Below are 144,179 nucleotides of genomic sequence, written 5' to 3'. Positions count from 1 at the left end.
TGGCCATTACTGACATTGTCCAGCTGGCACAGAAGAGTCAATTGGCTGGGCACTCACCTGGGATCAGTATTGTCCTCTGGACAGGAATCTGGTGTTTCTTCCATTCCTATAATTACAATCAGAGCTCCCTGCACAAGAACTGCATGACATTTATGCCTGGAAATGAAGCTGTACATTCTAATCATTTTAGTATCTAAAGCATCCTTTTGCCTTGTTCTAGAGTTACCTTCGTGTCATTGACCACATTCCCAAGGAAAAAGCTTTCTGACAGTGTACAAGGAGGGCTAACAGAAGAGGGTACTTCCACTTAACTTGCATTTCTAGAGGCAAGACTGGCAAGCAGGGAACTTTGCTTTTCAATTTTTGGTAACTGGATGCTTCTGTAAACAAAAAAAAAAAAAAAACCTGAAAACTTCATTTGTAATGCATGGAATCATCTTGCTGTGGCCCACTGAAGAATTTATTCAGAAAAGTCTTCCATAAAAGTCCTCCTTTGGCACAAAAAAAAAAAAAATTGCTACTTTATTTCTTTAAATCTCTAATTTTTTTTTAAAATCACTTTCTTGTCCTGACTGAGGTACTACAAAGTTGCTTCAATTTTGTTTACAATTGTCAACTACAGCTATATCCCCCACCACCCTAAGGGGGCAGTTATGCTACAATCAAGTCACCAAAACAATATGTTATGAAAAATATTTTTTTTAATATTTTCACTATGCTTCGGTTCATATCTTCTGTCTTATTCTCACCCTTCCTTTTCATCTTCTGAATTTACAGCAGCGGGTGCAAACACTTAATTATTTTCTACCCTATGCCATAGGGACTAGTAGGGCAGATAAGCAATTAGATACGCTACTCACAAGTGGTTATTTCTTATTTGGAAGTAGCTTCTACCCACAATTTATTCTAAGCCATTTCTCATGCACCTTCACTCATGCTTATGTAATTGCAGCATGATAATGCATTTTTTTCTATAGGATAATATTTCCCAGCATTTGCTCCTGAATTATTTTTATGCCTATCTTTACAAGTGAACGGTACTTTAAATGAGAAAACTACTATTCTTAAAGGATATTTTTTATTGCTACGATTATACATAAATGAAGCACGTATATGTGAAAGAAGTGTGAGAGGTAAATATGCTGGCATATGTATAGCATATACACATCAGGAATGGGTTAAAGCTGTGATTCATATCTTGTACACATTGGAATCCAGCATTTAGGCCAGATTTGCATTTTTGTAAAATACATCCAAACACAAACAGGATGAAATATTCTTCAAATGGAAAGAGAAGCCATTTTAAATAGCTCTGAATCCCTTTATTTTTCCTCCCCTACTGACATGACACATTCTGAATCTTAATCTCTGAATACCGCACAGTTGTTTCCTCTGGCAGCGGTTTCATCTGCTGGGAATTAAGACCCTGATCCTTCAAAGACTTGCATGTGTATGAATGGCCAGTTGGTGCCAACAGCAGGATAAGGCATTCTGCTAAGTTAAATCTTTACAAGTCGTTCCAGTTTTGGAACGAACCTTGATAGTAAATACTCACCATGTCCAGCAGTGCTGGCATCAGTGATTTATTCTATTACTCTTCTCAGCAAAGAGAACCCAGAAGGGTTCTACCAACATTCTGCCTTTATAAAAGCTGCAGTCCCCTCCACAGTGTCACAATCACAACATCTACTCCAAGAGCAGTGGGTTATCTTTTCATTGCAGTCTTGTTAAGGCCGATGCAGAAAAGAGAAGGCAAAGGATAGGAGTCAAAGCAGTCAGAATACTATTCATCATACAAGCTCATACTGCACGTCAGCTACACGGCAGAGAACCAGGAGAGTACTGGTCCGTATTTTTGAGCGAATAAGGCTGCAGTGTAAGAAAGGTTCTGTAAGTCAGTAAACTGTAATTTAAATTTAGAATGAAAAGTCTTGAGTTCTTTCTGCTGCATGCTACTATTTTTGCCCTATAACGAGCCCGTCAATTAACTTTTTCATCTAGATGCTGCTCCCTGCTCTTGGACACTTCCCACATGAACAGCTCAGAAAAGATACAGTCTAGTGATACACACTGGACTATGTAACAAATCTTGACTGGTAACTGAGGTTCATCAACTGCAGTTTTCTTCCTACACTTGTTCAGTGAGCTTTCTTTTACTATTTTGTGAGTCTATTGTGCTTCATCTTCTCTCTCTTCCTCCTAAACCTGAACAGCCATATAAGACCTGCTTGGAATTTCTATATGACGTGGCAAGGAAAATGCAGAACAAGCTGAGCCTCTAGCACTCCCCTTGGGCCCTGAGTCCCCTCCTGCCCTCCACCCATTCACTGAGATAACAAGCAGTATTGATGTATGCTCCCCTCTCAGTTAAAAAGTGTATATACTATAGTTCTAAGGATCCATCCCTGTCTTGTTTTTTTCCTCAATAAAACTGCAGAGTCAGGATGTGCCTTACTGAAATCTTATTTTGCAGAACAGCCCGAGTGATTATTTAGTTGTTTGCATGTGATATTTAAGCGTTCCTGTCTCATTCAGTTAATTAGACATATTTAGAGTCTGATATAAAGCTCCATGAAGTTAGTGGGGCCTTTCCAAGGGATTTGTATCTGTTGTCTAATAAACAATTTCATGTATTTTTTGTCCCTCTTTCCAAACCAGTTGAAAAATATTTGATTTTACATTCCTCTCAGACTTAAGTATTCTTAATAATTTGTAGCAGGCATCAAAATCCCTATTTTTACTCAGGGCTTGCTAGAATCATTATTTTCATCAGTTTACACAATTTTTTTTTAAAGGTTAATAATTAATTATATTGTGTTGCCCTTCAGATTTATACCAGACCCTGACTTCACAACAGAATTAAATAGCTGTTGTTGACCTTTAGTCTGATGTACCAGCTTGATGATTTGAGAAATCCTGATGCAATTTGTTTTTGTTTGAGATCAGAGACTTTGTTTCAGTATGCAAACTCCATTTTGAGATAACATCTTGGCTGCCTTCTGTCCTGACTTTCTACTGGTATCTTGTGCTAAACAACATCTCACCACTTCTATGATCATTTACTTAAGGGGTAACACTCTCAAGAAAGAACCCAGGGTATAGCATCTTTAAATTCTTTTAGAAGAGGGAATTAAACACTAGTGACTTGAAGGAAAAGGTAACTACAGTGAGGCTTGGCCTCAGAATCTCTCCATAAACTGAAGTTTGTAACAGGCAGGTTATTTGGCCATTTTGTGGCAGAAGAATATTACAGAAGAGAACAGAAGTTTGACTGTAAAAGAAATCATGCAAGAGAGAAGGGAAGGGATCCCAGGATTCTTAAAGAAAATCTCAGATCTGACAAAAATTTCCTAAAGGTGAAAAAGAATAGTACTTAAAAGTACTTTTTTTTGTCTAACTTTTGCTAGTTAACACAGTAAATCAGGTTTTGAAACCTTTACAAAGGCTAAATGCCTATCGTTTCCCATACTGTGGTTCTTAACGAAGAGTAGTACAGAAGCACAGAGTACTCACAGAATAGGAAGTTTAGCAAAATGCTTATAATTCCTAAACACTGTTAAGGAAAATATTTAAGCACATACATATATATATATGCTCCATATCACCTTTTAATTGGGCTCTAATTCAACTCCCTCATTAAATCATCTTCTAAAGGAGAAACTAAGGTAAGCCAATGATCTGGAAATTAGTATTCTGCCCATTAAGCATCTTAAACAAACATTTCTTTTAGCAGTGAGCAATATTTTTTTTTAATGTTGGTTAGGATATATATCATACATTAAATCTTTTTAATATTAAATCCAAATAGACATATTGTTATGACAGGCTACCTCTGAACTCCTAATCCTCCTAGAGTCCTGTCTGAAGCCCACCTATATATAAATAATTCACAAAAAAACCATCAACAGACAGTAGAAGATAACATTTTATGGCATACCAAAATGTCATCTTATGACATATAAACACTGAAATGTTCAAAACATTTCCTCTATACATGAGTGAAAGACATATTTGAAATTTTCATGGGTTTTTTTTTCTGTTCTGTAGTCCCAAGCCTATGGCTGCATGAGAGGAATCTAAAATGGGATTATTAATGAATACATTGGCTTCATGCAATTGTTGAGTAGACCTCAGCAACTGTGACATTTAATCACTTTCTAGGAAAAAAAAAAAACCAAACAAACCAAAAAGACCCAAACAAATACAGCATATCAGTTTCCTATGAAACCTAAGCACCTTAGCACTATATATTTACAGACACAGCACATACTTTGATAAGCAATCAGAACAATTCCTTTCATATTTAATAAGCTTATCTAATCATGGGTAGTAAAAGCGTTTTTAACATTTTCCAAAATTCCCTTTAAAAGTTTAAACCTACAAATTTTTCAAGTTTTTGTTCTTCTACCTTCTATTAATGCGTGTGATTTCATTGCTGGCTTTTAAATGAAGCACTAAAGAAGCTTTAAACCCTTTAAGAGTTGTTCTTCACAACATAAAAAAGTGGAAATTGAGATACAGGACTGATATCTAAAACTCATGACTTTTTTTCAGGACAGGTGGCAACACTAGTAATAAAAAGAAAGAAAAAACAAAGGCTAAAGAAAAAGGAATTCTGATCCATTCTAGATAGCAAATGGTACACCTCTTAAATTTTAAAGTACTCTTAAAACAGTTTCCATGGGAACACAAGTTTGGCACAGTTATGAAGAACTGTTAGGAGGCTGCTTCTACCAAGCCAGATGGTTAATATGTGACAGGAGAATATAACAAGAAGGAAAGTAGGTTGTATAACCCCTTAAACCTTGATGATGTGTCCAAATGGACATAATCACAGGGCATATCTCCAAGAAAATACCATCACCACTACCAAGGGTGACAATATTATCAAAAGCCAATGGAAACATTTCTGATTAGATGGAATATGAAAAGCTGCATACATCTTTCATCAACGCTGTTTTGGCTACAGGAAAAAATGAGAGATTGGATGTGGCCATTGAATGTGGCAGTTACTCCCAGGTTGTTTCAGTCAATTGAGAGAAAATGTTTGGCTCCAAAACACATGCAGCTCCTAACTCCAAAGAGACTCCTTGATACCCCCAGCCTGAAACACTGAACTTTCTATTAATCTTTTGTTAGGGTGCTACATGGGCAAGGAAACTTTCCAAGTGAGCACAAGCTCTACAAAGTATTACAATGATCCCACAGGCCAAATTAAATACCTCTTCTGAGTTGGGCTGAATAGTTGCACCCAAAACATCACTTGTCATTCATCAGTTTACTGATTTTATTTCTCTACCTTGAATACCTGTCAACCTCTACAGCCTTTGAACATCTTATGAAAGTTTACACATTTATTATCCCCCATTTTCCACAGGGAGAGAATGGCTTTCTGTCTCTTCTCTTACCAGGAGAACAAAGCTCCAAGGCAGCAGGTTCCAGATTCTCACACATAACATAGCTTAAGCACTTAACTCCCACTTCAATAAACATAAATGCACAGATATCTTGATACATATGGATCTATGAATTTACCAAAGAACAATAGGTAACTGGATTAATGAAGCAAATCTGAACTAAATTGTTTTATTGTGCCATATATGTGTAGCAACCATTGCTTACTAAACTCTTTCCATTGGCTTTGAAGAAAATGTGTTGATATGAATAGCCACCCTGGAGAAAACGTCTCCCAGATGATGTTCTGTGAAGGCAAACACTTTTATCACAAATGCATTCTGCTGAAATACCTCCCAGTCCATACCAAAGAGCTTAACCATTAGTGCCTTAAACTGCTGCATATTAAAGCTGGAATACTTTTACTAATGACAACTACAATGTAATTTTGATTTCAACAATTTAATGCTACAACAGAAAACATTATGACTATGATGCCAGAAAAAGATTTCTCCCCGACTATGATAATAATCAGCTATGGAAGATATATGAAGATATTTGCATGCCTAAGTTGTAGACAAAAATTGTAAGATACAGAACCACAAATGGTACCATGTGGTTCTCAGGACTGCTGGGAAATTAAGATGAGTCCCAATTCTCTGTTGTTTCATCACATAAGCTGTTATGAATGGGAAGTAAGATGAGACCAATCACAATGTTTGCTTCAGATATGTTCTGCATGTTTCATGGCAGTTTAGCCCAGCTACTTTGCCTTAATAGTTTGACAAATAACTACTGATAATTTTGTCATTGTTTTCATCTCAAGGAAATGGTAAAGGCCAGACACATGAAGAATGACCAGTGTGTCTGAAGCCAGGTGGTGCAACAGCTCACATTTTAGAATCCTTCCTATTAGAGTAAAATCCTAATCCATAGTCTGGCACCAGGAACTCCGAAGCCTTCAACCAGACAACAGATACAGACACATCCTCTCTCCTAAAATTTAAGGGCCTCACCTGGGGCTGTATTCAGTTATTGCTCTCTGCTCAGGATCCTGACTCCTGAATCCTTCCTTCAGAATCAGCATCTCCCTAAAACTCTATAGTCTGTTTGCTTTGTTCAAGAAGCAGAAGGATCAGTCCTTTCTTTTTAAGCAAAAATAGTAGCAGTAGCAAAGTCTGTGCTTATCTTCCACATAACAGCTTTCTGGCTGAAGTACAGAGTCAGGAAGTGGGAAACAAGGTCTCTTTTGCTCCTCAGCTTGAGGGAAACTGTATCTCCTTCTCTCAAGTGCCAAAAGAATGCCCTAATCACCACATTTGCACATGGATGCAGTAAGACAGCTTTGTCTGTTTGCAACATCACATGGCTGCCATCTGTTTAAAAGAAATGCAGTCCCATGTGCAGTTCATTCCTACAGTGATGACCTTTCCTTATTTGTGCACAACGCCAGAGCTCACACAAACTGTAAAAAACAGGAGAGGAATAGAAATGAACCACCATGTACTCTATGCTTTCTTTAGGAAAAAAAAAATATGAGAAAGAAAATATACAGAAACAGTGAATGGTTGCATTTTCTGATGAGCTAGAAGTTAGTGAGTCATAATATCCCTCCAAATTTGAATTTCACTGAAGATGTAAGGTGCTTTGGCCGTGTTATGAAATTGCTACTGAAGTCTTAAATGGTAGCTGTAATGGGAGTGCAAAGCAAATTTTAAAAATAACATTGCAACATTACTTCAGCTGAAACTAAAGGTCTCAGTGCTAGCATCAGTTTTAAAGCAGAAATCGGGTTCCTAGGTGTTATAGGCACTTTTTAATCTCTCAATATGTCCTACAGCACCAGGTCAGAAGCCCTAACTGGTGATATAATTAGTTTTAGGTGACATACTCCACTGTAATCACTGTCAGCTGATGAGGACTTCAGGGTGTTGGCTGATGAGAAGCTCAACACAACCCAGGAATGTGCGCTTACAGCTTCAAAAGCCAACAGTTTCCTGGGCTACTTCAAAAGAAGCATGGCCAGCAGATCAAGGGAGGTGATTCTACCCCTCTACTCTGCTCACATGAGAACCTACGTGGAGTGTTGTGCCAACTGTACAACTCTGGGGTCCCCAGCATATGAATGACATTGACCTGCTGAAGCAAGTCCAGAGGAGGACTGCAAAGATGATCAGGGGGTTGTAGTTCCTTTCCTATGAAGACAGAGGGAAAAGGCTGAGAGAGTTTGGGTTGTTCAGCCTAGAGAAGAGAAGGCTCCAGAGAGACCTTCCAGTACCTAAAGGGTGTCTTCAAGAAAGCTGTAGAGGGACATTTTACAAGGGCATATAGTGATAGGACAAGAGGGAATGGCTTTAGAGTGAAAGAGGATAGATTGAGATTATGCATAAGGAAGAAATTCTTCAGTATAAGGGTGGCAATTCACTGGTTGTCCAGAGAAATTGTGAATATCCCATTCTTGGCAGTGATCAGGGCTAGGTTGGATGGGGCTTTAAGCAACATGGTCTAGTGGAAAGCGTTGGAACTAGATGAACTTTAAATTCCCTTACAACCCAAACCATTCTATGATAAAAGTAATCAAGTTAACAGACTGCATTACTTCAGCATTTTAGGAAATATTTAATGGCAGGCTAGCTATTAGGATTGGTGATTTAACTGCTCCAGAGAGAGGGAGACAGAGAAAGAAAGGAAGAAACTGGCAGAAAGGAAGCACACAGGCACAGCAGGTAAAACTGTGGGTTTTAAGACTGAAGCAATTTAAATTGATTACATGTCAGGTAGCGATGTCTACAAAATTTGCAAATAAACAAACAAAATTCCAGACAAACATTGTTAAAAGAGTTTGCAGTAAATTCATTTGGGAAATAAGTAATCAACTACTTAGCAATCCATAAAGACAGCATGATGTGGAATACAATAAGTAGATACTTTGTAAAACTAAATCTAAGTACTAAAGGGTTCATATTTAGGCCTCTGTATTTATATTTGATAATGACTTTCACTAATATACTTTCTTTAGTTAAAACCCTCAGTGGTTTGCAAGATTTCTGTAATATATTTCTGCCCAAATACCAGTACTGGGGATTTAATTTGCATTTATTAATAATTTATTTTCCCTCAGCTGTATCTGTAAAATTTGAGACTGGAGCAAGGAATGAAGGTATGGAACAGTTGGCTAATGAAAGAAAAACCCTGCTCCCTTCTGGGAGTGTGACAGGGCACAAAAAGGATGCTTTCCTCCTTCTGTGTGCCCCCCCTTCTCCCCCACCAGCAAGACTGCCAGCACAGCCCAATGGGACAGTCATACTGTGAGCTCAACCACAGCACAGAGTGGTACGCAGCTGAGAGGGCGAGAGAGCAGCCTACCATTAGAGAACAGCAAATACTGATAAATGTATCCGGTCATATGCTGCTTTCTGAAAAACAGGGAAGATGAATGCTATAAGAAGAGGTTTGTTATTGTTGGTTTTATTATTTTTAATACCACAGTCTTCCAATAAGCCTGCATTATCTCAGCAGGATCACTAGGAGACCTGATATCACTAGTCATTCTCATATTCCAGCTAAAAAGATTCAGATTAAAAAATGCACACACACAAAAACAAAACCAGAATGCCAGTCAGAAAGAAAACTCCAGCATTTGATGTTAGTTTTCCTGCAACACCACCCAGCAGGAGAAAATGGAGAGCGAGGATTATGCCACTAAATCAAATACTTGTTGCATATTCAGGTAAAGGAAAGCATATAAAAAAAACCAAAACAAACTAATTCTATTTAAAGAGATCTTCAGTGTTACCAAACTATCTTTCAGGAATGCTGCAGTGCTAGAAAAGTATTTACTTTATCAATCTGCATGATTTTTCTTACTTTTAATAATGCTGTACTGTCAGTTTTAAACTTTGGAGTACTGCTAAAGACATAAAACAAGCCAAAGAGAGAATATAGTGCCAGAGCTTTGAAGGATCTTGATTATATCTCTGCACATGTGAGGCTTGACTGGTGTGAAACTTCCTTTTCTGGAGAACTTCATCCAAAGAAGGGGAGCAAGACCCAGGAAAACAAACCCGGTCTCTCATTGTTTCTCTTTCAGAAGCAAAGGTAATAGCTCTAATGTTAATAATACCTGTAAATAATGGTATGATTCAGCCTGTTACAGGGGCTTATTTCAAATCTTATCTCTGCTGGGTTGCTGCAATGTTTTCCCTGCATTACAGAAATAGACATGATGTCCAGAGGTTTGAGAAGCCATATTTTAGAAGTAAATCCACAGGGAAGAAAAACACTCCAATAAACAAAATCACGCTGCTACCATATTTAGCACAAGCTGATTTCTTAAATATGCACCAACATGAAAGACAGTTTTTGAGTCAAGTTCACCACACCAAAGAAATGAATGCCTCTGAAAATCTGGATCCAATGCCTTTGCAGTAGTCCCAGCTTCTCTGACCTACTACCCCTCCCTGGGGAGCAGCGTGCAGCATCTTGAGAGTTACTGTTCCCTTTATGAGGAGTCCTTCGAATTCCTACCCTCCTTCTACAGGCATATTTTTTTATCACCTGGGCTAAGGTGGGAACCAAATTCATATACTGGTTTTCAGCTCAAAGTCTACAAACTATCTTCCCACTATGCACTATAAAAGGTCAACTTAGTAATAAATTTAATGCAAAATATCTTGGAATGATACTTTAAAAAACCCTTAAAACTCAATGGCACTTCCTTAGTTACTAAATTAAAATCTAATGCTTTCAGAAATAAAGCAAGATCAATCTTTCTTATCTTCCCTGCTCTTCATAATTTGGCTTGAGGCCAGCCTGTTTCTCCAGTCTAATCTGTCTATTCTTACTAGAAAGAGGATTGATTTGCTCAGCTCTGGTTTGATATGAGCACGTGCTTTACTTTCTAACAATAAACAACATTTTCCTTGTAGCTTTTTACATTTTCTTGTAACTGAAGTGTAACATCATGCATTTAGTCTTTGTCAGTTTAGTTATAAATGCAAAATTTTTTTGAGTGATGAAAACTGATACACACTGATGTACACTGAATTCTGGACAAACCTGAGCTAGGGGTTCAAAGGCTTAAAATATTACATTTCTGCAGAGTGAAAAGGAAACCTGATTTTTTTTTTTCAATCTGGTAAAAATTGTGGGTATTTATTATAAGGTACCTATACTTACAAAGTTAACATGGGAACAACTTGATAAAAACAGGAATTATATTCAACTGTTTTTCATTCTGGAGACAGTTCAGTGGGAGAGAAAGATCCATCAAGGCCAGCTGCTGCCTGAAGCATTTCTGCAGTGACTCTGCCCAACAAACAAACTACCAAACTTGCCTGAGAGACAGGTTGCTTCAGCTAAAGGAGTTGGGAATTGCTCCCTGAATACAAAAAACCAAAATCAATGAGGAACTTCCTATTCCAGTGATATTCTCAACAAATCCAATGTCCTTTCCTGGCTTTCCTTGAACTTACATATTGTTCTGCTGTGTGTTCTGCGTATTCTCTGATATTAAAAAAACTCTTACTATTGCAGTTAACTAAAATAGGACATAAAAATATGTCTTTCAGCAGACTGTTCTGATAAAAAGAAAACCCACTAAGAATCATGTTTTGGTTTGGTTTAATTATTTGGAATTGAATAGACATGGAAGAAATATGTGACAATACAATGTCCCATGTCCTCCATTCCCCTCCGTTTTCCCCTACCCATCATGAAAACAAATTATGTCAAGAGCACTTAATAGCAGAATATGTCTTTATCTTGTCACACGAGACCTTCCAACAAGGAAGGGGAAAAAAATATATCATTTCCTTCTCTTAGTTTTCCACATAATGCAGATAGATACTTGTGGTTTAAATGCTGCATCTGCTAAGGATGGGGTTTATATCGAAGGAAAGAAACCCACCTGTAACGTCTCAAGGACTACGACAATGAGATATTATTGTAAATACTTCCACTATGTATTATAATGGAGTATAAAGAAAAATAAAGTGGACATGCCAAAAAGTGGCAAGATAACACATAACATACAACTACCCAGAAATATAACTGATATAATATCGGCTATTAGATGAAGGCATCTCTAGATCAGCAGTGAAATTGATTGAATAATGTTATCTGAAACTAGGATTAGCAAAACAGAAAGAAAATGAGGAAATACGGGGGAATGACCCATAATATCTATCTTGTGAATTCCCGATTCCATCAATCATCTCTGCTAAAATTACACATTGCTGGAGAGAAATTGGGCTGAAATATTAATGACCTCATCATTTACATTCTGCCAGAATCCTTTCACTTTCCTTGCAGCCTCAGGAACAGCACAGAAGCTCCAGAGTTCAGAAAACGCAGGAGGGAAAAATCACAATCTCCTAAAACCTATCATATTTTATGGCACAGGTTGTTATTGCTTGTTCCTGTAGTGGTAGTAAAACAGGCCTTTTCTGTTGAAGTACACCATAATCGCTGTTAAAATGTATCAATAACTTGAAATGTGTTGGAGTGACCATTTTAATTCCTTCCAGAATACAGAAATTGTGACAGCAATAGTCAATTTGAAAAAAATAACTAATAAAAAGAAAAACCCCAAAATCAGAATAAAAATTGTCCTGTAAGAAAAATTTCAGAGTTAGCTAACTGAATTAATTTTAGGTTGCAAAACAGGACTACGCTATTCTTGATTCTAGGTAAACAAGTCATTCAGTTTTTTCCAATACTAGTTAACTACAGCTTCAAGAACTGTTGAACTGCCACCAGAACTGTTTGAAACTTCCAAAAGACCTTTGCTAAGACAGCTTTCAATCAGGGAATACATGCTCATTCATGATGAAATCTTTTGCAAGGTCTACAATTTTGAAGAAAAAAATTCTAAAATATCAAAACAGTCATTTTCCTTGCTGAATGGAAGAAAACTATTATAAAAATACTTGGGAAAGAAAAAAGTTAAAGATAAATCTGTTTTGTTGGATTGTTTTTCTTTCAGAAGAGGTATTCTGTACTAATATTTTAAATAAATATAAACTTCTTAGAAAGAAAGGCAGAAAGCATACTTGAGGCTTTTTAGTTGGCACTAATACATCATTCAAAAAATAGATATAAACCCACTTATCTGGGAATTTTGATTAGGCACACTAGTTGTTGACCTGGTCCATGTTAATGGGCGAAAGCCTACAAAATTCTAGAATGCATTTGATATACTTTACTAAGTATCTAAATATAGAAATTGGTAAAAAATATTTTGGAAGTCAGATATATGTTGAAGCAAGAAAAAACTTAATTTGTAGAGAAAACCAAAACGCACACAGCCTTCCCCCCCAAGCCCCAAAAGCAAATCAAAGAATGAATCCGCTGCTTTTACTAAAATGAAATGAACCCACCCCACTGAAACCACTGAGTCTCTGGCTTCCACATTAATTAATCAACGTTTTTTCAACAGAGTCACATGTTAGAAAATAAGTGTAAATTATTGGCATTTATATATTATACTTGTCTGTAATTACATGAGTGTTCATTATTTTGTCTTATAGTCCTATTTGTCATGAATCATACATTACTCCAAATCTGGTTTTGATATTTCATTTAGCTTAAACTTCCAGTTCTTATTCAGTGGATTAGTAAATGCATATGGCTATCTATAGAAAAAAAAGACACCACTTCCATTTTATGTGGAAAATGCTTGCATGTGTGTTCGACTGCATGCAAGAAAAGTTAAAAGTCTGAGCTGTTATCTATTTCTCTTTACATAAAAAAGCAGCTATATTAATTTAAAAAAATGGGACATTTAAAAACCACTAGTATTGTTCAAAGTTGCTAGTGTTAGCATTTGGAGCATTCCAGAAGTGTGTGTTTATTTTACCTATCAAAAATGATGGCATGGAACGAGGTTGAATTAATCACTTTCTTTTAAATTATGATTTATTATCCTTTTATGCTTACCGGAGGAAAAGCACCTTGAAAGTGCAATTGATTTGTTATCATACAAATCAGTAGTCTTTTATTTCCCTCTTGTCTTCCTTTTAAGCTGAATACACAAGCACCTGTCAAATATCAAGATTCCAGAGTGAAACAAGCCCTGATGGAGACAAGTAAAAATACTGTAGAAGATCTTAGAACACAGAAAAATATATGAGTCCTAGAGGAAGAGTGTTTGGCCAGATTTAATTAGCTATTTCTTTATACTTTAATTGCATTACAATGATTGCTCTAGGTCACATCATGAGAGCAGGAGTGTCGACTCTGCAGGACTGAGTTGCTTTGTAGAGTAGTAGCAGTGAGACAACCTGCTCTTCATGCCATTTGCTTACATCATCTGCTGCGAACCTCTCAGGCTCCTGCCAATTAATAAGCTGATCAATGACCACTACACAGAAGAAATTCTTTCTGCGATTCCCACAAAACTGAGCTGCAAGCAAAATAGTATTTCTTGGTATAAAATGAGGTGTCAATCATACCAGCATAAAACTTCTGAAAGAAAATGAGTCACCAAGCAGGAAAATCAACTGAAACGGATAATTAGCAAGAGGATTTTTCAAGTGTTTGTTCATTGCTGGTTACAGCCTGTACCTTGTTTTTTTCAGTTTCTCCCCAAGAATTTGTAGGAGAAAAAGAAGAGAAGCAAGAGGCAACATGCAGTCAGCAGACTTGCCGTAAACTGAATCTTCCAGAAAAGACACAGAGCCGACTCATTTCAGGGTATCAACACAACATAACGCTACTGATCCTCTTCATCATCAGAAAACAAATCTAATCACTGTGTGTGGAATTGTGGCAAGAAAGGAAACCTCCAGAAACCTTTGCAGCAAGAACACATAAGCAGACGTGGTGAGCCAGGTGCTGTACGTAAAAACATCCGATAGAGAAATTTCCAGAATCTAACCAACAGTGCATACTGCTGCAGTGACTCTTCAGGCAAAATATTGGTTTCATGTTAGTTTATCACTAAAGAATGATTAACTATGCTTGTTAAATAGCCCAAGCTGAAAGTAAAATGAAACAAACGCACACTGATTTCTGTATACCAAGTGTAGACTTCTAGGATTTTATGCCATGATGCCTCTTCTGCCTGAAGTCATATTTCAGATGAAATTCAGTAATGCATAATTTGCTAAAATGCATGATAAGAAGCAAATGCTCATTAGACTGGGATACATTAGAATTCACACAGTAAGTCTTTCAGTTTACCTGTAACAAAGTTAAAAAAAAAATAAATCTGAGTGTTGCATTATTTAAAGGTATTCCGTGCCTTATGCTCAGAAGATGAACTTGTTAACCTACTATTAACCTGCCACAACATTAATCCAAGTAGAAATTTGTAGCAAAAAAACCCCAACAAAACAAACATGAAAGTTCTTGATCCTAGAAAATACAGCTCAGTAACAGTCTGTAAAGACACATGTAAGGTTCCTCTGTTGTTCAACAAAATTACTGAGAAAGCAGCCTGCCCATTTTTCTTCCAAAGTCTTAGAGAGGCTTGTCATCCCCCCAGACATATCCTGAGTTGGGTTATTAAATTAAATGCATTGAGAATAGTAATGATCTGTAAATGTGCTGGTTTCTGCAAAAGCAACACTGAACCATGTTTCTGTCAGTCATCTACTCATCCTGTTAGATAGCTTTTGTATCCCATAAAACTGATAACAGTTTAATTAGATTTATTGGAGGTAAGGTGTAACTGATTGATTGAAACTGAAGTCTTGTCTAAACACTTAGGTCACCACAGAGTGTCATAAAGAAAAATGGATTAAAGAAGAATTAAAATATAACAGAAGAGAGAAAAAAAAGATCAATGATTTTAATTTTATACTGCAAATGATTAGTTAAGTCTTCTTACTGTCTTACATATCTCCTTTCTCCTGCAACTCTTTCCTATCATCCTATCAGTGTGCTTCTTACATTGTTAAAAGGAAATTTTGATACTAAATGAGAAGTTGGAAAACAATTAACATTTTATATTTAGTAAACTACACATTCTCTCCATGGATACCACCAGCTCCTGGGGTGCAACTATAATGCTGCCAAGCTTTGTGATAGAAATAATTACCACTTAAAAATAACACATGGAAGGGAGAATGGTTTGGTGATAGATGGCATGTAAATTATTTGACAAAAACCTTACAGCTACTCTAATTTTACTTCTCATTCTAAAACAACAGTGCAAGTTGTATTGCTTGTATTATTTAGCTTTTACATAACGCAACTAGGAGACTAAAATAATGATCCAGAAAATATTAGGATTTTTTCTTTCTTGTAATAGTACTGTCTCTTTCTACAGCATATTTTTAATTGTATTAAATATTTTGAGTGAATTGCTAAATCACTTATCGTTTACTTCTAAAGAAGTAATCTAGCTAGGCAGCCTATAAACAGCAGTTAAAATAACTCTCTATGTGAACTCCAAGTAGTATAGGGACAACAAGTAATAGTAGGTATTTCAGAGCACAGCAGGATTAGAGAGTGACAGAAATCCAGAATCAACATGAAAGATCCTAACTGACATAGGATTACTGCACCAATCTGAGTAGGCTTGTTTACTGGTTTAACTGCTCAATGTATAATTTCTATAATTAGAGTCTGAACAGCTAAGCAACATTGCAATGCAGCTGCAACATGCTAAAGAAATTTTAGACAGGCTATTAAAGAATGATTTATAAAGCAGGTTTTTGTTCAGCCAAGTGATCAGAATTTAATAGCATTACCTACTTAGTGTTGAACTGGACATAGCCAAGCTAAGAAACAATAACACACACCAGAAAAAATTAAAAAAGCAAAACATTACAATGTCTTCTGCACCAGAGCTATGAAGAGTATCATCATGGTAAAATCAAAGTAACCAAAAAGTTTCAGCTTTCTGCTGTAGGCAATGTATCACCAAAAATTTTGTGCTGAACTGCTAAACGAGATTTTTTCTTTTTCCATTTGAAATAATTAAAAGCTGCAGCAAAAGCTTATGTTTGTTTCTGAGGACTGAGGAAAGGGAGAAGGAATATGTGCTTTGGAAGGAGGAATTCTTCAGATGTTATGCTCTAGAACCCTAGACAAACTTTCTTACGAAATTGTGTCCTGTCACTTGTCAGACAAGTCTAAGACCTGATTCCCATTAACTTTAATGAGAGTTGGGTTTCACTTGCAGGCCATTTAACTATTAGAACATGTTTCTGTTGGGAAGAAAACTGTTTTATTCATACATGTCCTTATAACAATGAGTGACAGCAAGTCCATTTAGTACATTTCTGATGGTGGTGCTTCAAAACAACTTTGCATTCAGCAAAAAAGAAATGATGGGTGTCAAAGAATATAAATTCAACAAATAGGCTCTACTCATTAGCAGATGGATTTGAAATACAGATTTTAGTTGGAAAAGAATGTACACAACTGAAAATGAACACCTACTACGCCTCTTCAGAGCACTATGGTAGATTCTCTGAGAGAGCTGTGTGTGCTGAGCAAGTTTTCAGTAATATGCTCAGAATGAAAGCAACAGCTGAGGTTTATGCAGGAACAGTCCCACTGAATTCCACCAAACAGCTCTTTGCACTTCTGAGCTAGTATCTGTATCACTCCAACACCCTGTTATACAATATAGAAAGTGTAGCAGCAGTGGAACAAAAGATATACATAATAAGTGGGCAACATTGGGAAATCCAGAGGATAATTTGGGAGAAGTTGTCTCTAAAATTCTTTGTGACTACTACACCATCTGGTTCATCGTAACAGTTGTCTTCTTGATTTCCTGCTCTCATGATTCTCCCATTTTTTGTGCAAGATACAGGAAGGATTGAATGAGATTATTCAAGCTAAGCTAAAAAAAATGTATTTTGCACTTCATAAAATTGCTTAAAAATGGAAGTGAGGGGGAGAAAAAGAAGCCAGTAATATTTGTGCTAACAGAGATCAATGAAGTATGGCATTTGCAATGTAAAGATGTATGAAAACTGTACAGGAAAATAAAGACTCAATAAGATGACCTTGGTGAATATTTTGAACAGAATTAGGAGAGAACTGTAAAGGTGAATTTCAATTGGGAGAAAGAGAAAGGCTGATGGTTTTAGGAAAAACAAAGTTGAGAAAAAAGAAACAACAACCCAGTGGTGATGTTAGGACACACTGGGCACTGAAAGAGAAAAGAGGCATGCTGGTTTGAAACATTTACGACAGTTGAGATATAACAGCTTGATTGATTGAATGAAAACAATAGTGTTCTCTGTGCCAGTTTCAAGAGTATTTGTGGAAAATACAGTTGACTCAGAGAAAACTGGAAAAGTGACGGGAGCCATCAGGAGCTGAAGAGGGGAGAAACATATGAGTAAGATAAAGTTATTTATAATTTCTATAATATATCAATAACCAAATATCAGATCTATGCTCCTACCTGCCTATTGAATCAGCATACATTACTATCCCAGAGGACTGAGTCTGGGATGTCAGCTCCTATAGGAATTGTACTGCAACACAACAGAAGACTAATTCACAAACTATTGCTTGATTCCCAGAAGCAGCACTTCATATCCAGAACACTTCTAGGAAGAAATTTACAACATAGTGATCAGAGTATGTCAGTTTTTCTGTAAGGACCAAGGGATTCTGTACTCAGGTGAATAATCATATTAGTAGCACAGACAGAAAGTAGTAAAGTCTTTTATTTAAGGGTGATAACAAAAATAACCCTCTACTGTGATTTTAATTGTGCAGATGAAAAATGTTGATAACTTTTGGGGAACTTAAAGGGTAAATAAACTCATCACAGAACCTTTCTATGAACTGTCTTTTGGAACTGTAGCTCTATCAAAATATCTCTGACACACACACAATATTATCTCTTGCTTTGTAAATACCTATGCATTTTTTCTTCAGCACTATTATACTTTAAATATAAACACATAATATACTTTTTTGCTGTCTTTTAGATTTCCCAAATGTCAAATGAATAACAATTACTACACTTCTGAGAGATTTTGAATTGTTCTTAACAGAAATTAAAGTTTTCAGTTATACAAAACAACAGTATTAGCAAAAATAAGGATTTACACTATCAAATTCACTGACCATGCATTATATGTATAAACACTTCATGGCAAAGCTAGGTCTTCTGAATAATGACCTATTGCACTTAAAATACCATGCAACCTCTTATTCTTATTTATGAGCCTCTATATGCCCAAGACCTCTCTTCATTGAGCATGCATTTGCTCTGAAGAGATGCTTGACACCTGAGAAACACCTGAAGTGATTTCAGTACCATCACAACAACCACAACTCAGCTGCTGTTCCACCAATGTGAGAGATGTAACAATTTTTACACTATGGCTTGATGCTTATTTGTTTTAATAACAGAAATAGTAAATGCTTTGGGATTTGTCTAAGTAGGATAAAACACAAAGAAACATGCTCTGCTGTTTGACACTACATATACATTGAAGGTTCCTTCATTATAACCAAAATTTTATATCAAGTTTGGGACTCTCAGTAATTTTCTTTAAATGTAGGAGCTCTATTATGCCAGCGGGAAGAAAGGCTCTACAGAAGAATCTGGGTAGGTTGTATCACTAGGTTGAGGCTGGCTGCATGGGGTTCAGCAAAGCTGAGTGTTGGATCCTGTTCTTAGGTCACAACAGCCCCATGCAATGCTTCAAGCTTGAGAAGGAGCGGCTGGAAAGCTGCCCAGATATTAAGTGCAAATGGCAAAATATCTAAACTTTGAAAAACAGAAACTGAGCTTTCCTCTGCTTTTCAATAGAACATTTTCTTATTTTGTTTCTCTTTACAATTTGGAGAAAAACTTTCAATGAACAGAGTCGGTGAACATAAAAGTATGTCACATAAGCAGCATGAAATCCAAAAAGTGAGTACTATATCATGGCTACATATTGTTAGTAAGAAAGTAATACAGCAGGACACTATGCTTATGCACGCTAATTCTAATCTAGGTACCTGAAATAGGTTTATATTTCCTGGTACAATCAGTTAGTATGCAAAACCCACTCTGCTGCATTCACAGCCTAGGTACCTGTTTTAAAACATTAGATGCCTTAAAATCTGATGGCATGAATATCCTTTCTGTTGTAACAAGTTCTTCCACCAGCTGGGGATACTAAGAGAAGCAAAATGGCACAGAACAGTCTGTAAAACTTTCAAAACATCAACATGGGTTTCCAACATCTGCAGTTGGAAAGGTCTGCAGTTTCATAGGTCTAAGTAGGTGTGGAAAAATTTCAGTCTCAGGCTGGCTTTCATCTATATTTTTCTTAGGGACAACATCTAGTAAAAGGAGATAGACTTCATACAGTACCTCAAATTTATGAGAACATAAAAAAATAATAAAGAACGAACTCACTTTCATCCAACAACATCAGAAAAAAGCACTTTGAGGTGTGTTTATGGAGACAACAACTGCAGCTACCTTTAAAACAATCAGGCCATAAAACACCATTTTCACTTTGAAATTTTTTTAATCTAGAACCAAACAATGGAATAGAATGAAATTAAAATAACAAGAAGATGCTACCTATTATAATATACACAGCAAGCCCAATATTTTTCATCTTCTCAATAATAAAAAGGAAATTTAGATAAACCAACCCTACCTTGTAACTCTCTAACAGTGGCTGAAACAGGCAGCATTAGGATTGCTTTCTGGTGTAACTGAAGCAGCCCTTCAACATTCCCAGCAGTGCCATGATAGGGCCATAGAGATAATTTTTAATTACTGTACAACTAGAAATGTTTTGCATGATCTACATCTTAATTGCTCTTGTTCTCAAAGAACAGAACATCAAGTTTTACAATACACAGCAGGGAACTGAAGACTCTCTTTAGAAAACTTAGGATGAAAATATAGGACAACAAGGACTTTGAAACTCATTCATACAATTGCCTTTCAGAGTAACACTTCTGCTTCAGTTGCAGAAATAGTCTTCTACTGACATGATTCTTTAAATGAATTTTTATACATTTTTAAGCTATGATATCTCTTTACCTAGAAAAAGTTTCCATATTGGCAGTCTCAGAAATTAAATCATAAAAGAGTGCATATGAGTAACAGGCTCTTTTACTCATTAAACCAGCTAAACACCTATTAAGGAATCATCACTGTCCTCTGAGTTCTGTTTGATTATTCTTATTTTGAAAGCCTGGAAGTAGAGGTGAAGTTCATCAACAGGTTGCATGTGTACAAGGGACTCACAATAAGAATAGTTGGATTTTCCACATCGGGTTCAGTACTGCCTTTTAGCCTTTGATGAGTGAAAGATCCTTTTGTGGTTTGGGTTAAATTAGAGTCAGTTTTCCGGCTCTTGATTCAGTTGGTTCTATGTAGCTCCATTTTCTGAAAGTTAACTGCATGTATTTGACCCCTGATTTTGCAGGAGATGGCAGTGGTAGTTTTTATTGATTCAATTATGGATACACTTTAATCCCAGTGATTCTACAAGTTTTTCTTTGCCTTTGCAGGTAGTTCAAACTGTTGAAAACTAACTTATCCTACTTTTCCCATTTTTATCCTGAGGTGTTCCAGTCATCATTAGCTTGGCATCAAATATGATTCCTTGAATTTGTTTAGTCAGGACTTAACCTGACTAAGTGCTGACCTTTCCCAAAAGATATTGGAACAGAACAGTAAAAGCATAGGTATGTTTCAGTAACTGAGGGATGAAAATGTTCCAAAGAGGGGAAATAGAGGGTCATTTTCCCTGAAAAGATTGTGCTAATGCTTATACAGTGTATAGAATGCAACCTGTTTTGTGAAAGTGTATCAGTTTTTCTTTGCTCTAACTAAAAAATTTAGTGATTACTAAATTAGTGTATTTCCCTTTAGAATATCTTTCTCTTAGTTAAAGACTTTGTCTCAAAAAATCTTGGAGTTTTATACAGATTCCCGTTTTATGCAATAATTCTCCAAAGCCTCTCTTGTGGTTTTCATTGAGTTTAAATAAAACCTGTTAATGTTAACCCAGTTATTCCCATTCCAGGTTGGACAGTTATTTTTAGACTAGATTGTCAAATAATTTTAGATGTATAATATAAATATATCTCTTCCTTAAGTCTATATCCAGTCCCATTTGGGTTGTATTAATTCCGCCAAAGTCAAATCTTGCTTCATTTATGAGATTAGTAGCATTGGATTTAGAGGTGTAAGCCAGAAATATACCTGCACTGAATGGAAAAAATGTACCAGTCCCACTCTGTCCATGATGCGTATATCTAAGACATCTCCTTCTCCCTCCCTCCTTTCCCCTTGTACCCTCTTTGGTAAATGAATCATCTATATTTTAGTTCAGATAAGAGCATGCTTTTCAAATAAGTGCTCAGTCTCTGACCTTTATTTCAGACTGATTTTATCTTTTTTTTTTATTTTGTTTCAAACTGAACTTTACTTGACCTCACATCTACAGTGATTGAAGCTTTTATAAACTGAGTATGATGTTTAATTTTGTCTTATTTTCAAGGGTTTATTCCTGCAAAGGATACTTAAGTGAAAGTCACAGGCATAACATGTTATCTTCCAGGCCAATAGCTTGCTGTATATGATTTTGAATGCTTGCTGGGATGCAAGAAGCAGCAGCAGCTAAGATGCAATATTTCCAGGTACAATTAAATCCCTGCATTTCATCTACAATCCTACCAGATTGGAAGCGAGTACCATGTAGTCCTCTACAACTTTACACAACTGCAGCAGTCCAGAAGGCTTGCAAAACATTTGCCTTACCACCAAAACCCGCAAGCACAGACCCAATGTTTTGGCGTCAGACAAATCAGTTTGTTTTGACAGGAAATTTGATATCAGATCTTTTTAATTTTAAAAATCAAAAAATGTAAAATTTTAAAATTTAGAAGATATTTATAGCTGGATAGATATGGCTCAGTGAAAAGAGTGCCTGATGAGAAAGACTCCATTAGACAGTGGCAATTTTTTTTTCATCGATTCCATCAGCTGTTTTACATCCAGAAAAGTGAAGGTTGGGGGAGGAGGAAAAATCAGTAATCTTATACTATCCCCTTTCTAACAGTATGTGAAAAGAGGATGATGGAATCTATGCGAAGCCTATTTTGGAATGTGTACTTACTGCACCCTAGCTGAAAGTCATGATAGAGTAGGAATTTTTTTGTTTATATTGGTATGAGATATGACAAAAAATTGTTCATTAAGAGAATTAGTTTATCTTAGGAAAGAATTACACATGAGCTAGATCTACTGATTGGTAATTGAGTATACAATGGCATTGCTATTTACAAATTAGCTTCACAAATTATATCGATCATTATCTTCAACCTCACAATAAGAAATATATGGTTGTGGCATCCCCTCAGCTATTCAAGTATCACATAGATACCACCTAGGCTTGACAAAAAACAAAACCTCAAAATTTGCCTCAAGGGAAGCGGAGATTTGTAATGTTAAAAAAACCACTTTCAATGAATACTTAAAATATTCAGCCATACTTGTTTACTCTTAAAAGGCCACGGAATTAATCCTTCAGTTGCATTATAGAGACCTCACACAAAGACTTTCCCACCTTCAGTGATTTTGCAACATCACAAAGAGCACCGATTCACAGGCCACTGGAGCTGAAGAACTAACTCTCTACAGACTGAGCAGCAAAGTCACTGTCTGTAGCAAAGCTGTAAGAATCACAGAGTCTGCATGGACTAGTGGGAGAGAAATTTGCATGATATACTGAGATTGAGGTATTGCATTCCTGACTAGCTTGAAACAGTTCAAAGCATCCTAAAACATAACATGCAACTCTTCCAGTCTGTTTCTTTGTTTATTCACCTCTTTTTAATCTACTTCTTTCAAGTTGTGGTCTTGTTACAGCCCAATCATTGTGCTTATTGGACGCTCCAATTCCTGGTTTTGGCATTGACAAAATTTACAGGACCTCTCTCAATCTCAGTTTCTCCTTAAGGAAAGACACATAATCATGTCAGTCTTTCCAAGATACATGAATGAAACTGCTAGTTAAGTCCTTAAACAGACACTAAATACTAAACCAATATCTTTATAATACAAAAATTTCTATAATACTTCTCAAGTTATCCATAAGCTGTGAATTGCTTCTGCAATTTGAACAAGCATTTCTCACAGAAAACTTTTTGAAGGAGTAACTTCTGTGATGATAGCTGCTCCTTCCAGTATGAAAGGTGTATTTAGTATGAAAATAGTGTTTAAAAAATTACTTAAATTAAAAAAAAATTCAATAATACTTAAGTAATTTTAAAAATAAGCACCACAATTATTCCCACAATACTTTTGAGAGTCAATTAAGATTTAGGCTTCTTTGATATTTTGAGTTTTGTCATGTAAAAAGCAAAACATCTATTTTATTTCCAATCTGTCTCCATGCAGAATTTCTGTGTCTGTTTCTAGGCTCACACAGGGTTCTGGGCTTTTATTTTGGATGTTTGGCTTTTTTTCTTTTTTTTTTTTTTAATCTGATATATAAATTTGGAATTTACATAGGAGACACTGAAAAGACTTGCTTTCAGTGCTTTAAAATAGCACTGAATTGAAGCTAATGACTAGAGATAGGTCACTGTTAAAGAAAAAAAAAAGACACAGGTTACATAGATAAAAGTATCTCATCTGTTGAGGAGGAGTAAGACTGACAGAATAATAGCAAAATTGTTCACTGCAACTGCTCCATGTCTCCTCCCCCTTGTACCCCTCCTAAAAATGAGCTAAGTCCAGTAATACATTTTAATTGGAGCATTTCTTAAAAAGTTAAATGAACTAGCAAGTTATGTCTGAAAAGAAAGAAAATATTTCCCCATACTTCACCTCATCAAAGAGAAGAGGAATACTAAACTGGCAGTCTGAGGGGGTGCAGAAAATTGTCTTGACCTATTTTTCTCTGCATGCATCCTCTTATGACAACATCATTCTCTTATTCAAATATTGGGAGACACACGAGTCAGCTGCTATTGTTATCAACGTGACAGATAAAAGCAAATATCCTAGTCATTCAGGAAACATCAGAACCACTGGACAGTAAGAACAACCTCCCACATTTCAAGAGCTCAGGGAAAACCAATTAATACGTATAGAGAAGAGCACTATCATAGTGGTACTTGGTTTTTGGTTGTACTGCAGTGCCATTGCAGTGCATATTGGGGGTAAAATAGTCTTTGCAAACCCACTGCAGTTTAAGAAAACATCGCTCAATGGTTGAGAAAAGAGAAGAGATGGCAATTCAAACCTAAGAAGAAGTCATAGAAGAAAATCCACATTTATTCAAAAAGAAATGTCATTTATTACTAATGCTAGGCTCGTGAATAGCTGTGGGTCTTGTACATCTGTGTGTAAATGTCTTGGCCCAAGAGCAGATGCAGGTGTGCTGTTGGCCATTATGCAAATTTTTCCACTACTGATTATGAGGCATATGAAGAATATTTTATTATTATTACTGAGAAAAGGAATTAATAATGGACCTCTAAGCCACATCAGGTTTTTATTCCATCATTTTGGCCAAGTGTTTTTCAGAGCAAGATGCGCCGCACATTTCTTGTTAGAAAGACTTCATTGAAGGGCTATAAATAATCAAAAAACAAAGCTATCAAAATCATGATGTGCCCCAACATAAAAGGCTCAAGTTTGGCCAATGAGCTATGCACAATGAATAATTCAAGCATCTCTATTCATATGCACAGTACTGTATAAAATTTTATTTAAGAATTTAAGTCTCTGCCTCTTGTGTAACTTTTATGCCTCTAATTTAATAAAAAAGTCTTTTTCAGAGAAATTACTGCAGCATATTTTGATATCTGTTCTTCAAATAATTACAGAGGGGGTTCTTAAAAATTATTCTTTATAGTGTTTTATGTAAACCTGCCCATTTGTATCAGACTCGACAATAGATATTTTAGGATATGAGGGATTGCTTTTCATTTCATTCATATTCATTAGCAGTGGGCAGATATCAGAAGTATGAGAGTGACTGAAGGGAGCTCAAAAATTGAAAATTAACGTCTCCTATAAAGTGCTGTAGGGAAGAGAAATGAGAAAGTAGAAGAACTCTGTATACCAAATCACCTAGGAGAGGAAACATGGCTTCTATGTACCTTGGAGCTGACCATCCATTTCAGAAAACATCATAATTCTGCCCTCAGTACTAAACATGGAATCAAAATAAAATGTTCTCTTTGCCAACAAAAGCAAAGAAAAATACATCAGTAATAGTGTAAGCATTTATTAATTTTAATCCCTAATGCTGGTCATCGGTACTTCCTAGAGCATTTTGCAAGCAGGATAATTAATTTGTCTTCATAGTACCAAAAGATAAACTGCAGTACAGAAATTCAGATAGATAAACAGAAATTAAACCTATTACCTTTTCATATACACTAACAAACAATAAGCTAGAGCAGTGACCCACCCAGAAATGTATATACACCTCATTAATGCTAGTACTTGAAAAGATGAAAACCAAAACTCAAGGAGTAAGTACAACATAAAAAAAAGGAAAATGTCTGATAAATAAAACAAAGAAAAGAAATTTTATTACACTGTTCGCTACCTATAATATGATATATCGTATGTGAAAGGTGACACTTGGAAATATCAAAGTACTACAAAATTATTTTGAGGGAGCTGTAATGTAGTATCAGCTTAGATCAATGTATTTGCTAAGACAAGAATTTAGATGAGCTTTAACTCTATTTTATATTTATGCAGTTAAAAAAACATTCATTGATATTGCTTATTATGTGTGTATCGTATTAATTTAAATGTGGTCATCACTATTTGCATTTACACACTTACAAACACTACTGAGTATTTTGAAAGTGAACTCCAAAATAATGTTACCTGCAGTAGAAGCCTCTTCAGTTTACTGTTTATCCCTCCCAGTAAGTTTATTTCTTTGGCAATAGCTGTAATTAATGCTTATATGTCCAGGAGAATATTTTTTTCCTAAATGAAATTCAAAAATGTATTTATGAAATTACCTCAGTTCTTCAGTGGTAAAACCAGGCATTTTTTTCCAAAAGAAAACCTAGATTTTTAAGCATGTCTTTGTACTCCATCTGCAAAAAGACCATCTTGCAAGGACCAAGAAAAAAAGCTCTTGTCACGGAGAAAATGATTCTGTACCACTAAACTTCTCTGTCAAGTCCCAAACTATCATTACGTCAGAGAATGTTTGCATTCTACATGAAGTCTGATATCTCCACAATATTTTCTGAATATCCTTGCCCACTAAACTCTATACAGATATTAGTACCCTCCAGTAATTTCTTTATATAAACTCATTTGTATCACTACCAGACACCAAAGCTGGTCTTGTTCCAGAGAACAACTCAATCCCTTTCTCACACAAAACTGAGAGAATCTTGTATAGACAATAAAATAGACAATTTACAACATAGTAATAATAACTAGTAATACAGAAACGGATACTTTAAACCTCATGAAAGCATTAAAAATGCAATGTAACCAGATTATATGCTAAGCAGTCTTTCAACAAAGATATTTCTGCTTAAGGAAAAATGGGTAATGATCCAGAAATTACAGAGATAGTTTGCAAGAACTGGCTTTGTAACGTACAAGAAAACAGAAAGGCACAAAGATCTTCTACAAAACCAGATGCTTGAAATATTTTAAAGCAGTTCTATTTATATATGACATTTTTGGGAGAAGTATTCAAAATATGCTTCAGTAGGCATACAGTCCAGTTCAGCATATTTGTCAAACTCATTCTCTACATTATTTCAGTAAGACTCCAAAGGGCCACATTCTGTATTCAGGACCAAGTCCTGCAAAATGCTGAGAACCACAAAATGTTTTCTTTCAACTCCAGAAGGAACGTATGGGAAAATATGTAGCATATTAATTTTATGTATTTTTGCTGTTTAAGGAGATTTAGTTCTGCAAGACTCAGGAAGAAGTTGCTAGATAGAGAATAATAGATGCAAAACTTTATGATTATACACACTATCAGTTAGCTTAACAAGACAACAACTATCTCAAAAACAATGTGGCAGCTCAAGACCTTCCACAGCCAACAGCTATGACTTCCATTATCTCCTAAGGGATTCTTTGGATTTGAGCTAAATTACTCCGATGCAAAACTTCATCCTTTTTCTAGTGGAGCTAAAACAGGGAATACTACATTCAGTTTGCATTTTGTGTTCACAGAGCAATCGCACTCAGTGTTCAAAGTAATTATAACTTTTTATTAAGATTTGCATAAAAAAACCAAAAATTTTCAGTGTTCCCCTAAACAAAAGGAATTAAAAAAGCTGGATCATCTCAAAATTAAGATTTTTTTTCTCCCCAGATTATAATTTTTTGCATTATTTTGGGGCATAATAAATACTTGTTAAATATTTCTTGGTGAAAAAAAATGTGGAATTAGCCCACTGGCTAGGGGGCATTCTTCTGCAATAGGTCAGATTGTTGTTCAAATATGCTCTTTGCCACATATTCTTTTACAACAAGATCCAGTTTATAGAAACATTTACCTGTCTCAATCCATACTCTACCTTACATTGCCTTCTCCTGTAGCATTTTTTCTGGGACTCTAGTAGTAGAAAATTACGTAGGCTAATTCAACCCTAAATTTATTTCCCTGTATACGTACTAAATTATTTTGAAACATGGGAATTTGTTAAAAATAAAGGGAGATATTTGTGTATCTTGCCATAAAATAAGGAAAAAGACCATTTTCTGAACAAGCATTACACTTAAGTGGGAGAAATTCCACCTGATCCACATAAAGATGAGGAATATTTTCATAAGTCTATGCAGCAATAACAGACTGTGGGGAGCAGGCAAAATGGTCTGAGTTTGACTTCTATTTTGTTAATCAAAATGGCCAAAAAGTGTTTTAATTGAATGGAAGCAGGACTGCAAAGTAGAATTGTTTTTTTTCCCTGAAGAACACAGGAGGCATATATTTTTTAATAATAAATAATATTTTTCCTGCTTTGCAAATTATCTTAAAAAGACTTCCTGTGCCTATGTACGTCCTTCTGAGAAATTAAATATTGATCTTGAATCTTCTTTTTTTTAATCTTCCTTCAGACTTTGCAGGAAGGTTTTTCTCATATTAGGGGAAAATATCTTTCAAAATCAGTCTAAAAAGGAGTCTGATTTTCATTATTTACTGCCTTATATACTTTTATCACATGGATAATTGAGGAGTTTGGTGGTGGGGTTTTTTTGGGTGTGTGTTTTTTTTTTTTTTATGCTTCTTCTCCTTCTAATCTGTTCCTTTTTGTGCTGTAGTTTTCCTTATGGGTATATATCTTCATGCTGCAGAGGACTGCTCTGGGGATGCGGTATCAGGAAACTACCTGACACAGAAGATTAATGTAGAAGACTGTTTGAACTGTTATTGCATACCAAACAGAGTTCCTTGCCCTAATTCTAAGGTACAAAATTCTTTTACTCATGGGCAATTTTAATCTTCATATGAATGTCTCCTTTTGTTTTCCTTCAAGAGTTCCTACCTCAGTAGGTTTATCTAAGGTAGCCATAAATGCCTTTCTTCTAATATATCTTTTCACCATTCATTCTTTTTAAATATATTTTCCTCCAGTCACCTATTTTATTCCATCATATATTTCTTTTTTTTCTGACCTAATTTGCATGTAACAGAGAGTTCTGAGTTAGAAAAGAGAAGCTATAAAAATCTGGAATAGAAGGCATTTAAACATGTACCCCATTTTACCATGGCACTTTATTTATCAACAAAGTAGTGAAATTCTGATCACTAGAATAGAAAATTGTTGATATAAATTGGTTATTAAAATCAGATCAATATCAGAACACAAATTAGAAATTTTTTTGTGAATGCAGAAATACAATAGAATAAAATAACTAGGAAAAAACTGATCTACATACTTCTTCCACTCCTAAAGAAAGAAATTAATGCACCTTACTTTGCTTACATCTTTTAGTTTCTCAAGGTCATAATTGCAAATATATTTTAATTATATAAAACACATCACCTTCAATATAAGATATTTCAAATTAAATTTTGGAAACAAAATACTCTGCAAAAATTACATCTGATATGATTAATGATGCTGTTCTCTATCCACGTCAAGTGGAGATCTACAAAGCTTTGTGTCCCAAGACAATATTCAACAATTTTTTTACTAAATAAATTTGAAACCAGAGCTGTCTCAGGTGAGAGATTAACCCCCATGCTGTCAGGATACCCATCTTCCACTCTTGTCTATAGTCCCAACGTGAGTACCTGGCCTAGTTACAAACTCTACTCATTAGTCTCTTTGTACGATCACTCTTTAATCTCTAATCTAATTAATTTATTTTATAGCCCAAGTTTACTGGTTTCAGATCTTTTCAAATCTCATTTCTTATGGTCCAAAATGCAAATTTCTAGACTTTCCAAAAAGCATGACACTTATTCATCTTATACTCTTTGTTCCTTATTTTTATACTTTAAATTATATCCCTCAGTATTTTGATGATTGTCTTTCACTATCTTGCTCTCATATACATTCATTTAAATCAACCACAGCATCATTAATCTAACTTCCTCATACCCCTACAGTTCACACTTTTAGCTCTCTAATGTTTCAATGAAAAAATTTCTTAAATTTTACCTGTTTCAAGTCATGTTCACTTCTAAATTACTAAAAATGTAGCAGCTAAGAGGTGTGTTCACTTTTTTATTATTTTTCCTCCTTTGTAGGAAGGTAAGCTGTTATATTCCTAGAAAAATCAATACAGCTGTCAATTACAAGTATTTTTGTTGACTCAGTCCAATTCCTTTAAAATTTACTATTGTGTGAGCTTTTCTGAATTATAAATCTTAGCAATCTGAAGCGTAGCAAGAAATAATTATAATGTTAAAGTCAGAAAAATCCTAACTAATGAAGAAAACCAAGAAGTATCAGGACAATTACATTCAACAAAAGTTGTGTGCTCTAATTTGAATCCAACTCAGCTACACCTAGCTCCAAAATAAACAGTGTTCACAGTTATTCATGTTTGAACAAGTGAAGAGATGGTACTACACCATCTTTACTATGAAGACAGCATTTCTATGCCAAACTCAGGCACTTGTTCAAACAACCTTGTAATTCAGTTCTCCATTAAAACTTGATCCTTCTGCAAGTGCAGAAAAAGAATGAAGTACAATCAAGGCAAAGCTGCTTAGAAATTCAAACAAGTGTTGACAGATACCTATTTTCCAAAATATTTTCCCAGCTCTAATACTTAAAATAATGGCTGTTATTTGCTGTACCTCCTTTTCCCCAGTACTCAAATTAAAAACTACATGGTGAATCAGAAGGTAGCTCAAAATAAAAAATATGGCAAATTCACTAATATAACACTGCAGTTCTCATTTTTATATTTCTTCTTGCCCACAACGCCAGGAAACGGGTGTTCATTTTGCTTTCTGTAATTACAACAGCTGTGTTATTTTTCCTTATTAGTCATGTTGGCAAAGAACCATCAGGCATATTTTGTGATTTAGATAGCTAACTTCTCTAGGATTTTTGCAGTACTCGTATAGTATCTGAAGAAACTCCACATGTGTGATATTTATCATTTTCTTCTGGATACCACCTCTGGCTACTCAATAAAATGACTGAAATGAATAATGTCAGCCTGCAACACTTCAATCTCTTCACAACTGATAAATATCTGTACAGTACGTCTGCTCCACTCCTGCTACTCCCAAGTCATTCATTACTTAAACATTCCCATCTGGCCACTACATCTCTTTGCTCATTGAGTTATCTGGCACATACTACTTTTCCCTCTTTTGTCTCGTAAGATATACTGTGATTGTCTTCACTGTGTTCCTCCAATTTGCGAAGGCAAATTAGGATGAGGAAAAAAAAATAGAAAAAAAAAGACATATTTAAAACTTTGAAAATCATAACTTCTAATCATAAGCTCCCAAAACATCAATATACCACATGATGTTATTTCTCAAGCTGTTTTCAAACACTTCTCCAATATGATAATGAATGTTGCCACTATGGTCAGATTTCAGTTGAACAATTACCTCCTTCCCACACTGCAAAACCAATACTGGTAAGGTGGAGATAAGACTACAAATGAGTTAAATCTATCTGAATAGTTCTGCTTTTCCAGATGCAGGTGTCCATTTAAGCACACTTCAAGCCTGACAGGACCCTATTAACCTTTCAGTTTTTACCTCTAATATTGTAGTCTGTGTGTAAAGAAAACATTCACAAGGCAGAGGGGGGAGAGGGGAAGAAATGAATTTTTTATTTTTTTTAATCTCTAAAGTAATAAATTTGATTGCTCCAATAGAAGTGTAAATCCTTTAAAGAACCATGAAAAAAACATAAATATGTGCCTCTCCTCCTGTATCACAATGAACTCAGATTTGAGGTGCTGTCCTTGTAAAGGGCAGCATGTATTTGTCTTGGATTATGAACCAGTACTTATTTCACTTTGTGACATGTGTTTTAGTAAACATGAATAAAATATTGACTAAATTGCAGGTTTCTCCAGAGGCGTTGCAAGGCATAATAAATATATGCCAATTCAGAAGGTAGCATCATTGTTTTTGAAGGTGTAGCAGACACCACTACAAGACTTGCCAGGATAGATTTGCCTCTCAGAACAATACATATTAGAAGCAGCTATGGTGAGATGAACACAGCTCATCAACAGAAATGTAGTTTTTAAAGAGAGAATCTGAATGACAAGAGTGAAAAATAAATGTTTTAAGGAAAACAGCATATGCGCAAGTATATGACAGCTAAAAGCCTGGGATTGCTTCTCGCTTTAAATAGATTTCACAAATTTGTTATAATCTTTCCTTTTTATTGTCAGGTCAAGTTAAAAAATAATCACCTTAAGGCATATGCGGATGGGATCAATAAGATAGTTCAAAGCTTCTGAATGCTGGTTATTTGAACAATTGTGTTAAGGCAAACCAGCAAATAACTCTTACCTCCCAGTGCTAAGTGTTGTGCCAAAAAAAAAAAAAAAAAAAGACCAGAAATAGGTTATCAGTTCTTGTAGCATAGAACTGAACCTACAAGCAGAAAAGTTTTAAACATTCACTTGAAAGGAAGTCCAGGAAGAAACTCTAAATTGCATTGGTACTATTTAAGCACTAGAGTGCCAGGATGTTTTTGTCCCTTTAAAACTAAGGTAAGTGCCTCAACTCAACAGGGTAAATATCACTGTTTCTACCATTTTCCTTCAAAAGAACCTCCAACACTCTGTTCTTAGAATTTTAAGCCTTTTAAAATATGTAAGTATCTCTCAAAGTGCTGGTATTAGGGCCAGATTTTCAAAGGAGTTCAGCTCTTATTTTAGCACCTAAATAAATCAGCAGATTATCAAGCGAGTTCAGCTTGTTGTTAAGTACCTTAAAAGTAAGAGGAAGACAGAGTGTGGATGTTTCAAGCATTTTTTCAAAGACTGCCCCGTTAATTTTCTCTCTTTAAAGAATGCTGGAAATTCTGACTCCAGTTCCAGGTACCATGCAATTAAATCATTAGGCATTAAGAACTTAAATTCTACCTCTTAGGAAACAGAATATCAACAATCCCACATTTACAGTAAATGGGACAGAGCTCATGTTAAGCTAACTTTATCCTTACATGATGAGGAGATTGAATAAGGAAGGGGGAATAGGGAATCTGTGATGGATGTTGCTGAGCAATGAAACATTAAGCTCAGAAAGTAAAATGCCACAATCTAATCAAACTTCTACTTTCACTTACCATCTTCTTATGCTGTGTAGTCCCATGTTTTATAAAGGCTGCCTATGTGGCTTTTTATTGACGATTTTGATTCCTGGAGTTTGGGATTGCTCCACAAACCTGGCAATTTTCCAGCTGCTGACATGCTCTGCAGTGAAAGGTTGAACAGAGAGGGCATTTCTTTGTCCCTGATTCAATTCATAAGATAAGTGCTAGAGGACTTTCTCAGGCCATGATATGTCTTACTGATTTATGATAACTGACAGCTTCCACAAGGAGAAGCTGGAATTGTTTTCTAGCTTTCTAAAGTAAACCGTTCCTGATCAGTGCTTTTCATTAGATACTTCATCAACAGATGGCTACCATTTATTTAATGGGGCTCAGGGGCAAGGTAGTGTTAAGTTGAAAAGTATTGCTGATGAAGAACTACTGTAGTCTTTTATTCAAACTGTTCTAAATGCTTCTTTTTCTGTGAGAAAGGTTATAACTTATAATGAAACATGCTTTGATCATACTTGAGGCAAAATATTCATTGTCAATCAGCCTGGAGATTACACTTGCTCACATTTGAAAACTGCATTGAGCTACTGATCAATTAATTACAGAAACTATCAGGTAAAGTTACATATACAGCCAAACACAACTATGTTAACGTAACAACAGAGTAGTATTTTAATATTTCATGAAATGCACGTTGCATAGATACAAACATAGCAACCCTTATTAAGTTACCATCATTCTGAAGTTTCTGTACTAGGTATATTACAAGTAATGTTGCTCAGATGAAGCCCATTTACAAAATATTGGTCATTTCTCAGCTACTCCTTACTGCAACAATTAAAAATGGGCCCTAATTAAAACTTTAAAAAATAATAACAACATGGGTTCCCTCAGTTTTGGTTTTTTTTAATTTAAAAAAAATGTTCATTTGATTTTGAACAGAAATCTGTTTAGTCATAAATGTATAATTTTACAAGAATTATCTGAAGAATCTCACTGGTACTTACAGATTTTGAGTGGATTAGATAGAAAAATACAGCTAATGCTCTATTCTGGAAAGACTAGAGATTAACTGTGTAATATTCAGAGACCTGAAACAACAGAACCATTAATCATCTATGCCCACACAGCTAGATGCTGGGAAAGCGCAATACTAAGAACTACTGAGTAAGTTGCCCAAATCTTGAGTTTCTCATTACAATCTTAACCACAAGGTCCCCTGCCCGAGATAAACCTTTTAGGCATGTAGGGCCGCTTGGCTCTAAATGCAGGCACAAAGCACTGACCTCTTCTGAAACCTGAGATACAAGTATAAAGACACGTGGAAAGACAGAGATCAACACTGGAGAGGCAAAACATTCAAGATTTTTTTCAAATCATTAGTGACATGTAATTTGTTGGAAGTCAAATTGTTCCGACTCATTCAGTTGAAATTAGGGATTGTCAAGAGATTAGCACCTGGACAGTTGTTTTCTTGTCCCTCTGCAAAAGGTTTTGTTAGAAGCTGCACACTAGGCAATATCCCCATGCCATGATGGTCATGCCAACATATACTAATGCCACTAAATGTAATTAACATCACTTAGTATATCAGCATATGAACATGGAACTACAAAACATCCTCGTTGAGCTCGATTTTCAGAGGTCCTATTTTTTTTAAAAAAATACATATTCCTTGTAAATTAGCTTGTTTAGTATCTAGAGAAAGGTACCCATAATAGTAAACTTTCAAAATCAGACGCAAGTAAACTATTAGTTCATGAGTCAGCAAATAATGCATTTTCTAAAGCAGAACTCTGAAGTGGGTAGTATGTAATCCCACACAATGTTTGAATATATGTACCCTTCAGTATTTTAAAGAAGAAAAATATTTTGTAAAAATTTAAAGTGATATACTCTAATGAAAATAATAAAAAAGAACTGAGTCCCTCAACAATCAAAAAATGAATATTGTAATCCTTAAAGAATTTAAACCTCATTTGTATGCTAAAAGTGAGGTAGTAAGCCCTGAAGCACTAATCAGATGTATTAAAAATGAAAGAAAATATCAGACATGGGAAATGATTGTAATTAAAATTTGAACACATACAAACACAACAGCTCCAACATTACTAAATGGAAATCAAACAACAGTATTTGGTGTTAGGGAATAATAAGCCACCATTTAATCACCCCCGTCTGTTCTTGTAAGTGCACATTTTGCAAAGTATTATATTAGTTTCAGGTATTAGAGAGTTAATTATCTTGAAGGATGCAAGACCTGCAAGCTTCACACCAGAAGACAAAGATTCTATTTCTTTTAAGAAAAAACTTGAGTTTTTTTGAAATTTACTTTCATTCTGCTCTAAAAATCAACGAAGTAGTGGAGAAAGCATGAAAGAATTTGATTTTCTTTTAAAATTATATTTTAAAACTCTGCTTCCAAAAGTTTATTATTTTATAAGAAAAAAATCTATTTTTTTTATTACTTTGAACTTATTTCATGAGCTACCAGCAATGGAATTGTATTACCAAAACTGGTAAGTAGCATTTGAAACAGCTTAGCTTCTGTATTTAATTTTTAGGTGCACAGTAACTGCTACTTATAAATTCTTTAAAAGAAAACGCTTCCCGGTTGTACTACATTAGACAATTTCTTTAGGGTCAAGGTGTTTCTCATACTCTCTTATTTCCATGTTTCTATCACAACATATAAAGTTTTCCCACAAAAGAGCCTTAACATTCTTTCTTGGCATCCATTTTAAAGCACAGCTATAGATACAGAAGATATCAGATGGTTGAAACATAGTTAAATTATATCAGCATCCATTCACTATTCAGTATCTTGGTGTGATTTTATGCTTCAGAAAATAATCCCAAAGAGATGTCAAAACTCCACTTCAGAGAGTTATATACATATATACCATAACAAAAATATAAACAAAGAAAACAGAGCTTGGAAAATTGCTAAGGACTGATGAGTTAATTCATGGCACCTTGGTCACTAGAAGTCTATACACACCTTAATATGCCTCTTCTCTTTAACTGCCAAGACAAATATTCTTCCAGTCTGTGAAATACTCTGGACATGAAGTAAATTTTAGACATTTAATATAACTCAAAATATATCAGTTTTACATTTAAATATATTAGTTTTCTACATGTCCTTCAACAGCAATTCTGATTTGCATTATGTATCAATGATATTTCCTCCTCATCTTGATTTTTAGCTGGCTAAAGTGATGCAACTAAAACATTGCATTAGCTGATCCCTTGCTGACAGGGACCAAACATTTCCATAGCAACATGGTACCGCTTTACCTCCTCGGTACCAATTTAAATATCATTATTTATGATATTTACCTGTATTAATGCTCTAGGGCTAAATATTTTGGGAGTCTATAGTTCTTAAATATATTTGCTATTTTCATGAATAAATCTCCTTATGAATAGGCAGATTTTTATTGTTCTGAGTAATATCTAATACAATCCCTTCCAAAACATACAAATAAGCTTCCTCAATCCATGAATCCTCAAAACTGCCTGAAAAATCCTCAGTGTCAAGAAAAACAGGTTTGTAAAGGGGGAGGGGAAATACATTTTCATTAATGTCCAAGATCTAAAGGAATTTAAAAATAGTTCTATTTTTATACAATGCTTCACTTTGAGGTTACTCTTCTGGTTCCAAAATCTGACTCAAAATCTCTAGTCTCTGTTGAGATTAATCTTAAGCACATATTAAGTGTTAATTGTACCTTATAAGAGATAATAAAATAAATTATGTAATCAATATATCGGAATTGGCATCACATTTTGGACTTCAGGCCTGCTTTTCTAGTAGCTGCACCCAAGACAGGTGGGTGCTAGCACTTATTACAGTACTACAGACTAAACTGTGAAGAACTACTAAAAGAATTTACAGGCTCCTCCTCTTCATCTTCCATTACATCAGTTTTGGGGTTTTTTTTAGTTTTAAAAATATTTTCCTTTTAATAAATTACAGTTAATCAAAATGCTTAAGATGTTTTAATACAATATGTGACTGCAAGAGCAGGAACTATGGTGATATGCACTTCTGAGACTCTGAAGTAGTAAAAAAGTAACTTTTTAGTAAGGTAAAAAATGTTTTAAGTTAAACGCTTACACTCAGGTCAGTAGAAAATTGGACTGCTATAAAACAATAGTTGTACAGATCTCACTTTTTCTTAAGGATGTTTTGCACACTCCAAAGTGTTATCTGTTTCTCCACACTAAAGTAGTTGAGAGACAGTGAGTACATATACACCTGTGTTCATAACTATACACACTCCGTATCTTGAAAAGCATCACTACACCAAGATAACAATCACTTAATGTCACTGATGTCTTGTAAAACTCTCTCCACTAGGGAGATGACTATTTTTTCACTCATAGCACAGTGAAAGAAAGAGTTTAATATTTAAAGTTCCAGACTAAAGATACATTGTAGACACTGTATTTGTATGGTCCTTGTTGTGTGATCAAAGCCCAAGTCATCAGTTCAATACAAGGATAACCAGCAATAAGCAGTGCGCCAGCTCTTGTACTTCTGAAGATCTGGTTCAAAGTTTGTTGGCAAGCCATCTGAAATAAGTTGGAGGAATGCTGTTGAAATGAAAAAGAGGAGTCCTATACTTATTTAAGCTGGTCGCTGGAAGTGCCTGCAGTGGCAAGAGGCTGGCAAAAGAAAAAGATATACAGAAAAATCTGTGAGAAAAAGGCAGAGCAAAAGATAAAAAAGCAGGAACACAACAGTGCAAAGACTAGAAGGCAGAAATGAGGGATATGATTTAAGGATGAATGAAGAATGCTTGATAAACGGTTTAATCCAAAAATCATTGGAGACAATAAGAATACTTTCAAAAGTGGTTTGATGCAATTCTTGTAATCTTAAATGACTGCATTTAGAATCCCTGCTTGACCAGCATATCAAAACCAGTGAGCACTCCATAAAAAAATTACTTCATAAAGCCTCTACCAAGATGAAGAATCCACTTCTTTGAAGATACAGTCACGAAAGGATGAAGATTATGAACAGTCAGTATGAGTCCTCTGAAGTTTAACTATAATCCCCTTATTATTTCCTACAAAGTCTCTGAAATCTTCTCTAGTAAAAGTAGGAAGCAAAGCCGAGGCAAACGTTCATCTGGAAGATACCTGTAGACTAACTTTATTCTCAGCTTTGTTTGGTGTGTGAGCAAGTTCACATGAGTATGCCCAATTCTAACAGCATTTAAGCTTTTAACTGTTGTGTTTACCTGAAGACACACTGAAATGCAGTGTAATTTCATACCTTAAAAACAGTTTGTTACAGCTGCTTGTCATCTACTGATAGATGTGTATTTACTTTTGAATTGCCACTATTCAATTAAAAACAGTTAAGAGATGCTCCTGTAGGGGAAGAATTCATCTATCACAAGCTAATGTTTTATTTAAAAAAATAAAAATTAAAGCAAAGTGATGCTTATGCAATTCAGAAAGGAAGCCAATGACACCAATATAAAACAAGTTTGGTCTTAGTGAATTGTGGAGCAAACACAAATATGTACACAAATACATTAAAATACATGCATCTATGCAATGTCTTGAAGTAGATACCTGAATGAGGCATTCTTGTCCTAGTATAGAAAATTCATCCTTACTTTTATGCTAGGTTTCTATACAGCAGCAGAGCTGAAAAGGTACACATCTGTATTTAGTACTGACTTTCAACTATAGAAAGCTCTGTTCTCTTTACATAAAGGGCTAAATACAGGCTGAAGTATAACAAATACTTTTGCAAGGGAGGGAAGTTAGATTATCTTTCAGTTGTGTAAAACAGGACTTCACTATGTCAGAGAAATGGCAAATAAAAACTACAGTAAGAATGTGAGGCATCGGTAGAAAAAAGGTATTTTTACAACAGTTATTCAACTTACATATAAGGAAGACAAGCAAATATGATAAGGTTTGAGAGGTGTTTTGTCTGACTACAGATTGGACAGTCAAGACCAAATTTATTTCCAAGCAGACGTGTTTTATACTCTCACAGTACAAATGAGGAACAAAGCACCAAGCAGTTCTAGGAACAGTGCCAGCATTTTATGATGAAATGCATCAGTCAATCATTCAGTCTCAAAAACAGGTATTCAAGTTTATGAATTTCACAACCTAATAGGATTCATATTGTTCACATATTTACCAGTCTGATAAGAAGTCAATGTATGCGAGTAGAAGAAAGAAAATGCCCCAAATAGATTTCAGTGAAAAATTAGTACGTAGGCAAGAAAATCCAAGCAGGACAGAATTTTAAGTCTTCAAATATGCTTCGGATAAACTGCAGAGGGTGGTGGTTTGGGGGTTTTGTTAGAGGATTTTTTGAAGGGGTGTCTTTTGGTTGGGTTTTTCTTGATTTTGGGGGGAGTTTTTGTGGCTTTTTTTTTTTCCTTTTTCTTCTAAATGCAGGTGCCCTATTCATGCAATACTGTTTGCATTTCATATAGAGCAAACTGCAAAAATCTCCATTCTTTCTCCTGACACCTTAAAGATGTCTGTACTTTGATACCACTTCCAACATTATACCATAGAAACCAAAGAAGAATTTCCCCTGAAAGTACTAAATATGCTCCTAAAACCAGTCAAGTGCTTTGGTTACAAGCTTGATGGCCTAGCAGCACTGATCATGTGGATCACACTTTGCGTTTTAAAGGCAGCAAAACTCCGTGTTTATTTGTGATACATCAAGACACAGCTAACAGCACAAAATCTAATGGGAAGAAGCAGAGCTGACACTATTCCAACTCAGTTTCTGGAAGAGTTGTAGGAAAATACCTACAAGCCTTGCCCGCAGTCTCATATGGAAAAATATTGAGCACATAAAAACAATGAGGCCAAAACAAGTCACACATCAACACAGATACAGCTGAAATCAACAAGCATCAAATCAGTCCTTCATTATTCTCCATTTAAAGCACTTGAGATTCTCCCCTGATGTCCAGATGCTACAACAGACACTTCTTGCATAGGATGTTTTTAAAATTTCTGCCAGAAATCGTTCCTGACATGCAGAAAGGGGGACACCTAGGGTCGTGTTTAATGAAGGACAGCAAACAAAGGGTTGTTCTGGCTGAATACTGAAATTGATAGGAAGCAAAACCATAAAACTAATGAAATTATTGCCTATAGCATATTCTTGTGTATTATTATGGGTGTCAATGGCTATGTTTTTCTTCTAGTAATAGAAATAAAATGGTTAATACTTCTTGGTTTCTCTGTGGCCAAACATCACAAAGGAAATAATAAACACTAAGGCTACTGTGCAAAACCAACAATCATCTTCCTACAAATGAAACAAATACATTCCAAAGCTGCAAACAAGCTTTAAAATGTTGTACTCTTACGTGTCAGGTAGCTGCATCTCTTGCTTCAATAAACCCATCGTGCAATGCAACGAAGCACTGCTAAGACAACAGAATCAAAGAATATAACTTTCCAAAAGTGAAAACTCTATATTGGTAGCATCACTCCTGTTCTAAGACAAATATTGCAATCTACATGGATGTGGAACAATAATGTACTCCGAGTACCACGTTACCATATTTATTTTTCCAAATGATGAATGCATTGGTTTTGTCAGAGCCACTGATTTCAAGCATATACAAGCAGAAAACAAAGTAATGTCTAGCCAATTCTTTATGGTAAGGTTGTAAAACACAGAGGATTTTTGCACTCATATTTCATTAAGTCAAAATAAAAAAAAAAGTTTAGCTATTGACACATGTCCCTATAAGAATGTTCAAGATGCGCTAACAGTGTATTTTCCATTCTGAAAGCTAAACAGAATTCATCCTTTCAGTGAAAATCATGTAAGTTAAAGATTACACCTTATAGTGCCATCTACTGCTAAAGCTACTAATTATGCTAATTTATATGCAATCAGCAATGCTTCAGTACAAAAAGCCTTGGGAAATATAACTCAAAAGTGAAGAAAGAGATGGTATAGCATGTCTAATTATGTGATGTAACACAAATTATTGCCAAATCAATAGCTACATGGATTAGACAAAATTAATCCAAGAAGATAATTATCAAACTTGGATAAAGTATGAACACTCATCGTCTGCCTTCACCCTACTCCCATCCATTTTCTCTTCTTGGAATTTCATTTTGTGGAATCACATTTATGTCTCATTACATGTATGTACACACTAGTCAAAAGCAATCCTTAGAGACTACCCCATTTATAAAAAGGGTGCTTGGGGTAAAAATATCATAGCAGACCTAACAGCACATTTCACAATTCCAATAACAGATACTGGCACTCTAGGTTAAAGAACATTTTTCTCCTTCTAAGACTCTGGTCTTAGAAACAGTTTTCCAAATATATTTCTAAAACTTTGGTAAAAGGAAGGCACAACTAACTCTCTACAGGAAGATGTTACAGCTCAGGTTAGTCTTAGGCTTAGAGTTGTTGCCAAAGAGCATTGTCCTAAATAGTTTTCATAACACACCGGGAGTTGAAGGTCAATTATTAGGTTTATACTATGAAGTTCAGTTCAGCATCTAGAGAACAGTAAGGATGAGTGTGTGTAATTAGTCCCAAACATAACCATACAATTTATGATTTATTTTATTATGTTTTCTTAATCTCAGAACACAGAACAGTGTAAAGATGTCTTTACCATTGTAAAGACATCTTGAGAAATAATGGACATGCCAAGGGTACAACTGGACACTCTGTAGAAGACACCACTCCTAAATCAACACAGAACCAGAAGAGATGAGAGTAGAAAAGGGCATTGAAACAATAAAGAAGCCATTTTCCAAAGCTTCTGTAAAGTTATCATTGTTTGATACTCATGCTTCTAAGACTGCCATCTGCTAATTTTCATAACTTACATTAAATACAACATAACAGAAGTGGAGGCACGTCTCTAGCACCGCTACTACACTTTACGCATTTTCTGATGTCACAGCAACAGAAAGTCTTCACATCAAAATTTTGCTCACACTTGTATGACAGTTAGGTACGTGTTTTTAATTTGACCATTCAGAAATAAACTTGCTGCCAACATTGCATGTAATGTCTTCTCAGTATTTCTGTCCATGTTGCTGTAAAAATATTCCAAAATAAACAATAAAAAATTTTCCTGGAACAATAGAGTAGGGAATCTGCAGATTCTAATGTTCTCAGTATTCATCAAGAAAACACATGCAGCAGTAGAAACAACTACAATGTGTCATATATGTAATTCAAGTACAGTGGAAAACTGAAGATAAACCTCAACATTTTAAGGGTTTTCAACATCAAGATATACTTCTCAACTTAAGGAATCTTAAAATTTGTGTCATATGCATATGTCCTATATCTACTGGAATCTAGGGTCTGACAAAAATTCAGCTACAAAAACTTATCTATTTGCACTCAAAGAATGTTAATTTTCGTATGAGTCCAGTTGCCAGGCCCTTGATCTGAGACTCATCATTACAGGGACCTGTAAGAACATTTATTACTTCATTTGGAGGTTACAAAGATTGTTTCCAATATATATTGGATTGCTATTCACCAGGCCTTCCTCAGTCACAATTGTTTCTCCCTTGGAGCTGACAGTCAGGACTTTAAACATCCGATAACATCATTTTTTTTCAGGCATGTTTTAGTAACGCTGTTCCTAACTATGAATTTCATGATTGCCAAAGTGCAAATTACAAAATGAATTATTACCATGTCAGATTGCAACTCTTGGAGCATTCATATATTTAACATACATATTTCTTTTTATAGCATTATAATTTTATTTGTGAATATCTCCATCACTGCAGCATCAAAAATAAAAGAAAAAGTTAAAAGAAAGAGAGGCTACGATTGCTACTTTGATAAAAAGGAAGATAATTTCACAGCTTTGTTACGGTCACAGAACGAAAATTAATCCATCACTGGGAAATCTTGGTAGGCTTGATTTTGTGTTTAATACTTCTATGATTCATGCACCAAATTGACAGTATTGTCAGCACTAACAGTTGTTTGGGGCACCATAATCACTTATGCAAAATATAATATTCTTTCTCACTAAATGGAAATGTTCATACCACTTATCTTCAGAAAATGGATATTTGCAGAACTGGATTGTGACTTTGCAGTTTTTTAGCTGACTCCAGAAGATGGAATAACACCAAGTTTCACATTTTGTGACATGGTTCTTAAGTGTATCACCATTAACAGAAAAATGCAAATGGAAAAGCTTTCGGAAATAACTATTGCCTTCCTCGTCCTTACACTAATGTGCAATATTAAAGAGCTGGAATTTCTTCTTTTTAGTCTGATAAAAGTTTCACAATAGCATTGAAAAGGATAAAGTTTTAACCTTACAATTACATAAGTACTTAGTTGCAAAGGTATGCATACAGAGTAACAAAGTGATTTATGTTTTCTTTTTTTTATGACAGAGGATTCTTCATTTATATAAGCTGCATGAAAAATAGATCTTCTGCTCCTGGTAAAATTAAATCTCACTGATGCATGTATTTTTCCTGAAGTCTATTTTTGATAGACATCTATTACTTTGCATCAGTCTGTCTATCAAGCTTTCCATAGCTAATTGTTGACAATAGAAGGAACATTTCAGATAAATATTTTTATCCAAGACTAGACTATGAGGGCTGAAATCATTCATTGAAATAATCTAGTTAACTTTGTACAGCTGCTCTAGTTCTTTAAAAACACCGCCTGCCTGATCTATTATACTAATCAAAAATTGAGTAAACCTTTGTAGAAATCCTGTTTTATTTCTTCATGGTGATAGTAATGTGATAGTAGCACTGACTGCAGAGAATTTATATGAAAATAAAATCCACATTGTATGTCAGAGATGTTAATGAAGTTCATTGACGTATTCCTGCTGCCACTGAGCTGGGGTAGCCTCAAATAGTGCAAAAAGTAAAATTTGATGGTCAATAAAATGATTTAAAGCATTTCTTTCCAACTCTGACACTAAAATATGTATCCAATGTATAAATACCATGCATGCAACCATGGCAGACAATTTAATAGAAGGGGAATAGTCAAATTAATTAAAAAAGATAGGGATAGGAAAATAAATCTTTACAGAATGGTTAGAAAACTAACCATTTCCAGAGACCTTGTGTATTTGCTGCAGAAAAGAAAATTCTCACGACTGCCAGGTAACATACTTTCAAAGATATGCCAAAATCAGGCCTCCCCTAACTTGCATTATTTTACATGGTCTTGTAAAATAAAATGTTTAGTTCCAAGACCAAAACCCATAAGATTTGTAAGTGTACTCATTGCTTGTTCTGCCCCCTGGGACATGAAATTCCTCAGTCTGGTTGTGTTATCACAGAACATGTACAATGTTCCACTCCTATGAGACACTGACTAAGTGGAATCCAGCCCATTGCTACAAAAATGATGGGGCCACAAAACCACTCCAACATTTAGAAATTCATTTGTCTTATTACTATTCATGCATGCAAAAAAAGCAGTTAAAAACCCAAAATTAAAATGTAAAGTGCCAGAGAACAGTAGCCCAAACAGCTTTAGCTTTCTGCGGCTGGCAATTATAATGCAGGCAAATCCATGCAAGCACTGCCTTTGGCAGTGTTACACAGAAACCCTTTAAAAGCATTAAATGGCTTAAGAGACAGGAGATGGCAAAGAGGCAGGAGGCACTAGAAAGCAGGAATATTTTCCTCATACCAATAGTGTCAGTTCCATTTGAAAAGCAACACTGCATGAGCTCACCCACATGGTAGTAGGCGTCTCGGCAAAAGACAGCTTGCATAAATAGGAATAACTGTAGCTTATTTAGGCATAGAGGTAATGCATACTTAGCTACCAGCATTTAAAAGTAAATCAACTCTTATTTTGCGCAGATTAACACCTAGCATGTTAAGAACCTTGTTCAAAGCACTGTTTAAAGGATGAGAAAAGTAGAGTCTTTCTTTGCTGCTTTCCACCCCAGAAGAGCTGCAACCCATTCATATCTCTACTCTTCACTATGTAGAAAGCATAGGGGCAAAAAATCTGTCAGAAGATATATCCGGAACAAGAGTGTACATAAAAACAGTGTTGTAGAAAAACTGCTTGAAACTAGTGTTGCTGTTTCTGTGCAAGTATTTCTTGGGTAGAGGTGATGGGGTTTAATAAGTGTAAGATTCCATTCATCTCAGGAAATCACTTTTTTCCCAGTTTCATTACTGCACAAGCATGTTATTTTCTCTTTATTTATTGCAGCTTTCTTTTTTCCAGCAGGAATATCATATGAAATGTACATAAAGAATATTTTTGAGGAAAACTGAGGCTTCCAAATTCATTGAATTTTTAGTTGTATTTTTTACCACCTGTTTTTCCCCCCTGCAAGGTTACTAAATGAGAAAGAATTTATTACATATTTTGTTTCAAAAACAAAGACACAACAGATTTTTTTTTTCAGTAAAAAAATACTAAATTAACAAGAAACCTTGACTATAACTGAATGAGTTTGAAGCTGCTGCAGCCTTAATCACCTACAATGACAGAATAATTTCTGGGCAAGAGGGAAGGAACAACATGGAAAACATCATGCAGTTTGGTCATTGAGGTGATAAATTCATGCGCTGTGGAAAAAAATAACCAAAACCATTGATAGGAAGAAAGTAGTACTGAAAGAAATACAGGACTGGTAGTCTCCTGTTAAAAATTTGATGAGTATGGAAACAACATAAGCTGAAACAGTTGTCCTTATTTCTGCTTATCAAGCATGCATCTCCTAAAAACTACGTTCACTCCCCAGTGGGGTCATTATCACTGATTGATAGAAGCAAGCCTTGGTTATGGAAGGCAAATCATATAGATAAATGAAACAGTGGTAACCATTCAGAAAAAGAAATATGAGGATATAGTTTATTCCATTGTAACAAGGAATCCAAGGAAACCTCTTGTGGAATTGATTGCAAGGCAAATTTACTTGCTGAGCATTGCCTCTGACCATGTGTGAAGCATGTGGTCATTCTTTATTTTATTGATTAGATAAATCACTGCCTGCTGTTATCTCTTATTGTTTTGTAATTTTGACCTATAGACATCAGCTCCTACTGTAGATGTTTGTTGAAATAAATCTATAAAATACTAAGGAGAAAATGCATGGAACATTTAAGAAAGATAAGTCTTAGATAAGGTTGTGATACAAAGAAAATCCAAGATATCTGCAGTCTCTTAACAGACTGCCAAAAACTCCATGTCACAACACAATTTTCCAATTATTATAAAGTACAAAATTGATTCTGCATAAACAAGATGTTAGGAAGGTGCAAATACTCAGAAGCAGCCTGATCCCAGCTGTGATCAGCTATGCCTCTTTCAGTAAAGATTTGCAGATGGCAAAATAAGAAAAATCCTAGAGCGATAAACAAAGAAGGAACAATGTACAGGTCTGATGTGAGGTGTGCATTACAGAAAAATGCAATAAGGTTACCACCTTTTCTAAAATGTTTCAGAAGAGCAATGTATCAGCAGATGTATTTTTTTAAAATATTCATGCCGGCTGCTCACTCCACAGAATCCTGCCTTGTAAGGTATGTTGCAAGCTATTCAAAAAGTCAATAAGAAAAGCCCTAAAATAAGGAATTAGGCCTCTATGAAATGGATTACCACCCAGATACTGTCGTTGTGTTTCAGACACATCTATTTCACTCAGCTACAATCCTCTACTAAAGGACATAGAATGATAGAATCACCAGGTTGGAAAAGACCCATTGGATCATCGAGTCCAACCATTCCTATCAAATACTGAATCAATGCAGGCCATCAGAAGCTGTGAGCAGCTGGCTGTTCAGTCACATCAGTACCCCAGACCTCCAGACATCCCCAATGCTGATTAAATACCTATAGAAGCCTATATTTTAGTATTGGACTTCAGTAAATGATGCAAAATTACTTTGTAGGCTCACTGTAATACTGTGTAAGGTAGTAAGCAGTTGCATAAGTAAACTGTTATTAGCCTGTGCAAAATATGAAACTATAGTTTATTCGCGTTTCAAAGCATTATTCTAGGTATTGACAGATAACAGTCACAGAAGTTGTGAACTGCTATCCATGAAGGAAGCAGACACTAGAGAAACATTACACACTTCTACATCACAGAATTAAAATAATTTACACATTCACAATGGACAAAATATGACATGGTTTTATTCTTCTGTCATAAAAAGAGAAATACTGTCACAGTAAGCTTGCGTTATGGCTACCGGGATCCTCCAAGTCAATCTGCACCTTAAATATGGTTCCTAGTTTTAAATAATTTATGCCTAATATTTACCTTTTATTGGTAGAATAGAAATAGATGTAATTTGTAATTACATACTAAATAGGGACTATTCAGTCTGTCAGAAAAGACCCTTATTAAATTGCCATTTTAAATTAAATGATATATTGCATTATATGCAGTACTCTTGAGAAGAGCATATTCCTTAATCACAGTTTAACTCAGTTCTGTTCAGGAATAAAATTACACTTAGAACAGCACATTAGGATCAAAGTGAAGCTAAAGTAGTGAGGCTTGAGATGAAATATCATCTCTCAATATTCCATTTGTAAAATAATATTTTATTATTTCTTTTGTAAATTCTTTTCAAAAGGTAAGTTACTAACAAAGGAATTGTTTTTGAAAATAATAAAATTGTAGAGTTGTTTGTCCAGGGACATTTCACTGGAAGTAACAATAATAGACAAAATTCTGCCATCCATCATAACTCTCAATATTATTGGCAACTGAAAGTGTGATTTAGTAGAAAGTTAGAGGTAAGCAAAGTCTATGACTTAAAGCTGTCTTTTTTAAATTAAACTTGCATGAGAAATATCTTTCATGTTTTGATTTATGTTTAACAATTACACTTCATATGATTATGAATTTTAAGAAGCATTTTATAGTCAAAATACACATGCTGAATACACTGCTGCATCTATTTTCACTGTTTTTGAATTATTTTATAACGCAGAGTTGTTAATGTTTATTCTTCTGAGACATGGAAAATGCAGTAGAACCTCAATAAATTATTTACATTTTTAAAGACCAAAAGCTTATTAACATTTGCCTGTAAAAGTACTTTTCTGGTTTGTCTCTGAAGCTGAGAATGTAAATTAGTGTCTTCTGGACTAATTCTTTTCTCACTCTGTCAGTGTTATCCTCAGCTACAATGGTGCAAATTAAGTCAAGCCCAGGGAGTATAAAGACCTCCAAGCATAATCCCCTTAATGCTTTCAGAGGTCTTTGCTGAACTTTTAATTTCCAGTTGCTGCAAAACTAAAGCAATGCAAACACTCACATCAATATTGATAAAAAAGCCTCAGTAATAAAAAAATCCTACTTCAGGATTTTAAAATGCAGATCTAGCACACGCACAAATGACCTCTTCAGCATTATTGGTAACACAGGCACAAACGAGGCAGACAAAAGATCAAGTTGTACCTGTTTATTCTGATACTCCTCCTACCCTGAAGAAAGCAAACCACATGCAACTGAGGATCATGAAGCTTTATCAGCAGCAACAGGTGAGCAGTAACAGGTCTAATGTCCAAATACAATAAAAGAGATCCTGTAGAGATCCATTACTTATTAGGCCTTTTGGTGTTTTGAGCCTATTGTGTTGATTCAGTTGAATCAGTATATAAGTACTAGGCAAAAGTTATCAGCTTCAGAACTTCACAGTTAACCCATCCATTAGCTAGGTAGAGAAAGGAATAGATTGCCTAATTAGCATGTATTCTTATTACTTTGATGTCTTCGCATAAGAAATTACATATAAGAATAGAGATAGCATACCTTCCATATTAACCAGACAGGATACCTGTTAACACCCAAGCAGAACATATATAAACTTCCTTTTATAAACTAAATACATTGTCAAGTCAAACTCCTTCAACATGTGTAAAGAAGATATTCCTAACAAGCAAGATCAACATGAGAGAAAGTGAGATATAAAGATAAAACAGGAGACTGAAAGTAGAAGCTGACATCTCAATATTTACATATGATATAGGTAACTACTCATCCAATTCCTGAGGTTTTAAAGTAAAGTCCCATATGCTTAGCACAACAAAAAAAATGACAGATTGTGAACAGCAGAACAAATGACAATTCAGTAAAAAACAACAGCCAGAGAATACAGCATCACATGCATACAAAAATGCCAAGCCTTGACAAAAGGATGTTGCATGAAATAAAACAGCAGGAACCTGCTAAAAGTTTTAGCTGAACAGAACAAGGATTTGAAAACGGTTTATGAGTCTGCAGTTTAATTTGGGTCAGCAGTGTAAAAGAACTTGAGAAAAGCTGTAGAGGATGAGTAAAGTACTGAAAACAAAGTTCATGGACTAAATCTCAAACCATGGAAAGAAAACTCCTGTTTAGTTCCATCCTAAAGTGATAAGTGCCAGAAAAGCATAGTGGAGGAAAACTTTCAAGACACATGGAATGTCTACTGCAGCTTCCTGACAGTTCACAATTGGTGAAAACAGGGCATGCTACAGCTTCAACTAAAATACAGCTGAAAATAGTTTAAGAACAATGTTTGGGGCCATCTAAAACAGAACTTAAAAAATAAAATTAAATGACACATGTAAGCATAAACTTGTTTTTTTCTTTTGAATGAAAACAGCCGAGGAAAAGAAGGTTGAGGGAAAGGCAAAGGAATATCAGAGATAAAAAAAAAAGGAAATAGCAGAAAAGGAAGAAAATTGTAGAAGCTATTGTAAGTGGAGAGTCATGTAGAATACTTCCAATTTTTCTCATTAAATATAAGCAGGATTCTGTGTGGACAGTATGTATGAGACAGTGATTTTATGCAGATAAAGAATCCTGATGGATTTAAAAAAAAAAAAAAGCCAGAAGAGAGGCTTGCAGTGAGGAGTAGGGCAGGGAAAAAGTGGTGTAAATACAACAATACAAATAACAGTGAAAACCAAAATGGTTTAGATAGTGTACGACCCCGTTTCTGCTCAGTGTCTACATTGTTTCACTGCAAAATTGAAAAGATTTTATTGGAAGGATATGGAAATAGGAGAAATCTAGGACTACTACTGCAGAATGTGTAATGAGGACCTGAAGCAGACAAACAGAAAAATCACAGAGCAATACCTCACATGAGAGTGGAAATTCCCGTTTCCACTTTTATCGCTACCTCAGACTAACAGTTTGATGCTGATTTATTTTCTCTGCATAAAATACTGTGCTACACAAAGTTCAATAAGCTATAGAGCATCCAGGATGAAAACAATATTACAAGAATATGACAAAGAAATCTCATCTTCTCTCTATTCAAAAGGAGGAACAATTTCCTGTCAACAGGAAAATATTTTGCTAAACCAGAAACAGCAGACATCGGCCTTTCATGAAGAACGGGACTAGGAAGAACAGTTTAATAATCAGCAGTTTATATGTCCGAGCATGTGCTGTGTACAGTAAGCATTGAAGATGATTTACAGTCAAGAGCAACAAAAAGAATGAAGGCTGGAAACAACAGTGAAAACCAGAAGCTGCTGGTCATTGTCATCATGACAAAGTGGTTTTTTTATTACAACCAAGAGATGGTGATTTTAACATAAAAGCACTTGCTACCCTGTCATACTGTTGAATTTGACCAAGCTTCCTCAAAAGAATGTACACAATGCAGATCAAATCAGCTCAGTAAAGAAAAACTATTAGTTTGAGTGACCTTTCTAGAACAGGAAACTGAATTAATTCATTTTACTGCAGCACTGTTAGCAAAAGGCTGACAGAGGAGCACATAGCTTTCTATTCCAGAATACGCTTACCTACACGCCTACATAAACAGTAGTGAGCCAATCCAGGCTAAGTCAGTCTGTTAATATCTAAATGGTGTAAAAAAAGCAGTTCAGCATTGGTAGACAGAAACAGAGATATTTTCTCTGATGCGTTTTCTGGGGAGGGGATCTTCGAGAAGATAGTTTCTGTCTTTAGCACAGTTCTAAAGCCAGTTGCATTTGCATTCCCAGCTTACAGTTTATTTTGGAGAAGTCTCATGGCTGAGCAGTTCTAAGGGTTCAGCAGCCAATACCAGAACATAGTAGAGTGGTTGGATTCCCTTGCAGAAACTTCCAAGGGCAGCCTGCAAGCCCAGCTTTTCATAAGTTAGCAGAACAAGACCTGAAAAAAATTCCACATTATAGAGCTCCCCTGCCCCCCAAATTAAATACATCAGCTAGTAGTCATGTATTCTATCTTTAACTGTATTTACTATACATGTTTACTATAATGGGTCATACATACCACAACTTCCAAATCTTCAGTGTGACATGTGGTACACAAATAACCAATTTAAATTAAATCCATTTAACTGGAATTTGTGCTGCTATCAGTGCCTTTGATTAGGCTGCCCAGGACTTTGTTTTAAATAGGGACATGAATACTCCGGCTGTTCCTTATGTTCTAGCTCCTCTGCCTTTTAAGGTGTTGCACCTTTTTCAGACATTCCTTTGCACAGCCTTTATTTAGTGGAAGTATATGTTATTTAATACTTCAAATTAGGGCTCCATGAACTAAATAAATTCTGTTATCAAGACCAGGACTCAAGTTTCACAAAGATACTAGTGATATGACATTATTCAGCCTAATAAATGCTTTAAATCAATGTCCCAATAAATGGAGCAATAATCCAAAACAAACCTTCCCAGATAAAACTTAAATATGAAGAACAGTTTTAAGTCTCTCCCTGAAGCAATAACTGCTTTAAGATACGCAGGTGCTTGAAGAAAATGATGTATTAGCTAGCCACTTCAATAGTGGCTATAAACCCCAACAAGAGTAATAGTACAACACCAGCAATTAGCAAAAATAGACAGGCATGTTTGGGGCATTATTATTGTTATGGATCTGTACAAGTTAAGACTATCATAGCTATTACTTATGTCAGAGATTGAGCAATGGTGAACGAGAGCGCATCTTATGAAAAAAGAGAGACAGTACTGTTTCAGATTCTAAATTTATAACAGCCTTGACTCCTTCCATGATTGAATGGTATTAAGCAGATGAGAACCACGGGGGCAAAAAGGTCACTATCACTGATTTCTCTAATACTCCAGAGCATTTACAGGAGAGCAAGATGGTACAGACATTATAGGCTGTATAAAGTAGCATTTTTGAAGTTAAAATAGGCTAAAAATCTTTGCTGAGGTCAGCCACTCATTAATAAAGGAAAGCAGGCCACAATCTAACGTCTGAATCAATATAATTGCACTAAGAGAGATGAAAGGAAACGGCATGCATTAGAAGTCTCACTATAAATTACACAGGTCCCCTTATCTTACTCCCACTGAAGTCAACAGCGTATATTCATCAGCTTCAATGGGATTGCTGATGGGTCCTAAATTATCCTTGGGTGTACATCACAGAACCTGTAATTTCCATCTTTTACTCTGTTTGATGAGAAGTAACCTCACAGACTTGTCATTGGAGCTAGCATACCTTTAATTAAATAAGGAATACTAGAATGAAGACATTTTCCTTGACTGCCAACCTTTTCTGAAGAAAATGAACGCCACCTCTGAGTTATTACTGGTGAACTGCTCAGCTTTGTTGAAGTCTGATATGTGATAGGAATGATATCAAGTGAATTTTGACAGTTGATTGAGATATTTAATTGAACACACTTTTAGCAAATCAGTTTTGAGATGGGTAGGAGCAACATATAATAGCAGAATAAGCATCAAGTCCCTTTAACAGAAAAACATAAATCATCACCGTAGTATTTTCCATTTTCATTTGCTGGATCTAACTAACCACGAATTTTGTCAAATATATCAGGTACATGAAGTAGGACAGATCATCACATACTTTATGTACACTCAATTCAGGCACAGCACTTATCAATCTTCAGGTTAATGAGGCTTAAGGTCAGTCCATGAGACTGGGCAAAACTTGTTCTTCCTTTAAAATGCTTCTTCCCATGCACAGAGACCATATATACTAAGCAAAACATTAACAGATAGATTTCACTCTGAGTTACATATACAAGCAGGAAATAAAATTTAGCATCACTATTCCATTGTAAATAGATTGTTTGAAATACTATATATACACATCATTTACATATACAAGGTAGATAAACATATCCACCAGGAAAATATTTGTTTTTCTGGACTCCCATGTGGCAAAAATCAGTGACTGAGAAATACACACCATCTTTTCTCCTTCTCTGGATTTTTCAGCTAATTGCCTCCAGAATCATCACTTTTTAACTGCTTTTGCAATTATGCTACTTCACCATTAGGGGAAAAAAACCCTGAAATCGAGGTAATTCTTCTAGATTGAGATATCCTATGCTTATACTGACACCTGAAGGGTGTCAACTAGGCAATACTGAATTAAGGGTCTCCACACTCAATGAGCCCAAAAAATGGATATGTAGGGATTAAGGAAGACAATGACACTGCTCAGGAGGACTGGGTTCAGTATTCATGGTAACATTTGAAACCCATCACCCAAACAGCACCTCCTATGAACCCCAGTATGCAACAACAAAAGCCACCATTACTCATGTAATAGTTCGAAGTCCCCTAGAGAATACCCTTCCTGTCTAATTATCACAGCCATTTGGAGTCTATGTCATATTTGAGCTACAAAGGGACTACAGGATATTTTCTAAATCAAGGAAAGAATCTCTGCTAAATGTATACTTTACCCCTTAACACAATTGGTACTATATATCAGCCTTTCTACTTTTCCTGGAAGTTATTTTGCTGACATCTGCAGAAGTCATTCATGTGAATGAAGAATTTTAAAATACAAGGCTGAGCAAATAGAAAAGTATTTCTGGTCTAGTTCAGACAAATCCTTTAGCTAATGTCTAAATGATGCTACTTTTCTACCTTTTTTTTTATTTTGGTGGGGGAAGGGTGGGTAGGGAGTGGGGTGCTGATTGGACTCCTGTCTTGGCAATAATACAATAACAAGCCTTTCTCTTTCAGTGACCTAGAATGAAGATATGGATGCATGGCTTGAAAGGGTAATACTGTCAGATCCCTGAACTAAAAAGCAAGCAGCTGATGACTACAAAGCTCACAGTGAAATACAAGATAATATTAGAGACTAGTTGTTGTCTCTTTTACTAGCTGTTATAAAACATCATACAAGATCAGAGTATTAGAACTTGCTTGCTAAAACTCCTGAACAGTGCTAGGAAAGATGTTATGTCTTTTCCTGATGGGAAGGAAACTAAACAAAGCCAGAAATCAACCTCAGGATGCACTCATGTATCCCATTTTCATTCTTTATTTGTGCCTAAACTATAAGACATCAGAAAGAAAAAAAACCAAAAAAACCAAACAAGTGACAGTTCTAACATAAACCCTAGAAGGCAAGTTATGTACCAAAAGGAGAAAGAGAATTTTTTCTAGTTGCCAATCGTTAAGCAGCAGAAGCCCTTAAATGCGCTTCAACAAAATAGAAATATAGTACAAAAACCAATTTCATCAATCATCACACACTCCACCTGCCACTGTTCTTTACCAACACACCCAGAACCCAAGGATTCATATCACAAACTTAATTTCCTTTCTTCCGTGATTCCTCATTCTGTCAGTACCTTTGAAAAGCTTTATCAATCTCCATCATTAGAATTTGTTACCTTTTTTAATAATATAATTTGCAGAAACATTGAATGAAGCCTGTTGATCCCTAGTCTTACTATAAAAAGTAGTTTTGAACATCCATTGTATTTGCTTTCAAACCATCCTTCATGTTAAGTAGTCTTTCTTGCCAATAAGGCTTATAGACTTTTCCCTTACCTGGATATTCATGGGTAGTTACCAATACTTCTGTTTCCTTTAAAGTATCTTCTTTGTATATCCCAAATTCATGCCTATCTTTCCACCATTGCACTAGATTGGTAGCTCAGGTACACCATCAGCCATATTTGTTACCCTGCATCATCCAAGAACTGCATTAGACACTTCATCAAGTGAAGGTCAGTTCAGTTTCATTTCTTGATTCTTGGTTTCAGGACTAAACCTTTCTGATAATACTCCTAGGAAGGTGTCAACATTTAGCTCTTGGCTGGCAGCTAAGCAACAGGCAGCTAAACGACAAGCAGCATTTAAAAGACAGGTGGACACAATGATTTGAGACATGGTTTAGTGTTCGACATGGCAGCGTTATGTTTATGGTTGGACTTGAAGATCTTAAAGAACTTTTCCAACCTAGTCAATTCTGAGAAACCATTGAGATTAAAGATCAGACCTTATTAAAGCCAATTATCAGAAACAGTAGTCAGACATAACAGTAGTAATGTTCTCAAACATAAATGAAGCAAGATTTAAGTACTAAAGTTTAAAAATAATCATGACACAAGTTTGCAGCAGCAATGGTGTTGGAACATGCTGTGAAATATTCCAGAAGTGTATTCCCACATGCTAAATACCTGCATGCAACAGAAATGAACATTCACCACAGAAGTCTTTCCTATTTTCACAGCTATATTAATAAATGTCCTTAAGCATTCTAAGTTTGCCCCTGAGGTATTAAAGCTAAGTATTCAGCTTCAGAGGAAATTATACAGAAAAAGTGTAAGCACCAGTCATCTACAATTGATTACACTCATGCACCTAGACAAGTAACACAAAGGTATCCACACACTCTGACCCCCATTTTTTTCTGGATACCTAGTTTCCTTTTAAAAGCACATTCCAGCACATTTAAGAAAAAACACAAGAGAACAGCACTAATAAGAATCTCAACCTCAGCTGTAGCTGAGGCTTAATAACAATAAAAATACCTTTCAAAAAAAAAGGCAAAACAGTAAAAGACTCCCTCCATACAGCTCACACTTTTAGAGTACAAAACCAGAGAAATTCAATAAAGTAATATGTGTGCCATAAAAACCAGAATTGCTGTCCAGCACAATGCATACACATGAATAGCAATAAACCAGAATATATATCAAGTTTGAATATTTCAAAATGAACCTGGCAAAAATATCTTGGCTCTTAGTTTTTTTTTCTCATTTTTTAAAAAACCAAATCATTCAAACCATAGCACTAGCAGTCAAATGCATAGACTCTAGTCTTTTCATTTTGTCATGCAATATCAGGGAACTATTACAGCACATAAGCAAGTTTTAGAGATTAGATACTAACCTTAACTGCTAGGACTATCTTAAAAAGAAGAAGAAAAAAAAAAAGCAGCCTTCTTAGCTCTGAGATTTATAACACTGACTTGTATAAGCAGGGAATGTGCTTCAGCTGGGCCAAATTGGAGCCCAGTGAGGACTGAGGCGTGGAGGCAGAAGGGGTGTCAGGGGAAGCAAATTATATAATCAAGGATATTCGGGGATTCCTTTTGATCAGCCCTGTGAGTGAACACCACAGTTTGTAGCAGGACAAACCCTTATCTGGCTTCCATGGTCAGGAGGAACTTTGTGTGTTGTCCCTGAGGTTGGTGATGGTGTGTGGACATGTCCTTTCTCATCCCATCTAACCCTTGCATTTCTTCCTAACTTACTTTAACAAAGGAATATAGCAATAAACATGAAAATATATTTGTTAAATTGATGGAATCTAGTAATCATTCCCAGGTGAAGTCTTCCCAGTAAAGTCTTATAACCTCTAACTCCCCAAAGGAAGTAGGCTATCGTATCAAACACACTGAGTATAGTACTGAACAATACCTTGTAGAAATGGGTATATCTTCCTTTTTAAATGTGTGCAGTCATGCCAAGCGTCTGAAAAACAACCTCCATTTAGCATTTCAAGCTACATGTTTTAAGTGGAATGAGATATTCAAAAAACATCTCTATAGTTTTACATTAGCACTGCTGAGAAAATTATTTTGCCTTGCAATATTTAATGTCTTGGATATTTTATTATTATTGTCTCCCACTGCAACTGTATTAATAGTGATTCTACAATTAAGCAAACCAAAACTTAACCATAATCTTGAGAAACTGAGTTTTCCACACATTTAGCAGTGTACTATAAACAAGGAGGACAAAGAAAAGTAAGGAAGTCTTTATTTTAGCTGAACATTTCAAAAAGATGACAACAGGCAACTTCTCATATCCTTTATGGACTTCTGCCAAGTTCTCACAGTTCAAACACAGGAATACTTCATGCTCCAAAGTCCTGACCCCTGTCCGCTAGTCTTCATCTTCATACAAAACTTATCACGTCAAAGATTAAGTTATTGTCATTTTATTTTAAGGAAAAATATATCATGTATATCTCAGTGACTACCATAAGCACTGTTTATATGCATTAAAAAGGACAGAGACCAGGTGTGGAAAATATCAGCTAAAAGTGGAAATTATGAGCATGTGGAAGAGACAAAGTACAATAGAAAGTTTTTTAACTTGACTATAACAGTTATCGTCACAGACACCTCTAACAAAAATGAGGTTAACATCACAGCTCTGTATGAGAGGGCTGCTTGCTTCTAGGCAGGTGAACAATCTGTGAGAAAACTGGAAGTTCTATCTGAAAAAATGCCAAAGACCACATATGTATTTTTAAATGATCTTTGCAGTCTTCATTCCTTCATATTAATTTACCTTGCCTGTAGCAGCTAATTCTGAAGCCTGTTTATGTCATTGAAAACAGACTGTTAGTGACAGCTTCCATGACAGCTGAGATTCACAGATATGTGGTACCTTTGAAGTCAGTAAACATGTATGGAACATGAGGTTATTTGGTGAAAATTTCGCTAGGAAATATTATCTGTCTCAGATGTACATCCTTGCATCAGGAGCAAAGTTGCTGATCATGTTAAACTGATTAGATTACTAGTCAAATTGCACATGTTAATTAAGCACAAGCTGACAGTAAGTAAAAGCCAATTATATTTAGAAATCAGAGAGAAGCTCCTAACTGCTAACATTTGGAATGGAAACAATTTTCACAGACGTTACTATTGACTATTCCAATCCACACCACAAAATACTTGCAGAAAATTTTTTCTTACATGTTGCTTCAGCCATTCATCTCTCAGAATCAGAGTACTTCACTTTAACTATACACCAAGGTGTACACTTTAAGCATACCATCTAAACACAGTGAATAAAAGCTGCAAATATACAGGTGCATAGATTTTATTTGTTCTGATTTGTGCCTACATTTTTTTTCCTGACAGTATAATTCTACATCATCAAGCCTTTACCTATATTCCTGAGTAGTTTTATTTTCTATGCACATGTCCTTCCCAAGCCCTAGATAGCTTCAATACAGCTCCTTCTGTCACATATCACTTTTGCAAAAGTACTAATCAAGCTTTCACCTTCATTCCTCCTCCTCATGACTCACATCTATCACAAAGCCACAGGAACATATAAAGGAAAAGGATAACCAGCTTAAAAAAAAAGAATACCCTCAACAAATGCTTATTTATTCCCATGCTTTACTAAAGAAATGATTTATAAGCCTTTCTGGCTTTGATATTCAGTTGTAATATCAGCCAGAAGTTAAATGCTCCATGGGATAAAGACCTTCATTCTTAAAAGGAGTGCAGAGCTTGAGTTCATTCAAACATTGAGAGAGTCAATGAAGTAATTTACTTATATATTAGCTGTCAGAATTCTCTGGACCAATGCTAGTCTGCATTAAACTAGCAGTACAGATTTAGTTGTTAAACAATAGCTGAGAAATTGTGTAAATGAGCATTTGTCAAGTTTGGAATAAAAGTAATACAATAAATATTTGATGAATCTGAAAATTTTAATTTTTATTTTATTTTAACATATCAAGTAATAAAACCCCTAAATTGATCAATATTTTTTACCAGGCAATCTAGAAAATACATTTAAAAATAAGAGTTCATTGAACAAAGTTGCTGAAGGTTGTTTCTTTTTCTTGATTTAAAAATGATGGTTTTGAAATTTAATTTTTAAGAGTTTAAAATAAAATATTTGGAACAAAAAAAATGGTAAGACTCCTTTCAAAGTCGAACATTTTTCTAATAGTTTTTTTCAGTTTCTACCATTTTAAAGTTTGCTTGTTTCATGCAAACCCTTCACAGTAATCAAGAGTAAAATCCATTGTCTGTGAGAAATGATTGGCACCTACAACTAGTTTAAAAATACTGCAAATTACACAATTATAAACAAAAGGGCAGTTCTGTATTGCCAAGCAACACTGTGCAGTTAGACTTACTACTGCTCAGATTTAGCAATACAATTACATATCTGAGCAATCTAAATCAATGCGAGTGAAGTCTTCTAAGCAGGAGTTGAATTTACCAAACGTTCTGAAATTACCCCATCTTCCCTAATTTTCATATAAAAAATCTGAAGAGTATCTTCTACCACTGTTGAGGTCAAGAGTACATGTAGATAGCTTGTGTCTCCAACGGAGGGAGTGTGCAGTACAGACCATCTTTTTGAGATGTTTTATAGGATTTCACTTTCTCTAGATTACACAATTCATTAATGCATTCTCTATTTCTAATGAATGTTAACTTCATTTCCTTTTCCTGTGGAGAGACAGAAATCAGTAACAGAGAAAAAATAACAAAAAAAAAAAGTCAAACAAGAAAAAAAAAAAAACAAAAAACCCACTCTAAGAAATTTCATCTGCACTTCTTAGAAAATAAAGGTACATCTGTATGGACGTTCGCCTTTACCAATCACACTGGGGCCAAGAACTCAAGGCTCCTCTGCCCAGCAGGTAATGCATTTGTCATCTGAAACAGCGCAGCTGGCACTTGGCTGCTTGGTCCTCTTCAAGATGCACTGCTGAATGTTTTGCAGGTATGGACTTTTCCCATTTGATGCTATTGCTCCAATTTTTTCTTAAAAGCTGAAAGTACAGGGAGGCAGCAGGGATTGGTAAAAGCAGAATACTTCTGTATGTGACAAAAATAAGGGTAAGGCATCCTACACCGCATGTTATTTCATGCACAGTTCTGACAATTACAAGAAAATATAATTTAGAATCCCACAAAAACTCTGCCACAGCTTTCAGCAGGAAATAATTGTGTTAAAACCCAGAAATAAAGTGAATGGAAGGGAATTTATGAAGAAGAGCAGAATGCACTCTTACTAGTGATTAGAAATTACCTCTCCTGTTCAGTAACTCATCTTATATTGAAAAAATCATAGTTGCAGTGAATCTTGATAGAGAGGTCTCACATATATTATATCAATGATGTCTATATTTCACATTATCAGCCTTGAATGAAACAAATTATCCACACAAAGTAGTATCAAGGGGATGATAAGGATGGCATGCTTTTCTGTCTTCCAAAAAAACTGTTGGGCTAGACATATTTTTAAATTTAGATTTGAAAAGAGTGCATGTGTGTTTAGTTTTTCAAGTATGTCTACCTCCAATGTATGACAGTCAGTGTTTGGGATTTGATAGGAAAGGTAGCCACAATCATCTCAAACAATGTGTGTCGCACATCTGAGGGATTGACAGGATCCTTTCTGGAATGCATGAAACATATGGCAAACTCCTTAGAACATGTCAAATTGTTTAAATGTTATGAATTACACCTTGATGAAAGCGGTTCCTATTTTCTCTACAGCATCTGTCAACAGACCACACACTTCAGCAGTTTCTTCTTAACGGTAAAATGAAACATTTCAAAACTGGACTGAATTCAAAATGGAACTGAGTTGTTCTGTGGCTTGTCTATCCAGTCCACTGAGCAATTCCTTAAAAGCTGCAAAACAGTAGCTCAAAAAGTCTTTTGGAATAATCAGAGGGGTAGCCTTCAACTCTGTATTGACTAAGGATCTGGGAGATCTTACTGGGGCTTCTATGGTCCCAGAAAGAGAAATTATGCATGAACAGTTATTTTGTATGTGTACCTATTTTTACACAGTATGTCTGATGCATTCTGACACCTCTATGATTTATTGCTTGAGACTACTAGACATTTTATGGACATCTGACAGTCTAGCTTTCCAAGTACCAGGGAAAGCCAACAAAAGCTATAAAAATACAGCATAAATTACATCTTTCATGCTTTTTTTATGTGATACAGGACTTAATGGTAGAATAGGTGAAATCTCATATTATAGAGGTGTATTAGCAATCTGGATCAAACTGAACTTGGAACCTCTACCCTCATAAATTAGGAGGGCACTGTTTCCACTCACTGGACTTCTATCTCTTCTAGTACCTCACAATAAAGTCACGTCGTTGAAGCAGTTTAAAAATGTTTTTATTGCTGCGTGACTTGCTCTTCAGAGACAGAGAGGATTTCAGCCAATATGACACCTTTTACAAAATGTACTAAACTGATTTATTCTATAACCTGGCCTTGAAAAGTAACTGAAGTTTGCTAGAAACATTTTCTAGAATCAGTTAAAGGCCTATCATCCATCTTCTTTAAATTAAAGTGACATTAAATCAAGCCAAATTCCCACCAGCTATTCCTGCAAGAAATTTCACTATTCTCTCTTTATCAATGCAGGATATGATAATTCCCATTCAGGTTATTCCTTTATCTGATTGCATACTTTCACGTGTTCTTTATGTTAAAGGAAAGTTTAAGCTATGCCTGATTAACTAAGTATGCAGGATATACATACTTCATAATTGTTTTGCATTTGACACTCATAAAATATTGCGAGTATTGAAATATAAGCATAGATTATTATGGTTATGGATTTCAAAACTGGCCAGTATAATTATTTCTCTAATGTCACCCTAAGGTACCATTAAAAGTAGTTTTATAGCATTTTATTTCTCCAGCAAGTATAGCACCAGCCATATAACTTATGAAAACAGTACACATATGATGAAACAGAGATTCTTCTATCTCCCGTAGCTTCCAGTATCCCCATAGTATGATATATAGCGATTCCATGTAATAAGTAGAAAGCATGATTAACTTTTCTGCTTGCATAATGTAAGCCAAAAAAGTAGCAGAAAATCATGTTGGCTACTGAGCATGTTCATTTCCTTTTACAGTTGGAACTGGTGATGGATGTTGGTGTCTTGAAAGAAGGTCAGAAAACTAGATTAATAGCTCTCCAACAGAGGTAGTTTATTATCTGGCTCTGACATAAAGAAAAGGCACTGCAGACTAAACAAAATACACTTTAAAATCTGTAGTACAATATATGCATTTACTCTAGTTTCACATTAATCTGGAACAGGGTCAGGATGTTCATTGAATTTCTTCCTCCTTCCCACTGGCCAAAACCTGATACATTAACTATGTTCTATCAAAGATATTCTTCATGTGAATGCATATATTAGCAAATTAAGAAGAATGGGTAAACTCATGTTTCTGATGCACATGAAACATGCACAAACATTATGTTGCATAATGTACTAATTCACATTTACTTAAGATTCAGTACAGCACGGTTTATATCAGCTGGAGTTTTATTTTAAGACATTCAAGCCTATGCCGTGTTCTCCCATGGAAGTGTTTTTATGCCTCTTTATGCCACCTTATCTTTCCTAGGGAAGTTTAAAAAAAAACCAAAACAACAAAAACCCCACAAATCCAAAACCTCAAACTTTCTTGTATTATGAACAACATGACAGACCTCTATTTTCTCCACAGAATGACTCTGAACCCAAAAAGAAATGTAATTTCAGTGAAAATAGAGTAAAGATCTTTATGGTACATTCTTCTCTTCACTCTCTCCTCCTTCCCTAAATTAACCTTTTTCACAAGAGTATATACACAGATATTATGGTATTTTGAAATTGCAAAAAAGAACACTTTCTCTGCTTGCTTTGTACCTTTTCTGTGTGTGTCTACCACTTGACAGAATTCCAAAAACAGCTCAGCGAGAGGGAAAGGTTACTAACAGAAAGGAAGAGGATGTTGTTATTTCTTTTACGTATGGCAGGTTGCCAGTAATAGAGTTTCTGTTGCCTTTTCAAAATCTTAATTTTAGAAAATCTAAATAATGGAAAATATATTTTTGTCTCAAACAAATTTGTATAGGAAAGCCTTAAATATTAATTATTGTATATATTCTTCCATATTAATTAGCATGTTAGATGTGTTCACACATATTCTACATCACTAAAACAAAAGTCTGAAAGATACAACTTTACTAGAAGAAATTGAGGTCTCAGTTAATTAAAACTGACAGTAAGAATTTTGCCAAAATTTGTGGCATGTATAGCAAACAATATTTGAATGAAACTTGTAACAAAGAAACCCATGAATATGTGTCTATATATGGGTAAGATCAAAACTTTTCACATGTATCATTCAGGGAAGACACTTGAGTACAGTGTCACTTATTAGAAGGAGAATTTGAATGTCATGGATTCTAACGTTTCCTGTTCCAGCTCACTCAAAGCTACTGGGGTGACTTTGCTGTGAAAGCATTGTCAGTTACCAGAGATATCTTATTTACTGCTGTCACGACCTGTGGATTTCCCATTTATTCCTGTAACATGCTCTGATGTAACACAGACACTTCAGCTTTCATAAAATCTTGTTTGCATGCCAAGGAAGCTCTTCTAAACACATCTGATTCACACCACATCATGAAGGAACTAAGCATAATGGTCCCCAAAGCCACGGTCTCACACTGACCTCTTTAATAGGAATGCCAATCTTACTCCTTTGTCATACTGCCCAAAACCTCCTGCACATTCTGTCCTGGGCTGGTCAAAAGTGAAACTGCAACAGAACTCCATGAAACACATGGGTCTCTGACTGTTGCAAATCAACTGTTCCACTGATTCTTCAAAATCCATTGTCCCAACTTATCCTAACATTTTATCTGACCCACATTTTTGTGGATTTTTCCCTAAATGACTGCTGAGGTACTAGAAATATGGGAAATGGAAATTTTCTATTTTACTTTACAAAATTTAGATTTGCCTAATAACGCACACGTTGCAAGTACACTACACTGATGAAAACCAGAAAACTCGTTGCTTCTATGATGCAGCGCTCTTATGCAGTTGCAGCATTTTACATTCTATAAGGGACAAGAAAATTCTTATGCATCATCCTGGTTCTCATAGTTGCCAGCTTAAACTTTGAAGCCATTTGAAGCTATGTAAGTGAATGTTATGTGGGTTTTATTGTCAGCTTCTTCCTAAAGAATACAGTATTCTTTTCAAAATGACTTGTGGCTGAGTATTTTAATTAAAAAAATAAAAATTCTGTAGCAAATTATTAATTACATTTCACAGGAAAATAGCCTTATAAAGCCATTCTACTGAGAGGGTTTGTTGTGAGTCACTATGGAAAGTTGTGCTCCTTTGCTAATTTTCTTTATTAATGCAATGTTGTATGTCTACTACAACCAGTTAGAACTGATTAGAAATCACTGCTTGAGCTGAGGTCTTTAAAATGGCTCCTTCAGCTTTTTATTCAGTGTTTATATGGTCTTGCATTCAATTTTATTTACTTTAAATTGCAACAGTTTCCTTATCCTTTCTCTCAAATTCTGATGCTTCAGCTAAAAATAGAACATTTTTAATATCCAAAAATTCTAACAGTAATTAAAAGGTTCCTCATCCTCCTAAATCGCTATAAATTCATACAGCTCTCCCAGAAGAAGTCTCAGTTTATTTGCTTTATTTCCATGTGGATATACACAATATGGCCTGCAGAGCAATAGGCTATGGTTTTACACTTCCCTAAAATGAACTATATCTCATAATAAATGCAAACGCTTTGTATGAGTACTGTGCCCCAATGTTCAAGGGATTAAAAGGAGTATATCTTGGCAATTCACCCAAATGGCTACAAAGGCCTATTTATGACATTTTATGATCAAAGCCTTAAACTATTATAGTTCTTAAGTACATGCTTAACTTTTAATTCAACAGAAGCATTCACCTGTTTGAAATGCTTAAATGCTTTGTTGAATTGTGACACAAATAAAGTGAACAAGCAATGAAGAAAAGAAGCAATAACATTTACTTATGCAGTAAATACTCTGAAGCCTATTTCAAGGAGCTGCCCCATCCACCACCCATGCAGCTGCAACCACCACAAGCTGCAAGTGCACTCAAATTTGCTTATGCTAATAGTGAAACTGAAATGCTCAAATCTGTTTCTTCTCTCTTCTCCTTATCCAAGGAAATACATATCTGTCTTTCACACTGCCTAGCCATCTATCTTGAGATACCTGTGCTTACTTCCTCTCTTCTCCTATGAACTTCTTTAGAGAACATGTGCTGAAAAATCAAAGATGAAGTTCTGGCTCCTTTACAATGCTTCAGTGAAAATAATCAGAATACAGGAAGAAGTTACCAGAACGTTCTAATGAGGACATCTGTTCAGTTAAACAAAAATTCTCAGGTAGGTTTTCCAAACAAATAGCTATACACAGAAGTATTTTGTAGACTCATCTAACACTGTACCTTTCTCCCATGAATGAACTCTCAAACTGCAATTAACTTCATCTGTGGTCTTCCCTCTTTTATTTAGTTTTTGACAGCCATTTGAAACTCTTCCATTTATCAAAACATTTTACTAGTGTTCAATATAAATAGGCTTGATCTACCTATTTAATCTTGATTTTGGCTTTCATTTTGAGTTACCTACTTTATCCTCACGTGTCACTTCATATTAATTTGTTATGCTAAGTACTTGCCAAATAAATAATGAGCATTCAAATGAGTCCATATATAATAAGGCAAGGATTCAATTATTCCTAACACTCTTAATATTTTACTACTGTATCAGGCTCATGGTTGAAAATATGACAGACGTCAGATTTCCAAGAGCCTCAGTCTCTTACTTCTGAACTATTTTTACTTTTAAGACGTTGGAATCTAATGATCTCTAATAATAACAAAGGGGCAATTCTTTGTACTGATCCCTGCAACCAGACACTCTTGATGTCACTTACTTCAGTACCAAATTTAAATTACTGTAATGTTCCTAGCTACTAATAAAACCTATTATTTTGGAGAGGAGAATCATGATCAAGAGTTTAAGATTATTTAAGGAAAGATTTTTTCTTTATTTCTTTTCTTAAGAAATATATGTCTTTGAGTTAATGTTGTTTTCTCCCTGACACTTGCATGACAGCCACAGGTAAAGCTACTGGCTGCATTTGGGGTGCTGCTATGTGGAAGAGTCTATGTGAATTAAAGGCCTTGTAGACCGTGAGGGAAAGAGGAACAGAAGTATAAGCAGATGAGGTGACACCTCACCGCTCACCAGAGGTACGTGGGTAAGAGATCCATATATATTATTGCCAAACCCTGAAGCTGCCTTTGCCACATTGTTAACAACAAGAAGGCCTGGTTCCATATGGGAAAGAGTTGATTTTCATTAGAAGCTGGGAGGGGACATAGAGGAGGCAACTGATCCAAACTGGCCAAAGGAATATTTGATACCGACATCATGCTCATAAGGGTGGAAGATTCATGGCTCAGGAGCACGTAGGGCATCAGTTTCCCATATGGGGAGCAGTTTGCACTGCGTACCATTCACTTTGTAGATACCTCTGTTGTTATTGCCGTTAATGTTTTTTCTTCTCATTTTCTGTCCTGTTAAACTGTTTGCATACCAACTCACAAGTTTCACCTTCTTTGTTTATAATTCTCCTGCTCATCCCACCAGCAGGAGAGGAGTGAAACAGCTGCCATGTGATTCTTTGTTGCCAGTTGGGGCTAAACCACAACAAAAAATCCAGGCTGAGGCAGTTTGAGTCATATGCTTATTCATTTTTCAAAATGTAGCCTGTCTCCTGGGATTGAGTCAGATTCTAAAATATTCTAAGATCACTCACAAATTCCTTTGAGAGTCCTTTCAACACCACTGTAAAGAGGTGAAATATTATCTTCTTGAACAAAAAATATGCAGTTTCAAGGATCTGAATTTTACCACTTTTTCTATGGCCATTTTTGTGACAAAAATTAAGCAGAGGGCTTGAAAGTACAAGATCAAAAAGAAAAAAAACCCTCGTCTTTCACACATATTTCACAATTTATATCCACAATTACACAGTTAGCCCTCCTCCTTATTCTGTCCACATCCTTAGGAATGGACAAAAGGAAGAAGCCACTTTGATTGTGAAGTCCAGTCCTTTGCAACCCCTGAAAGCAAACAATAAACTAGCAGGATCAATATATACACGTCCTTGCATACTGCTAGGCAGAGAGCATTTTCAACAATTTGTAAGAAAATAAAAACTGAATGTCCAAAACACAGAAATACAAGCTGCCATGGCAGAGCAGGAAGGCTTAAGGGAATCACCAACACCCCAAGACCTACCAGTAGTAAGGAATTTATGAAAGATTTTGAGGCCACACTGCATGATTACCCACTGTGATGCACTCATCTGCTTCTGGAGCTTTGGAATACTTAGAAAAACTACATCCTATACAGTGTCACAGCTCCAGTCCTACTATGTGAATGAACCCCTTCAACTACAGAGACCCCAGGGCCTAAAGAGGTCACAAGTTTCTCAAAGAGGCCTGTGTATGAATGCTGGCACTGAACACCAATATCCAGCCCAGGCAGCAGTGAGATAGAGCCCTGCTCCTATTCTTAGTTTCCAGAGAGGGATGTAAGGGTATTGCCCAGATCAGTATCACGGTTACTCATCATGTAAAATGGTGATAATGATTCTAGCAGGTAGAAGGCAGTTCATTAAAGATCTCTGAGGGGCTGTGCATTTAAGGTCTTTTATAAAAGACCTTAACTTTTTTTTAACTGTGTCAAATAAACAAGCAAAAAGTCACATAGAAGCACAGGATTATCACTACTGATCCAGGTAGCATGGAATTGTGTTGTAAATCATAACATTGGTACAACCTGGTGAAGAGTGAGGTTTTTGCAGCATGATCTCAAGTTCACTTCTTACTTGTTTGTGCATTAAATTAATTTTCTGCCAAAAAAAGTGACCTGAAAAGAACTTGTGTGTGCCACTCATTAAGTTTAGACCCTAGATTGAAATGTTGCTCAGATCACTCATGTATGTTAGATGTTTTTTACCTCTTCTCTCTTCCATTCGCTTATCTGGATTGTATTCAGTGATTTCAGTGGTGACAAAACAGAATTATACTTGCAAATTTCCCCTTACCCATAGCTGCCTGCATGCAGCCCTAGCCAGAATACAGCCCTTGGCACTAACAGCCTGACAGCAAAGGAATGATATTTCCATTTGCAGTAAAAGATTTAATGGGAAAAATCCACCTTCAGGGCACTCATCTGAGGTCAAACACTGTGAAATGGTTTAGGGGCCAAATTGCTTTTCTGTGTAGGAAACAAACACCATTTCTCACTTAATTTCAGAAGATGATCCTTGATATTTTCCAGAAAACCCTAAGAAGATGTAGTATAAATGAATTTCAATGTACTCATTAATGAGCACACAGAATCTTCAAGTTAGTTTGTTAAGTATAATTATGCTTCATTCAGTCATTTATTTTTATTAGTCATTTTATGTTGCTGTAGTAATTATAGCTAATTTTCATGTGGGTTGGCAATGGGAGATGTGTTTTTGCAGGTTTGTCACAGAAGTGGACTTTAGAGGAACTGATGTTATGTGATTGTTACTGACTGCTCTTGGAAAGGTTACAAGGAATACACTAATTGCTTTACATTCATACATTTGTCCAAGAAAAAAAAAAGCTACATTGTGAAATGGGCAAGCAAATAAAATATAAAACACAGGAGAAGCTCTGGTAAATACAAGTAAAAGATTTTGATTACTCAGACCTAGACTGGAATACATTAAGGAAGATAGAAGGTTCATGTGGATTTGGTATGTAATTGCTTTGAAACTCCATAAGTTATGTGTGAACGCCTAGCAGTAAGATGAGAATATTACTGAGAAGTACAACAAAAACTATGAGATATATAAAAGTAGTGAAAAAGCTAAACAACATTTATTTCAGTCTCAGTAAGGGTCAACCTCTCAAAATCTCAGTCATAGGCAGTCCTTACTCATGTAAATGTCCCACTGACTTCAAGAAGTTTTACCTGAGCCAAAGCAAAACCTGTAACAATTGCTGGATGAAGAATTTTTAGCCCATGTGGAAAAAAAAATTATGCATGCTATGTGGGAAGAATCAACAGAAGTAAAGAGTTCATACTAAAAAATCAACAGTGCACAAAACACATTTTAAGTCAGCTGCTTTTTCAGAGGTTGGGCCTGAAATTACAGGGCAAGGTAGAAAGAAAAAAGAAGCAGGAGATTCCCTTCTGCAATAAAATCTCAAGCAGTTATTTCTAGCAGAAATCTAAAAGGCCTAGAAAGCTCACAGTTTGTTAATTACCATTAACAGTGCACCTATAATGACAAAATAATCATTCTAAATAGAATTGTTCTCAGAAGGGAAGCTGTGAATGTCATATCATTAGAGACACTTAGCATGCGATGGAAATATCACATTAAGGAATACAGGAGAATGAACTTAACAGGGAGAGGTTAAAAGAATGAAAAATAAACAGAGACTGCACTTCATAATCTTGCTTTAATATGACTCAGACACTGTGATAAAGTCAGCTCATACCCCAGTAGATTGACAATGGCTTTGTTAGTCACCTTGGCTAGCGATGAGCAGGGGGCAGAGGCTCCAAGCAGGCTCCACACCTGAGGAGCTGGCAAGGCCCATACTGCAGCCACCACAGCTCGGCCATGGGAAAAGACTCAGTATCATAGAATAGTTCAGGTTGGAAGGGAATTTAAAGATCATCCAGTTCCAACCCCCCTGCCACAGGCAGGGGCACCTCCCATTGGATCAGGCTGCCCAAGGCCCATCCAACCTGGCCTGGAACACCTCCAGGGATGGGGCAGCCGCAGCTTCCCTGGGCAACCTGTGCCGGTGCCTCACCGCTCTCATGGTGAGGAAATTCTTCCTTATGTCTATTCTAAACCTGCCCCTCTCCAGTTTATACCCATTACCCCTCATCCTATCACTACAAGCCTTGTACAGTCCCTCTCCAGCTTTCTTGTAGCCCCTTCAGGTACTCGAAGGTCACTGAAGGACTTGTAGAGTCCAAGACCCTCCCTGCACACTATTGTTACTACTTATTGCTCTCCAGCAACAAGCAGTCTCTGGCAGGACAGGCATTACAGTACTCTCCTTTCCTTCTGCACACAGGGATCCATGCGCTCCCTCACCTCAACAGCACAGTCCCCATCTCCTCCCAAAAATCTGAGCAACATTTGCCTTTGTCCCTGGAAGGCATCTCAGCGTGATGGGAATAGTTTTGAGACCCTAGAGGCTTCAGAAAAGCTTCAGAAAACACTTCATGGAGGCAGGAAGGCAGTGCAGCAGCTGGTTACAAGAATGAGAGTGTGCTCCAGATGTTGGAGATGAAGGCTGTGGTGAAGGTCTCTGCAGCCCATGGAAGTCAATGATGAACCAGATATCCACCTGCTGTCCATGGAGGACCCCACTTCTGAATAGACGAATGGGCTTGAAGGAGGTGGTGACACCGTGGAGACCCCATGCTGGAGCAGGCTCCTGGCAAGACCTGCGACCCCATGGAGAGAGGATTCCACACTGGAGCAGGTTTACTGGCAGTACTTGTGACCCTGTGGGGAACCCAGGTTGGAGCATTGTGTTCCTGAAGGACTGCACCCTGTGAAAATGACAGGCGGAAAGGACCAGCACTGGAGCAGACCATGAAAAACTCCAGCCCATGGTAAGTATTCATGTTGAAGAAGTTCATGGGGGAATGTCTCCAGTGAAAGGGATCCTACACTAGATCAGGGGAAAAGAGCGAGGAGGAAGGAGCAATAGAGACAACTTGTGATGAACTGTCCATAACCATCATTCCCCATCCCCCTGCACTGCTCAGGGGTAGGAGGTAGAGAAATCAGGAATGAAGTTGAACCAGGGAAGAAGGGAGGGGTGGGGGAAAGGTATTTTAAGATTTGGTTTTTATTTCTCATTACTTACTCTGATTTGACTGGTAATAAATTAAACTAATTTCCCCAAGCTGAGTCTGGTTTTGCCCATGATGATAATTGCAGAGTGATCTGCCTGTTCTTATCTCGATGAGCCTTTTTTTGTATTTTTCTCCCCCTGTCCAGTTGATGAGGGGTAGTTATAGATTGCCCTACTGGGCACCTGGCATCCAGTCAAGGTCAACCCACCCCCCTGACTCAGGGAGCTACAACAGTACAACATCAATCATCAACAGAAAGCAAAATCAATTTTGTCCTTGTTTTAAGATGAAATAACATTTGGAGTGATCCCTCTCTATTTTGATTTAAGCAGTGTTTTTCTTCATTGTTAGAAGGCAAAAGTTTGGATAGGTTATCTATCCTAAGATAACATATTTCTTTTTAATATTTGAAAAATTAAATAATTATAAGTGTATTTCAAAGTTAGAAGGTATTAGCCCAAGAGAACTAGCAGAAGATTAAGGGAGAAGCAGAAGTGGGAGCTTTCTGTACACATAAGATATTTTCCTGTTCGGAACTCAGAATTTCGAAATTTTGTTTTGAAGTAAACAAATTGGATAATAGTAGAGGCCAAACGTTACAGAAGTTGGGATGTTAACTTTTAATTAATATAGCCTGATTCATTTGCCCAAATAAATTCACCTCATGATATAATGATCTAGTTATTTATTTCCTAATGTCTGGGAATCAAAACAAATCCCGGAGGTCACTTACATTTGGAGGTTTTGTTCTGTCATTATACACTCATAAAAGTTAATAGTCCTTGCCGCTTGCCCGAGTTCAATATTAAATTCTAAGATGAGTTAAGAGAATGTGTTAATTACTGTTCATTACCATAAGAGTTCATGTGAAGCTACTTGGAAATTACAGTCAACAGAGCTGATGGAGAATAATCTGGGTGGGTTGCTTTTTTTTAGGGGGGAGGTTGACACATTAGTAGAGAAGGTCAGAGGATCAGTAAAAGCTGATCTGTCAAAAGTGAAACTTTTTGACAGTGTCTGACTTGTTCAATGAAAGTTTAATGGGAAAAGATTTCCTAATCTCAAACAGATTAATTCCTGCTCACACTGCAGAGATCCAGTCACTCCTTGTGGTACAGTGATTCGCTGTGTAAGAGATTTTTGGTTGCATATCTCCATTTGATTAATTTTAAATATGGAATATCTACCAATATTTCTCTGTGCTGGGAGCATATGCGATCATCAGCAGGTTTGGGGATATTTATTCAAGTGCTATTTTTCTCTCTGAAGTTTTCATTAAAATTCTTCAGAAGGATCTGGGTTCCTGCCAATAAAGATAGATCTTGAAGAGATGACAAGGATTTTAACAGTCTTTCTAAGGGCTGATTGTAAACCTGAATGGGAGATGGATTTCCCAGCTCACAAATTTTCTTGAATTTTTTTTTTTTTAAAAGAAACGTCTGTGTCTTTCAACAATATTAATATTTCTTTGTAGCACATTCTTAGTCACCCTCAATCCACCTATCTGTCTCTCTTTGTATACACAAAATCTGAGTTGGCAGTCGGGAACATTTTGTGACTAGATGTACTGAGAAAATGGAGTGTAACACTGATACATCTTTTCTTGCATGAATTAGTTTTGTATACTTAGCCAAGGTATCTTATGCATAACTATATGGGAAATATCTCACCCAAGATACAAATCAATACCTGACTATGGAGACGCAAACAGCAATCTCCAATTTTCCTGGCCAGGGCTACAATACTGTGAAATTATTTGAGGTGGAGTAAAGGACTTCTTGCATTCACCATTGAAGCCATTTAGCTCCTCAACAAACCAATCAAGGTCTCTTAAGAGAGGTGTGTGTGGTGAGAGTATTGAAATGGAGCCTGCATATTTTAAACAGAACATGGTCCTGCTGATTATTTCCACATTTTACATCAAATACTTGCTGGCTGCTCTATGCATTCTCTGTATCTAAATACTTTTGTGGCTTTTTAGCAGGTGAGCTGAAAATTAACATCTCTCAAAATAGGAATAAAATCTGAAGGAGGTATCTGGGCCCCTCATTCAGGGTTATGATTTTTCATGATGTGTTCAGGTCTTTTTTAGGATATGGCTTTAAATTATTTGTGCGTAATTTAAGACACAGGAAGAGAGGCAGGATGTTAGGATGTTCATATTATGTCCATCTAGCAGACTGTGGACAGCAAAATGCATTCTGCCCCTACACTAGGCAGCATCCTTGAAACTATGACTGCGTTCCTTAATCTTGTGAGACATACAGAACCGAAGATATCTACTTTTTTTTTCCTCTTCAACCCAGATCCTTTCACCACTCCAGTTCACAGTGCAAAAATAGTTCTGAGTAAGCAGTGGTTCTGGTTTAGTTTTCAAAGTAATTTACCAGGAAAAAAAATTACCAGCATCTTTATCAGTTAAAGGCAGGTTTGCTGAGCTGATTATTGTTCTGGTGAAGACACTTTTACTTCCCCGTCTGAAGCATGTCTAGTTCTCTATGTTCAATAACTTTTCAGACACACACATGTGCACAACCCCCCAACACCACACCCACCACACCCACCCCCACTCACCCCACAAACAACCATACCCCTCCCTCCTCTTTCTCTCGCTGTTCCTGAGCATAGGAATGGTGATTGACACTTCAGAGAAAGACATAACATAGGAAGAAAGTATACTTAAAGTATCAGCCTGCTTAAGTGCAGGGTCATGACTGTATAAAGATGGGGAACGTGAACTTAATTGCAGGCCACTATGAGTATGGGTGGTGCGAACATTCCGAATGGTGTGTTGAAATCCTGGTATCACCAATGCTGGTGACAAAATTTCATTGACTTTATGTCTTTATTTGAGACAGGCTTGCCAACAAAAGAACCTGAACTCAGCAGCAGCTTACTTGCTTCTAGAAATCAGATCAGGTGACATCAGCTGATCAAGCCAGGTGATATCAAGCTGTTGTAATATCTTTTATTTTTACTTTTTTTGAGTCAGTGAAAATTAGAGATAAATGAGATATTATAAAAAATCAGTTTGATAATGCACTTTGAAAGAGACTTTAATGGAGATAAGAGTGTTTAGAGGGAGAAATGCACACCCTAGAAATATAAAATTTCCTTTCTTTTTTTCCTAAATTAATTTTCCCACATAGAAATCCTTACATATTACCTGGAGAATTAGATGATCTGAAATAATGTTAACTTTTACCTAAGAATAAAAGGAAAAGAAGCAGCATAATTATGAGTTAACTATTAGAAAGTTCTTAGTGCTAACACATGGCAAAGGTCAGACTATTCATAATTTATAATTGACATTGAAAGAATAAAAGACTGCTTAGAAGAGTTCCTCTTCAGAGAAGAGTTAGAATATCATACAGCTAATAGAATTTTCTTCATGCAGATGACTTTGTCAGTGAATACAAGAAGCTGATCCATTAGACAGACCTATTCAATATAAATCCACTTAATATTAACACCTAAAAGGTTTAAAACATTTTAGTGATCATCTTGCACAGGTCTTTTGTTAAAAGGCAGAACTATGTTTGCCCTGTCTCTCATTCACACAAATCTCGAGAACTAGAAATATGAAAAGGGTGGACAGATGGCCTTTAATGCATAAAAGAGTATGATGGAACAGTGGATGTGTCTGAGTATTGATCATTGTCAAAAAAAACAATAAGCTAATCCTTTAGAATACTCAGCAGTATAAAAACCCTTTCAACCAACAGGATTTGAAAATCATTAACAGCTGGTAGGAGGAGAAAGTAGTAAGCATGAACTGCTTCCAAAATGTTCATACTTGCATTTGAGATTGCCTTTTGGATCTATGGTTTTGGAAACGATATATTTCCCTGTATAAGACATGTACAAGTTATAAGCACTCATAAAGAAGACAAGTTTATTTTCCATCCCTTTAAAACCACATAACCACATGCCACTCCTTTACCAGTTAGTTGCTGAAGTACTTCTCCAAAGAGCTCCTCATTATACACACGCTCTTGCAAAACAATCCAAATACATTTGGAACTGATCCATTGAAACAATTTACAGTGTTTCCCTGATCCCTTATTTTCAAGTCAATACATAAACATACGGCGAACAACATTCAGTAGAACAAACCCATCTCAACAATATTGCTCACCACTTTTAAACGCATTCTGCCTGTGGAGCAAGTAGAAAAAAACCCTGTACCAATGGAATTGTTTATAAGATACACATTAAACTTAATTGTTCTGACAAAAATAGGATGTTTCTACATAAATTTCAGCTCTATGTTGTCGTATTTTATCTATTGACACTGTGTATGTCTACTTACACAAATATGCATTCTGTAATACACCTTGTTGATCAGAGAGGCTATCAAACCCAAAGCAAACTCTATTCAAGAGACTTGACAATGTAAAGTCAGTCAACTCAGTGATAGCTTGTAAGATAGTTCTGGAACAACAAATCATCAGTCCTCACTGTCCAATCCTTGGGGGTAATGTTAGGAGTACAATGACAAAATTGGAGGGGAAATCCACAAGACTGCTCAGCCATTATTAGCATCCTTCAGAGATGCCCAGTCATGGCCTGTTCAGTGTGTGGACTGATGGAAGGCAGGAACAGGGTGACAGAATATTCTACAAACAGAATGACCTCCATCTCCATTGTATATGCTCATGAAAACTTTAGGAGTTAATGTTGTTAAAGTTCTTACTAAATAATGCAGAGAGAGGTAAGACATTTGGTAGGATATTCTGTTGAATTTTATGTATTTTTTTTGTATTGCTTTAGGAACACCTAAAAGCATTAGTTAAGATGCAAGTCTGCTCTGTCAGGCAGGCACAGCGCAAACTATGGTCAAAAAAAATCTTTGACTTTTTTGGATATGTAATTGTTTCCACCATAATAATGGAGGTACAGACATCCTTGTGTATAGAGAGGTTTTTAAGAAGTAAAAGCATATGATATTTCAACACATTGTACTGCAAAAGAATGGAGCAAACATAACAGTGTCTCTGAAATAATTTATCTGTTAATAGTAAAAGATAGTGTCAGTCATAGCTATAATGGAAAATACCATAATTTTGAATTTTTACATTTTTGGAGTTGTTTATTTTCTTTGCTACTGGGCAGGTTTCTGATTATCTACATACAAGAGATTCAGAAAACTTTAAGACACTATACAGTAATTATCTGTGAAATTGCCTACTGATTTCTTTTTGTCTCTGAAATAACATAGGCAACAGTGGAACACTTACACTGAAGTACTACTAGGATGGGGAAAAATGTAAGCAAAGATTCTCTTTGAACAATAACTTAATTGCTACTAAAATCCACAATGTATAAGAAAATTTAGTTAAGCAAATGTCCAGTGTTTTATAGTTACAGCACTACATTAGACTTGCACACAACAGATTATGGGTGTTAGATTGGTTGTTAACAAATACAGTGGTGAAAAAAAATGATTATTTGTATCATTTGTTTTGAAGCCTATGATTCCAACTTCCTTTTTCCTCCATCCTTTTAAGTATATTAGTCTGCATGTGCTACTATATTTTTTATGTTTCAGATCTTTTTCTAAATTATGACCGTACTGAAATCTAACCATTGACGCAGTTGAAACTTGATAAATTTTCCTACCTTCTAATTCCTTCTACCAAAATTGTAATATATTCGTCCCTGCTACATATTTCTGCTTTGTTGGTTTGGAATGAATGATTCTACACGAAGTATTATACTTCCTTTCTGATTTGTATTTAACATGTTTGAAAAATTAGTTCCTTTCTTAAACGTATCAAGAAACCTCAATAATTGCAAAATGTCATAGAAATGGAGTGCATGTAAGAACGTATGTTAGAACTAGAAAGATTTTGACAATCATGCATTGATTCTTCAATAATACCTTAGCAGAAGTTTGCTGGCATAACACATTATTAACATGTTCAGGATCACTGACATAAAGCCCAAGTCATAAAGAGTAAAACCTCATTTCTTCCCTAAAGTCTTCAGGGTAAGTACTGCAATGCAGTAGTCTTCTTACTTTGTGGCATAAATTATGCTTAACTACTGTATCTTTTTTTCCTTGGTTTCAAATTGGGCACCTCTCACTTCCACTTAAGGATGTTTTATATGGGAAAAACAGGATACATGCTTGTAAAGCTGTGATTTTGAGTTTTACACAGTGTTCCTGTTTCTTTATCTTCCATGTATAAATACATTAAGGTCATTAGCTAATTGAAGGGCACAGAAATATTGAGCTATTAGCACAAACACTGAACACTTATGAATGTTGAAACCCCTCTGTGTTTCTCAAAAGATTCTTTTTCCTCTGATTTGAAAAAGAGGTGTCAGATCTTTAGTGGAAATAAAGAAGCAAATAGATGATATAGATGATAGATGATTAGGATGCATATATTTTTTGCCAGAAAAAAAAATGTTCATACTTGCAAAATTACTTTAAATCCTTGTGCAACAGGGAAATGCCAACAGTGTTACAAGGTAGGCAAAAAGAAGATAACAAAAAAAACTCCAAACAAACAAACAAACAAAAAAAAATAATGGAAGGAAAGGGTCATAGATAGTGATTTAAAAACTAGTTAGCCCTGATAGTCATACTGACAGGACATAAGTTCCAAAGGAAGTTCTGTCTCTCAGAAACAAGGTGATAAAACTATCTTCATGTGATTAACAAATTTATTGTAATGTTGTTAAATATAAGGGATTAGATGACAAAAGGTATTCCTCTGGTAGTAAGCTCAGTTTGCATTCATGTTCCTTCATGCATGTGCACTAATACCCTCGTCAGTTTGAACATCTGAATGTTAGAAAAGATTTCCTCTCATTAACAGATCATCTCTAATTGGGTTTTAATCTCTTTTAACATACACATTTGATGAAGATTCTTTTCACTCTGACAATTTTATAAAACTATAATTAGACTATTTTTTGATTCACTTGTGGCTAACATTCTTCTGTGGAGATCTTTACAAAAAAATGCTTCAAAGTACGTTGTTTCTTCAAGGCAGAATTTTTCAACTTATCTTGATTTACACATCATGTTCGGGTAGCAAATGCCAAGTATGTTCTTAGATCCAAAACAATTTGAGGCATGAAAAGGTTTAACTAAATATATTCAGACAGTCTTTAGAAATGCTGTTTCAAGAACAAGTCACCTGTTAGCTGTGTGTATAGTATTCTAGAAATATCCTGTCGTTACTGCTGCCAAATTGGTATTAATGTCTTTTGGTTGACTTAATGCATATGCTCATACCTGGAGACCTGCCTCTTCTTTTTCCCCAAATGAAGTGCTATCTACTTCATAGAATTTTTGAATCTATACTAGTAACAGAAACTGGATAAAAATTGCTGGATTACAACATGATGGAATCTTGTAAGGCTTTCCAAGAAAGACTTTTCTAAGGGGAGGTACAAGTGAGAAAAGATAATTTGATCCAAATGTGGTAGATTAGGGGCTAAATGGTTTTAAAACTTCCTCCCAAAGGTACTCTTATTGTCATATTCTGGCACATTCATATGCTTAATAACCTCTTTTTAATTGCTAAATTATAGTGAAAGTGTTTGGATATTTTAGCTACTGCTGCACTAGGAAGGCTCTTCCTGTAGCTAGGAAAAAATAAGTTGCCCTTTCAACCTGGTTTATTATATATACACATGTGTGTGTGTAAAAGAAATATTTGTTTATGTACTGAAAACTGAGTTTCTTTGAAATATTTCTGTGCTCTTCGGCTTTATATTTTTAATAAATATACTTAGTAGTACAGTAATAAGAATTATTATAAAATACTGGAAATAATTCTGAAACTGGTAATATATAATGAAGTTTACAGTTTCAGCTTTGGGACTATATGTATTAGCAAGACTGTATGTATGACTGTACTTATTAGCAAGAGAGAATAAGAGGGAGAAGAGGTAAGAGGGAGAAGAAAGAACTAGTGTTTTGGTATGGCGTATTGATCACCCATCTAGTAGCAGTTACTCATGTACTGAGAATTTTTACAAAACTTTTAAAAAATATAACTTGTAATTTCCCAGTGGGTAACTTTCTACTGTGAGGAACCTTTACTCTAAAAAATTGCTCCACAAGTTCTTCATAAATAATCAGATTTGTAAATTCTCTGAACTACCAGCTGTTCAATGAAAATCAACTCCTGAGTCCTGCTTCAGCTAAACATAGAGCTGAGCTGACTTTAAAGTTAGTCCTGCTCTGAGTACCTCCAGGAGTGAGTGTTTACCTGTGATTTTATGACATGTGTGTGTTACATGTGTTATATTCAACCTTGCTTTGTTGGTTTTTTTTTAGTTTTATTTTTTTATTGTAAGTCTGCTGGTCCCTGTACAGTTTGCTAATTGTACATCTGTTCCCTGTGTCAGATCTTTTTGCAAAAGGCATATCTCTCTTTTGAAGACATTTTCTGCATCAACAATGCAACAATTATGCTAATCAAAATACCACGTGTACAGGCTCTTTAATATCTCCCCAAGTGCAGAAACGGGAATTGGTCTGTTTATAAAGGATAAAGTTCAGTGTCACTCTGATGTCATTATCTTCAAACACAAAGGGCAAAGGCTTAAGTATTTCTCCTGTCATTCTTTATTCTCAAACCAAGTTTCTGGCAATGAGTAAAACATACAGGATTCTATCTGTCCAACCTGGATGTTGGGTAGATATTTCATGCCATATTGGCTGACTAGCCATTTTATGAAATTGGAGGTCCTACAAGTCTGAACTCTTATGGCTTGAACTAGAGAACCTGGCTCTCCAACTCTTAACGATGGACTTTTAATAGATTTGTGTACAGTGGTATCAGATACAAAAATGTATATACAAACAGCTCAAACACAGTAACTACATTCAATACATGAGCAATGCCATTCATTAACGAGAAATTTATTTATCCTTAGGGGATTTTGAGCTTGAACGCCTTGTTTTAAATGCAATAGAAGTTAGTACTCTTTTGTTACAGCAGCAAAAAAAGTAAACATTTTTCCATACAACTATGTTTTAAATGGTCAAAAGAGATGCTTATATAGGAATATATTAGTTCAGATGATTTACAAACCTGGAGCTAATACTACTTCTAATGCACAATAACCAGAAATCTTCTTATGCTGTATCCCACTAGTATATCCTAGTAAAAAGCTGACTTTTTTTTATTACACCTCAGCAAAAAATTTAGACAATGGCATAGAGTTTCATAAAACTCAGCATCTTTGCAAAGATTAAATTTGCTATTTGAAATTTGAAGCTAATAACTTTAAAGCCTCTGATATACTGCAACTTAAAAATATAAATGCATCCCTTTTTATAACATTTCAGTAGAAAGCAGCTCAGAGTAAAAATAACTTTTTAATAGATTTGTCAAAAGACAAGAATCTAAAACAAGTTGATTGAAATTTTTTTAAGTGATCTATGAAGAGTGGACAAATGCAACTATAAGCTTTTCATGGAACAGAATTAGAAGACATTTTAAAAATGCCTGGAATTAATAACGCATATTATTAGGTGAAATACAGCACCTTTTTCAATTCCAGATTCCTAGAGAAAAGTAGTTGCTATATTAAGGTGAAGGTGCCTTGTTTTGTTTTCTTTCCAGTTTCCAATCAATATGCAAATTAAAAAAATATGAAGTTTTGCTACAAGTACATTATGACACTGATAAGTCAATCTTTAAGAAGAATGGAAACGGCCACCTCTCAAATCCTACAAATTCATAGATCTGAGTTCCTAAGATATACGGGATATTAAAAACAAAGAGAGCTGGTCAGAAATACATACTTTTAGTGGTGAACGTGTTTCTTTAACAAACATAGATTTTAGTTATAGTCGTTTATAAAAATGTACCTTAGAGGGGAAACTATGCTTTCCTCAAATTCATTAATGTCAGCAGCAACAGGAAAATTAGTTCTTTTTATTTTCTTCCTCACCAGTAAAACTGCATTCAGACAACTTCTAGCAGGACACTCTCCCTATCTCTATCACCTGTCACAGTCATCAACAGTATTCCTGTAATGTCCCAGCACAATAAAATATCAAAATCTTTTATTTTTACATGGTACTACTAATTTACACTGTCTTGACAAACGGTATCATTTGGGCTAAAGAATAAATGGAGGAAAAGAACATTCTTTCATTTCTGTGATAGGAGTTATGAGTCCTAAAGAATAAAACACAGGTAAATCAGGGAAAGCCAAGGAGCAGGTAAGAAGGGACAAAACATCAAAAAGAAAAAGAAAAAGGCTGCTCGGATAAAATATACTATGTAAAGACCAAAAAAGCATAATGAGCTTTGGAGACAGATCAGATAGATTGCTCCCTGTTTGGAATATCTGTATTGGATGGGGAAATATATAGGTAAAATGACTAATTTGTTGCTCCCGGTTGTGATGTATTCTTATGTGAGAAAATATTTGAAGGGAAAATAGCAGATGAATGAGATTCTATTGTTTCTTTTTGGTTTTGGTGTTTTGGTTGCTGTATTTGTTCATGTTTGTTTAGTGGATTTTAGTGTTGGGTTGGGCATTTTTGTGTAGGTTTTGTTTGGGTTTTTTGCTTGTTTGTTTGGGCTTTCTTGTTTATTTATTTATTTTTTTTTCTTATTGATATATTAATTTCTGCCAGCACAGCGTGGGCAGGGCTTTTCAAGTTTACTTTTTTTCCCCTTTATAAATCTAAATATTAAAATTTATTCACAATTCAAATTATTTTTATATTAACCTGGTGTTTAACTAAAATATAGATTTGTCATATGCTTGCTCACAGACTAGTCAAAGCTTCAATGTGTTCCCTTTTGCAAAAAAATATTTTACAGTATACATTGAATCTAAGCTGAATAAACTGTTCCTTTTTAAATTATATATTCTGTCCCTAACTATTAACATTTATTAAATTTAGAGTTTCTTTCTTCCTTACTAGATAATTTTTTTCCAATACCTTCTTACTTGATTTATCATTCATATCTTCCATTCTTGGGAGCCTGACTTAAAACCCATGAAAACTACTGGAGTTTTAGTTGCGAGAAATATATGCAAGAAACTATTTTCTTACTCTGTTCCAGCTGTGTATTTCTCATGCTTATTTTCTCTTCAGGTCTGAGTATTTAATAGGATTTTTCTCTATTTGCTATGCTGCTTTTCCTGGCATTTCTTATTTGCTTTCCTGACTTCTGTTCAGACCCAAGACCCCCAACCATTCAACACCTTCTTCCCAAATAATTACATTTGCAAGGGTCCAGAACTCCTGCACGTTAAATTACATTTTACTTGGGCTGTCCTTCTGGAAGAAGAAGCGGGGGAAGAAAAAAAGCTCTAGTGTCTCTCTTGAAAATCAAATTGAAAAATAAAACGCGCTGCCAATAGCTGTTTTGTACCTTCAGAAGCGCATGCATACTCAGGCAGCTATTTAATATAAACATCAGAATTATTCTCCCCTGCATATATTCTCATTTAACTGTTCCTAAACATATTTTTACGTTTGCATTATTTCTTCCGGTGCTGTGAAGGGGCTGGGTCAGGAACTTTAATCTGATTCTCAGATGCCTGAAGCCATTACTTTTAGTCCTATGATTCTTCTGTTGTTTTTCTTCCCTAACAATAATTTTGTTCTAACTATTCCTGATCAGTGAATGAAGACAAGTCAGATACTATTTGTTGTGGCTTATTCCCTTTTGTCCATGGTAGCTCACTGAGTCAGTGTGTGCTTCGGGCAGTGCTGGTGGTTATATCACTCTGTTGATTTCACAGCTTCTAGAATAAATTATTCTCCATAAGATGTGGGCTCAAATCTCTTTCATGGTTAAACACCACCTATTGGTCATAAACAATTGTCCTCTTTTTTTTGATCTCACACACTGAGAGGGAATGGAGATAAGAGATAGTATAAAGAAATAAACAGTGGCAGACAGAAAAGGAACAGAAAAATCACCATTGTTTGTCCTTCCAGTACTTTGAGCCTTTAGGTTTAGTCATATTTCTGACAGACTAGAGTGAACAACGGCTGCTGTGGTTCTTCAGTAGTGCTTTTGTGTGAAATCCTCTGTGTCTTTTGATACCACAATATAAGACTGGCATCCTTTTCCTTGTCAACACATGGTGCTTCCAGCATGGGTTTGGGCAGTGGTAAAGGGGAATGCGTTCTTGCATTCTCCATCTACTCCAATTTGATTTGCATGCTGAAGAGTCCAAAGCTGAGGAATTTGCTTCCAGTAGGACTCCTTTGAGTGATGAACCCTGCTTGCAGAAAAATGTTCCTGAATGCTGCACAAAATATTGCTGCACCTCTTCTGTCCAGTAATCCAGTATTCAAGGTTGCTGGTTTCCAAGGGCTGGATAAATTAACCATAATCATCCTGATTGGAAGGCCCATTTATTTTGTCTCCATATTATAAAACTTTTTCTTGCTTCCTTAAGAACAGTTGTCAAATTCTATGAGCCCATTTAATTGATTTAGGTGTTTGTGACTTGCTCATTTAAAAATCTTGGGCTTTATACACCACATGGTTATCATTGACAAAAATGGCCTTTTTTTTCAAAGGTTTTGGGGCAACTGTTGCTTTTAAATCCATCATTGGAATATGTAGTCCTAAACACAGTGAGTTTTCACAAACATACTCATGCAAACTTGGGTTGCCAGCAACTAGGTAACACTTCTGTTCATTTTTATTATGTTTTGATGCATTATGTTTTAATTAATTTTGCTTTTATATCCCCTTTTATTGGAATTACATGATCTAACAGTCTATTACTCACAAGAAACTTTGTACTTGTTCTGCAATATGAAAACCCTGCTCACTTAAGCCTTTGGCTTTATTTTGTTTCTGAATGGGAGATTACAACATGAAACTAGAATTATAATTCAACATATGTGATACCAAATGGCAGGGAATCATGCCCAGACTTTCAAGAATTGAGAAAAGCTCTCATTTTTGTGAGGAATGTAATACAACTTTTTTACAACAATTTGTACGTGAACCTTTTCTCTGCTCTGTGTTACCATGATTGGTAAATGATTGTTTCCTCATGACAACGTTGAGTATCTGCATTTCACAGTTCATCTGTAAGACATTTGACAATGAACTGTACAATGAAGTGAAGCTTTTATTCTGAGGGTATATAATTTTTGATGTAATAATTCTAATTCTACAGATGATGTAAAATATGGGCTAATTAATATTTGATCCTTGCTGGTAATTACAAAGCATTTATTACTACAAACAATAGATGTACAGAGATATGTCTAGATGGTTTCTCACTGTCCTTGCCAAATCCTTTACTAGAAAACAGAAGGCTGAAGATTTTACCACTCAGCCGAAGTAGATAACAGCCGCGTAGTAGCTGAGGATCTGCTCGCTCCTGTCATAGCTTGTTTAAAACGTAATTTTATAAGAGAATTTATCAGAAGATATTGGCAATGGCAGTGAAAAATTTGAAACATAATCTTCGGGAGTCTGGTGTGCTTGAACTATTGTTTATTTTGTCCTCTCTTCTGAGTGGGCTGCAAAATATGTGGTTTTGTTAATTCATTGCAGTGGTTCCTCTGCAGAGAGTAACTCTCCTCATCAGTGTTACTGAACTAATTTTCCAACCTCTGCACTACTGCTGTGCACGTAGTAGCTGTTGCCCTCGTCCACATCTTCCCACTACCACTTTGGGATACTTGGAATATAAATGCACTAAAGAGAACTGATACTTAAAATTCAGAAATATTCAAAGAAAGGAACTATCTGGATGTAAATCATTATTATTAAGAAATAAGAACTGAGTTGCAGGCCATTAACACAGTCAATCATTAATCCCAGAGAAAAATCTGTATTCTGAACTCTTTTATTATTTTTTTATTATTATTATTATTACTATTATTAGTAAGATAGAAAACAAAGAATCAATCTCACTGGTATATTGACTCTTTAATGGGTGATACTGCTGTTGTTATGACGCATAGTTGCACTGCACATTAGCTAGTCTGTTTCCACTGTAATACTAGTAATAGCCAGTAAAGTAGGGAGAGAAATATTTCCTAAATGTTAAATCCAAATATGAGAAATATCTGTAGTCCCATGCTCTAAGCAAAGTTACATGGAATGATTTTCTCTCCCAAAGAGGTACTTCATTGGAATAGATGTTCCCTCTAAGGAACACTCTCCTGCCTCAAAATCCTTTCTACCTGCAAGCACCAGAAATATACTTGGTTTAGAGACAGAGGCTGCAAGTGTCCTTAACAAGATGGTCTGGTCCTCAGCCTTTTCCAGCAGCAGATCTTCACAGCTTGAGCACATGCAATATGCCAGATGTCTTCACAGAAAACCACACCTCTCTTTCAGAGTTAGGAGTATAAAGCAGTAGATAATGAGGTACAAGTAGGCAAGCCTTCATTTTGAATGAGGTTGCAGGGAGAGTTTTATGCTAAACTATAAGCTTACGTAGGAAAGGGGAGGCAGCTGCAGCACGATTACCTGCCAGGACTCTTCAGTGAACATCTAGAGATCAGAGCACCACGTCTTCACTGCAATTGTTTTCTGTGTTTCCTGCAGAGCAATCTTCTAATTTTTTTGTCAATATTTACAAATGAGGCATGCAGAACTCTTTACTTGTTATTTCTCATTTTCATGAAAAGATGATCATTTTGCAGCCATTCTGTGTGTTACAGTGACAGTAATATCTTTTTTGCTTCTTCAGTCTTTTCATAAAGGGTTTCACAGGACCTGTTTTAGAGTCTCTCTCATTTATGGCAGGATGGGCTTTTTTTCCTGGCAATTTGCTTGACCCGAATATAGTTCAATTGAGAAAAGGAATGGGTTTTTCTATGACAGCCTCCTTATCTGGGCATTTTTAAACTGACAGGCTACCCAGGGAGGTGGTTGATTCACCTTCCCTGGAGGTGTTTAAGGCACAGGTGGACGAGGTGCTAAGGGGCATGTTTTAGTGTTTGATAGGAATGGTTGGACTCGATGATCCGGTGGGTCTCTTCCAACCTGGCTATTCTATGATTCTATGATCCGATGACAGAGGCCCAGGGAGATTTAGTGTAAAGTTCACATGGCAGGTCAGTCCCTGGCCAGGGGTCACTGACAAGCCATTGTACATACTGCACATGTTTGGGGTAACTTCCCATAAAGAACTGAAAATGGAAACTATCCAAAAGGCAATAGATATCATGCACAAACAATTCAGCTGCATGTATTGAACTATCTAATTCTTATTATGACGTGCTTGTATTCGGCCAAAGAATCTGAGGCTTATGCAGCAGTTTGTACTATAACTGAATAATTCAGTAGAAACAGTTTTACATCAGGATAAATCTAGGTGCGCTATTTTGAACAATTATTCTGTTTAGCATAATTGTAAATGGAGTTGTAGAATGTTTTTTCTTCTTTAAACCCACTTGTAAACAGCAATTTGGATGTGGAATTTTGTCCTTTCTGAAAACTTATAGAATAAGAGTATTAATTAACTGCCATGTACTTTTATTTCCCTCATCACCAAAGTATCTTTATAGATTTTAAGTATCTAACTCATACCAGATATCAAAGAATTGCTACATTAATCCCAGTAAAATTTATTATTTTTTGACAGCCAAGTGAAGTATTAATTGTTTAAAATCTACCCAAAATTCAGTGACATAAATTATAGAATATGATGATTTATTATGAGATTGTAGACTATATTAACCGGTGATTTTTCTGCTGAGATTATTGATTTTTTGAGATTGTTCTCAGGAATCTTATTGAAAATATTTCAAGGCCAGTGATGTCAACAGTGATGGGTTACGATGAGTTTCAATTTAATATATTCCTTTGCTTAACTCCCTTGGTACTTTACACTTGAACAGATATGACAGGTCTTCTAGCAACATTTATGTGAATATAAGGTATATTAAATAATATGTAACATTTCAGCAGTTTCCATAGAGACCAAAGACATCCACTGGAAATTAAAATATGGAGGAAGTCAGCTTATGGGATGGAAATATTTGGTATAAAGTTTTGAAATCTTGTTTCAGGAAGTAAGAATTCATATGCCTGGATAATTAGGGCAATATTAATTCTGCATGCATGATCTTGTGAAAAATTTAGGAAGCAAATTAAATACTTTTAGAAGGAATAACATATTTTTAAAGCTATTTGCTAGAACAATTAAATTCAACCCTTTACTGAGCTATAAACAAATACTCAGGCTTAATGCAGGGACTTCTGTGAAAAATAGAGAGAATGAGATCCAGTTTTCACAGGCAGCTCAGACAATATGGAACAGAAACACCATCCAGCAGCTGCACAGCCCCCAGCTGAGGTGTGAGCAGTGGGAGTCCTTGTATTTTGAATATGTGTAGATTTGTAAGCTCCGTCTTTTGGTCCTTCTCCATTCTAGTCACTCTGTATCTATTGCAGGGGAACGCTTTCTATTATGATGGACAACTCTGCTCCAGCTATATGCTTAACTGGAACTTAAAGCACACCTAAGTGGTGCCCTGGCAATCCAGGCATGGATCATTTTGCCCTGAAATAAACCTGCCTTAACAGAAACACAAAAACAAACAAAAAAACCATTGCCTGACATACATGAAATTATGTCAGTAACTACTGGGATGAATATACTGTTGGCTCAGAGTTCTTTGTTTAGAATTAATATATTATGCTTAGACTACTGTGCAGAGAATTGCTTTGAAGTGGAACTTAGACCCCAGGAGCAGATTTCCATTTTGTTCATCAGCTTCTGAGAACTTAAATGCTCAGTCTAACCTTTGATATTAAGTCTGTGTTTGTATAAATTTAAATCATCTTTAGCTGTCAGAAATTGTATGTGACCGGCAGTGGAGATGATTTTATCAATATCTAAATGCTTCAAATTATTTTGATTAACAAATGTAAGAGTGCCCAAAAGATGCTGGGAAAGAAGCAAAAGAACAAAAGAAAAGATAAGGAATGAAAATAAAACTGGCCTTCTACTGTGGAATAAGAGTATACTTGGTGAGGTGTTGTGGGGAATCTATCATCTCTTTTCTTATCACAATTAATAGTTATAACAAGTATGATGTCTAATGACAGGTCCATAGTGGAAATACTGTGTGATCACCAGCATGTGATACTATGGGCAGGAGGTCAAATAAGGATAAATGCGTATTGATAATTATAGTAATTTTTTTCATTCTTCGAGAGATTGCTGCAAGAAGGAAAACAATGCTAATTAAATATAAAAACAGATGGCAAAGAGACCTCTGCAAAGGTCAGCACTGGAAAAATCGTAGCTCTGAATCAGATAAGTGTAATTTATCTGACAGAATTAAAAAATAAAAATCAAACCTACTTGATACTCAGAACAAGATAATGAGCAACATTACTAAAAGGAAGCAAACAGAAAATGAAAGTTCACTCAGTTTGGCCTCTAATTACTGGCTTATTAAATTCTAGGATGATTCATAAAGTGGATGTGTGTATAGAAACTGTTTTATGGCTATATAATATTGAAAGAATCTATATTTGATTAACTAGGAGAGAAAGTATATTTTGCTCTTTCACCTTCTGTGACTTGCTTTTTAGATTATAAAAGCCTGAACTCAGTTAAACAGTTCTAGATCAAAGCAGCTAGCCTACATTTGGTCTCCTTCAGCCAGAGTCCATTTTTTTGTCTTCTCCAGTCTACATAGACCACCATTCTTCGTAGCATATCTTTCTGAGAGGTAGATGCTTCCTTCTGAATGGGATTTAAAAACTAATCAGGAATAGGTGGGCTTTTGCAGTATATCCCATCCCTAATGAATTAAATGATTGTAGTTCACTGCTAGATAAACACCTCCTGGTCAATGACAGTAATATATTAAAGTCCATTCTTTTTTTTTTTTAACTGCATAGTAGTAAATAGAATTTTTTAGAGAGTTAAAAAAGATATCATCTGAGGGATATCTAGAAAAAAAATAGATATCCTGATTCATAAGTGTAATTCAGAGATTTTAAGAAATTCATGGAACCTTCACGTTATATTTGTATAATATTTTCAAGCTTTTTTCCAGTGTTATGGAGACTGGAAACTCATATCTCTTCAACTTAATCTTATTTTAAAGAAATGAGAGTTGAATTATTTAATAATTTATCTTCAAATACCACTGGAGGCAAGGAAGAAAAGGGAGATGTATATTACAAAAGTTTTTGTAAAGATATTGGTGTTAGCAACAGTGCCTTGGTATGAAATAGAACTGTGTTAGGAGGCAGTTCAGCAGGCTGCACCTAAGTGCAGCTGGCTGACATTTTTCTTCTCTTTATTTCCTTTTCAATAAGATTGTAAAACCATAGATGTATATAAAATATCTGTAACTATGTTTCATTGAAAACAGAAGATCAAGCAGCATCTTTTTCCTTCATACCTATTAGGGATTCTTGTCTGGACTGATTATATGTCTTCATGAACAGGCTTTCTCCAAGAAACTTGTCTTGTCTATAAAGCAACCTCTGAATTTTAAAGAAATTACAAGCCACAAAAGTGTTGGACAGATACTGAAAAGAAACAAATATCCCAGATATGTCTGATTTTTTCTGACATTCTACTTGTCTCATCAATTACAGGAGAAGTCAGCACAAGGAGAATCTCTGATGCTTTTTATAGTTTGCATGGACTTTCTGTTTAAAATGTAATATTAATTAGCAATTAATACTGGAAAAGGAGTTCTCATTTGTCTTATTCAAATCTACTGCTGGAAAGAATTTATTTTAATATTTTTCATATGCTAATAGTCTAGCAGCACCATATGACATTGATTATGCTGTTAAGAGGATGGTTTTGAAAATAAAATAACATCCAGCATCAGCTTCTTTTATCACAATACATTTTTCCATGTTGTTAAGTAATATGCAGTTCAAGGTGAGGTGAAGGGTATATTGCTCTCTGTCACAGCTAAACTATTAAAAGAAAAAGATGGTGGAGAACGAAGGAATGTAGGGAGGTTTGTTAGGTTTGTATTTGCTTTTTAACTAAAAGGCAATTATAGAATTCAGATTTTTTCCAGAAAAAAAAAAAAAAACCAAACAGAAAAGAGAGAGAAAAAGAGATCTACACCATATTTCATTTCTTCAGGAATAATAAGACCAATTCTGCCATAATCTAATGTATATGGGCGGTCCTGCAGAGGACTAGGCAGACATTTGATCTTTTCTATATGGAATAATTGTAGTATCGTGGTCTTAAAACTTCTATGTTTCAGTTCATAGTGCAGATAAAGGTTCAAGGTGATCTCTAAGATTTACATGACTAAATACTATTTTTTTTACATAAATAAACTAAATGCTATTTTAATATACCATATAACTTTCCACTCTCCAGCATGATATCTGGTTTTTATGTAGACCTATATCCCTGAAAAAGATTATGGCTTACCTCTAGCAAATGTATGAGCAACAAGGACAGGATTATTCAAATATGAAAGGGGAAACTTGTTCTAGTCTAACAAAACACTTAGTAAGTTCAACAGAGGCCTTGTTAGCCTTATTCAGAACACCTATTCTTACACTAAAAAATGAATGGTTGCATATGACAACGTTTGGTATAGTTTATATTTTTAATGGAATGGTTTTCTGTCAAGAAATGTTCTTCTCGCATTTGAAGTATGTTGTTGCAGCATGTTTGTTTCAACATGATACAGAAATAATGTATTAATTTCAAATGTATTGAACTTGAAATACCTTATGGAATTCACACCACCGCTTCCAAGTCATGAGGTTGGGAAATTGCTATTACACAAAATAAACCCTTTCTCTCTATCTAGGGGAAAGACTTATGTTATAATGTCAGTATTTTCTGCAGATATTAATTTAATAGTCAACAAGCTCTACTCAATGTGAAATCCAGATCATTTCCATTTCCACTGGCGAAATCTCCCAGGAAACTGATCTCACTTTAACTTCTTTATGCACTTTAACTTCTTTATGCACTTTAACTTCTTGAAGCTCTGTGCCTTTCTTTCTGAACTATTACCGAAGAAGCTGTGCTTATCCATACCCATCCCCATCATTTGTGCATGGTGTATTGGGATATTAATCCACTACATGTGTTTTCCAGAAAGTGAACTGGTAGAAGACTCTTACGCAAGCCAGCAGACCTCATTATGACATCAAAGAGGCATGAAGAGCTGATTCAGGCTATTTAAATTTTTCCATACTTTAACTGTGTTTGTTATTCTTGAGAGTATTGTATTTTCTTTCTGTTTTAAGAGAAACAGGGAGACTCTCCTAGATGAGGAATATGAAACTAATACTATGAACTTCCTGGCAAATACAGTCCTTCCCACCAAAACCTGTGCAAATGTGTCATTTTGAACTCTATTATGATAAGCGTTGTGATGACATCAATATAATTAATTCATCTTTCTGCTATGAAAAAAGAGAGAAATGCAAGTGAAACAAACCTGAGAGTGCAACAGAACAGCAGGTAAAGGTGCTTGCAGCTGAACACTCCGATGCTTATTTTAGTGGAATTGGCATGTGCATAAAGTTACCAGACAAGCCATGGTACTATTCATCCTAGTCATTTGTGTTTCATTTATATGTTGGTTGCATGTCTGTAATAGGGAGATGGGAGTCTTTAGAGGAGACTTTGGCAAATAACAAATGGCTTTCTGGATTTCTGTTTTTTCATGTGCTAAAGAATTCTCATGGGAGTGCATGAAGTGGGTTCCTTCTAATTGGAGGATTTAAAAAATTAGGACAGAATTTTGTGTTTGATGATGTCAAAGTGAAAGCAGTAATGGCAAGACTGAAGGAAGATGTTATATTATACCAGAAATAAGCTAAGCAGTTTATCTCTTAAATGCTTCTGAAAAAAAGGAGTTGTAAGTCATCAGTACCAAAGAGGAAGACAAGATCAAGGCATGGACAAAAAAGGTGGATACATTTTTAAGCAGTGCAAGGGACTTAAATTTTCTGACATTTATATGAGTTGGCAGGATGTGATTATACATCTTAAAGAAGAAGTGGAAGTTGGAGAGTTAAATTATAGCAATTCATAGCAACAGACAATCTAATGTTCAGTTTTCTTAACAAGTAGCAATCCAGCACATACACAAATATTTTTCTATTGCATATATCCATTCTATGTTTGGCATTTGTCTCTTTCAGTCTCATTGCATGTTATTCCCCTTTGAAACAGACTGTTTCCACAGTAACTGATGCCATCAGTGCAGAGAACAATAGGTTACCCTGCTACAAGTGTACAAAGCCAGCTTGTTGAATGGGTTTTAAATATATAAAGTCATCTGAATTTAGCATGAAGCTAAAGTAAGAAGCATTTTAATGGTACTTCTCATATTAGTGAAGGATTTTAATATGGAAAATAGACCTTAATGTAAAAACAAAATATAATTCTGTGTGTTGTGCAAAAGGGTTCTGAGAAACTATGACCTTTTGTCAACCTTCCAGTACCTGAAGGGCGGCCTAAAAGAAAGCTGTTGAAGGACTTTTTACAAGGATACGTAGTGGTAGAACAGGGGCTAATGTCTTTAAACTGAAAAAGGGTAGATTTAGATTAGATATAAGGAAAAAATTTCTTTACTGTGGGGATAGTGAGACACTGGAACAAAGAAGCTCCGGATGTCCCCTCCCTGTTGTTTAAGACCAGGTTTTGGAAATGAGAAATCTGATCTAGTGGAAGGTATCTCTGCTCATGGTAGGGCAGTTGGAACTCAATGACCTTTAAGGTCACTTCCAACCCAAACCATTTGATGATTCCATGATTCTGTGATCATGCTGCTACCTTCCAAGGCTTTTTTTAATAATCTGAGAATGAAATGAAAGCTGTGAAAGGCACTTTTGTTACTTTATGGATATTTGGTCCTTCCTCTTAGCAAAATGTTGGAAAAGTCCTAGAGTTATTTGATTTTAAAAAGAATGCATGACACAGGAATAATTCTGCTAATTTTAAGGCTGTGAATATTATGAAATTGTGTTCTGAGTCATTGTTGAAATATCACCATGACTTCAAAAACAATAGAAAATTACTCCTTGGGAAATAATATCTAAAGAAAGATCTTTGCATTTAGATGAAGACTACCTGGAAAATGGAAATTACTATTTAATTAGTTCACACAATTTTATAAATGACCTAATAGAAATTTTTAAGGTTTCCACCTTAAAGTATTATTAATTAAACAAATGCTTGTTCTCTCTTAAGCTTTGAATGTCAGGAATTGTAATAGTTTTGTAACTTAAGCTCATTTTGTGATTGAAGTGTGCCTCTAGAAAGATGGCTGTAGTTAAAAAATGTAACATATATCTCTCAATATTGTAATTTCTAGAAAAAATGGTAATCAGATAAATTTCAGTTAATGTACTAACTTCAGTGCTAAGTTTCAATAATCAGTGGGAACTTCTTAGATTTGTATAAGTTTTTCCAGTTATGTCAAGTACTTGTTTCTGATCAGTACTTTTTTCAGATTGTACTTTCTTTGTAGTAACTTCTCAGAAGTATGAATAAAACACAGTGTGTTTTCAAACAACTTTCTTATTTATCACACTTGGGAAAGCCCTGATTTTTCCACTCTGCTTCATGAATTGAAATGAATTGAGCTTTTACTTTAAGTTCCTTTTCTAAGATAAGAAAGATCATATCATCGTTTTCCTGGCTTCACAAGCCAGACAGAGAGAGAAATCTTTAACTAAGTTCCTAAAGAATTTGTGGAAAATAAGTGATACAGAATTTATTTTCTTACAAAGGAAGAGATTTCCATGCAAGTGTTGATCAGGTCATAAATACTTGGAGGTACCAGAGGTACCCGATAGTATAGTAGATATGAGAAAGGGGATTCAGCATACCATGGTGGAACATTATGGGACACAAATTCAAACAAAATTTTGTTTAATTACTTTCAATTTTTAAAGCCTTGTTTCTAAATCTACTAATCAAATGAGTCAATAAATATCCTCAGATAAATGAGATGATAGGGCTAGAAGTCAAGCCAATGGTTAACTAGCTGACTTGGTATGAGGTTTTTAGAAGAGAGTGTAAAAGCACAAAATGCTCTGCATTCAGCTAACAGGTTTTTTTAATGTTTGTGGGGTGTTATGCAGTCCTAGAGCAGTAAAAAAATTAACATTCAAAGGACCTCATTCTTTCCCATTTGATTAAAAAAGCTGCACTTCTCTATTGCTGCTTAAAGCAATTGGCCCCTTTCTCATATTCTCTTTCATCTAGGAAGAGCAGTAACTTCCTTTGGCCCCACCAATATGACTTAAATACAGCCTTCAGCCTTAGGCTCTTGGGAGTCCCTGTCTGAAGCTAAAATATAACTAATTTTTCTTCCATTTGTGTATTATATGATCTGAGTCGTTTAGCTTCCTGACTTTCTCCTAAGGGCAGATAATTTCTTGGTTATTGCTCTAAAACCAGCTTTCCCTCTTTCTCCCTTACTCTTCACCCCTAAAACACTGTGGTAGTAAAATTTCCAAAGAACTTTTCTGCATTCTGATTTTAGGGTGTGGTTTGTTGTCCTATGGGCTAACAAGCCTTCTACAGTTAGACATTTATGTCTAAATCATAGACAAACTTTCAGCTGCTTTCTGCTTTTTAATTTTCAAGTATAGCAAAATTTGTCTTCATTTCTTCCTGCCTCTGTTTCCTCTTCTTGTATTCAAAAAGTACAACTTATGTGCTATGTGAAAGACTTTTTATTGATCTTGGTCTTAGAGACCTTAAAAGCCTCTGAATGTAGGAGCCCTGAGCGCACTGGGGCCACATATTTACCTCCAGGATCCAGAACTACCCCTTCCCTTCCCGTTTTCTTTCAATGAACCTAAAGTTTATTCTTTACCGGTCAAATCCAAGAGCATGGAGTGATGCTTTCTCATGTAAGTATTATTCCCCAGACTTTGTCAAATACGTTTGTCAAGTATTGAAATGTTATGAATGAAAAAATCTGTTTCAACACAAAAACTGAGTTTCAAAAGAAGACCTTTGCAATGTTCAGCCAAGAGCTGTGGGGCTGGTTATACAAAATTCTTTGCCATAAATAGGCCCCTTCATGGACCATTCTTGGTCCCCTGCCTCAATTAATGTTATTATGTCTACTTGTCTTCTAGAAATTACCATAGTACTTAGGTAACTGGGCACAAGAGGAGTGAAATCTGCTGCTTGTTATCTCCTTTATTATCCTCTCTAAAATGCAGTTCTCAACATGAGCTTTGGACGTTGGTCTTCAGACTTCAGATGGCACACAGGAATAGTCCCTCTATTCATTTTTTTAAAGCTTTTCTTCCAAAAGTAATTTTACAGCACATCCTCAATAGAGGTATTAGTTAATGCTCCATCTAGCTCTTTGTGAAGTCTCAGAAGATGTGTCCTATGGCATGTTGAAATGAGAAGGCTCAGGAAAATTGTAGTTACTAACAGTCCTTTTCTGAAACTCATGTGACAGCTGTCAGAAACCATCCTCTCTGAGCAGCTGGACTTTTTATTTTTCCTTCTCTGTCCAAGTACTTTGAAAAATATTTTGAATTTATGTATCTTGTCATGCTTCCTTGGGCACAGCTAGCTATGTGGAATCATAATGTTAATGTGGAAATGGAACTAGTAGTTGGAATGATCCTGATCAAGGACAAGTAACAGCATAAGGAATAGGCACTGAAGACGTACATGATGCAAAACATCCATGAAATGGGCTGCTCAAGTAGTCCAGAAAGCAAAGTGTGATGAACATCGGTTCTTGAAGTGAAGGATGCATGTATAATTTAGCCAGCTGCCATAAGTACTATTAATATTAAAATTCACTGGAGAAAACTACAACTACCTGAGGGAATATCTTTAATTCTGTGTTCCTAGGACTCCCATATAGTCATCAATTAGAAACTAATTCATATGTACAGGTGTAATTGCTAATGTGAACTGTGAAAATATGATGACAGTGGCAGATTCTCTGTTGTAATTCTGGAACATTTCCCATTCCCTAATAAAAGAGGTTTATTGTTAAAAATAACCAGCTTTCTATATTACATTTCCACAGTGTACTAGATAAGTTAATGTTTAAACAATTTCACCCCTAGTGTAAAATCTTGTTTTGTATTTTTCCCTCATCAGGTAATCAAAAATGAAATAGAAGATGCAGGGTGGGATTATAACTTCTATTAAACTGAATGTAGTGTTCTTGGTACATGTGCTGCTACGCTCACATTGTCATGTTAACACAATGCCTTTTTTCTCATTTATACCAGATCTTATACTCAGTCTTTATTTCATTGTTTGCCACCACAGGTTCTTTACAGCAGGGACTCTTACTCACCTAACCAAGGTATTTAATCTAGCTTATCTCTTGAGCGTGTCATAGTTTAAACCCAGCAAGCAACTAAGTACCGCATGGCCGCTTTCTTACTCCACCCCCTCACTGGGATAGGGGACAGAACAGGAAGAGTAAAAGTGAGAAAATACTTGGATCGAGATAAATAGAGTTGAATAGGTAAAGCAAAAGTCATACACTCAAGCAAAGCAAAATAAGGAATTCTGTCACTACTTCCCATCAGCAATCAAGTGTTCTGCCATTCACAGGGAGGCAGTGCTCCATCACACACAGAAGTTACTTGGGAAGTCAAATACCATCATTCTGTATGTCCCCCACTTCCTCCTTCTTCCCTCAGCTTTATATACTCAGCATGATACCGTATGGTGTGGAATATCCCTTGGGTCAGTTGAGGTTGGGTGTCCAAGCTGTGTCCCCTCTCAACCCCTGGTGCACACCCTAGCCTGCTCGCTGGTGGAGTGGGGTAAGATGCAGAAAAAATCTTGGCTCTGCATAAGCGCTTCTCTGTAATAATGAAAACATCTCTGTGTTATCAACATTGTTTTCAGCACAATTCCAAAACAGCCCCATACCAGTTACTGTGAAGAAAATTAACTCTATCCCAGGCAAAACCAGCAGAAGTACTATCAAAATTAGCAAGGATTAATAACACAGTTAGGTTGTGTAGGGAGTGGAAAGGTTCCTAGCCTAGTGACAAGATTGGTCACAAACATTTTTTTTTAAATCTCTTTTATCACCTCTAGATAGCTCCTTGTACAGCTTTTTCTCATTGCTGTCTTAATCTTACTGTTAGTATCCTGTAAGCCACCAGATCTCATTTTGGGTGGATCTTACTTCGTTCTGCTAGCTGGTTTTGCCTTTGAGGCCTTACTAGGGGCTTTGTTGACATAAGATACAATTGAGCTCAAGAAGCTTGTTTGCAGCACAGTGAATGCCATTGCTAATGCCAGAATCTATTTAATTGCCAAGTGAGAGCAATGATTTTTCAATTTTTAATGGTGAGTCTGGACATCTCTTAATGAAATGTGCTAAATGAGAGTCAAATATTATGAATTCTAGAAAATAGTCAGATGATGTAATGTATTTAGTGTTACTCTGCATCTATTCAAATACTCTTTAAAGTACCAGAGATATCTTTTTATATGTGTACAGGAACACTGAAATAACAAATGTAAACATATATTGAATTAGCGTAACTACAGTACTCACAATTCATCCCTGCTATCCAGTTTTCATTCCCTCCATGAAATGAAAAGCATGAATTCATCTGAAGGGTTGAAGTATCTTCAGTATTTAACATCACATCCATATGCTCTCTAGCACATGGTGAGAGAGAAGGTTTCAGCACTGTGTTTCTCTAGTGAACAACCAGTAAGAGGTTCTTTTTATGTACATGATTTTATATTGCTTCTATCCCAACTGTTCTCTCCTTTCCACCCACTCCCATCTGCACCTGGATTAAAAATATTTCATTTCTGTCTATTTCAGTGGCTTATATTTGGAAATCATCAGCTAAATCCAAAGGTAAAAGCATCCCCATGTAATCTGTCACCACTACTATTGGTACGAGTATCTGAGAATAATTTCTGGAGAGACTAAGGATAACAGGGATGCTACAGAAACTGCGAGTACCTATTTTCTTACACACACATTTGTGTGCACTTGCGAAGTTTTCATAGGTCTGAGGCACAGGGAATAATATTCCAGTCCAGTTTTATGTCTGAAGAAACCAAAGAGCATCATCATAGCTAATGATGCTCTGAATTGTTCTGCAGTTAAGAAACAGAACTGGGAATAGTTACCATGAAAGCAGATTGTTTGCGGCAAATGTACTAGCATAGACTTGGCTCTTGCAATCTTATACCAAATAGCATAAGAAGACATTTGAAGGCTGAAGTCCTGTTTTTCAAAAATGAATCATAAGTCTATGCTACAATTCATTATATGAGTGTTTCAAAATCACTAATTAAATTTACATTAGCATGTGTTGTCGTTAAACCGTGACAGTATGTATCTCAAAATTGAGATTCCCCTTTTAGCTGTACAGGCTTCCTTTTAGAAATTCTGGACTTGAAAGGTTTTATTAACTCGAACAATGTACTTTGATTCTTAAATCCTATCATATTTGCATTTTGACTTCACATCTAATGAGCTTTCTAAGCATCAAAATAAATGCCTATATCTCTTGCACCGCCTAAACTGCAAACATCAATCTACAAAAATCTAATCAGTTCCCACCTAGATTGTCTACAGTTCATAACATGTATATTTTTTTCCAATTTTCTGAAGTTCTTATCTGGCTAGCCTGGATATCTCATCATACTAAAAACCAGCTTGGAGACTCTTGCTAGTCTTGGCAGAATCAATTATCTAGGGCTTTCATATCTATGCCATGCAAGGAGTTTAAATCAGTAGACATACACTGACTGAGTTATGGAGAAGCCTGTGAAAAATGCGGAGAGAAAAAATATTATACTACTTAATATCTCAGTATTCATAAACTGATTAAAAGAGCTGTACTCCAGTTCCACCTCAAATGACTGTTTTGTTAAAAGGTGTGTAAATATCCAAATTTGAAAAATTGAGCTATAACATAAATCTAAGAAAATGTCAATAAAATAGGAATGGTTATGTGGTACGTATAAAGTTTAAATAACTGTATTTACCAGAACTGATCAATTTAATCTTCTCATGGAAAATCTAAAAGAAGTCTGATTTGTTAACTTGGATGGGTGACATTTTTCTCATTAAAGCAAAATATTGACCGTACAGAGTCAATAGTGTTCTTTGGCTTCTTTCTGTTGACCTTAGTGCAGCCTAGCTACTTTTATTTAAATAGGATATTAAAAGTATTTTGGAAGGGAACATCTGACTCCAATTATCCTGTGGAATGATTATATTTCCTGCAACTCCCTGTGTCTTCTCCTTTGTACCTTTCTTGATTTTATATTGAGCCACAAGTAAACCAAGATAATGATGTTATCATATTTGAATTACATAGATAAGTTATTTATGTCTGGGCATTACTAATCTATTTAGATGAATAAATCAAAGCTGCTTTTGACAGACTAATGATAGCTTTTGTTTTCAGGAGGATTTCTGGTCTAATTGTATTAGAACCTTGTATTTACCAATGAAATATAACACCATAAGCATAAAAATTATCAGGAACGTAGTGGACTGCTCTTGTATCCACAAGTAACAATGAACGAATTAGCTCATGATACGGTAATTTTAGTGCTTCAGAAAACCAGATTTATAAATTAGTACATTTTGTATCCCTCTGCAGAGTTTTCATATGAATTCCAGTTCTCTAGCTTTGAAAGATTTTTTGAGGAACACTGCAGCAATGGGAATATTCCATGGTTGGATCCACACTTGTTTTCTGTTTTTTAAACATAACTCACACCAGAAATTAAAGTAAAATAATATTATATAATACTGTTTTTATAGTTCATTTATGATGGATGTTTATTATATTATGTAATACACAACTAAGAAATATTTAAATAATCTGGCAATGAGGGCATGATACAACAAAAAAAATCAGTACAGCATGACATTTATAATTCAGCATGGTGTTTTTGTTATTATTATTAGATTCTGATACCTAATTCATGATCAGACTTGCTTTCCGTTCTTTTGATGGTCAGTACTGGAAAGTGCTCTGTGGAACTGCTGTCATCTTGGAAGGTATATTGTATTCCTGCAGCACCTCTTCAACGAGTTTTCTGACCTACCAGTCATGTTTAGGACACTGTTGTATTTTAAATAATCAACAGTTTGATTAGTCTGGAAAAAGACCTCTCCAAATGTTCATCTGGCTGTTGAATTTAAGCTCAAAGCACTGCAGTGCTTTGAGCTGGCAATTCAAACATCTTCATTTAGAAACAAAATATCATACAGTAGAATTGACTCACCAGAGTAATTTTCTCTGCTGCAATACCATTAAAGATGTATTGTAGCACAAATAAGAAACTAAAATATGCTTGGCCAATGAGAAGGTCAACTGCCTTCTGCAGGTAAATCTATTTTTACTTATTTTGCTACTCTAGTATCTGAATTCTTCTCATTCTTAATGAATTATCTTAACACATTCCAGTCCCCCTTTTACCATATGAGAAGGTTCTGAGTTACAGATATTCATGTCTGGAGTATGAATCATTGCAGACTCTCAAAGGGTTGCCTAACTTTATCATCACATGAGTTTCTGGAGGAGCTGGAAACAGAACTTGGATATTCCAGTCAAATCCACATAGACAAAGGATTGTAAACCCTGCTGTAGAGTATCCTCTTCTTACTCCATGGCACCATTTCACTTCTGTGAAATTTCTGTTGTGACGAGATTCAGACAATGATAAGGATTGTGTACAAGCCAATAGAAGATGTAGCAGGTACCTTTCATTTGGGCTTGAACCTTGAATAAATATAATTTGGTAATTAATTCATTAATAATGCTTTCAATGTCTCCTCTGTGCTTTTGACTTCTTCACTTACAGAGCAATCTGAAGAAGGCAAGCAGTTGAAACATTATTTTTTTTTGTGACTTGTTGCTCTTTAATATTTGAAGCAATTTGACCGTAGTGGAATCCTTAAAGCTCATGCTCAGGATTCAGATTATAGATTTTTTTTTCCCCTGTATAAAATGCTACCAGATCACCCCAGAAGAGTCTAGGGAGGCACCTTATTTGTAAGTTGATTGCTACACACCAGCACAATGAACAATGAAATTACTTGGTAAATGAAACAGCTTTATTTAAATAGCTGACTCCAAAGTTGTTAAGAGTTCTTTGGGTTTTTTTCAGCAATACAGTAAATCAGCTGTAATCATGAATGGTTCTCTGTTTTCAACACTGTAATTCAATGTTTGATAAAAATGCACAGAACTGTATTTTTATGCTGTCTCCTGCTGATGCAAGAAGACAGTAGCATTAGAAGCAAAGAAAACAGAATGGTATTTCTACTTTGGGAAGCTCAACTGAGATTCTGCTGAACAAAATGTACAGAAAAATAGTTTTTGAGAGAATCACATGCTTTTAAATAGTCTGAAAGCTAAATTATTATGTCAGTTCTCTCAACCTTCCCATTAAAACTGCCATTCATATTTCCTGCCAGACACTGCATAGACAAAGAGAAAATGATCAAAGTAATTCTCACTGGTGCTAGATCTGATGTCATTGTCATTAGTTGTTTCTCAAGACTAGTCATGTCACTGCTGCAGTTAGGGTCAAACCGATATAAAGCATCACAATATCAGGCTGGAACCCCCTTTTCACCAGTTATGCATTTAATTGTAACGTCTGTAACAGGACAAAAGCTGTTTAAAGGAAAAAAACATGCTCAAATGACAGCCTATGAATGACTTCTGCAAGACAAATTGAAAATAGCTTTAATGTAGTAATGTGCTTATTAGTCAAGCACTGCAGCACTTCATTGTTTAGAAGCACTCACTATATAAATTATCTTGCAGCTCTGCAAGAGAAGGAAACAACACATGCTCTTTATATGTGACCCAGGAAAACGAAAAAGTAAAAATAATAATCCTCAAAATGCTGAAGATCAAGGCATCTGAATATAAACCTAAACACCACTGAAATCTGTTTGCAATTAAAAATCCAAGTCTGCTATATAATCAGGCGTTGAGGAAGAGAGAAAAAAAGAAGAAGGGTGGGGCATGATTTTGCATTTGGGATTTTTGATTGTTGGTTGTTGGGTTTTTTTCTGGGATTTACAAATGAACTGAGATTGTTCTGACTAGTTTAGTCACTGAAAATTATTTTGAAATCTGAGTGACATCTGTAAATGAACAATGCTGGAAGTCATTGGTTCCCAGTTCAGTATTTAGTTCCAGAACATAAGCACATACCAAAGCACTGTGAAAACACTGACTGGCAAAGAAAACACAAATCAAAAGTATCCTCTGTGTGATATGCTTGATGCAGTGATGTCCTTGAAATGGCAGAGCAATATGCTTCTAGCAAAAAGAGGAGTTGCTTTTGCATTACGTATACTGGTAAAAAAAACAACAAAACCCATATGGTTATATACAAGAAAAAGATGTAGTTGGTATCATGTATTTTCAAGCCCACAATGAGACTACTTGTGAGACTTCACCAGCTTCTCATAATAGCTTTGAAGGTAATTTTCATGGTAAGAAGAGATTGTGTGATGTTGAACCACTGTTGCTTTTGTGTTTTAATCTAAACTGAAGATCTTTGTTTCTTTGATTAGTCCCTGAGAATACATTAGCAGCATGGGATAGCCAAAGACACCAAAAATTTAATTATCCATTCAAAAATGCAGTCACATCAAAAAGATTAAGGTATATTATGTTTATGTCTATAGAAGTCTTACACAAATATGACCTGGATTTCACAGTAATGTGCACATTGTAAAAGCAGTGGAAGGCCTTTGAAGCCCATTAATGCAAAATAAATTTTGTAGCAAATAAGGGGCCGAGGAAAGACAAGAAAACAAGTGGCATAGTTATTTCTGCTCTTCCCATCAGGTCAGTGAATATATTCCAGCTTGCAAAAAATATTACTTCTAAATGGCTATGTTTTTTTCATCTCAAGAGCATAAAGCCTGTGTTTGCTTTATTGATCTACCTAAGATTTCAGGTATGGGCATATAATGAATTCATTATATCAAACTGATCCCAAGCAAATATTACTAGTATATTTCCTGCAGTATTTTCCATGAGGTATTTTCTTCTGAAAAAAGTAAACATACCTTTCATTTCATTCATAGAGCTGAACAATAGGTATGTAGTAGCATTAATGTTTATGAAATTTGAATTTCTAATTACAAGCTCTAAGTATTGCAAAGCACATCCATATAATCCACCAGTGAGGAAGCTGTATAACCATGTTGCCCACCTGGCAAATAAAAGAAGGTATGTATAAGTTTTAAATATGAACCGACATCCACTTAGAATTAATTCATTATATGACTCATAAAACAAATTGTAGAATAAATTCAAGTAATCATTAATATGTTTGAGAAAATATGACTACTTACAGGAAAAGCTTTTTAATTATGTAAATGATTCTTTGCAGTTATTCATAAAGATATACTCAGTTTTAGGATCCAAGTTTGATTCAGAAAGCTGTGCTTATAGTTCAGCTTTCCACTGAAATGAGAAATGGATCAAAGGTTAGATTTTTGCACTGAATTGTACCTTCTTATATAATTATTCATTTGCCTTTAGTCAAGATATGGAAATTCTGGGAGTCTGTTTTTAACAACAGAAAAATCTCCCAGTAGTTTGTGGACAACTTGAAATTAGATCTAAAGTTTATTTATAAAGCAACCTCCTGCAAGTTACTAAATGCAGGTCTTATTTATGGAAACCAGGCAAATTGAACTGAATGAAAATGTTGGGGCACGTCCCGCCTGGACCCACAAGCCACATGCTGGCCTCTAGGCCTGACCAGGGGGGTGCGATCTGGAGACAAACAAGGTCACTCCCTGGGTGAAAATCAAAAGCGATATTTATTCTGGCTTGGGCAAACGTAAACACACCAAAATACTCAGGTGCACAGCTGAGACGTGGGGTTGCAACTTCCCCAAGTTACTGGAACAAATCCCAACCTGTTCAGAGCACAATCCGATCCCTGAACGTATCCCACACCACCCAGATCTGACCTGACACACACACAGTAAGGGAATGGGAGACAGAGAGAGAGAGAGATGATTCTCAGAATAACAACATCCAACTCAGAGTTAAGTGCAGGCATGTAGCAATGCATCGGGTGCAAGGGAGGTTTCTCCTCCTAGCTTGCACACCAGTTGTCAAAGCCAGCACATCTTTATTGTGCTTAATCATACATATGCATTATCATACACAGTCATGAAGTGGGTTGGATTAGTAAGATTAGTTATGGGAACTCATTATCATAAGTCTCCTTCTCCTCATGTATGCGCTTCTCCTAGTAGTAGTGGTCGACAGGGTCTTTGGGGATGAAGGCAGGTCTTCTACCTAGCACTGAACTTTTCAACTTTTCTTCTTGCACATGCCCTTAGGCTCTCTGAGTCCCTCTTCAAGCCTGCATCTGGTCTTAGCTGGTTCTTCTTCCTCTTGTCATAGTTTTTGTCCTTGCAGATTTTGCAAATTGCGGTTCCCTTTTTCAGGATGTTTTATTTGTCCTCTTTATCTCAGGATAAGTTGTCCTTTCTTTACATCAGTCCTTGATATCTGGCTTAACCAGATACACTCGCGTTCTTCCCATCCTTTCTTACTATAGATCCATTAAAATTTTTTATGTAAGCGTAAGTATCCATGCACAGGATTGTTCAGGCTAATCCTGTATTTTATTTCTAAAAATCTCAAAACCTATACATAATATTTAAACTTATAATAGGTTAGTGACTTATAACAAATGATCTCTTCTTTCAGAGAGAGAAAGAGACGGAAAGAAATCCCCACATTGATGGCAGCAGCAGTTCCTTGGGAACACATGGTTGCAGCAGCTGCTACACAAACACACAAATGGGCAGCCCTCAGACAAAGTGTTTAAGGCAGAGAAAGAACTATAGTTGGGCTTTACAGGGCAAATATTTAAAACTACTGAAAATAATTTCAATGCAGTGTCTCTTTAACTTTGTGTCACAGATGACACACAATTTAAATAATGACTGAAAGGACATATTATTTTACATGCAAATTTGCTGAAATGGCCATGAGACACATTCCAGCTACATGTTATTTGGTACATATGCAGTCCTATGGTCACTCACATTTAAATTTAAAATCTGAATAGTGATCTTCAACTTTTGAATTTGGAACAGTACTTGGACTTCTTCCTGCTAAAGCAAAAATAGTTATAGAGTTCCTAAGCTACTCACCTCTAAATCCAAAAGGGTTTTATAGGCCTAACCTTTCCAAGAGGCCGAGATAAAACTTGCAGTTAGAGTCAATAATCCTGCAAAACTGCTGGGTAAAACAGCAGGGATTCATTTTCTCTTCTCAATCCCCTTCAGAAGAAAGGCAGGCAGAAAAGAGGTTCGACATAGACTGAAATGATCCATGGATTAAGAGTCATAGTAGGGTTTCAGAGTACCCTCTTCTAAACAAAAACAGTTTAAAAGTTGGCATTTTCTGACAAGGCATATCAGCAAGGAGAGATAACTTCTTGCTTTCTTTTAGACAATAACTGGCCGACAAAATTTGTATGAATATTAAGTATGAAAGAAAGGATGGTTGTCATATGTAAGTAAAACATTCATTCTCATATGAAACTCAGCAATTTACTAAGGATTTTGAACTCGGCAGTCCTAGAATGGATGGAGACAAAAGCTATATGGGATACATTTAGGCTATGCTGGAGAGAAGTAGTATAATATGCTAACTGGTACAAGATCCTATGCAGCTTTGTTTCATTCACAGAGAATACTGTTGAAAAAGCTCCTCTCAGACATGAAAAGTAAGATTTCTCCTCTTTCAAATAAAATGCTGCACTGAGAAATTGCTAGGTTATTTAATTTAAAACTTCCCCCTTTTATTCAGGTATTCTGGCTTTTTTTTTCATGTATTGGCTCACTGGAAGACTACAGATACTCTCTCACACTGCAGATGTTACATAGGCTAGAGGTCTGTGGGGTTCTTCCTTTTATTACAAATACATTTAACTTCTTCTTGGATGGATTTTGACGATGTGAAGAACCTGCATTACACATATCTTAGAAAAGAACTTGAGTTGCACATTAAAATGTCTAGATTTTCAGGTCATTTTGTACTGGGGATTTTAGTCTATCCCATTAAAAATGCATGCCCTAATCCTACAAGGCCTCAGGCAGATGTATTTACTTATTCAAGAAGACTATATTAAATTCCAGTAAATGAAAATACCTTTTAACCTAAATGTATTCATTTACCTCACTGTTTTCTAGATTTCATACTCTAGATTATACATATTTGGCTATATATTTGCATAGGTTTATTGCCTCACACAACTGGGAAACAGTGAAATTAAGCTGTCAGGTGTTTTGCTTTGCTCTGTTTGTTTACAGTGGGGAAAAGAAGAAAGCAAGGTAGCAACAATGAGTGGATACATATAGTAAGGAATATACTGCAGGACTAGGGTACTTGCCAAACCATTACTTCTTAAAAGAAAAGAAATGACATTTTTCTTCAGGCTAAAGAGTGCTTCTTTACATAATGCTTAGAATAGGAATCTTTCTTCAAAATAGGGAGAAATTATCTTCCCTGTGGTACAGTTGATGACAAAACTCCTTTTCCAGTTGCTAAAGTGCTGAAGGATAAAATACTTATAGAACAGTGTACAGGCTTAGGAGTACCAAAATCCATGATATCTTGAATCCCTATTTCTCACTGTTTCTTTTTTTTTTTCCTCTTTTTACAAAACTTTCGCTTTCATGAAAGTCCCTCAATCAGTAATGTGGCTGGAGAAAACAAACTAACAAATGAACAACCATTCCTAAAGAAGGTCTTCAGATATCTTCTGATTTAGTTCAGAGCTAGAAGAAGCTGAAATATTTAGCTTTCTAGCAAAAAAAATAAAAAAGCCCAAAATTCTTACTCATTTTAATAACCTAGTCCTGTGAATATTTTCTACAATCTACTTAAATTTACTTCTTTTGGTAACCTTGGCTATGCACTGTAACAGCCATGCAGACTCTTGTCAGTAGGTAATGTTATTACAAAAGAAGAATTGACTGAGGGTAGGAAAAGCTAAGTGGATCACTTCTCTAAATGATGCTGTGCCATTGCAGATGTGCTAGGCAGTACAAGTCTTTTTTCAGATGACCCCATCCTTCCTATCCCTCATGAACTAAATCCGTTTCTCAGAATTGTGGAACCATTCTGGATTCTGTAATCCCACTGGCTGGAGCTAGAGTAAAAAAGCAGAGGTGAAATTTGCTTCTTGGTTCACCTGCAGGTTTCTGTCCACAACTTGGATGAAGCTGGAATGCTTCCCTTACTGGCTCTGTCTTCCCTAGTAGAATTCTCTATGGATGTTTCTTTTATTTCTTTTCTTATTTTGCCATTGCATACCTTCTTGCCATGTTATCTTTCTTCCACTGATTTATATTTATCTCTTTTATTCAGTATGTACTGACCTTCCATAACTGTCTGCTGTACTCCTTTGCTGATAGAATTAGGTGTTCTCAGACCTGGAACTAGAAATAGGAAACTGAATCTGAAAAATTGTTTGGCCAGAATTTTCATATGAGATAATGGTGTTCTAATGAAAGAGGTTAGAGCTACATTTTAGAATATCAAAACTCCAATTTCCTCTGAATAACCTTTTAAAAATGAAATACATATTCTGACTAGAAAAAATGCAACCTATATTGGAAAGAGAGTGTGCTCTCTTCATGAAAAGCATTGTATGCAACAAGAAGCAAACCCAAGGCGACTCTGTGTGCAGTTTTGGCAGTGCAGATGTTTCCCAGTAGTTTGTAATTGCTCAGTTCTTTAATAATAAATAAATAAGATACTTAAACACGTTTAAAATTTTTTATTGCTTCACTAATGCAAATTTGAAAAAACATGACTAACAAGTTTCACATGAAAAATGTACAGAATTCAATACTATTTTTCAAGTGGAAAGTTTTTTTTGAAATCAGCAGATTTCCAGTGGATCTGAGGGGGTGTCTTTTCATATGATTCAGTGGAAGTTAGAGTAATGACAACAGATGTGGCTGCAAAGCATTTCGTTGTCTTATGGCCATATGATTCTACCAGTTCAGTGAATCACTGTATTATGTTACATAAGTGGTCATGTTGTGATTATATTTTCATTATTTCTATAAAGGAATCAATCTAGATCTGCATTTAGTGTGTTTTAAAGGCTATTTTTTTGCCTCATTAATAAGCAAGTTTTGTAATTTAGGAGTAATGCTCATATTATTTATACTAAAAAAACATGAAACTATATAAAGAAGTTATGTTCCTCAGGCACATCAGCACAACTTCCAGTTATGCAAATGAATGAACAACTTCAAAACAAAAATTAGTCACATAAATCTAAAAAAGGGATGATGAGTATGTATAATGCATATAGACACAAAGCATGATGAAAATGTGACTTTGATCTTTGAAGAGCGTAACTGATCTACTTTGTTTTGTATAGAGGAAAGATGAATGCTTAGCCATGTACTAATACAAAATCATAGTTTATTTTTGTCTATGTATATGTGTCTGCATTTTGTGTATGTGTGCATTCACGCATACACATTATATACATGGTGTGAATGTGTATCTGTATACCATATGCGTGTATGTGTAACATATTTCTAACTGAAGGAAACACACTACAAAGAAAATTCATTGTGAATGTAAAATTTGTCCCAGTTTTTTAAAGTCAGGAAAAAGCATAAAGGTTAAATTTTACCTAAATTAAGGTCCTAACTCCAATTGAAAATTATAGAGATTTAAGTATCTATTATCTTCTAAAGAGTCTTCTGGAATCTATTGTTCTTCAGCTGCTGTAAATTAAAGGACAGTTAAAATGACCACTCCTGGCTTGGGGTATATGAAATGTTCTAAATACTCTTTCCCTTGCAAGTTAGGTTATTACCAAAGAACAGTTATTTAGTACATATCTTCTACCAGATTGACGTAAGGGTTCAGGAGTGGTCTCTGTTGCCTCAGTCCATGCTAGGATGTCCATCTGCTTACTACTGTTCACTGGAGAAAATGTGTCTTCTCATGAATCCTGTGGTAATAGATCTCAAACTCAATTATCTTCTAGGATGAAGGCTGTTATGCTCAGGAACGAGAGAGCTGATAAATGCCCTGTTTTGTAAGGGAGCAGCATCCCTTGATCTTATAAATCATACTGAATTTTAACTAGGTTAAAGTAAAAATAAAAGTAAAACTTCCTTTTACAGTTGGTAACAAAAAACTTAGCTTAAAATGCAGAGTTACTGAAGTTGTGGTGAGGTCATAAAGCAGACCTGTGCTTAATCTGATGTAACCTAAACGTTTGTTTGTCTCAATCTGAAGTTGATTTGTCTGGTGCTGCTGGTAGGGTGCCCTAAAAAAGAATCCTAAAGAAAATGCTGTTGCTGTAGCCTTCTAACAAGCTTATTCTCTTAGAGCACCCAGACACTGAAATCCCTGGAGAATGCCTTAAATAAATAGATGCAATGTCTAACCATTAATTACCTGCCTAGTTTCAAGCCTAACTAAGATACGTTCTAATGCACGATAGGCTTCTGTTTTTAATTGAAAACAAACGTGGGCAAACAATGAAACCGCATGTTTATCAAGTGCCTATTTCCTGGCAATCAAGAGACATGGTAATTGCAGTAGTTCAGGGCCTGTTTATCAAGATGTTTCACTATTGAGTGTTTAACTACACCTCTCCTCAGTCCTTGTTCCCACAAAATATCAGCAATGCTGGCAGCAGAGAATAGATGTCCCTCCTGAGGCCAGCGAGTCAGGGCAGCAGTAGTAAAAATGTTCCACTTGAGGCTAGCAAGCCAGTCTGTTTCACAAAGCCTTATTGAATGACAGGCAAATAGAAAAATGCTGCAGATTAGCCTCAGGGAATTGGTTTCAGTGGAAGCAAATGAGCATTTTTATATATGTTAATAAACACAGATCACACGTCTCCTAATAAGCGAAAATCTATTTAAAGCCCTCCAAAGGACTGATGGCTGTACTTTGATACGCTCATTCAGGTGTGAGCCACTGTACTTAGAAGGCCCCTGTGGTGGATGTTTCAGGAAAATATTTCTAGTCAAATACAGAAAAGCTTGCCAAGATGCGCTGGGTAGTGCTTTTACAGGTAGATAGCAACAGTTCAGGGGAAATTATATTTTTTAAAGCTTCCATGTTTCAATACGGGAGTTGGAACTCTTTCCAAAATCTTTTCCTAAACGTGTCAATGCAGGGACACTTCCTGAAAGAAGCCAAATATATGACTAAGTAACAGCAAACCAAGCTTGATTAGAGAGTAATGCACTATGATAACCAGTGAATGTGTCAGGAAAAATCACTGTGTATTAAGATCACTAAGATCATCCTCCTTTAAGAATTAGACTATGTATTAATTAGAAGGTTGTATCATTTAGCATCTCTTACATAGATAGCTATGCTGCTATAAATATCATATTTCATATACGTTGATATGCTGATCTGTATGCATGAAAAAAGAAAAAATTATACCAGTATGAAATGACCTTTCAGTCTTTTAATGACGATCAGGAATAATTGTTGATCTAACATTGCTTTAAAAATTAAAAAAAAATCATTGACCCAATAAGTATAATTCCACCAATAGACTACCCTAGACATCCATTTTATTTTAGACATCACCAAGTCATACCCCTGTCCCTTCTGCCACCTATATGCTTAAAGATATCTAAAATCTCTGTTTTTGAAATGTCCTTACTTTCTAGATGAGGAACAGCATCTGTTTCTTTTATTTCCTCTCCCATCTCAAGAAACATATTTGTTTTCCAATCAGAGAATTAAATCGGATTTTACCTTTACTAGTATTACTCGTGAAATCTTTTGATGTCGAACCAGGGGCTTTCATACATAACTGACTGGAAAGCTAGAAAATGCACTGAATTTTTGTTTTTTTTAACCAACTTTATCTTTTTATTTCTTCGTTTTGTCAAATAATTAGGCAGATTGTGTGTTCAACTGACATAAACGCATAGCATTCCATTCTTCTTCCCTGTGCGTTCATTGTTTTATATCTAATGAAGATTTAGCCCTGCTGTTCTGGAGTAACAAAAGCTAATCTGATTCTGTTTGTTAACCTGCTTGAGCATGCAGCAGCAGTACTGATGATATTAGCAGAAATGAGCACACCTTGGGAATAACAGTTTTTACTTAATTACTGCTATACGACCATCTGGGGAAACTCGGTTTGTTTTTAATATACTTCTAAAAGTCCTGTGCATGTGAGGAATGCTTAGGAACTTGGTAACATCCACATTGCAAATAGTAGGTTCTATAATGTGGAGAAATAAATATACAAACACCAAAGCACAGAAAAAAAAGTGAAAACTACTCTACCATGAAAATATCATGACACCAAAGCAATGGGGTCCCCAGACTTGGTACTCAGCTAAGAATGGTTAAATGATTGAGTGACAACTTCACAAAACAAAGGGAGTTAATCCTCTAATGTAAGTAACAGCCAGGTACCAATTGGCCATTGTCTCTGCCTAAGTGCTTCTTTTAGGATGTCTACAGTTTTTGTACACTGCTGTATAAAATATTCTTCCTTATAGAATATATTTTTCCAAGATTCAGATTTACTGTGACTATATTTACTTACTGTGTGTTCTGGGCAGATCAACTCTACATGGGGCTTGCTGAGTTCATCCAAAAATCTCAGGAACAGTGAATGCTGGGGCAATTTTTCAGGACATCTGAACATCCTGAAAGGATTTTGTAGAGAGGTGAGTGCCAGCCCCTTCTCCCAAGTGACAGGTGATACGACAAGGGGGAATGGCCTCAAGGTGCACCAGGGAAGGTTCAGACTGGATGTCAGAAAACATTTTTCATGGAAAGGGTCATCAGGCACTGGAACAGGCTGCCCAGGATGGTGGTTGAATCACCATCCCTGGAGGTTTTTAAAAGATAGGTAGATGAGGACATGGTTTAACAGCAGATAGGAATGGTTGGACTCAATAATCTAAGAGGTCTTTTTCAACCTAATGATTCCATGATCCAGAACCCTGCCAAAAGTAGCCTCCTTATCTAGCAGTAGCTCTTACAAAGCCTGTATGACCTGCAGATCCCACAAAAATAGAAGCCATGTTTAAATAGAATCAATCTTTTTCTTGTTACTGTGGCAAACTCACATGATCTTTAACCTGTTATTCAGACAACAGAGTACTACTTTTCCACGGACAAATGCATGGACAGCTTCTGAGCTGAATTGCAGAGTCTTTAATGTGTAGTCTTTATTATCTAATGCCTCCTAAGTCCAAGATGACATATACAGTTACAGAGAAAAAGTCTGTATTTGCATTTATCTGCATTGGTTCTTAAAGCTTCACAGCATGTATATTTTATATAAATATCTATTACTATTACTACCATCTTTATTATGGTTATTCTTTTTCATTGGTTTTCTGAAATTTGGGATGGAAATATATTTCTCAGATTGAAGAACAGTCATTGCAGTTCTTATACCATCTCCAACAAAAAAAATTTATTTATGTATTTGTCTATCTATTTATTTATTTTTATTTACATGGGTGTGTAGTGATAGGATGAGGGGGAGTAGCTTTAAGTTGGAAGGGGGAAGAGTTAGATCAGACATTAGGAAGAAATTCTTCATGACAAGGGTGGTGAAGCACTGGCACAGAATGCCCAAGGAAGGTGTGGACGCCCTCTCCATAGAAGTGTTCATGTCCAGGTTGGATGGGGCCTTGAGCAGCCTGATCTAGTGGGAGGTGTCTAGAGGGAGTTGGAGCTAGATGATATTTAAGGTCCCTTCCAACCCAAACCATTCTATGATTCTATGATTCTACGATTCCATAATTTTGTTTTCATTTAAGTCCCAGTCTTCAAAAACCTGAATTGGCAGCTTGCTACAACTGTATTAAGAAAAAAAACAGCTATTATTCCTCTTCTTGCATTCTCTACAAAATTCTATGAAATGTTTTTATGATCAGGATTGATTACTTTCAAAAACAATCTTCCTTTCAGTCTTTCAGGCAAAGAACCATGATCTGTCTCTGTTGATAAAGAAGTTAAGTGAATCGAATGTACATGACTTATTGTAATTGTTTTCAAATATCCTGATTTAAGATTACTTGCCTGAGAACAATGTAATATAAATGGCATTACTTCATTGTTGCATAGTAACTTCACTTTGTCTTATGACTACCTGAATGAGCTAGATATGGTTTTATTGGATCAGCTGAAATATAAGTACTTAAATGAAAGATCATAAATTTGAGGAAACATCTAGTCTTAGGAGCAGAGCTATACTGAGGTCAAGGAATTTCCATTACCCTGTCAGATATCTCACTCTGGATAGCTTTTACAGTGTTTCTTTGTTTTGCATAATGTAGCATGGATTTTTAACAGATGTCAAAAACCAAGACATGAATCTATCAGATTCATTTTGGGGGCAGAAGGTGAGTATTAAGTAAATTCTAAAGTGACTTAAAGATGACTTAAAAATCATATTCTGCAGCATCCATCAGAAAAGATTCTAATGGACATAGCTAGATTATCTTTGGTTTGTTATCGGAGATTCTGATAAGAAAACAGATTTGGATTTTGTGTATCTTGGAAAGCTGTAAATTCATGAAGTGTCTTTACTATATCAGACTTAATTAAAATTAAGTTGTCATTTGTCAGTATGTCAGCTTCTCTAAGGATCCAGCTGCAGAGGAGGAGATAAAAATCTGTCTGATTGCCCAGTGTTCCTTCAGAGGCTATAGATGCATCCTTGGACATGCTGCAGCTCCCACAGTTAGTTGTTCCTTATCTCAGAGGCTCTGCCATATATTCATCTGATTTGGAGTAAATGCATCCGCTGGTCCAATGGAATGTGTCTATTTGAAAGCAGATGTAAATCCTTCACTTTCCGTTCTTCTTGAATGTTGTGCTGGTTATATAAGTGATCTGTGATGCAGATTCATGCTTTTTCTTAATTCACACAAAATGAAACAACAAGTTCTGTGCGCTAAGCATTAGAGAGGAAAGCTGTCCTGGACATTTCCCCAAGAAAATGATAATTGCCTGCAGACTGTAACAGCTCCAATAGGGTGTCCATGAGGTTAGAAATAGCTCATTTGGTAGATTTCTCTAATTCTTTATGTCCTAAGGAATTTGGAAAGTTGACAGATTTATAAACTGCTGGGCGGTAACTGAGGCTACAATTTTGCTCAGTTCATGGCAAACTCATGCTTGGATATGGCAGCAAGTCAAAGGCATAGAAGAATCCGGTAATGTTTATTATTTGTATTACAGGAGTGCCTAGAGGCTCTGATTGGGAATGGCATCCTTTATGCTAGTGGCTGTGCATATCTACATGAAGATAATCTCTGCTTGAAAAAGCATACAGTATGAGGCAATAAATAAAATAAATAGAAAAAAGAGTAAATAAGGTTTTACAGGGTTAGGAACTGGGCAACAATAAGTACATGTGTCTTTATAGGACCTTTATATTGTTACTGTGTTTTTTTCTTTACTAAAATTGTGATTATAACAAAGATCTTAAATCTGCTGTGGAAAAAATGCTTGGAACATGCTTGGAAGAAATTTGGAAGAAATAATTTAATTCCTCATTCTTCCACATTCTCTCTGTTAGACTTTGAAAGACAGAGATTTTGAAGAGGTAAGAAAATATAGCTAAATGTCCCACGGGAAATTAAAATGACTTTCAGAATGTCATATTCTTCCAGAGCTGGATAGTAAAGAATTATAGAAGCATTGATGTAGTTGCTTATGAGTAATAACTCTATTTAATTTTATATCAGTGTTCAGTGGATGAATTGAAAAGTATGGTACATTATGAGATTAACAAAACTGGATTTGAAAACAGAATTCCATACACTGTGAGAGAGAAGGTACAGTCAAAGAAAGAAATGAAATACAGCAATGACCAAAAGATCAATAATATCATATTAATTAAAAGTGTGGTGAGTGAAAATGAAATTTCTTCAATACGAATTGTCTGAGTTTATGCAATTCCCATTAAAAAAAATCAAAGAGAGTTCTACACCTCAAATAATAATAATTTTTACAAACTGGAAGATACCAGAGTTGTTCTTAAAGTAAAATACATAGTGAGATCAGATAATAGAGTGAAAGGATGCAGAAATTTTCTTATGCGAATAAAGGAAAAAGAAAGTAGTAATTTACAGAGAAGGACTGATAATATGTACCGAAAATGTGGTTAAATCAATAGAAATCTTTCATTTCAAAGCACATATTTATAATTCCTTTCCACGGGCAGGTGAGTTTGTACATATATATCAATGTATTTATTTATCTATACAGTATAGGTAAAATTCAAAATTATCACTCTAGTTGATAAAAATAACTGTTGGGAATACCTTTCACACAGACAAATGTTTCTGCTGAAGAGGCCAAAAATACTTCCACACAACACTCTACTGGGAGGAATAATGAGGTAGTAAAGCATAGTACAAACTAGAAAAATCACAGCACTCTCTTCATAGAAAATTTATTCTCATTTCAGGGATGCCCAGGGAGTTCCCAAGAGAAATATAACTTTGGAAACCAATGAAGAATGTTGGGAAAAAAATTAAATAAATACTTTGTATTCTGTAGCATAAAATTAAACACATGATTCTTGATATAGTTATGACAGTAGAAGTGGGAAGCTGTTGCTTCTACCATAGACTTTATTATGTAAATCTTTGTGGAATAATGTAAGTAGTTTGCCCTGTATCTGAGAAAGAGACAAGCTCTAGGTGCCTAAAGTTTACACTTCCTTAATAGAATAGGTATCCAGTTGAATTTATGGTCAACTGCCTGATTTTGAAAAATCAGACCTCTTCAAAAGGCAGTTAAATTCCTGAATCTCCTAGCTGATATTACTGGAATGAAGGGGTGAATCAAAGTGGAAGTGTGGTCTTTTTGTCAACTATGGTGATTTGCAGTACATATTTTGCAACAGACTGCGCAGGGATTTTATCTTTACCTGCCACCGTAAGCCAGAATTTAAGTTGTCACTTTTTTATTACTTAGTTCAGGTAATGTAAAGTAAGAACCATGGTGAAAAAATGATCTTACATTGAACATGTTTTGGATTTTCCCCCTTTTAAGAGTGAAGCAATACTCACGTATTTATACATATTTTCCCAATAGCTTTAGTCAAGGGATGCTACACATGTTTCACAATGCCTATTGAAGTACTAAGAGTCTCATTGAGACTCCCTTCCTTATCTCTTCTTCACTCCCTGAGAGCAGATAACCAGTCATGTGGTAGTAAATATTAGCAGGAGTTTGTTACATATGCCCTCTCCTTCAAAGAGTATCATCAACTGCTAAGCTACTCCAGTACGAGTATAAATTACAAGCTCATTGCTGCAACCTTAGATGTTCAATGTAGTTTTGAGTAGTAAAAATTCAATGAGTTCACATAAAATCATCTTTCGTCATAGAAATGCATTGGTAAATGTCATGTTTTGAAGGATTACCCATCTGCACTTGTATCACATTGTAGAGATATATCGTTGGTGAAGCACGTGCTGATGTGAGGGATCAGGAAATACCTGTTAAACTCTGTTGGATGGAGTTTGGGGGTTTGTGTGTTGATGGAAATTAATACACAGTAAGATAAAACACTGCAAATTCATATGATACTTTACTGTGTGCTAGCTTCCCAAGCCACAAAACATCTTTAGATGTGATCTCAGTCCTGACTCATGAGGTACAGAGATTTATTTCTTTCAACAATACCACGTGACTAGTTGGATCTCTCTTTACTGAAGATCATTGTAATAGTCCTTTGTTTTTTGTCATGTATATGTCATAGGTGATGGTACAGATGAATTTAACAAGGTGCTTTCACTTCAGACCAATTTGATGCTTAGTCAGATTCAAGAATGAGTTTCTATCTGTGAATGCCCTCTGTGAGCTGAAACACTTGCTGCCTGTTTCCCGAAATTTCTCTGTTACTGTGTGAGAGTGACATCCTCATCTTCCCAGATCTTGGCTCTTCAGTGTGGAGATTGGGTTTTTTCCCTCCCCTGGCTAGGTTATGTTAGTAAATTTTCTAAACATGGCCCTCACTGTGACCATCTGCACTCTCTAGGCACTTGGAGTTTTTGCAGTGACCTATTATGAAGAGGCTGTAGAAAATCACATTAGAGTGTCTTGGCTAAAGCTGAAAATTCATGCCAATTTCCTGGTGTATTTATCCTCTTTCATTTCAGGGTGAGGATTAGTATTTGCCACTTCAGCTGTACATGCAGATAGTTTCCATCACATATTGAATGCACAAATTGGTGTGTGTCTTATTCACAGCTTCACAGCAGTAGTAGCTCTTTTTATGGGTAGCTTTCTTTTATTAAGTAGTTCTTTTTAGCCCATCGTTATTCTTCTTCTGTAAATATATGTCAGCCAGAACCAACATTGCCTGATCTGTTTCCTAAGTTTCAAAGAAGAAAACAGTGGTTTTTGTGTAGTGTTTCTTTTCTTATGGGAATGTTACAAATGGAAGGGAGGAGATGTCTGCAGTGTCTCTTGTATTAGCACACTGTCATACAGAAAAGAATAGAGTGGAAACATTTTTTGGAATTTCCTTTGCCCCTGGCATTTGATCAACAAGTGCCTGGTCCTCTCACATTACAAAGGGCAAGGCATCATATTCTGTGATGGTCCTCTGGGTAGCAAAATGTGAAATGACTCATCAGAAATGTACACAGAAATGCATTGTGCCAGAGCCCAGAGAAATAAAAACACGATGATATACTTTAGATACACACACACTACATAACAGACCATTATCTAAACCACTAATAAAGGGTGAGGAAATTACTACCTTCAACTCCAACCACAGACTTTTACATCTACAGTGAAATGAATAACCACTTGATTTGAAAACCATCAGATTAGCCATTCAGATTATCCATTGCGCTGAATGAAAACTACTGTCATTTAGACATACCTAGCAACAGGCAGTAGTACTACCTTAACTTCAACCAAATAAATTGCAGACTTACTATATGTAATTAATAACATGTATATCTAGAACATGTCCCTTTTAGAAGGATACTACATTGATTTACTAACTCTGTAACACGGCTCTGGACTTGAGAAATAAGAATGACCCATTAGGTCATCTTAAGTCCACTATTCTGCTTGTGCAGGTTTTATATCAGGATCGTTTCATACATCACTGAACTGTAGTCACTTGGGTTGTCATTAGGCAATTAATATGCCTTATACCTGCCCGTCAAATCACTATCCTATAAAAGGGCAAATTAAAATATGGGAAAATCAGAGTGCCCTTGGAAATTACCTCTAACTTTGACAGTTTGATATTCAGATAACCTGCTGAGGTAGACACTTTATAATTGCTTTCATGCACTTTACATGAGCCGCAAATCTGACCAAGAGAATTTAGGGGGTTACAGAATAATCAGAGGTCATTTATACTGGAAAAAAACAATTGGAAAGTCCTTTCTAGAACATAGGGGTATTTTGTCTTATTCCTTTTTAGATTAAAATATGCGCTTTTGAGTCCAAAAAAAGAATTGCTAAGCTTATTGCAAGCTGTTTAATGAATAAATGTTGAAGTCATTAATTTCTGAATTATCTGTGCATTCACAATAGGCAATAGCAAAATTCATTTGATCATATTTATGTATGATATGCAAATTACTGTGGGAATCCATGGGATATTCTACAAATATTCATTATTATGAAGTATTATTATAGGTGATATGAGGATTTGCATTGAGGTGGATTGAAAAATGGCTGTATAGTCTGTCCCATAGAGTAGCAGTTAGCAGAACAAAGTCTAGTTGGATGCCAGTAATTAGCAGTGTAACCTAGGGTAAATATTTGGTCTAATTTTGTTTAAAATCTCCATGAAGATGATATCCACAGGTCCTTTCCAACCTTGATCATTCCATGTTTCCGTGAAATCCAGATGCTTGTTAAAGAGAGTCATAGCTTAGCTGGGATTCCACAGCAGAGGATAGCAGAGAGGATACTGTCCCAGACATCACTTAGAAGACTAATCTGCTTATTTTATAAAAACTTTGTGTTTCCTAAGTGCAGACCATACAAAAATGCTTTGGTATTTCAAACACTCAGGAAAACATATGCTTCTGCCAGACAGTGGCAGTGAATCTTGTTCAAACTCTCTTCCAGTTCCTTTTGTTTTCTTCACTAACTGATATATGAGACAAAGTAGATACTATTGAGCTTAGTCAAAATCCTGAGCACTGCCATGAAAAAGGGTGCTACAACCTTTTTGTCCTGCTTAGCTGTAGCACAAAAACTTTCGTCTTGCTAATGCTCTTGTGTAAAATGTAGCATACTGTTCTTATATCTGCAAAAGAATGAGGGCATTGTGAAGCTAGAAAAACCAAGCCAGAGACAAACATTTGACTGAACGAGGACTAGAAATTTCTATTGTGATTTTCCTTCTTGGACATAGACATTGGTTCTTTTCAAATCTAATTAGGAAGGAGATAACCAGAAGCCATATTATTGCATTGAATATAAGAATTATTGGAATAAATAAATATTGGTTATTGGAATAAAAATTATACTATCGCATTTTTATATGCAAACCTACTTCACTGCCAAGGTCTTTAAAAGAGTAGTTCTTGAAATGCATTCTTTTCTTTTTCACAGACTGTCTAGTTTCATTTTTTTCTGTTTTGATGACTTAATATTAAAAGACTGGACATGGTGTAATATGGTGTAGAACTCTCAAGGGAACGTTTTTAATTCATGCAACATGCTTTTGAACTTCATATGATTATTGGCCATTTGTCTGGGATTTTTAGACATCTGCAGTCCTTTCAAAACTAGCTACTGCTCTGAGCACACTACTGATAATTCAGGAATCCTGGGCAAATGACCAAAGGCTTCAAATTTCATCTGGCAACGTTTCTGAACAGAAAAGTAGAGCGTATTAGAAACCCATCGGTATGGTAGCTGTAGTATTCCTAAATTAAGTGGAGCAGAAGTTAAAGAAAAAGTGATTTTTAGGATTGTTAGTCACTGTTTCTTAAAAACTGGGTCTCCTTTCAGGCCTAAAAAGATACATTTTTGAAGGTTTGTCTAGTGTAGATAACAGATGAAAACCGAAAACAGGTTATTGTCTATCTAATTTGAACTTGCACTTTACCAACGTAATATAAATCCTGATGGGGAATTAAGAATGCATTTCATTAAAGCATTATCACTTCAGAATTCTCAGATAAGGTATTCTCTAATATTCAGTAATAGGAAACATAATCTCCATGTCATAATTAACTGATATATTTTCTTCACTTTAGAAGCAAGAATAAAACCTTTGTAATTTTTATGTTATTTACCGTTAAATGCCAAAGACTTGAAAAAAAAATTGTTCATGAGAAAAGAAGACTTTCATGGGCAAGAAATTGTATGGAAAACCAGTATATTTTCTCTTCTTTATGTAAAGAGTAGCATAACTTGGTTTCATCACATCCTTTTATGTTCAAGAATTGATAAATTTTATACAAATGCTGTCTAGAACGTTGTTTTAAAGTAACCATTTTAGCCTTTCACGTAACTTGCTCTAACCTGATATAATGGACATGGTAGACATGTGGAAGAAGGGTAAGGGATATTACTGAGCACAGAAGTGCTTTTTAAGTGCTGTGTAAGCAGTGGTTAGTGACATCCCAGCATTCCTCAATAGGGATCCAAATTACAGCATTGCTATGCCCGCTGTGTTGCTGGGGGTGGCGGTGAAGATACCTCAGTTAAGTTGCAAGTAACATTCATCTTCAATCAAAACTGAATGAATGTGTCATGCCTGCTGAATGGGGAAAAATCCCAAATAAACAAACTGACAAACCAAAACTGAGAGGAAGATATTCTCATTTGATGTAATAAAAGAGTTGAATAGGCAGATTTGGACAGGGTCTGGATCATTTTGATGATACTGCTTTATAGATTAGGAATGGAAACAAGTGGTTAAAACAACCAACCACTGGAGTTCTGCTAGGAATGATGAGCAACAAAGAATCAGGGACCGGAGAGTCCTGAGCTTTCAAGGTAGCATATCTGTGGCATATTCCTGAAGCAAGAACTTAAAATCATTTTTGAAGTGAGAGTAGTGCAAGAGAGGATGTAAGCTTACATCTGCTAAAATTATTTGTACAAAAATGAGGGAAGTCAGTGGTGGGATTTTATTTCTATGAATGATAAAGTCTCTATCCCCTACTTTTCAGTGAATTTGCTACCTAGTAGGACCTGAGAGCCAGAAGATATAATTTTTCATCAAAAGAAAAGCAGCCCTTACTCATCTGACCTGTGGTATTTTGGATTTCAAAGTCATAGTCATGGTTTTAACATGCTTCCCTCCTCACAGTGCTTGCAGAAAGCAGTTAACCACCTGTTGCAGCTCCTTGAGCAAGCTTTCCAGCTCCTGAAGGTTTTGCAGAGATGCATATTTCCCACCAAAATTCACAATAAAGTAATGTTCACAGTTTTAAAAATGAAAGCATGGTGCAGCTACACATACTTGTCTTCCTCACACAATTGCTTTTTGAGGCCACTGTGAGAATCATGCATCATCACTTAATAAACATGCGTTAGATCAATGAATTATCATTGTCTGGCACTGTTTCAAGAAGCACAGGCAATAAGATCAGCAAAACTTCTGGAAACTATGAGAAAATGTGTTTTGAAATTGTATAAATGTAAACTTTTTTCATGACACTCCAGACTTTATGGAAAAACCCTAATTTTGTTCCATGTGCTGTTGATGAAAACACTGACTCTGTCACTTAGTATATATGAAATATAAGGCATTGAGAACATAGTGACAGATTACTGTCAGCTTAAAGTGATTTGGACGAGTAGTATCTTTTTATAGTTGCTCTGTAATATTCTGATCTCCAAATCTGTGCTTAAGTACAGATTTATGTCAAGCCTACACATTGTCCCACAGTACTCAATTGTTAAGGTCAGGATCACAAATTGTAGTTGTTACTGAATTTTTATACTGTTGTTGTTGTCCTGACTTTTGCAGCAAGATAACAGTATTGACAGGATTCCTGGGGATGGAATCTGCAAGAGAATAGAGTATGAATTTTCCCCAAAAGTGTTGATTACAGATGTAATCTATAATCAGTCACATCTGCCTGAATTTTCACAGGAAGAACTTATCTGTCGAAACACAAGTGCCCTTCACGATGTGCTGTGATCTCTTCCCTGGGAAACTACATGCCTCTTTCCCTCTTTATCTGGAATGAATCAATAATCCAACAGGATGCTATTCTACTGGTTAAAGTGTCCTCTATCAGGTAGGAAACAAATTCTCAATTGCTTAAAGAATTTGTGTCCCATTTTGCAAAAGAGGGAGAACTGAATGTACAGTACTAGATAATCATATTCTATCTTCCAAATTTTCATGCTCTTCCCTTCTTATTTAAACTTCACAGGGTATTAGTTGAGATTTTATGCTAAACTCTTCTGATTTTTTTTAATATATATATGGCAAAACAACTGTAGTGCTGCTTTCTGGAGACATGTGCTTTTCATTAATGACAGAATGACCCAAATAGATCCACTAGCTGTGACACAGGAGACTAAATAAGTTTCTTTATATAGTGATTAAGAAACTCTGCCTGCACCTTAATCTAAGACTTACAGTATTTTTCATCTTGAGAGTTTTAAAATAGCATATTCCACAAAAACATGTGTTCTTCAATAACAGGTTGATAACAGCTTGAAGAAAATGTGAGATATTTGAGCAATCACTGAATCCTTTTACAGCTCACATGAATTATTTTACAAATTAAATATACAGAAAGTTCTCCTTCCAATTTTGCTATTTTGACAGTGCTGCAAATCAGTTGCTCTGAAGAATTCCTAGTTTATATTTAGAAGCAATTAAACCTCCTTTGTGATCAAAAATATAAATCAAGTTACTTTGAAGGATGTTATGAATGTGTTATCTCTTTATATAGCCAGCCTGTTGTTCAAGTGTCTGTCTGCTAGGTGCTTGTGTGGACCTTAGTGCTGAAGTGCCTACGTACAGCTAACCATGAGTTATTTTCTCCAAACATCTATACAGGTCATAGATTTGTCATACAGTGGAAAGTGAAGGTCAACAAATCTAAACAGGAGGTCTGCAGCAAATCAAGAAATGAATCAAAATGCCCCAGTGTCCAGTCTTATCCTTTGAATAATAACTGGTTTTGCTTTAAATGTTTTCTTTGTTGCAATGTACAATTGTATTGTCTAAAGACTTCTTCAAAGAATCTTCTAAAGATTCTTCAATGAGCATCCATATTGTGATTGAAGAGTAACAACTCAAAACATATTAAAGTGATAACATATTTGTAATTCAAAGCATACTTGAGTAGTAACTCAAAATGTATCAGAACTGGCTTTTAAGAAACTTAATCATTTACCGCATCTCTTTCTTTTATTTCAAGGAATTACCAGTACAGGTCATTGGATGTACTTGTCTTCTCACGATTTAGTGATTGTGTCTCATTCAAATTATAGTATGATTCAGAAGGACATGGAGTCAACATATACACAGAGATGTTGATGATGAAAAAAATATACTAAATTTAGGGAAGACCAACAAATTTTGTTGGCTGAGGAGCATCCTGGCATCAGAAACCCTACAGAGAAATAGTTACCCATCTAACACACTGGAATGTGATACTTCATGACACAAAAAGTAGTCTCTAAGGAACACTGCATTTGAGGTATATTCTTGACACCAATGCACAAATACTTGAATCTGCAAATTTAGTTACTTTTTTTGTTTCCTGTGCTAGAGGACATCATTGTGCTTGAATGGGAATTGAAGTTACTTGCGATGTTTCAATTTGTGTTTGCATTGAATATCTTTTCCACTGCTACAGTCTAGTAATAGAGGTCTTTTCTTGGTTATTGTTTATAGTATCTTCATACTTTCATTTTGTATTTTCACTTGGAACAATCAAAACCAATGAGAAAAATCTTGCATCTTAATTTCATTCCCTCTTCTCATGTATTAATATTCAGGTTTCATGCCATGCACAAGCATTAAAGGGAAAATTCTCTTGGCTATATTCATTGAGACTTAGAGAAAGATGGAGGAAGATTCACTTCATGGCATTCTGCTTCGATTATACAGAAGAGCAAAGTTAAGAATACAGTAGCTTTTTGGGGGCAGGGAATTTGTTTTAAATTGTGTCAAATGCTATTCCAGTACAATATGCTTCAACATTGATGTTGATAATTTAAAAAATGTTGGTTGCTGGCAATGTTGCTGATCAAGGGGAAAACCAGACTGGAATGCAGTGAATGAAAGAGCTCTTTAGGAAATTCTGTGCTTAGGAAAGTAATGTCGTCACTTAGGTAACGAAGGACTCTGCATCTTAGGAAAGGCAGGAGGGAAGATGAGGAAGCAGGCCAGAAAGTAATGGAAGGAATGGCCAAAGGGACTAGACAGTTTCCTGCAGCAGTCACTGAGTTTGCTGAAGCATCTGCTTTGCACAGATGTGTGGGCAAGAGAAGGATTTTATGATTTTTTTTATTTCTATTGTTTTCCCCAGTAATCATCTGTTGTCTATTTAGAAAGTTAATTATTCAGGTTTATATTTGAATAAAAAAATGTGATTTCTTTTTAATACAAAAGCCTTTTGGTCTTTGGGGAGTTCCCAACAGTTACAAGAGAAGGTCGAGGCAGATCCATTGCAAATCTCTGCCTGCTTCAAAGCCGTGTCAAAGAGATTTTACAGAGCTGACGAGTGAAGCAGCAGCAACGAGCTCTCTCAAATATATTACCGTGGACGTTTCATCTTTGTTTCTGGTGTATATATGTTAATGATTAAGATGCTAGTTCTCTGTCAGAATACCTGTATTAAGAACACTGGTATTGAGTTTCTTAAGGTCTGATGTTATGTTTGAATAGCAGAATCATGAATAAAATCTTTGTAGGGTGATTGAAGCTTTCCTTGCTCTGCCTTTCATGACTATGTTTCCATCCTGGTTTTGTTTAACATAGTGCCTGCTAATATTACTTCGCTTAAAACCTCTTCACCAACTTCTGTTAGTTCCATCAGTCCTGACAATGCCAAGGTGAAGTGCAAACATCTTTTTACATCCTGTTTCAAGAAATTTCCTCTTCATCGTCTTTTTTATCTTACCTACAGTTTCTTCTTCTGAGATGCACGCTTTTATGAACCAGTCCTCATATAATACTTTGTATTACCAAGAGTTATACATGAGCTGCTTAATCTTAGGGCCTGTTATTTTGAAAGGACTGGTCTCATTTTATGCAGAATTTGCTGCAAGTGAAATGAAATGACAACATTTTTTCCCCCTTATTATCTGCTCCCTCTAGTGTGCCTGCAGCCTTCCTTTATTTTGTGCTTTCTGAGTTTGTGTGTGTGCATATCACACATCATTGTGTTAGGCAATGCAGCAAATAGTGCTGCTCTCTAAAAGTACAAAATGAGAACATTCACATAGGGAAATCTCTATAGCTTGAAAAATCAGAACAATAATTTAGTCAGTTTTTTAGATTAATAGCAGATAACCTCTCAGTTTACATATACAAATAAAGGGCTATAATTCAAGTACTGGACTTCTAGTTGACTTGGTAAAATCAATCCTTTCCTTGCCACTTTACTGATGGTGTTTGAAGAAATGAGATATTAGGCATTTGTTATTCCATATTGCCCCCTACAGAAAATTTTGAAAATGACAATAAACTGAGTATAGAAGGAAAGAATATGTGACTGCAATGAAAACATTACAAGTCCAATTTTTACTAACTTAAAAATTAGCTTCTGAGCCTAAGAAATCATGTTTCATTTCTTAATCAGATTTTAGCTTAATTGTTGTGATTAGCCACGGTCATGCAAAAAACAATAATCAAAACCAAAGAAAAGCAAGCAAAACAACACACAAGACTACTGATTTTCAGTCTAGCAATGTCAAGACATCTTGAATGCTGTCATTTTTCTTGAAGCTTTTTCCTTCCCTGCAAATAGAAAATATTAAATCATGTTTTCAACTTCTCATGAAATCTATGCAAACCAATATCCATCAACATTTAATCCTAACATAAAGGAGAGTTAAAAATAAATAAATATAACTTGTTTGACAGGAAGAAATATCATGCAGAGAGAAATTCATTTATCCGTAAGACACCTTTAAAAACTGATGTTCTATATTCATGTTGTATGAATATAGAAGAGGAAATTAAGCATGAGAATGTGGGCATTCACAGACACTCATATACACACAGAAAAGCACTGTTTTTTAACCTACAGTTGCAAGGGAAACTAGCACAATAACTGCAGATTGCAATGATCTCATAATGAAATAAGCTTATATCATAACAGTATTTTCAAGTTAATTGTTTAGTATGAAAGACTATACTTAGGAGAAAACTTTAGCAAGAAAGATTAATTGCCACTTGCTTTTCTAAATGCATAATGTGATAAATGTGGTTTCACAGAATGATTACAATGTTCATTAAAATATGAGTGCTCATTCTATTTCAATTTGCATTAATGTTTCTGCAATGAGGTCCAGCCAAAACCCTCTGTGGCTCTGTACTTTTTGAGTCATTTGTAGGATATTAGGGGACATCTTAGGAGTCTAGAAATCCTGCTTGTCCTTCAGGGAACTGAGCCATGGCTGTGGTCTTGAGCTGCACTCCAGAGTGTGACAGAAAGTCCCCAAATGGGAAGGTATATTAATTCCACTAGAATGTGCTAAAATATGATGACATTACATATGTCAATAAGCATTTATTCAGTAGACAGCTGCAGCTGTGAGGTCCTTCTGAACCAAGAATCTTGGATGTGAAAATTGTCTAATAAGTAAGAAGAAATTTGCTGTGGTGTTATTTGACATGTGCAATCCAGAATATCTCACAACAGTTCCCCAGGCAGCCTTCTACCAGGAAAGCTCAGGAAGCCACCTCCCTGCTTACTAGCTACAGATCACTTGGGGTTTATGCGATGCTCTTTACCATATGGCTTTAGTACAACAGCAAAGACCTTATGTTCTTGAAGGCTTATTAGTGATATTTTGAAGAACTGAGACACTTCTTCCTGGTTTTCCAGTATATATTTATTATAACAAATTATGATCACAAGAAATAAGTTTGTTTAACTGCTTAGGATTTTTTCACTGATATTTGTAACAAACATCACTTAGTCAAAGAAATAGATTTTTGAAGAAATGTACTTTTTCTAGTTTCACTGAGGATGCTGCATAGACCCAAAATTTAATCAATTATCGAAGAGGAAGAGCTTGCACTGCCCAGGAGTTTTGCTATCAAGGCATCTGCATAGGATGTGAAAGACCCAAATTCAGATCCCCACTCTCATCTGGGCGCCTTTAGTTAACCACCTCTGAACTGATCCAAATACTTGTCTGAGGGAAAAATGATGAAGGTAGTAGAAAATAGGTTTCTTGGGTCTTTCTGTATCGGAGATAAATTTACTCATTAGAACTTCACCACAGAAATGATATTAAATTAAAGTGAAATTGTGCCGTAGAAATGATCACATTTTTTATTTCTGGGTTGAAAATGCTTGCAAGAATAAGAGTCAGGGAGTGTATAACTCTGCCAGAAGGAAAAATCTACACGTACTCCTCGATGCTGTTGGGGTAGAAAATAATACCGCAAACTTCTATCATATGACATAGCATGACCTGAGATGTGTAAAAAAGGCCAGAGATCAAATCTATCTTAGATCTACTACAAATTTTGCACCAAACCTGAGTGGATATTTTGTGGCTGTTTGAGAAATGTTGTGACTGAGAAAACTTGGCTTCTTTTCTCTTTGAGACTATTGGGTTTTATTTTTGCTGAAGGAACTCCATTCTCCCCACCTCTGGACTCCATTTCCTTTCTCATGCTGTGCCTGTCCTATCTATGCAAATGATTAAAAGCTCCAAGACTTCTGCTTCCCACTTCTCACGTAAACCACGCAGAGAACCAGAGAGCCTCTAGGTGGTACTGTGCTAAAAAAAATTATTAGAAACAGCAAGAAAAATCATGCTGACTAGTTATCCACTGTTCAACATTTCACTTAGATTGTAAAGATAATTTTTATAAAAGAGAGCCCTTATCCTTTCCGGTGAAATTTACTCTACGAAACACTCAAAACATCTTCAGTGTTTTATTCATGTTAAACTTTATTGCTTTGCATTTTCCAGGTTAGTGACTGAGCTCTGCAGGATCTTGTTTGCTGCTAACTTTCACTGAGTTTATACATTTAAGACTACTAGCTTATAATTCCATTGCAGATTGATTCTTGTTTAGATATTGCAGAAAGTCCCTCTGACAAATTTGATACATTGCTTTCACATTAGCTAGGAAATAACCAAACATCTTATAAGAGAATCAGAACACTAGCTATCATGTGGGACTCTTCCAAAAGTGGATATATCGGAGCCAAAATGCGTGCAAGTGGAGGTGCAAGTAAATAGTATAGAATGATATAGATTTTTGAGGTGACATGCAATTTACGCTTAACAACAAAGGAAAGAACAAGTCCTTTTACAAGAAGTTAGTTATATTTCAAGAAAGAATTGGAAATTAAAATAGATAAACCTAATTTTTTTTTATAGCGTAAAAGAGCCTGAGATATTTTAGACAAGAAATGGTACCTCTCAGCTGCCTTGTGGGTGTACAGATGTTCAGATTCTACTCTAGGACAATGAAAAAAATGTGAAAAGTCCCTTCAAATACAAATTCTGCTCATGAGTGTAATTTTGCATAATTTTGATCAGTGTAACACAGAGAAAATTTGAGTTTGGTTAGAACATTAAAATCTCACTGTATTTTCTGATGCCACACTGAGGAAGAAATATGTATGCAAGTGCATGGGAATGAATACCGGATAATAATTACAATTTTTGTGCCTAATACTAGCATTTAAAATATCAGTGGTTGTTAATTTAACCCTAAGCTCGAGGCACCCCAGGGGAAAGATGGAGTCATTCTAATAAGCTGGGCTCTCTAACTCACTAGCAGGGTTTTACTCCCATAAATGCCAGCCTTTCGGTCCATGTCACAGCTTGGTATGTCAGCTGCTGTGAAAGGCTGATGAGCTACAGAAGAGAGAAGAAAGTTTGTGTCATGAAGCTGTAGACCAAGGCACAAGTCTATACTACATGTACAACAGTGAGCAATTTTCAAAATAGATACTAAGATCTCCTGAGATGAGTGGTAAATCTCTGCAGGAAGAGTGGATAGAGCAATGCCCTCACATCTGCCTTCCCCTAAGCATTACCCTGGCACATGGGGCAGGCTGTTTATCTGTTAAGTTGTGCTTAACTATTTCAAGAAAAGTTTATTCACTTTCCCTTGGACTCCTTTCACCTTTATGAATATTAAAATTAGTACAAGAACATAAATTTCTAAAAAAAAATCAGCCATGGCTGTTACCCCTGTGAGCGCAGGTCTTTCAGATTCTATGGGAATGGGCCAGTTTGGGGCAGCACAGCAATGATGAGCATCTGCTGCTTCTGACACACCTTTGTCTTTTTTCTGCTCCTTCCATTTCTTTTATTCCTTTCTCTCTCTTTGTGGTGTGTTCTCTTGTCTCTTCCCCTTCCTTCCACCCCTTGAACACACTCTGCCTCTCTTGACCCTAATCACACTCTGTCTTTTGTGCCAGAGATTGCAATGATTGAGCTGATGATGGATTGGTTATGGATCCCGTCTTCTCCATTCAGTGGTTCTTGTCAGGAAACCTGTTAGAAACTGTGGCAGAACTGTCAGGGTAGATTAAGATAATGGGACATACAATACAGGTAGAGAGGTATCACAGAAACATTTTCTCACTTGGCTTGTGTCTGTGGGATTAAATTTGAAACAGCTACCAGCCTTGTACTCTACTACCCAGAGAGAAGTTAACTGCTCACTTCATGCACACAAAATAGGAAGAGCAGATGGGGGGCATGACCAGTGGGAATTTCTAGCCCGTGCACAGTGTCCCCAGCAGATATTCTGTATTAAAGCCTTCTTTTATTTTCTGAGTGTCATCTTTACCAGTAAAATTCAACAGAAGTAAAAAACACTTCATATTGCAGCCTTCTTGTCAGTACAAGTTTTTTCAATATAAAACTTTATATTCTTTGGCGTAGAATACTAGTTCTAGTAGATAATCTGATCAAACCTAAAATTGATTAGTATGTACTCCTGGTATAGTCTGCTTTGCAGCAATAGTGTACTATGTGACCTATTTTTTAATCATCACTTCAGTGATCCTGTCTATCAGGTGACATATGGTTTTGGAAGTTGTGAAATGGAATGCAAACCCCACCATTTAGATGATATAATTCATCCTAGCAAGGCAAAAAAATCTATGTACAAATGTCATTTCAAAGCAAGTAATTAGCTTAATCCAGTCATCCTATTTCATTACTTAATAACTTATCTTCAGTACAACAGGTCATCACATTAACTAAACGGCAAATGAACAACGCATGAAGAGCATTTAGGCTGTGCCTCAATAAATTGCTGCTGATTTTTTCCTAAGTTCTTGGCCTCTACTTCATAAAAAGTGGAGATCAAAATTCACACAGACAAGTGATCTACCTCACCTGGAGAGCATATAGCCTGTTATAAAGATCTTGTCAATGGAAATAGCATGTTGTCTCTTAAATGTTTTATTTTTGTAACTTTTATACTTGTAGGCCTGTAATTGAAGTAGATGTACACATTTCGTCTGATGGATCTTGGCTCTGTAAAGTGACAGATACTCAGTCAGGCATTATTAATATAATGCTTTTTAACTTGTACAAAGAACAGACCTAAAGACTGACTGGCCCATCAGAAAGCAGTTACCACAAAAAGAGTAGTTTAATTTTAAAACTAAATTGTACTTATGTGAACTTTTGTGTGTCCGTCTCAATTGGTTTAAAGTTTTCATAACTGCTGGTAAGCTGACAATTTCATATTAGGGGACCTTTGTTTCTTTTTAGTCTTTCAAACAAATCTGAATTGGGTTTTGGTTATTTTTCCCAAAAATTACATGAAAGCATTCAGCAGCTTTGGAAATAGTATTTTAAAAATCTTCAGGTAAGGTAACAGAAATAGAAAAAAGTATAACCATGGATATCTTTTTTTTAGAAAAATGTTGCATTTCTTATCTAAATATATTAACCAAAATGAGACAGTAAATTGTACATGTGTATTTGAATTGTCTTGCTTTTTAGGGGATTTTTTGTCCCCCTTGATATTCAAGAAAATGTAGCGATTCAGAGAGGGTCTTTCAGTCATGTATGCAAAGCAACACCCTCCTGCTCTATCAATTCCTTTGTCCATGCCATGCCCTATGTGCAGTGGCTGGGCAGTATGCTGGCTGCCCCAGGAGAGGGCAGAGCAGTAATAAGGAAAAATGCAGCATGCAGCCATCACTACCCAGTCCTTTATATACAGCACTATCACCTTTTTTTAAGAATGTTTTGTAAAGAAAAGAAATTTTAGAGGTTTTGAGTTAATTTTAAGTGACTAGGATGCAGACAGCTTCCCTGTATTTTAACACTAAACCCCTGGACAAGTTTGGAGTCCTGGTGGTTTACTGTGTAGGGAAGTTACAAGAAGAACTGCTGCTTTGATGTGGCTCATGCGTAACTTGTTCATGAGCAACTCATGTTTCAGAGGCGCTTGATAAGCTTCACTACTTCTGTGAAATAGTAACTACAGTGAAAAAAAGAAGAAAAAAAACTGCTGAAATTTAAAGCTTGTAAATATAAACATGTACAGAGCAGTAGTTCTCAATATCAGTGGAAGACTCAAATATTAACTAGACATTCATTGGTACTAAGCATAAATTAATTTGCAAAATAGTGATTATTGCTAAATAAAATATCTTTAGTATAAGTGAACTCCATGACTTCAAAGTCAGTAAAATTTCTAGTAGTTCTTTAGCTTTGCAGAATTACAGATAAAGTGCTCATGTCTAGAGCCTACATCTATCTTTATCTCCGTTTATCAAATAGCCTGTTTGGATTTTTTTTCCATTTAATACAAGAGATGTGTAGAATCTGTGCGATATACACACAGGAATCATATATACTGTAACTTTTGCTCACTTCTTGTAGCTGGGCACCATCTTCTTCACAGTATTGTACTTCATATTATCAAGTCATTCCAGATTTTTATAGATTTAAGAAGGCATTTTCAGTTCTCACTAATATTAATAGGAAAGATTGGGTACACCTATGAAATCTCCAACAATTTCCTTAAAAATGTACAAGAATAACTGATGACATAAGGGCATTTTCCAGTTAAATGTTAAAAATTGCCTAGTACGCTTTATACAGTAATAGCAGTGAAGGTTAGCCAGATTCCTTTTAAAAAAAATTACACTAATTCTATTTCAGACTGAAATTTTTACTTGTTTCCCTAGAGGACTAGCCAATTTCTGATCTATCAACAATTGTTAAGAGTTAACTAGGAAGAAAAAGATTTTATAATGAAATAATGAATAGTCACAAAATGATAGAATTCACTAAAAATAAGGATGGGACTATAATCAATATGCAAACATTAAGTGAGAGGATGTGACTTACACAGCTGAGTAACTGTAGATTGCAGTCATAAGGATGATGATTTGCTGTTTGCTAACGACTGTCTTCAATAAGCTTGGAACGCAGTCATGACAAATCCTTGGGGCTACTGTTCAAGCAGTCCATGCAAGAAGAATCAATGCAACTTTCATTGACATAGTTTAATTTGCTGTGGCTGCGCTGCTGATGCTGTATAAAAGCATCCACAGTGCAGCCTTCAGCAACTGTGACGATCACCTTCACTCTTAGAAATCCTCTTGTCATCCACATAGTAGGTTATAAGGGATAAATAGTTATGGTCAGACTCTTAATTTGTGCATCTAATTGCTTCTCAGGATGCACGGCTTCTCTGAAACTAAAGCTTTGGCTCTAAAAAAAGAATAATTAAAAATTACACAAATGAAATGGTTGGACTGTATGATCCGGTGGGTCTCTTCCAACCTGGTTATTCTATGATTCTATGAAATGGTACCTTTTTGCAAATAATATATGGAATAATAAGTGGTATTTGTATGGGACCCTTTCAGGAAATTCTGTCAGCATGCTGATTTTTGAGCATCTGCCCAAAATTTCTTTTCATGAGGTATATATTTCAACCCTTTGCTGCATTGGCATGTCAACAACAAAACATGTATTCTCAGAAGTGCAAACCAAGGGGAAAAAATTCTCTGTGAACAACAGGCAGAACTCCTACTGTCCGCCTACTTTGGATATGCCACTTGAGCTCTCTGTTTTAGGGTTCCTGGCTTCCAATTATGTATAACTGGATTTTGCATTGTGAACATTGCGCTGATAGGGAGCACACAAATGGCCAAATTTCTAAGTGGCAGGAATAAGAAGGCGCTCTGGTAAGTCACTGTATCATATAACCAGAACAATCATCTAAATATAAGATAATAAGTCTTATAAAAACTCCAAAGGTGTAGAGGAGTAGAGTAGTTCAGAGCATCGTACCAGTAAACTATGCAAAGCCACCAATTCTGTCTATAGGGAAAATAGTGTATTAGCCTAAAATAATGCTGGAAAAGGTAGGGAAGTTTAAGTCAATTTCTGACTGATTTCCTGCTGCTTATCTGCACATTTACTCTGGCTCTGTCAATCACATCTTTAGATTTGTGCGTAGGTTTGGATGTTCCCGTGTTTTTTCCAGAATCTTTGTTTCCAATTTCTGTTTCTTGTTCAGTTTTTCTTCTTCCTAAAACCCAGATCTAGGTTGTGGGGTTTATTTCAGTCTAAAGGTGTAGGTTTGATCTTTATCCCTTAAAGACTTGTAAATCAAAGGAGCTTCTATTCAGTTTGATATATAAGAAAAAAACCAAGATGCCTGCCAGGCCAGCGGTCATATCAGAAAGCCATCAGAGCCTGGTTCTTGAGAGTGGGTAGTATATTTGAAAGAAAATCTTCCCCTATGGATTTCAATAGCCCAGCTTTTGTAAACTAAGGTAGTATGAGCACTAAAAGAGAAAAAGCAATGGGCTCAAACATCAGATGTCTGCAAGTTTTAATTGAAGCAATGCTATTAATTGCATCCTTTAACAGGCTGGGCAATAAGCTTTCTATTTATTGAATAATTGTAACTTCCTTGCCAGATTTCCTAGGCTTCATTTCTTGGTATCTATTGCAATTTATTTTAGGCATACTGCAATTTGCATAAAGGTCAGTGTCAAAATCAGAAATATACTAGGTCTCGAACAATCAAGCTTCAAAAATTTGCTCTTAGCCTATATCTCAAGTTCGTCCATAGATCTGAATTACTCATCTTCTTCACTTTCAGTTATAATCAGGTCAGGAAGGAAGGAAGAGAGATGAAATCAATGAAATTGCGCAATCTAACTTGTATTGTTTGGGATAAAATGACAAAGTGACTCTTTTTCTTGCATTGTTTGAAGAATTCAAGCTTTGCTCTGCATTTGCAGTGAAATTCATTTCAATAGGAAAAAATAGATAGAAGCTTGTTTTGCCTGTGTGAAACGTGACCAGACATATTGGCACTTGTGAGATACTGTCTGTGCAGCTGGTATGTTGGCACCGATTCACTTACTCACCAACCGGTTTTGATTGGTTTATTTGAGCTATCAACTTATTAATTTCTTGTTTATACTTAGACTCAGAGTTTGCTGAGGTAGGAATCCCTTCCACTTTTATTGTCCACTTCAAAAGCCACTCCTTACATTGAAAGCATTATGAGTTTTACCCTCTTCAGAAGCACCACACAATTTTTCAGGGTGGACTGTGGAGTGCATCTTATTACTGGCTTTGATCTCTGAATCAAGGCCATTGAATCAAGCCACTCAGGATCTCTGGACAATGAACCCTAAAGTTGCATCCTAGTGAGAAGAGGATATTTTTTAGTAAAAGTTCAAAAATTAATTAGTTTTATAAGACAGCCAGACACTGAGCATCCAAAAGCTTTGACTCTAAGTGATAGTTTAAAAAGCCACAAAGACACTACCTATGGACATCAGCTTTCTCAAGCTGGTACCTACAAAAAAACCCCAAATTATTGAAGGTTTTCATAGGAATCTTTTTAAAGTTTTTTAGCTTAATAGAAGATTCTTGTCATATGTTTTGCTAAAAGCCTAATCAAGGACATTAGTGACCATTCCAAGCTAAAATGATTGAAAAATTTGCTGTTACCGTGAAGAATTTTATTTGGGTAGGAAGTATTGTGCTTATCTGACTGTTATTTATACTAGCATGAGTGTAATCAGAACTGGATGCCAACTAACATCATTGGAGATATTTTATCATAGGGATGAAGTGGGAGATGGCAGCCGAGTACTGTTGACCGTGGCCTGTTTAAATAGACAGAGACTTTTGGTGAATGAATCTGTTTTCCTCCTTATCCGCTAATGATACTGCGCATCATTAATGATTCTGAATTTGCTGAGGCTAAGAATAACTTCTCTGCACTACATACTCAGAAGACAAAATTTGATTTTATGTATGTGAAGTAGGATTCAAACGATAGGCCAAGAGAAAATAATTTTGTAACTACTCCAGAACTAGGGGTTTTCCTGACAACAGCTTACAAATACCTACTCTGCATGTTCCACATAAACTTTTCTTGAACTATGGTCTTTTGTGTTTCACTATAAAAAACACTTATTTTCTCAAGTGCAGACTTCTTTCCCTATACTAACCTGAAGTTGCATTCCCCAAAGACTGCTGTTTCCCCAGACACTTCTTGTGCTACATGAAACATATTCCAATTTTTTTTTGTTAAAGTAAATTCCACAATAACAGCAGTCTATTTAAAATAATTTTAGTTGAACATATATTATTTTTTCCACAAGCACAGTCTGAAATTTTCAGAAGTTCTTTCTTTTCTTGCCAGTGCCAGAGGAAATGGGAGGTAAAACGTAGTGCTCTAGAAGTAAGCCTCTTCCCTCTGGTCAGCTACCCTTAAACCTTCTTGAGGCTGCTAGGAATAGCCTAAAATTGTTTCTGTTTTTCATCTGTAGTTAAAACACTAAAGGCATAATAAGAACAGGAGCTTTTATAAAATTACTGACTGCCAGAATGATGAATTTACTCTCTTCTATTAAAATGCTGCTGTGTTTTGGGTTTGATACCATTTTATGCAGTTTGACTATTACTCTGCTTTTAAAGCAGCTGTATAAATCTTTTCTTACTATTACAGGAGTACTATTCCTGCTGCTACACTTCAGCATCTCACAGATGTTTTGTTATTATACTTTTTTTCAAGGTTTTGTGACTTCACTGTGAAAAAAATCCTCCAGCCAAAAAAATGAGTCATGAAGTCTCAGCTTAGGAGTAAATCAAGAATTGCTTGTTTCAATTGATTAAGAAAAATAGAATGAATTTTTATTAAAATGGTTTATAGATTTTCTTAGAATACATTATTTATGCACATCAAAAAGAATGCCTTCCAGAATTATTCTCTGTGTCTAGATCAGCTCTCATTCTTTAAACTCTAGGAAACATGAGAGATTTGATACTGATTAGGTTTACCAGTACAATCCAGAGCTATTAAGTCGAAGGTGTCATTTTCTAAATTTATGGTGGATTTTAGTGCTGACTGTTCTTTTTCTATTTAAGGTATATTTAAATATCTGTGTGTGGTTAAATGCTTCAGTGACAACATAAACATTTTATTTCATAGACCAAAAGTCTATTCATATCGTATCAGAACCATAGGACATCAAGTCCATGGTGTCACTGCTCAAAAAAATCAGCAAAATCAGGACAAATAAACGGACTGCTGAATGTGACTCCAGAATCCAACACATTCATTGGAATTGTCCATCCTCTGTTCTATTAGCAGTCATGTCAGTTACCTCCTCACCTCGTCCCCCCTCACTTTCCCTCCCCAGCTATGTTAGCTGCAGGAATGGTGACAACAGGACTTCTTAGGGGCTCTGGTAACTGTGGGAGAAGGATAACGTTTTGCTTTAAAAAAAAAAAAAAGTATTTCAGTCATTACAGGTTAGTCCAGTGTTATCAAGCTAAAAACAGATTTGGTGCATTTTCCTCTACAGTTCTGTTTTATGATGTCTCCTTGATAACATAAATCTTTCTATGGTTTATTTTTCCATCTCTGTATTAGTACCTGCTCAGGGCTGCCCTCTGGCCAAAAACTTAATAAACTCTTCTTGTCACTGGAGCTCTCATAATGCAATGATATGTACCTGTGGAAGTACTGGAAAGAGGCCTCGTGATTTTGTTGATCTGCAACAGTTCACTGTCAAAGGACAGGATATAACTTGCTTCAGTTTTCCAGGCCTGCTGCCTGAAAGGTTCAGTGAAGATGAATGAAATTGTCTTGCTAAGCCATGTGTTCTTTTTTCTTATGGTTGTGGGCTGAAACTATGTCTTCTAATGCAATAAAATTGTTCTTTCCATGAACCGTAAAAACTCCTTATGCTTACTTTTGTGCAGGACATGTTGGATTTTCTGAGGTCCATGTAAGCAGCATGGAATGCTGCTGGGTTTTATAGGTTTACTATAGGTTTATCATGTTCGTGTTAATATGTTGTGCTTTTTGCAATGTTTTAGCTACTTAGATATGTGCCTGAACAGGTCTTTGTTTTAAAGCCAAACAGACAAGAATATGCATAGGCAAATTGTGCAGACTTCCATCCATGGCTCTGTGAAGGTTATTGATGCATAATCTAACAAATAACTATTAAGGTTGTTCAATGTAATGACTTTAAAATGAAGATACAGCACTGTTTAGCATCCTTAAAGCAAATCTATTTATTATTATTGAAGACTGAAGTGGAGATATTCAGGATTAATTTTGTCAAGGAATCTGACAGAGAAATATGCAAGATTATATACTACTAATTAGCCTTCAGCAATGTTTTGTGAGAGAAGCAATTCACCTCAGCTTGTGTGGGAGGGACCTCTAATCAGAGGCTGTAAGTGGCTCCTGGTGGAAGAGGGCACACCTTGCTAAATAGTGCGACTCAAGAATCCAGGTGCAGCAAATTATCTACTTAGCAACTTTAATGGCCCCCTCCCCACCCCCTATTATATAAACAGAAGCAAGAGGTGCCTGGTCTTTTCTTGACTCCATGAGCCATAAGATAGTAACGTGGTCCTCTGTCTTCAGGGCTCTCTTTCTTGGTGAGTCAAAAAACAGTTAAAGGTGTTATTTGATAAAATTGATACTCTTTGTTTAAGTAATCAAATAATGTTTAATAATTAGCACAAGTCAATATTTTCAAAGTGAACTTCTAGCCTTACATTTTGAAGATGTATTACAATACAGATGCTTTCTAACCCATCTTTAGTAATCTTTTAGCACAATGTACAGGAGCTTTTTTTAAAAATAAATTTAGCAAGTGCACAAGAGGAAATGCATGCAAAAAAAAGTAACTCCTTGTAGATGCGTGATTTGTAAAGTCATAAATGTAAGGCATGAATAATTTCAAAAACAGTAATTTTAGTTGAACTTAAGTGTTAAAGGAAGATGGAGAACAAAAGAAATGTACAGAAAATAATTGAGTAGTACCATGACCTTTTGTGAAACTACTATGATAAGCTTGTCTTGGAGATTTCTTTTCTAGAAAAAAACAAAAAAAGGTAGAAATCTCCTAGGCAAATTACCCCTTGGTCAAGTAACTGATACTGGTTTTAAATCAAGGCAGAATCTCCTGGCTTATTCTAGGAGAAGGGAAGGAATGAGAATTTTTGAAGGGTAGGATTTCATAGCTTTGTACAAAGAGTTGGAGAATGCTCTAAAGCAGACTGAATTGCTGAAGCATATAATAGGAACGAAGTTTCTGATAGGAGACCATTACTTAAAATCTAGGAAGCAGATTGCATCACGAAAGTTATTTTTACCAATATTTTTCAATCAAAGCTATTGTAATTGCTGCCGTGTAAAGAATGGTTCCTATTAAATGGTGTTCCTAATGTTTCTTAGTTATTAATTGCACCACATCATTGCTAGATAGTCTAAAGATAATTTTCACAATGTGTTTTCCTTAGGAAACTACTTTGGTGTTTTCAGACCATTAATATTATTTAGCTGCTTGAGGGTTATCTGGCTCACTATTGATGTAGTTTCTCTGTTAGCAGAATATTTTCTGAGTCTCACTTTTTTTCTCTTACTGGTGTTCGTGGCTTCAATGTGCTAAAGCTAGTGTATTGTGTTTAGATAATTTCTATGATACAAAGAAAAAAGCAAGTACTAAAGATGATAACTCCTGCCTTTCTCTTTAAGATCCTTTTCTGTGACTGTAAGGTGGAAAATTTTTGCATGCTGATCTACTTTTGTGGTGGTTCACTTTCAGTCCATGATTAGACAGCTTTTTATCTATAGGTTACTGTTAAAAAATAATATTATTTATAAGAAGAAGTGGATATTTTTCTTGATTTATTTTTGGTAAGACACTGGAGCAAGAACTGGTAAGGCCATTGTTGTCTTCAGCAGAGAAGTGGAAGAACAGTTGATCTTTACTGACTTGCAGCTGAATAAGGGCTTGAGCACTTAAGTTGTAATGGTTTAGGAGAAACTTCAGAAAAGGCTTGTAAGGTCTTTGTATATTCCTTTAACTTTGAAATGAAGGGGGAGGAAAGAAGGGAAAAGGAAGTAATTATAGCAGTGTATAGGAAAAATCTGAAGTATTTAGTATTTGGGGAAAGAAGTGTAGAAGCACACAAGCCACTGCAGAACTTGTTGTCTAAATGGCCTTAGTTGCTTTTTGTTTTCACTAAGCACTTTCTGTTGATGAAATTTCAATATCGAAGTCAAATCTTATTTCTGTCAAAGGCAGATGATATAATTGACTCAGAAAAGAGCCAGAAGGCAAGTGTTATGTCAATGTAAAACCTTAATTGTAGGAAATTGATGATTTGGAATTGGATAAAAATGGGGGTTTATTTTAGTTCATCTTATTCGCCTTTGGATGATCACTACAAATGTTCCTGGCTAAAACTATAAATGAATTGTTCTCAGGAACATTTAATGTTCTAATTCTTCTAACTTATTTTGTAAGCAAAAGTATGCTTGCAACTTGTTGGGAACTGAAACACCCATTTCCGTTATTAAATGAAATGAACAATATCTAGTTGCAAAGGATTTACTGTGTTTATTTTGAAATGGCCACATTTTAGGTTATTAAAATGTTAATAACTCTCATGAACAATAACAATCAAATTAGCCTTTACTTTACAAATGTCAAAGGGTTTTCCAAGGCTTCAGCTTGCAAGAATGATTCAGACAGGATTTTAGAACACTACTTATTAAAATTATGAAAAGTCGTTCAACAGAAGCTTTAGTCATTTTTTAATGTCACATATTGAAATTTAGTACTGATATATTAAGTTTTTAGAAGTTTGCTGGTAAACCAAAGGGAAAATATACCAGCTATTCAGATAGTATTATCTTTGTAGCTTGATTAAGGTGAATGGAGAAATAGTGATTTACACTAGCTTTAGGTGTGACAGAGTTCTAATTGCCTTTAGAATAGCTCTCCCCAACCCTATTTACAACCAGTCTGAAGGACAAATGGATTTATCTGGCTTACACCCTTACAGAAAATTATGTAGTTAAGGCATAGTATTTATGTAAGTACTTTTGTGGTAATAAAATTGGTTTAGTGTTTGATGGGAACGGTTGGACTCGATGATCCGGTGGGTCTCTTCCAACCTGGTTATTCTGTGATTCTGTGATTCTGTAATACGACTGCTGTTTAGGTGTTAGCATTAGCTTTCAGGCCAAGTTGAATACTCGCAATTCAAACCAGAAATAAACATTTCTGAAGATTAAAATATTTTTCTATTTTTGCTTTTTATTCTCTAGCTCAGCTCACTTGTCTTGAGGTTGCTGGCAGTGGTAGAAGTGCATGGGGGGGAGGATGTGGTATCTTATTTATGAATTTATTTCTTTATGTGGCGCCTTATTTACAAAGCACACTTGAATAAAGATTTTTTTTTTTCCATTTTTTTCTTCCCTCAAAACAGTGCTTGTGGGTAGAGCTGTAAATTTATGTGGTGATTAAATCCTCTAGGATATTACTTCAAGGAGTCTGGACTAGAATTGTGCCACCATAATTTGTTTTTCTTAGAAGGATTTAACACAGAGAATGACTTCAGAAATTGTGGATCATCCCAAAGTATCATGAAAAGTTTCAGACAAGTTTGGTGGAAGATTCTTAGCTGCTTGGCTGTCTTCTGGTCCACAAACCCTAAATGCTTTCAAAGGTCATGTTTACTAGATGGAGGGCAATAGAAATGAATGTGTGGTGCTGTAGTAATGACTTTTCCTTTCTATGTTTAGAATAATAGAATTGGGATCTTTGTTCATCAGGTCTACCATGAAAGGCATTCTGAACTTAGTTTTCAAGTCAATATATCAAGCAGGAAACCCTCTACTCCATATACCTAATGCTGAAATGCCCCATATAGTTGCTCTGAAAAAAATCTAGGCAGAAAAGTTCTTATTAGGTTTTGAAACTAGTGAACAAAGGCAAATTCATTTTGCTAGTTCCTTGTGAAGCTTTTGACTTCTTTTAGATGGTTCAAGTGTGAGCTCAACATGTGCTTCAAACAGTGGAGAACTCATTCCATTGAAAAGCGGTGATATAAAACTTACCCTGAAGAACTGGCAGGGAAGATTAGGGTCCATATGCATCATCTATTGATCTTGTAAAGATGCTTTTAAAGGTGTGAACTTTGCTAAAAATTATTTATTAGTATACGTAGAGTTTTTATATATCAGTAAACTAAGAAAAGTAATGCCACATATACAGTTCCCCAAAAAAGTAGGAATAAAATGCTAACAGTAAAAGTAATATCAACAGCAAATAAAGTGGTTCAGTGGTTGTGAACTGTTTATTACAGTAGGGAAAGTATCTAATTTATTTGCTATCTAAATACAGGAGAACAATCTAATGAAGAATTCCAATTGAAAAAGTAGGGAAGTTCTAGGAACACAGCAAGCTATTTGAAGTCACGTATTTTCCTTTTCGTTATGTTTTTGGTTGGTTTTGGTGGTGATGTCTGTTCTCCCTCTCCTCCCAACCACTGTCGAAACCACTAGACATCCAGTATGTTCTGCCAAATGTGAGTTTATTTGAAATTTATTTTAATTTTTTTTAAATTTATTTTTAAATTGTGATGTATGTGATAGTAGCTGCCATTTACTGGTCAGATTCTGGGAAAGTTTAACTCCTATAGCTGTACTTTCTCTGCGCTTTTAACTTGTCGAATAACACCTGCTCTTACAATGAAAGCAAGTATTATGCCACTAAAGAGTTTCAGTCTAGGAACTTCCTCATCACCTGCAAGTGCCAAAAGCCTCTAAATCTGAAATCTGAAACTTGAGACAGGACAAATGAAGCTGTAAAATTCTGAACTCAACATCCCTTGATTTACTGCCAAAAATAAAGACGTGTTCCCTGATGACTTGGCATCATACTGACTAGAAAGTCATTAGGCTTCTTCCCAACACCAGCTTCACTCCTATCAAGCTTTCATATAGTCCCACTGACATCCAGGGAATTCATAGTGCTATAAAATAGATAAATAGGCAGTATGAATTAAAAACCACATAGGGCTTGGGAGATTTGGGGGAAGGAAAGAGAGAATGCAACACTTGGAATATAGCAACATCATCAATTCTAACTCATTTGTGAAGCTTTAGGATAGTAACTGGGGAAAGCGGTATCTTAAATTCAGGTCAATTGTTTGGTACCCAGATATATTAGGTGTTGTGTTTCGGGGTAATTTTTTCAACTGCCTGTGGATGAACTGGAGTATTTTCTCCAAAATATTCAGCAGTGGCATGAAAGCACTGTGTAGTCAACCACTGACATACATTTGCCCCCAACAGCATGATAAACTCGGAAGCAAGGGGTAATACAAGGAAGCATTGAAATAAAACAAAACACTGCTTAGCTGTGCTGGGGATTAACATTCTTGGATTTCTTCCCAGCTAGATTTCAGTGTACAAGTAACTTCAGCAGGCAGTTTGTATTTGCATAATTTACAAATCTAAGCTAACTGGAATGTACCACAGGTAACCTGACATCCTTTTGCTTCATTGTCTAGTCTCTAACTGGTTGGGACTTCAGTGTTAAGTCACTGCATTCTGCAATGCATGGTCAGTGTAAAGGATGATTCTGGGTCAAAAAGAGAAGAGTAGTGATATATAATACTGATTACATCCAGGTTTACTTTCATATGACTAATTCTAGTCATAAAGCTAACATACTTTAGGTTTCCACTAGGAATGAAAAGTACATAATGAAAATACCCTAGGGCAAAACAAGAAACTTATGCCTATAGGTTTGTTAATTGACCACAATTGTTCAGTATTACCTGTAATATCTGTGCTCACAGGAAGTTATTAATCCATCTTTTTTAGAATGAGATTAACTTTAATTAGGTTTAACCTTAAACTAAAGAAAAACTGCCTTGTGGCTATTGAAGTCCTTGAAAAGCATTTTCCTGGTGTGTGTATTTTCCTGGAGTGTTCTCAGCTACGTTAATGGATCTCCTGTGTGGTTGGATCATAAATAAGGCACACTGTGGCTGCAGATATCCTACAATAAAATATTATGGAACACATGTTTAAAATGGTATGGATTTTTCCAGGCATCTCTTCTATAAAAGGTGTAGCTGTACATAGAGAGAGATTAATGGCAGGAGGCCCTGAAAAACAGTAATTTCTTCATTCTTATTTACATCTTCAAAGTCTTTTATATGATTCATTGTGCACTGAATCATTGTGCATATGTTACATGCATTTCTTATTGGTTTTAGTTATAACTGCAGGCAATTAAAAAATACTTTCTAAAGCTCTGCTTGAGAAGGCAAAATGCATCATTTTCTCCATGAAATGAATGTTCTCTTTTTTTCATGCAGGAGCTAAAACACTAACAGATGTCCACACTTTACTTTCCCCACACACAAACAGCACTGTAGAGGAGGAGACATTTTGATTCAGCTGTTCCAATATACAGAAGCAGACCATTTGACCTTGCTATGTAGAATATGGCTGTGACCATTCAGCTGGTCAACAAAAGCTAGTGTTCAACATGTAAAATATGCTCAGTTCTTGGAAGAATTTGGCTCTTCTAAAGCTATACATGAGTGGAATATTTCTATAGGTAACAAATTATTGTTTACGGTATTTACATTTTGAGATCTGTACATTTTACATATTAAATCTGTATAACAATTTTAAAATCTAAACTAGGCATATTTTCTGCAAGCTCCTCTCTCCCAGCTGATATTGTACAGCATTTTTTTTCCCCTTAAATACGTTATCACAGAGGTGCTACCTCTGTTGCCAATTGACTTAGCCTTGACGTGTGGTGGGTCCATCTTAGAGCTGGCTGGCATTGGCTGTACTGGATATGAGGGAAGCTTCTGTCATCTTCTTAGAGAACCTACTAAAACCTTGCCACATAAACAAAATACAATG

The sequence above is a fragment of the Phaenicophaeus curvirostris genome, chromosome 13 (genome assembly GCF_032191515.1).
Source record: "Phaenicophaeus curvirostris isolate KB17595 chromosome 13, BPBGC_Pcur_1.0, whole genome shotgun sequence".
Classification (NCBI taxonomy): domain Eukaryota; kingdom Metazoa; phylum Chordata; class Aves; order Cuculiformes; family Cuculidae; genus Phaenicophaeus; species Phaenicophaeus curvirostris.
This window is presented reverse-complemented; position numbering follows the sequence as displayed.